At 38.0% G+C, this 144,179-nt stretch overlaps 2 protein-coding genes, 2 non-coding genes and 2 pseudogenes across 4 annotated transcripts; 5 read left to right on the top strand and 1 right to left on the bottom strand.

Annotated features, from left to right (window-relative positions):
* The first annotated feature begins 7,656 nt into the window (after nucleotides 1-7,656).
* LOC129238318 (uncharacterized) lies at nucleotides 7,657-8,535 on the top strand (annotated as a pseudogene).
* Nucleotides 8,536-40,767: 32,232 nt separating this feature from the next.
* On the bottom strand, nucleotides 40,768-84,341 carry LOC129239111 (glutathione hydrolase 1 proenzyme). The gene is made up of 7 exons (XM_054874411.1): nucleotides 84,107-84,341; nucleotides 52,984-53,136; nucleotides 52,687-52,901; nucleotides 47,464-47,857; nucleotides 46,942-47,379; nucleotides 44,682-44,922; nucleotides 40,768-41,754 (listed from the first exon to the last, which is right to left on the bottom strand). The coding sequence occupies exons 1-7, from the start codon at nucleotides 84,109-84,111 to the stop codon at nucleotides 41,464-41,466; spliced, it is 1,737 nt and encodes a 578-aa protein (XP_054730386.1). The 5' UTR covers nucleotides 84,112-84,341; the 3' UTR covers nucleotides 40,768-41,463.
* Nucleotides 84,342-98,136: 13,795 nt separating this feature from the next.
* LOC129239109 (tigger transposable element-derived protein 4-like) lies at nucleotides 98,137-98,956 on the top strand (annotated as a pseudogene).
* A 1,377-nt stretch (nucleotides 98,957-100,333) lies between these two features.
* Nucleotides 100,334-101,010, top strand: LOC129238316 (putative nuclease HARBI1). Its single transcript, XM_054873355.1, has 2 exons — nucleotides 100,334-100,438; nucleotides 100,498-101,010. Exons 1-2 carry the CDS (start codon nucleotides 100,433-100,435, stop codon nucleotides 101,008-101,010), a joined length of 519 nt encoding a protein of 172 aa, XP_054729330.1. The 5' UTR covers nucleotides 100,334-100,432.
* An 11,432-nt stretch (nucleotides 101,011-112,442) lies between these two features.
* Trnai-aau (transfer RNA isoleucine (anticodon AAU)) lies at nucleotides 112,443-112,516 on the top strand. The gene has a single exon. It is a non-coding gene; the product is annotated as a tRNA-Ile (tRNA).
* Nucleotides 112,517-125,341: 12,825 nt separating this feature from the next.
* Nucleotides 125,342-125,415, top strand: Trnai-aau (transfer RNA isoleucine (anticodon AAU)). Its single transcript has one exon. It is a non-coding gene; the product is annotated as a tRNA-Ile (tRNA).
* The last annotated feature ends 18,764 nt before the right edge of the window (nucleotides 125,416-144,179 follow it).

Raw genomic sequence — 144,179 nt, 5'->3', positions numbered from 1 at the left:
CTGGTAGCATCGGGAAACGTCATGGACCCGTTCATCAAAAGACTGCAACGCCACGTGATATGGTTCAAAAATTCAAGAAACAACTTGAGCGAAATCCCCGATGAAGGATCAATCAAATGGCGAAAGAGCTGAAAATATCTGACCGTAGCATCCGCCGCATACTGAAAAATGATCTCAAACTCAAGTCTTAGAAGACCCAAGGTCCCAAAGGCGCATGATCTCACACCAAAGCAGCAACAAGTCAGACTTGAGAGAGCGAATGAGTTGCTTTGCTTGGCCGATAGCGGTCAATTTCCGAACATTGTGTTTTCTGACTAGAAAATTTTTCAAATTGAGCATTTCGTAATCTCCTAAAAGGATAGGGTTTATTTGACCGACCGTTCATACGAGAATTTGAGTCATCGTTTGGCCACATAGACGCAACACCCGTCACAGCTAAAGGTTTGGGCCGCTGTAACCGCAAATGGGTGCTCAATCGTTTTCATCGAGCCTGGCGTCAAGGTAAAAGTGAAATATTATCGAGAAAGTATTCTGAAAGTTACTTTGAAGCCGTGGGCAGACAAACATTTCAGTTGCAGACCATGGACGTTTCAAGAGGACTTGGCACCGTCTCACAACGCTCAAGTGAACCAAGAATGGCTAAAAACAACGTTCCGAACTTCATAACGTCCACACAATGGCTCTCAAAATCATCAGACGCGAGTCCGATGGATTATTCTCTTTGGGCCATTTTATGAAGCAAGATCCGAACTGAAAAATTCACCAGTCTCGAGGCGCTGAAAAAAGCCATTGTACGCGAGTGAGCCAAAATACGAGCAAGTCACATTCGGGCAGCTTGCGATTCGTTTCTGGACCGTCTCATGGCCATATATATATATATGTATATATAATTGGCGCATACACCCTTTTTGGGTGTTTGGCCTAGCTCCTCCTCCTCTTTGTGGTGTACGTCTTGATGTTGTTCCACAAATGGAGGGACGTACAGTTTTAAGCCGACTCCGAATGGCAGATATTTTTATGAGGAGCTTTTTCATGGCATAAATACACTCGGAGGTTTGCCATTGCCTGCCGAGGGGCGACCGCTATTAGAAAAATGTTTTTCTTAATTTTGGTGTGTTCCATCGAGACTCGAACCTACGTTCTCTTTGTGAATTCCGAATGATAGTCACACACCAACCCATTCGGCTACGGCGGCCGCCAGGGCCATAGTCAAGGCAAAAGGTGGTCATATCGAGCAAAAGTAAATTGATTCTTAATTTTGTTTTATTTTCACACTTTTTTTAGTTTGAATTTGATTTTCCCAACTAAATGTATGGCCTTTTTAATTGGTTACACTTCAAGTGCCGGACCCTGTAAATAAATAAATAAATATACATTTCGAGTTTTCTATGCACCAGAAGGTTACCAACGCGCAGCATCTCAACCGATTATTGAGAATAGAGCCTTGTTTCTTTTTTAACAAATGTCATTTTAGTTGTAAGGTTGCATGTTTTTGAATGTTTTGGTTGGATGTTGTTATACTCATTTTTCATTTTTTTTTTGTCATCCAGTAACATTAAATTATTTCAACCTTAGAAGTTGATTGTGAATTTATGTCACACTCTATGTGTGAGTAAAACGTTTAGCTTAGCAAAAAGAAAATATTTTGTTAGAAACAACTATACAACGCGTAGGTGAAGCACTAACAACGTAAAGACTATTAGTAACAAAAGCTTTTAAGTACGTCACTACGAGCGTATCGAGTGTTAGTCGTCAACTACAGTGTTAAGATATTTCTTTTTCAACAAATGTGTACGAGAGGCAGATCTTAAGTCAGTGGTCCCGCGATAGTCGGAAGACTACGGAAGAGCTCGTGAGGGAAGAAGAGGAAGTGCAAACCCCACTGAGGAGGCGCAAGCCGTGCCAAGCCGTTTTAATTAATAGCTCCTTTATTGAAGTTAGTCAGATATTGCTTTTATTTAAACTGTCACTTTTTAATTTGGAATTACATAATCTTAGGATTCCCATAATAGTTTATGTGTCATCAAAAGCGTTAACGCCATCCTTTACATAGCTGTTGTTGAGTTGCTAGAAGGAGCCACAGTTTAGGCTGAGGAAGATGCGTTTGAGGGTGGAGGTGGAGGTGGAGCTGATGAGTTTGATGGTGGAGGTGGTGGTGGGGCTGATGAGTTTGATGGTGGAGGTGGTGGTGGAGATGCTCCTGGGCCACCCCGTTGTCCTGTAAATATTTTAAATTGTATATTTAAGTTGCATTTACGAATTGAATAAGTTGTTGGGAAACTTACCTTGAACTAGGACGGCTATTAAAGCAATAACAAAGAATAGAGCCGCGAAAAATTTCATCTTTCCAAGAAGTTCAACGTTTGCAAATTGATACTCACTCTAATTTTGGAAAGCCTTATATACCATAATTTTACTTAGTGAAATATTGAACAAACACTTCAATATTTATTTAAGACTTTATTTTTGGCAAATTCCTAAAACAAATAAAGACTACAATGCAAATAAATATATTGCAGAAAAACAATGTTTTAAAAACATTTAACAGTTCAATAGCAAGCGCGTGTCGTTAAGTAAGCTAAGCTAAACTTAAAGAACCTTAGAATAAAAATTTAAAAAGTTTAAAAATGTGGTAACCAAATTTTTTTGGAAAACATCAAAAATATCTCAAGGAGACTAAGTGTTTGGATACATTTCTTTACAAGAACTACATACTTGGGGTGGAGTCAAATATTAAAGCTAAAGATATTTTGGAGTTTGTGGTCAGAATTGAAGAACATGGCCTGTCGAAGACCTCACAGAAATTTGGAAAGTCTCAAACAATCTTTGGTTCGACCAGCCAAGTCTATATCCGTGGAAACCGTGCGTGCTGCAGTAGCAGAATGGCCTAATCGTTTGGAGGCTTGTGTAGAAGCAAATGGTGACCATTTCGAATGCAAATTTAATATTTTTTTAAATTAAATTAAATGAAACTAACTGCATTGAAAAAGTATTATAATTTCATATCTATAACGGACTTAACTTGTAACAGAACTTATGGCAGGTCTAAGTATATACAGAAGCTTTCAAAAGCTTTTTCTACGGTGTCTCATTCTACCTTAATTAGTAAATTAGCTTGCTCTGGACTTCACTCGGGTTTCCTTCAATGGGTTAAATCCTATCTCCCTAAGGAGGCGATGTGTTGCCACCATTGGCGGCACACCTTCTTGGCTTGTTTCGGGAATCTTCTGCGAAGTATTTTAGGCCCTTTACTTTTTGTGTTGTTTTTCTAACGCTAAGTTTTTGCTCTATGCAGGTGCATAAAAGATCTGAGTGACATGCATAAAATTCAATCTGATATTAATAATTTGCATATCTGGCGTACTAAGAATCACTTTCTTGAAATATTAAGAAATGCTTCAAAATCACTTTTGCAAAAATTCTTTTTGTTAAATAAGATTTTGAGTTCTATATCAATTGATTTTTCTTTCAATATAGCACGACTTTAAACGCAGAAAGTCTACAATAGGGGCAATTCAAACCGTTATAAATAGCTTAGGAGCAGGGTAGTTGTCCTCCTAGATGTAAGGAACAGTTTCAATAGCGTAAGATGGGCGAACGTATTCAAAATTCCGGCATACCTACCGCGCATAATGAGGAATTACTCACGAAACCGCAAACTCGTCTATCTATCAAACCCCAGAGGTTTCTCGTTGTGTAGACGTCACATCCGAAGCGGCTCAATTCGTAGTCCCGGCTTGTGGAACATTAGTTATGATGAGATATTCAATATAGAAATGCCCGATAGTACTTTTCTAATCAGATACGCAGACGATATCGCAGCTGTCATCACAGCACGAAACTTTGAAGAAGCTCGTAGAAAACTTAACCAAGTTATGATACGGACTTAAACGTGGCTAGATTCACGTCGACTCAAATTAACCACAGAGAAAACTAAGCTAATACTTCTAACCGACCCGTTAGAAGTTACCATGCAAACTTGCTGCAAACCGCTAACCACTAAAATGATTAGTAGTAAGTACCTAGACATAAGGCTGGACTCAAGACTAACCTTCGGCGCCCAAATAAAGCACGCAGCAGAGTAGCCGCTAAGATGAGTCCCTACTCAGTAGACTCATGGCAAACATAGAGGGTCCAACCCAAACGAAACGGGAAATAATGATGGCGTGGTCTCTCCGTTCTCTTATACGTAGCTGAACTGTGGGCAAATGCCCTAAAGGTAAAGCATCGATGCAAGCTCTTAGCATCGGCATAACGAACGCCAGCCCTAAGAGTTGTGTCCGCCTACCTCACAATATCAGGGCCAGCTGTTCAAGTAATAAGCGATTCAATACCGATAGATTTACTAGCTTTTGAAAGGAAAGAGCTATGGGCATTAAAGCAAGGGGGAATGGAATGGAAGAAAGAGTTAGCAAACCTGCAGCGCGTGAAATAAGGGATGAAACGCTAAGGCTATAGCAAAACCGCTGAATTAATGAAACACGCAGCAGATGAACGACTAGGCTTATAAAGGACGTCGCCACATGGAACAGCAGGGACTTCGGCGAAGACCATTTTTATAAGACCCAAATGCTTTCGGGATACGGGTATTTCCAGAAATACCTGTTCAAAATAGGGAAATGCGAACACCCCTCATGCACATACGGGAATGCCGCCGAAGATGACGCTGACCACACATTCTTCCAATGCATGTATTGGGAACAATCACGTCGAACGCTGGAGAATGCAGCCGGTCACATGACCACTGAAAATATAATCGACAAGATGTTAAGTAGCGAGGAAATGAGGGAAATCATCAGTAGTTTCGAAGAAAGAATTATCTGGATAAAAATGCGGGACCTGGACACCACTCTGAAATAATACGAAAGTGGTTTCAGAGTGGGGGAAGGTTTCAAACGAGAGGAAGTTTTTTAGTCTGCGGGTATAACATTGCTGCGACAGCAGCTTTGACGATGCAATATTCATTTTCAACCCCCTCATCAGCAAAAAATAAAAAAAATTTGGAAAAAATAAAAAAAACATTGTTTTTTCTCTAGCGAAATATGAGTTTGTTAAAACTTTGAACTCTTACTTTAAATCCCTTACCCTCATAAGTTTTTGTAATTAACTTTTAGTGTTTTTAGTGATAAACTTTTTATTTGACTATATTCTGTAAAAAACTTGTAATTTTTTTTTTTTTTTTTTTTTTTTATTTATACCCTTTATTATTGTTTCTATTTCAACTTAAAATATTTACAATTTTTCTTTCTTTTTGGGTTTCAACAGTATTTAGAAGCCAATACCACTATATACATTTATCTAAGAAAAAAAAAAACAAAAATTAACTCTATATTTAATTAATTCAATTATTTAATGAATAAATATATTCATAAAATTGTGACACCATTTACATCTGCAGGTCAGTTGGTCGTTTGCCCTTAAGTCTCCTCGTCTCGGTTTCCTCTTTTAATGGAAGTTGCCGAATTTCCCTGTTAGAATGTTCTAGTAGTCGGTTTGTGTGTCTTAAGCTGTTGTTGCGTATTTCTTCATGGACTGTTTTTACTTTAAGTTCTCGATGGATGTTATCATTTAGTATATACCACTCTGCTTTTGATATTATACGGAGTATCTTATTTTGCGTTTGTTGTATAATTTTTATATTTGTTCTGCTGGCAGTTCCCCAAAGCTCTAAGCCATATTTCCATATTGGTGTTATAATTACTTTGTATATTAGTATCTTATTTTCTAGTGAGAGCGTTGAATTCTTTCCCAAAAGCCAATGAAGTTGTTTAAACCTAGTCTTGATTTCGCGTCGTTTTTGTCCAATGTGTAACTTCCAGTTAAGTTTATTGTCTATAATCATACCCAAGTATTTTGCCCTTGTGTCGTGGTGGATTTGTTTATTCTTTATGAATATTGGATTGTATTGTTTTTTTCTCTTGTTAGTGTATGTGACGTGGGCGGTTTTATCTTCGTTTATTTTGATTCCCCATTTCTCGAACCATTCAGTGGTGTTGTCAAGTAATTCCTGAAGTTTATAAGCAGCCGTTCTTGGATCTTTGTCTGATGCTAGCAAGACAGTGTCGTCTGCGAATATTGCTATTAGAGAATTCTTAGTTGCCGGTGTAGGGATATCAGCAGTGTAAAGAAGGTACAGAAGCGGCCCAAGGACACTACCTTGCGGTACACCTGCTTCCATTGTTAGTATATCAGAATACTTATCTTCGAATTTTACATAAAATTGTCTTCCAGTTATATAACTTTTCATTAGTTCGTAGTAGTCTGTTGGTAAATAAGTCAAGAGTTTTTGTAGAAGTCCTGCGTGCCATACTGTGTCAAAAGCTTTGGCCACGTCGAGATATACTGCTTCACACGTTCGTTTTTTATCGATGTCTTCTAAAATTTTGTTTGTAACTCTGTGAACTTGTTGGATGGTGGAATGTTTTTGCCTGAATCCGAATTGGTGGCAAGGTATTATTTTGTCCTTTTGTATAATGGGATCGATTCTGTCAAAAAGCAACTTTTCAAAAATTTTTGATAATACTGGTAGTAGACTTATAGGTCTGTACGAAGTTACTTGCATAGGATCTTTGCATGGCTTTGGTATTGCGATAATTTGAGCAATTTTCCATACTTTTGGGAAATATTTCAAGTTCAAGATTTGATTGAACAAATTCCTTATATAGATAAGCCCCTTCAATGGGAGTTCTCTTAAAATTTTTCCAGTTATTAGGTCGTATCCTGGCGACTTCTTAGGATCAGTTCTCTTACATATGCATTGCTTTATTTCTTCTAACGTAACATTTTTTGGTTTGCATGGATCTTTTTTTGCGTGGGTCGGGAAAAGATTTACATTAGGCATATTGTTCGTAAAAGTACTTTTGAAGTGTTTTGCGAGAACTTCAGCCTTGTCAAGATTTGTTTTAGTCCAGCTGCCATCAAGTTTTCTGATAGGTGGTTTGTATAAAATTTTATTTTCGATTTTGTTTGTAGCTTTCCACAGTGAATAGTTTGTCGTTATACCGGGTCCAAGTTTTTCGATGCGTCTCTTAAGTTTCAAATTTTTATGTAATTTCGTAGACTAAATTTATATGAATAAACTGAATATCTCTTGTACATTAAATCATATTTCTCTACGAGTATTCCATTCCCTTCCTTGGTATCTAAATCATGACGCTGCATAGTGGCTTGCACATATCTAAGAAAGGCTGAGCCGGACCATCGGTTTGCTTAGGCATTCCACCATGTTGGCTAGGGCAGCAATTGTAGCCAACAGCATTTCAGTAGAACTGTCGTTTCAGTAGAACTGTCACCGTTTTGGTCCGTAAAATTATCCGCGACTAAAACCAAATGTTCAAATATGGCACCTGTCAGTAGTGATGGCAAGATTAATCGCAAAGATTGAAATAATCGATTAATTTTGAGCAATTAATGATTTAATTGTATCGTAGACTTACTTTCAATTAATTGCAATTTTAATCGATTAATTAGCAAAATAATCGTTGTGCGTGGCAGCATTGTTTCTTTGTTATTTCTTTCATCACTAAGATTCTTATATTACTCAAAATGGCTCCCATCAAAAGTAAAGCGTGGAAATATTTCACTGAAGAAAATAACAACCTGGTTGTTTGTAATTTTTGCAAAAAAAAGTTAAAATTTTCAAACAACACTTCAAACATGTTCCAGCATTTGAAATTGAAACATGCAGCTGAAGTAGATAAGTATAATGTAAGATCAAATAATTGTTTTCCTTCAAAGAATGAGTGCCTAATGCATTTTTTTATAGCTTGATTCCAAAACAAATGACGATGACAGTGAAACCATTGATGAAAATAGTGTGGATACTGTGGTCGATATGACAAATGTATGCGAAGGTAACACAGATGATAGCCCGAGTAGTAGCGCCAGTCAGCCATTAATTTTACAAGCATTCACCAACATTCGAAGCTATTCCTCCGGAACAAAAAGCAACAAAATTACACATGGAATCATGCACATGATCGTCAAAGATAATTTGCCGTTTACCTTTGTCGAAGGTATGATTTGTGTTCATTAATTGTTCTATTATTTTATTCTAAAAAAATTAACTTTTATTAAAGGTGCTGGCTTCTTAGACTTTATGAAGCAAAATTTCCCACTTTACAAAGTCCCATCAAGGAACACGATAAAGGCTGAAATTGATTAACTGTATGAAGAGGAAAAAAAAATGTGTGTCATTGCTTTCAAATTTGCATTGTGTAACCCTGACCACTGATATATGGACTAATATAGACATGAAAAGCATGTTGGAAATAACCGTTCATGGGTTGCTTGAAACAAAGCCATTTAATGGAACAATTGGTGTGTATGAACTGAGTGAGTCCCATACAGCTTCCCATATATGTGAGATTTTGTCCGATGCAATGAAAACATTTTCTATTGAGGAAGATAAAGTTAAGGCTGTTGTCACAGACAATGCAAGAAATATTGTCAATGCAATCTATGAAAAATTCGGAAAAAATAGTCATATTCCATGTTTTGCCCACAAGCTGAATTTGGTTTGTTCGAATTTATTAGATATTTCTGCTGTACAAGGCATTGTTTTAAAATGCAAAACAATTGTGAAATGGTTCAAACGCAGCGTTAAAGCCAATGACGACATGCGAAAGGTGCAAACAGCTGCTGGCGTACCAGAGGGTAAATTTTTAAAACTTTTAATAGATGTAAACACGCGCTGGAATTCCACTTATTATATGATCGAGCGGTTCATCAAACTTAACGCCTACGTCAGCCAAATTTTGTTAAATTACCCGGATTCTCCGCCCATGATAACGTCAAGAGAGAAGGATGAACTAATGGAAATATGTACAATTTTAAGACCTTTAGAGGCCATGACAGTGCAGATAAGTGCCGAACGATATGGAACTCTCAGCCAAATAATACCACTAGTTCATTGCGGTCATGAGCAAATTTCGAAAATTCACCCATGTCAACCAGCAGCACAAAAACTGAAGCAAGAAATTTTAAAGCAGTTTGACAAAAGATTTGCCACCATAGAACAGTCTTTTCTCTTAGCTGCATCCACTATCTTGGATCCAAGGTTTAAAAGGGTTAATTTTAAGGATCCGGTGGCTTTGGCGTCGGTATTACGATACATTCGTGCTGAAATGACCAAAAATGATGACAATATGGAAACAGCAAGTGAGTCATCGATGGAATCAGAACACGATTTTGACTTCTGGGCTCCACACAAAACTCTCGCGCACAAAAAAAAAAAAGAGAGCATGTGACGATGTGCAACCTCAAGACGAGCTCTCTTTTATCCCAAGTTTTGCCACTTAAATCGAACGTAGTAGATGCTTGGGATGACATGAAAACAGTTTATCCGAAGCTCTATGAAGTCTCTAAAAATTATTGCCATTTCATTGGCACATCAGTGCCTGCGGAACGGTTGTTCTCCAAGGCCGGATCCACCGCAACATTAAAAAAAAACCGACTGACAACTAAACAGCTGTCAAAATTATTATTTCTACAAACTTGGCTAAATAAAAAATAAGGGGATGAATTAATAATTTGTAAAATGTGTAAAAAAATAATCACAACAGTATTTTCAATTTTTGTCAAATATTTTTTTAAACTTTTTGAAAAAAATATTCATATAACTGTGTATGTAAACGCATATAAATTTCCTTTATAAAATTATATGTTTAAATGAATGAATGAATTAATAAAAGAATTTTTTCAAGTAAATTGTTTTTAATTATTTTAATGCATTATCGTAGCTTTTTGAAACAGGGGTCTCAATTGTTTTATCAATATATTTTATAAATCTACAATTAATCGATTAATTCTTATTAATTGCAATTAATCGCAAATCAATTATTTTACTTCTGCAATTAATCATATGATTAATTAATCGATTCTTTTTATTTTTTTTGCCATCTCTACCTGTCAGCAATAGCGATGCAAGGACGACGAAAATTGCGCTAAACTCAAAATAAGTCGCTTTAATTGGGCGTTCAGTATTTAGATTAGATTTGAATCCATTTAAAGAAACTTATTTAGAAAATTAATATGAGCTATGTGCGTATGAAGTAAGTAATAAATACTTATTCATATTTTTATATTAAAGCACAATCAAAAGACTATTTGCACACAACGAATATACATATTTATGCACTTATATGCACGTCTATTTTAGTGAGTATGAATTTACGAGTAGTTATCAGGTAAAATATCCCATAAGTGCGACGCTTACGCACCTCACTCAGCACCTCTCAATACCTGACGTTGCTATTCGTGCTGTTCAAACAAACAAAAAATCAACAAAAACAGAAGCAAACAAATGAACGAACAAACTTTGTCACTTTGCCAATCAAATTAACTGTGGCAGCCGCTTTGAAACTCGGAAATGATCCGTTGATGGTGCGCCAGCAAACTTTTTCGCCCCAACTATTACGTGCAGCCATCTACGTACATATATACATAGCCATATGCACATGTAACCCCAACCACAAAAACCTCCTAAAGTCATAAAATTCGATTAACCGGCGCGCCCCCAAGTGACCACAATGTGTTGGGGTATGGCGCTTGGCCACCAACAAATGACAGGCGCCGTCATCATATGGCCCACTTATCGGGCTACTACGGCCTGTGTGTTAACTGACCTGCCAATGTGTTGGTATGTACTTATACATTTGTATTCGAGATACATAAATGAAAGCCACAAGCGACCCTACTGAATTGTAAATGCATAGCGGCGCGCGGAAAGTACGAAAATGTGAAAATTGTTGCCTGCTTAAAGGAGTAGAGAAGGTTGGTAGCGCAAGAGTGCAGGGACGTAGTAGTTATTAGGGCGAGCTTTCGTATCGAGCTGGGGGAAATGTAAAAGCGCAACAATCCACTTGTTTTTGTTGTTGGGCTGCCATTTTCAACATTTTCAGCTTTTTTCGCTTTCGTTGTGTGCACAGCGCTGTTGTTTTCGATACGTTGTTTTTCTCTTTTTTGTTGTTGTGTTTTTTTTTTTTTGTTCTATTTTACAGGAAATGAATATAAAAGTGGCACAATGAGTTTGTGTATTTTTCTGCCTTTCAGTGTATTTTTTGTTTCTTTTGTGTTTGTGTGAAGAAATGTGGGATTTTTTTTGACGAGCCAAAAGCTTTTGTATTTGTATAGTTAACTGGTATTTTCCTTTATTTTACTTTTTCCCCACTCACTCTCGATCCTCTCTCTCTCACTCTCTTTCTCTTGGCGCAAAATATAAGGGCGCAATGCAATTATGTTTAAATGGATCGGCTGATATGAAAGGCTGAAACCACAGCTGCATAGCCATCAGCAGCCACAGCCACTGTTTCTAGTTTAAATTGATTGAGCTGGTCAGTGAACGTGATGAGATTTAAGTTATGTACCTCACAAATTACTAAATCTAGTCATGTGCACTAAATGTAAGGCAATATGGCGCTGAGTTTAAATATTTACATTCACATAACATCAAATACATTTTTTACCAATTGAAGTGACTGTTGGAAGAGGAACTCAGTCAACGAATAAGTACAATTACTAATGCCAAAACAACCCAACTTTACTTTGTGTTAATTGCTTAAACAATTTAAAGATTGGATAAACTATTACAATATGAGCGCCAAATGAGTAGTTTTCTCAAAAATTGGGTGGTAACCCTATTTAAAAATATTGCTTTATTCAAACCAAGGCACGTTCATTACAGGTGATGGCACTAGACCAATAACAATGTTTTGTACGTTTGACTGTCAAAGTAAAGTATTGCCTAAGTAGAAAACAAAGAATGATTTCGCCTTGTTTCAATTCTGGGCTGACAGCCAAGTGGACATGGCGAAAGAAAAAAAGCAAATCACCTGATTTGCCGATACCAACTTTAATGGATTCGCCTTGATTCAAACAGTTACAAATACGCTTCACCGCCCAGGCTGCAAAATTTGCGCCTAATAAAAATATGCATGATGGTGGTTAAGTAAGAAATGGAGACCCCATTTTTTCTACATCTTTTTTCTATTTTTCATCATAGTCCCCATCTCCCAACGCTTCGGCCATTTTTTAACCCCTCCAAACAATTGGATTTTTCGAACTCTGCAAAATACGCCTCTGGCCCGGCGCAGGGAGCCAGATCGGGTGAATACGCACCCCCCAGCAATTCATAACGCAATTTATGCAGTTTGGCGGAGACAACTCCGGTCGGATGTGCTGGTGCGTTATTGTGGTGAAACAGCACTTTCCTTTTCGCCAAATGCGGCCGTGTCTCCTTCAATTTTTCGTTAAAGCGGTCCAATAACTCACTGTAGTATTATCCAGTGATCGTTCTTCCTTTTTCTAAACAGTCCATGAGGTTGACGCCGTTCGCATCTCAAAAATCGTCGTCATGACCTTTCCGGCCGATGGGACTGTCTTCCTGTCCTCGCCTTCTTTGGAGCAGATTCACCGGGAGAAATCCATTGTTTTGATTGTTGCTTAGTTTCTGGTGTGTAATGATGAATCCAGGTTTTATCAACTGTGACAACTCGACGAAAACATTCCTTCGGATCTCGTTTAAATTGCTCCAAACACTGCATCGAAGTTAACTGCCGCATCCGCTTGTTGTCTACAGTGAGAAATCGCGGCACCCATCGGGCCGACAATTTTTTCATCGCCAACGTATCATGTAAAATATTAATTGCTGTTCCGGTCGACACACCTATGGCCTCCTTTACTTCGCGCACATTCGTTCGTCGATCAGCAAGAATCATGTCGTGGACTTTTTGAATGATTTCCTCGGTAACCACCTCTGCCGGGCGTCGTGGTCGCTCTTCATCAAAAACGGATGTTCGCCCACGCTTAAAATCGTTAAACCAATATCTGACCATAGATGGCGAAGCGTCCCCCATGCAAAAACAAAAAGTGGATTACCGAACGGCTCTGCGGCTTATCCATCTTAGCGAAAATCACGAAACAAGTCTTACTCGAATAGTTGCCAAATCTAAACTAACTCATCAATCAGCCTAAAATTTGTTTTGCCGTTGTTTGATAGATGGCAGCACACGATGCTAACACCAACTTCCCTCAGGAACGCCGTCTGTCATCAAAGACGAGTTCTCGTACAAGTGCAAAAGAGCAGTGTCACACTAACATATCAGCGATTGTAGAAAAAAAAAATCTGAGAGGTCACGGTTGCATAAGTAGGTTGCATTGTTTTAAGGTACGCTAGTCGTGTTTTTGTGCAGTCTGCCATGAAGACGCAAGGCAATTGTTTTGTGTATGCCCACGATTTGCGACTAGTAGACATGATTTAGTTACGCTATAGAGGATCCGATAATACTAGAAAATATAGTTGGCATAAGATGGCTTCAAAGTATGCGTGGGATAAGATTTCGTCAGCAATCAGCGATATGCAATATGCATTGAAGCACGCAGACGTCTGCGAGGTGAGCGGCAACTAAACAGGCGGTACATGAAAAAAAAACACTTGAGTCGACGTGAGACAAGTATGGTGCGAGGACGTGGGCAAACCCAACTGGGGGGTTTCCTTCGGAAATAATAAAACTGTGGGGTGATTAATGTATATGCAACTTTTGATGGATCGCTTGCGAAGAGTAACAGCCTCAAGACGATTTATTTAATGGTAGTACCGGGATGGAATCGGTACATTGATGGTAAAAAACTTGGTTTGGTTTAAAGGACCACTCCGACAGGGTAAAGACTTTCGATGCTTGCTCCACGTAAAAGGATTTTTTATGAAGAGCTCTTAAACTATTTTATTGTCATTTCAATTTGGCAACATAATATCGGCGATTCCGCTATGCAACTCCCTGTGCGTCTTAGTGAACCACTTTTGAATGACATCTTCTCATAAATGAGTGCCAATTACATGAAGAAAGCGAAGTAGGTCGGTCTTCAGGGCGGCGGTCTGTGCTTTGTCTGTTCAGGTAGCCACAAAAAAACAAGTCAAGCGCAGTTAGCTCGGTAGCCAGAGAATGTCACTGCTATGTGGAACGAATATAAATTCAATGTTTCCCGCGTATTCTTTTGTCATTTTCTTAAAACCACATATGTGTGAGATCCGTACCGTCCATTCTTGGTTAAAGTTTATTATCATTGTTCGATAATCACAGTGCGCGCAGCTCACTTGTCAAATTTCAAGCGCACCTTGTGAAAAATTCGTTATGTATACTGTTAGATGAATTTCATCAGGAGGCTACATCAAAAAACACCTAAGGGGTCAATGCTGACCTCTTCACAATCTTTCGCTTTTATAATGGATTTCAAAAATAGGCAGCGCATCTTTCTAAACCACTCCCGTACCACATAAGATTGACATGGCCACATCAAGGCTACATTCGACAGTACGTTTATTGAAGAGATGAAGTCGAAAATCGGCAATTTGGTAGCATTGTTCTAGACAAAGCTAAGATAAGTGCCAGTAGTTTGCAAATACTCTTCAGCAGCAACGGATGAATAATCTTTATGTATGTATCTTATGTGTGCATACTGAAGCCCGCTTTTGTACTGGAGTACTTCGAAAAAACGTTGTGCGCCGCTTTGAAATCTCGCCCAGCTTGATAATTTAGTATGGCATAAAGAGGACCAACTAACTAACTGCCTGACTGAATCAATGAGAAAATGAGTGAGTGAGTGACGCGCTGCGGCGCTTAGTCCTTTGTTCGTGCAACATTGCGGCACAGCAATCCAACGCCCACAACGTTGCAATCTGACGCAAGGGGCGAAGTAGCAGGCTATGGCCCAACTCAATTTATTTCAGCATGCCATAGTAGGATGCCTCATTCCGCGCAAACTTCTCAGCCGCCATCGTTATGTGCTCCAAATCTCACAAAAACAGGCTGACGAGCACACAGTCGAGTGGCGGCCTCGTCCTAGGCCTCTGAGCCCACCACGCCCAATGCACGGTTTGAATGCAGATGCAACCGCCGTAGCTGTTGTTGCTGCCAGAGTCTCTATTGTGGCATTGCTTTGACTGCTGTTGTTGTTGTTGTTGTAGTTTCATTTAGTGGGATTTGTATTTGGAACTGCTCGCCTTACAGTGCCGAGCCAGCGCTCCGACTCAAGTGTGATGCCCTCAATGCAGTTCAGCGCCATCAAATCTCCTGCCGCCACCTCATAGAAAGTGGGTTGCAGAAATTTGTGAAAGCAATGGGCTGATGCGGCAAACAATACAACATAAAGTTGCGAACGCTGAACGAGGCAACATAATATATATGTATATGTTATGAATGGTCGGAAGTTGGAAAACAAAATGGGAATAAAGGCCGAGCGCCGCGACTAAACGCAGCACATGGCGGGTGAGGGATTGCGCATGAACTAGAAAAGAATTGCAAATGGCAACATGGGAAAAAATGAACAGAACAGAGCAGTGAATTGCAATTAGAATATCAAAGCACCAGCAAGCAGCTACAACGCGAACAAACAAAGCGGTGAGGTATGAAAATTTGTCGAAGAATAAAAGTATCAAGGAGATGCCTATGACGAATTGCGCTGCCTTACATATATAAATATAAATAATTGGCGCGTACACCCTTTTTGGGTGTTTGGCCGAGCTCCTCCTCCTATTTGTGGCGTGCGTCTTGATGCTGTTCCACAAATGGAGGGGCCTACAGTTTCAAGACGACTCCGAACGGCAGATATTTTTATGAGAAGCTTTTTCATGGCAGAAATACACTCAGAGGTTTGCCATTGCCTACCGAGGGGCGGCCGCTATTACAACAAACTTTTTATTCATTTTGGTCTTTCACCGAGATTCGAACCTACGTTCTCTCTGACTCCGAATGGTAGTCACGCACCAACCCGTTCGGCTACGGCGGCCGTCATAGAAAATATCCAGAGAATAGTAATCACACTACTTGTAGGCCTTCAAACAATTCTCCGGATTAGGCGGCGGTTAGTTCTGCTGCTGCCCCATTTTTCAGCTCGCAGCACAAATAATCTATAGAAGTTGCTGGCGATAAGCTCCAGATACTACACTTTTAAGTGGACGCAATTCTGGTGCTTATAATCTTATATTGAGATTGATGGAGACCTTTTTGATAACTGGACAAGAACATATGGCAGCTATGGTAGGAGAGTAGGACAAATAAAGCAAGGTGAACACCGTCCGGAGGCGGACTAGGGTCTCGAGGCCGACAACCTCCTACCCAAAGCTAATTTTCGCGAAACCGTAACAACAGCCTACGATTGATAATCGAACTCAACGATGCAGACCAATGCAAAAGGCGGAAGCAGTGAGCCACCCAGGACCCACAAGCAAATATAATATAAGAGCATATCCTAGAGGCAGATTTGCGAATTCACGTCCGTGTGTTGGGGGGAATAAATAAGTATGTCAAACTCGAATTGAGTCGTGGCATGGGTGGAGTTCTGCACAATTGAAAAAACTTAGATTTGTTATGTTCCTCGAACTCAGAAAAGCACTCAGCCATAAACAACGAAATGCGAAAAGAAATTCCCATCACTTTTAACCGCAAAAACAAAACGATCACTGCGTCCTTCAGAATTTACGTAAGTGCGTTATTGAAGTAATTTATGACACAGCAGATCCTTCTTTTGGAAGGGCCAGCCTGGAACTAGATACCAGTTTGAATCTAATGGAAAACTTATGGCCCATCATGATTTGCAGGATTTCTTATCAAATGCCCCACAGTCGGGGGGATTTAGAAACATCCCGCGATCGTCACATCGACTCATTGCAACTGCAACTTTAAATACAATATATTTATGATGAAATAAAAGGGCAAAATGTCTTAACCGGGCTTAAATGAATTTTTATGATTTATAGCTCAACAAATCGTTTTCATGTTTTTACTTAACTTACTTTACCTTTTTACTCCGGCATTCGCTAAAATACTAGGTTGTTCAATAAGTTTTCCAGTTCGATAAAAGAGGGTGCTGCTACAAGCCTACATTTATTTTTCGTTACGTTGGTACACTCTTCATATGAACGTACGTGAAGTTTCATTTCAATCTGTCCATTCATTCTTTGTTTACAAGCCATTTAGTACTGACGTGTCTCCCTATTTTTCTCCAACGGAAAAAATGAAGAATCGCGCAGTAATTGAATTTCTATTTTTGGAAGACTTAAAAGCAAAGGAAATTTATGAACGAATCTTAAAAATATATAAGGAATATTCGCCATCAATTAGGACAGTAGAAAGATGGGTTGCTGAATTTAAACGTGATCGTACAAGCTCTGTAGGCGATCCATACCAAGGACGTCCAAAACCAGCAACAACTCCAGAAATCGAAAGAGATTTAGTAGAAGACTTTGGCATCTCATTGGACAATGTAAGCAATAACACATTCAAATGCGACTGTCTCAGCAATATTAAGAGCGTTTTCAAACGGATAAAGTGGATTTTATGCGTCGATTCATCACGTTTTCCTGTAAGAACAAAGATAGCGGTCTGGTAACTGACATCCAGAGCATACTTAAATTATGGAGGGAATACCTCTCGAACCTATTAAATAGTGACAGCTGCGCGTGTCACAGAGAATGTGAAGATCCCGATCGTCGACGACGGTGACGAGGTGAGAATAGCGATAACGCGGCTAAAGAACAACAAAGCCGCGGGCGCCGACGGACTGCCGGCTGAGCTATTCAAACATGGCGGCGAGGAGCTAGTAAGGTGCATGCATCAGCTCCTATGCAAAATATGGTCGGATGAAAGCATGCCTGCCGATTGGAATTTAAGTGTGCTCTGCCCAATCCATAAGAAGGGCGATCCTGCAATTTGTGCCAATTACCGCGGGATTAGTCTTCTAAATATCGCCTACAAGGTTCTAGCGAGCGTATTGTGTGAAAGGCTGAAGCCCACCGTCAACAAACTGATTGGACCTTATCAGTGCGGCTTTGGATCCGGAAAGTCTACCATTGACCAAATATTCACAATACACCAAATCTAGGAAAAAACCCATGAAAGGAGAATCGACACACACCATATTTTCGTCGACTTCAAAGCTGCATTCGACAGTACGAAAAGGAGTTTCCTGTAGCGATGTCTGAATTTCGTATCCCCGCAAAACTAATACGGCTATGTAAGATGACGTTGCTCAATACCAGCAGCACCGTCAGAATTGGTAAGGACCTCTCCGAGCCGTTTGATACCAAACGAGGTTTCAGACAGGGTGACTCGCTGTCGTGTGACTTCTTTAACCTGATGTTGGAGAGCATCGTACAGGCCGCAGAACTTAATCGCTCAGGCACAATATTTTATAAGAGCGTACAATTGCTGGCGTATGCCGATGATATTGACATCATCGACCTTAACAACCGCGCTGTTAGTTCTGTCTTCTCCAAACTGGATAAAGAGGCAAAGCGAATGGCTTTGGTGGTGAACGAGGACAAAACGAAGTACCTCCTGTCTTCAAACAAACAGTCGGCGCACTCGCGTATCGGCACCCACGTCACTGTAGACAGTTATAATTTTGAGGTTGTAAAAGACTTCGTGTATTTGGGAACCACCATAAACACCGATAACAATGTCAGCCTTGAAATCCAACGTAGAATCTCTCTTGCCAACAAGTGCTACTTTGGACTAAGTAGGCAACTGAGCAGTAAAGTCCTCTCTCGACGAACAAAACTAACAATCTACAAGGCTCTCATCATGCCCGTCCGAACGTATGGCGCAGAAGCTTGGACGATGACAACATCCGATGAAGCGACGTTTGGAGTGTTCAAGAGAAAGATTCTGCGTAAGATTTTTGGACCTTTGCACGTTGGCAACGGCGAATATCGCAGACGATGGAACGATGAGCTGTATGAGCTTTACGACGACATAGACATAGCGCAGCGAATAAAGATTCAGTGGCTACGTTGGCCGGGTCATGTCGTCCGAATGGATACAAACGCTCCGGCTTTGAAAGTATTCGATGCGGTACCAGCTGTTGATAACAGAGGAAGGGGAAGACCTTCTCTGCGTTGAAAAGATCAGGTGGTGCAGGACTTGGCTTCACTTGGCGTGTTCAACTGGAACCGGTTAGCACGAGAAAGAAATGACTGGCTCGCTTTGTTAAACTCGGCCAAAATCGCGTAAGCGGTTATCGCGCCAATTAAGAAGAAGAAGAAGTAGTTTTCTACAACGTATTCTATGATTAATTAAAAACAACATTCCATGCATCCAATAGACCAATATGCTATGGAGAGATGAAGACACTGTGGCCGCATATAAATAAAAAGAAGAGAAAGGGATTGCTTAGCCTTTCAAAGATGGTTGTGACTTGTAGTTATAACCGATCATTGCCTATTTGGCAGGCATTCCTCAAAACTAGAAGTTTTCTCCCCAGAATATTGTAGAAGTCGTAGAGATAAGGAAGAGGAACAAACAGTTGATCACTTCCTTTGCAATTGCCCAGCCTTAGCTAAAATCAGAGCACGTTTTCTAGGTAGCTCTACTTTTTCAATACTCTTGCGGCACTGTCCGGCGTGGGAATAGGACCAATTCTGGGCTTCAAAATGGTTTCACGAAGAAAAAATAAATGAGGTTCCCATGTGGTATCAAAGGTATCACAACGGACATGTACCGTCTAAATAAGTTTGCCATTTCCCTAAACACTTGCGTCGAGTGCATAAAATTCGGTTCAGTCCACATTAGGCAGGTAAAATGCAGGTCTACGTAAAAATGCAGCTACAAGTCTGAAAATTCCCATTGAAGTTGCCACATTATTTTGATGTGCAATAGTTATTTAGCAGCTAGTTGCAAGACTGCACTCTGCAGTAGTCTGTCCTCCATTCAGCCACACTTGAAGCCCTGGCCATTCGCTTGCAATGTCGTACGCCCTACAATTGTTGTGAGATTGCATATCGTTCCCATTTCTGTTGCAGTCATTGTTCTTGTTGTTATTGTTGTTGTTTGGTGCAATGGGTGAAAGTGGGTCTTTTCAGAAGAGTCGATGACTACACATTTGCAATATACGAACCTGTGCTCGGTTGAGTGCATGTATGCTCGTACGTATAGAGATTTCTATGCATGCACCCATATGTACGTATGTATGTATGTATGTGCATATGTATGTATATATGATAAGTGTAATTATGTGTGTTGGGCGCATTCAAGCTGATTCTTCATCTTTTTGTTGTGTTTCTTTATTGGTGGTTTTTGTTTTTTGTTTTGTGATACGACCTCAGCTGTAGCCATCACCAGAGCCATGGTTGCAATGTTGCATTGTTATGCTTTTGTTGTTTTTGTCATCGCTGTCGGCAATCTCGTTGCAACAATTGCAGCAACGAGAATCTCAAAATCGCTTTGTTGCAAGCAAGCAAACTATGAACTGCCCAACTGACAAGCGGGCACACCGACACACCGACACACCGCCCAATCGACTAACTGCCCAACCGACCAACAAACCATATTGCAGCAATCCTTCCTAGTTGTCTCATTCTTGCTGTAATCATCGTTGGCGTTGTTGTCGTTTGTTTTACTTTCATTTGTTGTTGCCGTCGTCAATTGTATTGTGTTTTTGACATCATCGTCGTTGTCGTTGTCGTAGTCGTTGTCCTGCTATTGCCGCATTGTCGTTCGCTGTGTGCTGCACATTCCGTCTGTTGCGCCACTTTAAGTCTCATTGTTTCGCATTGCAGCTGCAATTTTTTGATTTAGTTCAACTGCAGTTGCAGTTGCAGTTGCAAGCATCGTGTTGCTAGGTAGCTGTGAACATCGCCACCGCACTTGGCTGTTTTTGCTGCAATTACATACTGCTACCACCAACAAGATTTATGAGCACTGCGGTACATCAGCAAATGTGTGCAAGTGTTTGTGTGTTTGCCCACACATGCAGCTTTTATGGCATTTACATGTAGTAAAAGGCGCTCAGCGGGTGGCAAGGGTACTAAGGGTGGTGGCATAAAGTGAAAGTCGAACAAGCGTTAGATCGAAGGAAATAAATCATAATTTAAGGAATTCGAATTGAAATGCATTGAGTCATAACTTTCTTTCCATGTTTGTATTCACAACAACAACTAATTATAATTATGATGACGGTCGCGATTGGCTGTTGCTCTAGAACCTCCTAGCAACATGCAAATTCATGCGTTGTAGTTTGATAGGAGGCACCGACAAGTTTCTGTTGACAGTCCTAGCTTAGACGATGTAACGGACTTCGACTCTTTATGAATCAACAAAAGCACGACTGCGAATCTCATTTGAGTTCTATTAAAAACATTTTTCGTTTTTGTGTTTATTAAAATACAATAACAATATCAGGTGCGCTCACATGGCTGTCCTAGCTAAGGGCTCATTTGGACAAATATTAAGAAATTCGTCCGTTGTGGTGCCATACATGGGAGAGGAGAAAGGAGATGGGAAGGAAGCAAGAGCCTTGGGATTAGATACGATGATGACCATACATTTTACGACGGCGCCGACGGGGGCTGATTTGCGTTCGTAGTTAGCCGTAACAAGCTACTAACGAACTTCACCAGATTTATAATATTTACACCGGCTATATCCGCAAGCGTAGCGAAAAGTGAGAGCCCAGATGTCTAAGTCTTTGTCAGACGAGAGCAGAGTAGCTGAAAAGAAAGTGTTGAGATATTTTCACCTCGTCCTCCAGACAGTTTCTGCAGAACGGACTTGAGGACAAGTATCACGGCGTGAACACCTAACGGACAATGTGCGGTAAGGATACCCACCAAATTCGAGAGCTGGGGCTTTGTTAGCCTTAGGAGTTCCCTTGAGCGTCCCCGATCTACCCGTGGCCAGAAGGATCTCGCGCCCTTGCACGTTTGCGCACTAGCCCAGCGCTCGCTGAGTTGACTCGAGGCCCATCTTTCCAGGAGCAGACCACAGGTTCTCAGGGGAACCCCAATTCTCTCATTTCGCGACGAAACCGTCTCCAAAGTTTCCTGTCTAGCCAGCTCATCAGCCCAGCAGTTTCCCTCTATGCCGCTGTGCCCGGGAACCGAAATGAGCCTGATTTTGAAGTATTCGGATGCAATCGAGAGAGAAGCCAGACATTCCCCGACCAATCTCGAACGCACAAACAGCGAGCCCAAGGCCCTAATTGCCGATTGGCTATCGGAGTAAATATTTACTTCCTTAACGGTAATTACCGAATTAAGCAACCAGTCCACCGCTTCCTTAATTGCGGATACCTCCGCTTGGAAAACACTACAGTGGTCCGGGAGCCTAAATTTAAGTTTGATGGGAGGCTCCTTACAGAATACTCCCCCACCAAACCTTCCGTCCAACTTCGAGCCATCCGTGAACATGTTTGCCATGCCTTGCCGCCGAATGTTGCACCCCGCCCACTCATCCCTTGAGGGAATGTGAGTAGAAAAAGGTCCGCTCGGACCTAGCGTGGGTGTACAGTGGTCCAGGTCACTTATATGTAAAAGGGAATCAATTTAAAGGTACTGGATATTCAATTTAAATAAAACAACGAAAATTCAAATTGGTTGGGCCATCTGCATTATTTTTGTATAGAACCATTCAAAAGACTTTTTTTAAAGATAATCCTTTGCGTCGCAATCCTGCGCCGTAATTCGTCCATCCGTGAACAACAATTTTGAATGACTCGTTGGAGGACTTCGGTCGGTATCTCGTGCATAACTTTATTAGTGTTGGCTTCCAATGCCTCAATCGGAGCTGATTTACCCTCAAAGCATTTAGACTTTACATACCCCCACAAATAAAACTCCAAAGGTGTAATATCACACGATCTGCGTGGCGTGGCCACTGGTTCTTCTTCTTCTTCTTAATTGACGCGATAACCGCTTACGCGATTTTGGCCGAGCTTAACAGAGCGCGCCAGTCGTTTCTTTCTCGTGCTAACCGGCGCCAATTGGACACACCAAGTGAAGCCAAGTCCTTCTCCACCTGATCCTTCCAACGCAGAGGAGGCCGCCCTCTTCCTCTACTACCACCAGCTGGTACCGCATCGAATACTTTCAAAGCCGAAGCGTTTGTATCCATTCGGACGACATGACCCAGCCAACGAAGCCGCTGGATCTTTATTCGCTGCGCTATGTCTATGTCGTCGTAAAGCTCATACAGCTCATCGTTCCATCGTCTGCGATATTCGCCGTTGCCAACGTGCAAAGGTCCAAAAATCTTGCGCAGAATCTTTCTAACAAACACTCCAAGCGTCGCTTCATCGGATGTTGTCATCGTCCAAGCTTCTGCGCCATACGTTAGGACGGGCATGATGAGAGTCTTGTAGAGTGTTAGTTTTGTTCGTCGAGAGAGGACTTTACTGTTCAGTTGCCTACTTAGTCCAAAGTAGCACTTGTTGACAAAAGAGATTCTACGTTGGATTTCAAGGCTGACATTGTTATCGGTGTTAATGCTGGTTCCTAAATAAACGAAGTCTTTTACAACCTCGAAATTATAACTGTCTACAGTGACGTGGGTGCCAATATGCGAGTGCGCCGACTGTTTGTTTGATGACAGGACGTTTTGTCCTCGTTCACTACCAGACCCATTCGCTATGCCTCTTTATCCAGTTTGGAGAAGGCAGAACTAACAGCGCGGTTGTTAAGGCCGATGATATCGATATCATCGGCATACGCCAGCAATTGTACGTTGAAGGCGAGAGATAAATTGCACACCGGAACGACGAAGCAGTAAATCCACTGTTTCTCGGGTTGTATGGCAAGTAGCGCCATTATTCGCGTTGTTGGAACCAAATGTTGTGGAGATCACGGGCTTCAATTTCCGTTCAGTCGGCATCAAAAAGTTGTTTATCATGGCGCACTAGCGTTCGTCATTCACTGCTACATAGGCGCCAGCCTCGTCTTTCAAGAAATATGGGCCGATGACTCCTCCAGTCCATAACCTGCACCAAACTATTGTTTTCAATAGATGGAATGGCAGTTCTTGAATGGCTTCAGATTGGCCTTCTGCACAAATATGGCAATTTTACTTATTAACGTAGCCATTAAGCCAAAAATGGACCTAGTCGCTGAACACCATGAGATGTGCGTCTAAGAGCGCGATAAACACTTTTTACTGGACCTCCATTTTCGTAATACAATTGTACGATTTGTAAACGTTGTTGAGACGTAAGTCTTTCCATGATTTAATGTCAATGAATACTAATCGTAAGAAGCGTAATCGTAAGCGTAATCTGTCAAAAAAAACCCTATTGAAAAAAGTACCTCCAATCTGATCACATTTCTATTTACTATATTTCGATGCCTATAATAAAAGCTTATAAATATATTCTTCACTCACTTCGGTCAGGACTATAAATCTTCAATGTTGTAGGTAGTACTTTTCTGTTTCTCGTAAGTCTTGACAAATGGTATTGTTAGGTGTGGAAAGTTAATATGTCGCACTCGCGGGAACTTCTAAGGTTAACCAAGTCACAGCTCTCGAGTTTTGTGGGGGTCCTTTCTGGATAATTTCCGTTACATATTCCGCTGCGATTCGGCTTAGTATTGCTTCCAGTCCTTGCTGTTGCAACTGTGTGGGAGGTGACGTAAGCAAATAATAAGCAAATGTGAGATAACTCTCGGACTATTCTCGAGAAGTTCCATTATAAGATTTTCAAAGCAAGCGGCTTTAAATTTTAATTTGAATTTGCACATTACTTAATTTTTCTCCAAACATTTGTTATTTCAAAATGAATTCAATTGAATTTGGTTTAAAATTTCACGTTATTAACACGGAGCGGGGTAACATCAAAAATCGTATCCCCTTGACTGCTTTGCAAAAGTGCAAAAGTAGTAGTAAAAAGTGCGAGTCAGATATTCAAATTGCCACAAAAACTCTGTGTTCAAAATGTTTGTATACCAGCAATCGATTCTTAGAATCATCTCAAGTGTAGAACAGGACCAGACACAGACGTACGCGCGTTGTGCGGGTGCGAATTCTCCGAAATTCCGAGGAAGCAGAAGGTCATATCTAGAGAGCTTGGTGTGTCCTCCAGACCGGCGTCATGATTAATACATGAAAGCTTTTGGTAACAGGTGGCGCTAAAGTAATCCTCCTATCAGAAAATGCTATACATTTTGCAATTGGCCCCGAATGTCAGTTCTGTTTTGACATTTTTGTAGTAAACACATGCGAAATACACGTTAATAAATAATGTTACGCTACACTGCTCCAGAACGCGGAGTATTGCTGACTATTTATTTGACCAATAATCGGTCGGTGACTTTGACATAACGTGAATTTCGTCGCAGATTTCCTAGCCGTCCAACACCTACTGGTGAAACACTGCGACGTTTAGCCGCTCGCCTCGAAGAGACTGGCACAACACGAGATGCTGCCAGGCGTGGCAGACCCCGGAGTAGCCGTTCTGCAGAGAATATTGCTGCTGTAGCCGAGGATGTCATGGAAGTGCCGTCGACATCGACCAGACGACGTGCCACGCAAATGCGTATCAGTCGACGGTCTTTACAGCGAATTTTGGTACGAGATTTGAAGATGTTTCCGTACAACGTACAAAGTCCAGACGGTGCATCAGCTGTTAGCTGCTGACCGCCAATCGCGTCTAACATACGCTCAAGCCATCCTTAATCACCACCAAGAGGAAGATGATTTTTCATCAAAAATAATCATGAGTGATGAGACCCATTTCCATCTTAGCGGGTACGTAAATAAGCAAAATTTACGCTTCTGGGGCACTGAAAATCCGCGTTTAACCCACGAAGAGCCATTACACCCGATCAAAGTCAATGTATGGTTTGCTGTTTCCGCTGGAGGAGTCATCGGACCTTTTTTCTTCGAAGACGTCGCGGGCCAAACGGTTACTGTGAATGGTGAGCGCTACAGAGCAATGATCAACGAGTTCTTTTTGCCACAACTTGATGAATTGGGATTGGAAAACATGTGGTTCCAACAGGACGATATGCTGAAGGATGCATTTCCCGAGCGCCTAATCTCCCGTTTTGGCGATTTGCACTGGCCAGCAAAATCGCCTGATTTGACCGCTCCAGACTTCTTTTTGTGGGTCTTTTTGAAGTCGCGGGTTTATGTCAGCAAGCCTCAGACTCTTGCAGCTCTTAAAGACAATATCCGTCAAGAATGTGAGGACCTATCACCGGAAATTTTGGCCAAAGTGATGGAAAATGCCATAAAAAGGGCTCAAATGGCAATCAACTGTGGCGGCGGCCATTTACATGACATCATATTCTCGACTTGATGTAAAAAAAATTAAAATACCAAATAAAAATAATCCACAAGAAGAATCAAAGTTTTTCGTTTTTTTTTTTAATTACAGCCAAAAAACATCGCAAGGTTACTTTTGCGCCACCTTGTAGTTGCTCTGGCGATCTATTTTTAACTTCGCGATTGAAAGAAATGAAACTAAAGAGATGTAAGAAGCTTTAGCAAAGATACGCCAGCAACGGCCATGAAAATTGCTTACGGATGAAACATTTTTTCAATAAAGAGTGGTTAGATTAGGTACATCTGGCTGATCTGAATGGAACTGACATAGACCAAAAGGGTCCATGGTGTTGTCTAATTGGAGTCGTGCTAAACGTAGTTCGTGGTACATGCCTTGGCGAGTTTTAATAAACGGTTTAAACTTTTGTCAGCAATATCCTCCAAAAATGAAAATACACCAGTTCCAGGCACTTGTAAGGAGCTCTGCGTAGAACAGGATAGTGGCAAATGAGGTGTTCTAACGTAGTCGTTTCTTCATCGCATAAGTTACATGCGTGGATCACATGGATCAAACATGATTGGTGAAAGCTGCGTGATTTGGAGCTAGACAATATCTTGTCAGTACTAACACTACATTGTTTATGATATTCATCATAATAGGAACGAGTATACATATTTTCGTCGTGATAACTGCGAACAGTGGCATGTTTTCCAATACCCCGGGGCTCCTTAAGTTTAAGTAAGTTATCAAGAAATTCTCTGTTCAACACTAGGCCAACCTCATTTAAAACCTGTTCCGATTTCTCGGAATGACCTTTAGTTATAAAAAGAGTGAAATAATATTTTCTTTCCCAGCTGCGAGACAGGTTTCCAGTTGAGGAAGACTCCTGAACCACCTCGCAACAAAGATTTCGTCATTTCAGTTGAAATTCGCTTGAAATGAAAAAATTTCGACTTCATTCCTTAAATCTCAAACCGAGGATTAACACATTTTTTTCTTATAATTTCCTACTGTTTGAATCTGAATATGCAAATAGTAGCAAACTTATCATACAAATATTAAATTATACGCTCAATTGTCAATTTGATTCCATTATGTAGTTCGACGAGATCAAAAGGTAATCACTGGTATCAGCAACGGACAAGTAAATCAGAATGAAAAAACCATAGCAATAAAAACAAGAACAACCATGACAAAAGCAAGCCCAGCAACAATATAACCGCAACTGCATGTACAAATTGCAGAAATGGCAGAACAAAGGCAAGCAACGATAGGAAATGGAATGTGTGTCGACCGTGCGGTGAGCCGGCGTGAAATGGCCAAGTCCAATCAACCGGATAAAAACAGTTAGAATACAGGTTAATAGCGATCAACATACAAATCTGCATGCAAGCATATGCGCATATGTATGTATAACTGTGTTTACGTACACACACATGCAGGAGTAGGTATGTAGGTAGTTTGACCCATCGGTATGCGCCAAGCACAAGGCTAAGGGAAGTGCCGGCCAATGACCATGGGAATGCTAAATTGGCGGCAAACCGACGACACAACGAAGATGCTAAATGCGGAGCGTTTATGTGGTTGGTAAAGCGCCGCAATGCGATACGCCACCGCCGTCAAGTCACATACCAAATGACCGACCGACGACGGTTAATCACCGAAAGACTAAAGGCAAACGAGCCATTTTGAGGCTTACAGATGAGAAAGACCGCTGCTACGATGATCAAATGAGAGATATGCCAATTTGTGTAGGATTGGGCGGCAGCGAGGAGGAAGAACAAATGTTGTTGGAAAAGATAAAAACGAAGAACAAGAAAAATGGCAAGTGTTGCAGATACTTAAGTTAAATAGTGAAGGATTAAGGCAGATGAGTTGGGAGCATTGATGAAGATTTCGCAGAAGCGCACGTACCTCAAACGAATGGGCATAAATTGTGTGAACTAATCGCGTGTGCTGGGTGAACTTAAGTTATATGGTTTGTGGTGTGACTGAAGGATGGTTCAGAGTAGAAATCGAAATATTGTATTTGTATGAATATAGAAAAAAAAGTAGCCTACACGCACATACTTATGTATTTAGCTTAGAACTTCAAAAAACATGAAAAATACTACAGAAACACTTCATTAAGGGTGAAGTAAAAAGTTTGGACCAGTTTCCCTTATATAGGGTTATTCAATAGGTGCGCTTCAATTTTTTTCCGATAGGGAGGGCGAACGACGCAATATTTTTTTATTTTTCGCTTGTCATATGTAAACTTCATTAGATTTCATCATGGAACGCTACATACTTGAGCAACGATTGCAAATCATGCAAATTTTTTATGAAAATAATCGTTCTGTTGCTGCTACTTTAAGAGCATTACGGCCATTTAACAAGCCGTCCCGTTTTGGGGTTATGTGAAGTCATTGGTCTACAGTAACAAGCCGGCGACGATTTGTGAGCTCAGAGCCAATATTGAACGCGAAATTGCTGGAATTTCGGCCGATTTATGCAAAACAGTGGTCGAAAATTGGGTTCAACGATTGGACTTCGTAAAACGTGCACGCGGTGGTCATGCAAAAGAAATCGAATTTAGTTAAAAAAGTCAAACCGTTTGTGTTTTATTCAAAAAAATTCAAAAGTTGAAGCGCTCTTACTGAAAAACCCTATATGTCCTTGGTGAGCCATATTTCACAATATACGGTGACTCACAGCTCATTTCAACAGCTTGAATTTAAAAGTTTAGATTGAAGGAACTTGAAAAATTGTAACGCTTAGAAAAATGCTTTGATGTTAGTAAAATTTTTTGTTCAATCCCTTACGAACATTGCAAGTGGAGCTTTACCCGCAGAAATGCCTTTTTCACGCACGCAAAGGAACGAAAGAAGCCATTTTTACGAGGGGTGCCTTTTATTTGACAGGATTTGGCAATCCTGGTGTTGCAATCTGGCAACTGACAGCTGTATCGCAAAGTTTGACATTTTTTGGCTTTTACGTACTCAGAACGTTTTGAAATACCAGCGCTATTTGTGTTGTTTACAGTAACTTAAAAGATTCATCTCGGTCCAAAAATGGAAATAAATCGTGAACATTTTCGTGCGATTATTTTTTACAACTTTCGACGTGGATTACTCGTAACTCAGCAACATTGCATGGATGAACTTAATTCATTTTTTGGCGATGAAGCTCCATCAAGGACCAGTGTTTATCGATGGTATGGTGAATTCAATCGTGGTCGTAGTTCACTCCAAGACGAATTTCGTGAAGGTCGTCCAAAATCAGTTGTTGTTCCGAAAACCATTGACAAAAAACAAATTTTAATCATCGAAAATCACTTTATTGTTTTTCAAAATATTCTCCATGAAGATCTACTATATGCACTTTTGCATGCGTTTGAACCAATTGTCGAAGCACTTTTGCCACTCTGAATGAGGTACCTCCAAAACATGCATTCTGAATGCCGCAACCGCTTCTTCAGGTGTCGAAAAACGTTGACCTCTCAGTTTGTTTTTTACGTACGGGAATAAAAAGAAGTCATTCGGTGCCAAGTCAGGCCTATACGGCGGATGACTCATTAATTCGATGTTTTGGGTGCTCAAAAATGCAGTTGTTTGAGCCGATGTGTGAGAGCTCGCATTGTCCTGGTGAAGAGTGATCCGTCTTTGGCGATTGGTTTTCCTAATTTATTGGAAGACAACTGGCAAACAAATGGTTGTGTACCACTCAGAATTTACTGTTCTACGTTGTTCTAGTGGTACGGTTGCGACATGTCCAGTTTTTCCGAAAAAACAGGCGACCATTTGCTTGGAAGTGCTTCGAGCGCGAACAACTTTTGTTGGATTTGGCTCATCTTGAAACACCCATACAGTCGACTGCTGTTTACTTTCGGGCTCATACGCGTAAATCCATGATTCATCACCTGTCTTGATGTCAGAGACGTGTTTCGAAGCCCCGCGATCGTATTTTTCCGCGAGCATTTCCTTCGACCAATCGGCACGAGCCTTTTTTTGTGCGATTGACAAATTGTGTGGGATCCAACGCGAACAAATTTTTTTGACAGTCAAATGTTTATGCAATATCGAATGTATGTTGGTCCCACTAATGCCTAAGATTGTCTCAATATCACGATAGGTCACATGACGATCTTGCAATATCAGTTCGCGCACAGCATCAATGGTTTTCGGAACAACAACTGATTTTGGACGACCTTCACGAAATTCGTCTTGGAGTGAACTACGACCACGATTGAATTCACCATACCATCGATAAACACTGGTCCTTGATGGAGCTTCATCGCCAAAAAATGAATTAAGTTCATCCATGCAATGTTGCATGTTGCTGAGTTAATCCACGTCGAAAGTTGTAAAAAATAATCGCACGAAAATGTTCACGATTTATTTCCATTTTTGGACCGAGATGAATCTTTTAAGTTACTGTAAACAACACAAATAGCGCTGGTATTTCAAAACGTTCTGAGTACGTAAAAGCCAAAAAATGTCAAACTTTGCGATACAGCTGTCAGTTGTCAGATTGCAACACCAGGGTTGCCAAATCCCGAAATATAAAAGGCACCCCTCGTACAGCGCGTTTCGTGTTTGAAAAAAGGAAATATTACCATATATCTATCTACTCAAAACAGATTCTCGATCATAACCTCAACTCGTATCTCAAAATACGCTCTCTTTTGTTCCTGCCTGTACCTGTATAAAAACATTAAACAATGCCAGTGCACCCGAACATCTGATTGTTCCGACTTACACTTATTTGGAATCAGAGATGATGTTCTTTGTTAGTGCCATAGAACTATGGAATTTTATACGAACTACAATAAAGCTTATAAAACAAGCAGGGTGTTTTAAAACTGCAGTTTCTAACGACTTCTAACCTTTAATTCCCCTTCCCTTCTCCCATCCCCACCATCTTTCTCTTTTTCTCACTTACTATTCTAAGTTTTAGTCTATAAGTTTAATAGTTAAAATAGTTTTAAAATTTAAGTAGCATTTTTATGTACACCATCCTCGTATTCTAGAATTATAAAAAGATGTACTACCACAAGACTTTGTCTTACTATGTACAAAACAAATCAAATACATAAATTGAATTGAAATAGAAAATTGAAATTGAATGCTTCGTAACAGAATTATTCTAGTTACCCAATTTGTAAGCAGAGGCACTCTACAGGTTGGGATCCTGTCTATATTTTTATGGATCCTTGGTCGAAACAGTATTTTATTGCGACTCAACAGAGGGGGAGTGAAGGTAGTCGCGTATGCTGATGAAGTCGTGATCCTACCAACAGGTTTTTTTACTTCTACTACATATTAGCGAAATACTAGAAAAAGCTTTGGCGAAACTAAGTAGATGGGGAAACTAACTGGAGGTTATCAGTTTACTTGGTCTCTCCGGCGGTGTGTGATGGGGCACCATCCTGATGAAAACAATTCTGTCTACCAAGGGAAGTATGATCTCCCATTATGGGCACAAAATAGTCGTTCTCCATGCACCGATAAAGGGAAATCACTTGTGCTAATAGTAAATTAACGCCAGTTTCAAAACAATATTTGCCAAATTTAAAACAACAATCAATCGCAGCTTTTTATTTGGAACTCATTTTCTAGCCTCAGTGCAAAACCTACTAACAAAAATTACCACAATAACTGAAGCTATTTACACCCAAATGTTATACTTATTTCACAGTACAGCAATACTCGCCTTAGTAGTGGGTATATCAAAAATATGATGATGGCAAAATAAGTTTATTTTCATACGAGATGTGTTCAAAAAGTATCGCGAATTTTGTATTTTTTCAAAAATTATTTATTTATTCATTAACATTTATTTTCCCACCTTCAAAGTAATCCCACTTTTGCCAACGTTTTTTCCAATCTTCGAAGCACTTCAAAAAATCATTTTATCTTGTTCAGCTTCTCCTTCGATGCCGTCTTTATCTCGTCAATCGTAGCGTAGCGTCGTCCTTTCATGGGCCTCTTCAGTTTCGGGAACAAGAAGAAGTCACAGGGGGCCAAATCTTGGGAGTACGGCGGCTGTGGCATCATTAGTGTATTGTTTTTGGCAAAAATGTCGCGCACAAGCAACGATGTGTGAGCAGGGGCGTTATCGTGATGTAAGAGCCCATTTTTGTTCTTCCACAAATCCGGGCAATTCTGGTGGATTGCTTCGCGCAAATCGCGCATACGAGTAACTTGCAGGTAATATTCCTTATTGAGCGTTTTACCCTGTGGCAAGAACTCATGATGCACAACGCCCCTGCAATCGAAGAAAACGGTAAGCAAAACTTTTACATTCGACCGAACTTGGCGTGCTTTTTTTGGTCTTGGTTCGTGCGGCAGATTCCACTGAGATGATTGAGCTTTTGTTTCTACGTCATAACCATGAACCCACGATTCGTCATCACTTATGACCCTCTGGAACAAATTTGGGTCGTCGCGGATAGAGTCTAACATCTCATTAGCAAAGTTCATGCGATGCTGCTTTTGGTCGAAATTGAGCAGTTTTGGTACTAATTTTGCGGCGACCCGTCTCATGCCCAAATCATTGAAAATAATCGAATGGTACGAGCCAATCTATATGTCTAGGTCCTCAGCAACTTCTCTAACGGACATTCGAGGATTTGCCAATACCATTTTCTTCACTTCATCAATTTTTTCGTCTGTTGTTGAAGTGTTCGGGCGTCCGGCACGCCGGTACGCTTTACGTCGTTCACATCTTCTCGGCCTTCTGGAACATTTTGTACCACCGATAAACGTTGCTTTGGTCCAAAGCAGCTTCTTCGTATGACACAGTCAACATTCGGAATGCATCCGCGCACTTAATTTCGTTTTTCATACAAAATTTGATACAGGTTCTCTGATCCATCTCTTTGAATAGGTAAACATAGAAGGCGATCCGAAACCCATGCAAGCAAAGCAGCTGTCAATAATTAACTGAACATTCAAAATGTGAGTGAGAGACATGAGTACCAACATATCGCCACAAAAAAATCGAAATTCGAATATACGTAACCTGGGAAAATTCGCGATACTTTTTGAACACACCTCGTATATGTATGTAGGTATGTATAAGAAGTTCCTTTCTTTGGAATAGAGGGTGTATGTACGTTACATATACTAGGTATATAGTGTGCATGTGTGTGTATATATGTAAGTAGATTTGTTTCACTGAAATACTTGCATTCAGAACCCAACCGTGCAACCCTTAAATAACGTATATTGTGGGTTTTGTAGTTTGTGTTATTGCTGCTGTTATTCTTGGTGATTAAACCATGAGAGACGGGTTAAGCACAATTGCGATAACCTTATGATCACAGCTGGTTGTTATTGAGCATAAATAATAATGTTCTCACTTTCCATTTAAGAGTGTCCGTTGCTAAGCATTATGGGAATTGAGTTTTAGCTTTTACCGTTTGTGTGTATATACATACATATAAGTATGCATACTTATGTACAGTCCTCTGTGTAACGAGAGAACGAAACTTTTTTATATGAAAGACAAGTTATAAAAAATCAACGGGATTTTCTACCAGCTTCAAACTTGCACTTTACAAGTATTGCACTGAAATTGTATAAGCTGTTGGACTGTTTACTAGGAAATGCTTTCTTGAAGTTTTAATTAAAGTACTACGAGGGGTGCCTTTTATATTTCGGGATTTGGCAACCCTGGTGTTGCAATCTGGCAACTGGCAGCTGCATCGCAAAGTTTAACATTTTTTGGCTTTTACGTACTCAGAACGTTTTGAAATACCAGCGCTATTTGTGTTATTTACACTAACCTAAAAGATTCATCTCGGTTCAAAAATGGAATTAAATCGTGAACATTTTCGTGCGATTATTTTTTACAACTTTCGACGTGGATTACTCGTAACTCAGCAACATTGCATGGATGAACTTAATTCATTTTTTGGCGATGAAGCCCCATCAAGGACCAGTGTTTATCGATGGTATGGTGAATTCAATCGTGGTCGTAGTTCACTCCAAGACAAATTTCGTGAAGGTCGTCCAAAATCAGTTGTTGTTCCGAAAACCATTGATGCTGTGCGTGAACTGATATTGCAAGATCGTCATGTGACCTATCGTGAGATTGAGACAATCTTAGGCATTAGTGGGACCAGCATACATTCAATATTGCATAAACATTTGACTGTCAAAAAAATTTGTTCCCGTTGGGTCCCACACAATTTGTCTATCGCTCAAAAAACGGCTTGTGCCGATTGGTCGAAGGAAATGCTCAAAAAAATACGATCGCGGGGCTTCGAAACACGTCTATGACTTCGTAACAGGATTTACACGTATGAGCCCGAAAGTAAACAGCAGTCGACTGTATGGGTGCTTCAAGATGAGCCAAATCCAACAAAAGTTGTTCGCGCACGAAGCACTTCCAAGCAAATGGTCGCCTGTTTTTTCGGAAAAACTGGACGTGTCGCAACCGTACCACTAGAACAACGCAGAACAGTAAATTCTGAGTGGTACAACCATTTGTTTGCCAGTTGTCTTCCAAGAAATTAGGAAAACCAATCGCCAAAGACGGATCACTCTTCACCAGGACAATGCGAGCTCTCACACATCGGCTCAAACAACTGCATTTTTGAGCACTCAAAACATCAACAATTAATGGGTGATCCGCCGTATAGTCCTGACTTGGCTCCGAATGACTTCTTTTTATTCCCGTACGTAAAAAACAAACTGAGAGGTCAACGTTGTTCGACACCTGAAGAAGCGGTTGCGGCATTCAGAATGCATGTTTTGGAGGTACCTCATTCAGAGTGGCAAAAGTGCTTCGGCAATTGGTTCAAACGCATGCAAAAGTGTATAGATCTTCATGGAGAATATTTTGAAAAACAATAAAGTGATTTTCGATGATTAAAATTTGTTTTTATTCTCTAATCCCGACATATAAAAGGCACCCCTCATACAATAATAATAAATTAAAAAATGAGAAATTGGTATGAAATTTGTGAATTTGGGAAAAATTTTATAATTGGATGTATGTGGTGTGAGCTATAATTTTATAAAAACAAAACCAATGAACATTCAAAGAAGAAAAAGGTTGTAGGTACGAAGTTGTTCAATTGCCTACATTTTTTTTTTTGTTATGTTGTTACACTCTTCATATGATCGTACGTGAAGTTTCATTTCAATATGTCAATTCATTCTTTGCTTGCAACCCCTTTATGTATCATAGTATCGACGTGTCACAGTATTTTCTACAACGGAAAAAATCCAGTATTGCGCAGTAACTGAATTTCTATTTTTGGAAGACTTAAAAGCAAAGGATATTTATGAACGAATATTGAAAGTGTATAAGGGCTACTCGACATCAATTAGGACAGTAGAAAGATGGCTTGCTGAATTTAAACGTGATCCTACAAGCCTTGACGCCGATCCACGTCAAGCACGTCCAAAAACAGCAACAACACCAGGAATTGTCGAAAAACTACAGGAAATCACATTGGTCGATTATCGTCGAGTGACTGAAAGAGATTTAGTAGAAGCCCGAGTCATCTCATTGGACAGTGTAAGCAATATTTTTACTGAAGTATTAGGGTTCAGTATGCTGTGTGCACTATAGGTGCCTCATTCCCTACCAATGGAACAAAAACACATTCAAATTGGACTTTCTCAGCAATATTTAGAGCGTTTTCGAAAGGATAAAGAGGATTTGTGCGTCAATTCATCTCTGCGAATGAGAATTGAGTGTATCACCATGATTCTAAATCAAAACAAGAGGCTTAAGAGTTGTGTGAACCTGGCTCTTCGGCTCCGAAACAAGTTCGTGTCCAAAAATCGACCAAGAAGGTGTTATCATCAGTTTTTTGCCATCCGAAAAGAACTTTGTTTATGGATTACTTGCAAACTTGCAAAATAATAAATTCTGAATATTATTGCAATCTTTTAGACCAGCAGAAGAAAAAAATTCGTGAAAAAAGACCAAGTTTCCAAAAGAAAAATTATTTTTCCTCAGAACAATGCACTGTGTCACAAGAGCATTTTAGCAATGGCTAAAATCCATCAATTAAAGTTCAAATTGTTGGAGCAGCCACCGTAATCATCAGATTTGGCCACTAGCCTAACCTAAAAAATTGAAACCGTTTTTCATGAACAGGTCATAAAAGCTGTGGAAGCGTAGTTTGCAGCCCTTCCAGATTCTCACTTCAGGGATGGAATTCATAAATTGGAATCTCCTTGGAACAAGTGGATTGGTGTTCAGGAAGACTATACTGATAATAAAGTGTATTTCAAACCATAAAATTATGTTTTTCTTATCGAACATAGGATATAATATATTATATTTATGTTTTTGCTTTTTGAAAATTGTGCATGCTAAAGTGGCACAGTATTGGTTTTTATTGTTGTTGATTTCATTACACAAACAAAATTGGAATTTTTTCTCGAACATCAAACATACTGAACAAGCTAAAAGGCGGAAAAAAGAGACTACGTACATGAAGGGCCTTTCAAAAGACACGCTTAAATGTCGTTTAAAAAAAAACATGTAAAAATTTAGATTCTTTCAGGTTTCACTATTTTTATTCACTATTTTTAATCAATTCTATGTGAAAAAGTACACCAATTGGCTCGTCTGCAGGTAAAATCCGTCAAACAGTCGATTTATGAATGACTAATTTTTGAGAACGTCGAGATATCGATGATGATGAAGGTAAAGATTGTTCAGCAACACTTTCCGCTTCAGCAGGAATATTTTAATGTCTATCCTCAGCAGAACCAGTTTCTTGAAATTTTTTTACCTTCTTTTGAATTATCGACTCATTCGGACGATTATTTCCACCAAAATATCACGAATTTTGCGATATATTGCTTTTAAAGACCGTTTTCATTATAAGTTTCAATAATTTTAACGCAATATCCTATGGTGTAAAATCATCACGAATAAAATTCCATCATGTAAAATTTGTACGTCTGCTACTTGACAATGCCTAAGATGATATAAAAAGGTATCGCCTATTCACTACTGATATCTAAGCGCGTCTTATGTTTCTTTCTTTAATTTGTTTCGTGGTGTAGGGCAGATCGCCTCCGCGTGGTGCACCCTGGATAGCGCCAAATGATCTGCGGCCTTTCGGACAACCTGAACGGTGATGACCCCTGCATTCGTTTTGGAATCTTTCTGATCCCTGTGCTGGTGGTTGCGGCATTCTGCCACCTGAGTATGTTAGGGTGAAACTTAACAGAAATGGCTGGTGGGCTAATGCCGTGACCGCCCCGGTCCCGTTAAAACCTTGGCAGACCTCGGAGTACGTTCCAAACCTGTCGCCATTGGATTGGCGGTGTAGGTGCGGTTGAGATGACTCTCATATTTGCGTCCGGTCTGGTTCTGAATGCTTGCCTCAAGAGGGAATCTACTAGTAAGGTAGAACACAAGGGGGACCCTGAGGGGAAATCGGAAACGACTTCCAGCAAGAACTTGGAGGTCACAAGTGGTAGGTAGGGGACTGCAGGCGGAACCGTCTGCGTTTCCTAATTTAGCGGCAATAGATGGTGTGGCCAGTACCAGTAAGGGGTCCTCCCTCAGTTTTCGGGGGGCTTCGGGGTTTCCCCTTCGGGGACCCCCGGTTAAGCTTAAACGGCAGGCAGGGCAAAGCAACCTTCTCCGACCTTCGTCTCGCTACCAAAATCCTGGAGCGCTATGGCGACCAAAATGTTCCTCAGCTATCTGAGAAACATTATCAGGCGCTTGAGTGGGCCAGGAAGGTTGTACGTGAGGCGGAAGAAGGCAGAGGAAAGAGAGTGAGTGCACCACAAGTGGATTCGGGGTAAAAAGGAAACGGTCCTAGGAGGAGGATGCTTCCCTCGAAAAGATATCCAGGTCTGATGGCGGTCTACCCAAAACATTTAGCGAAGTCGCTGAACAGGCGAGCTACATCACTCTTGGAGGCATGGACAGCGGTAGGGACGACGGCGCCATTTCCAGAGAGGAATGGAAGAGAGTAGAGTCCGCCATCTCCGCCGGCTGCATAAGGGTAGTAAGGGAAAACCCTGGCCCCCCCGCCCCCCTTGCTGTGAGTGTGCAGGATGGCACTATGGCACTTTAAAATAATCATTTGCGCTGGCGAACGGTTATCGGCTATGGTTTCGAAAAGGTCTACCAAAGCGATGCCAGGGCGGATGCCTCTGCACATCCGGAGATTATGGAGGAAGAAGGGTCCACAGTTGAGGAAGCTCCTTGGTGGTCTCGTTCAAAGCTTATTTAAATCAATTAAATTATATTTCTGACCTAACAATGGAAAAATGAGCGATAATGGGTGACAAAATTATTTTTTTTCAACATATTCTTCATGATGATCATAACACTGTTTCATTCATTTGAACCAATTTTCGAAGCACTGAATCCAGTCGCGCTTCGAAGGTGGTTTTTAATTTGTCATGAATTATTATAGTAGGGTGTTAATTTTTCTTTGTATCTTTGTTGGTCGCACGCAAAGACATGAGTTCCTTTCTCTAACAAGGTTTTCTTCTAATGATGCTTCAAAAAGTAGGCTTCAAATATATATACAATACTTCTTATTATTATACAATTCCAATATTCTGTGAATTAAAAATTAAGTGGCAACGCCATTTAATAACATCTTTTTAATAATACTTTCTCACAATTTGCGTACTCTCAATAATTTAAATACATTTTTTTATTAATTTAAAACTTTTCTTTAAAGTTAGATGGCAACACCATTTAAAAGTATTATTGGATTAAAGTCATATCTTTATTTACATTGATATAAGTATACATATTTTCTTACAATTAATGTATTTTTGTAATAAGTTGCTCACTTTCCAAAACAAAAAACAAAGGGCAACACCAACCAAAAATAATTTCTTTGTAAAGCTTATTTAAAAACTTTTTATTCCCATATCTACATATTGAAGTAAAATTTATGCTAAGTGGATATTTTTCTAAAAAATTCAGGTAACAACAGTGTCAAAAAAAATTTTGTTGGAACAATTTTGTTTTTACTATTTGACATTTAATACATGTATTTTAATTTTCAAGTGAAATTTATCATAATTAACTTTTTGCAACAAAAAATTAGGTGACAACGCGATAAAAAATTTGTTTTCAATCTATTTTCTTAAAAATGCTAACCCTGATACCCAAGTTTTAGTATTTATGCCTATTTCTTAATATACAACTTTTTTTAATACAAACAGATGGCAACATCTTGCTAAAATGAGTTTTATCATACATACAAGCCATCTACAATCCATAGGCTTTCCAACGGTGCTAAAAATCGTTTTTAGTTGTTTTTGAATGATAGTCATCCAAAAATATTTTTATGTTCATGTCCATATAATTACACTAGGGTGCCTAGCCAAAAACGCTAGCGGAAATATTTTAGCAGAAGTCTGGAAATTTGATCAATTTTATAATTCCGATAGAAAAGCAATACCCATTTTTTTTGGTTTTTTTTTTGTCGAGAGTTAGGCACCCTAATAAACATATACGACTGTGGGCAAAAAGTAAGGTGAATTTATTTGTCAAACTTCGCGGGATTAAAATTTCGCTCTAGTTATTTTTTTCATGAGTTGGCAGCACTGTTAATAACATCTGGGCCAACTTTCATGTGAATGTCATTATCAGTAATATATTTACGCTTGTGTTTACCAAACGACTAAGAGTGCATTTTTCGATTACAATGTCTGATTTGATTGAGCAGAGAAGTGTCATCAAATTTTGTTTGCGGAATGAAATTTAGGCTGCGGAAACGTTTAGCATGTTGCAGAAGGCATTTGGTGATTCGACCATGTCGCAGAAAAATGTTTATGAGTGGTACAAAGACTTCAAAGAGGGTCGAGAACGTGTTGATGACTTGGAGCGCTCCGGACGACCATCGACGTCAACAGATGACCAACACGTCAATAAAGTGAAGGAGTTAGTGCTCAAAAATCGTCGGTTGACTGTTAAAGACCTTACTGATATGATCGGAATATCAGAAGGATCTGTGGAAACCATTTTGAAAGACCATTTGGGCCTACGAAAAGTCAAATCTCGTTTGGTACCGAAAACTCTCAATGTCTTGGAAAAAAGTCGTCGCGTTGATGTGTGTGAAACAATGCTTTCAGACTATCAGGATAAGTTCAAATGCATCATTACGGGAGATGAGACTTGGATTTATGCTTACGACCCTGAAACAACTGACCAATCAAGCGAATGTCGTGCTAAAGGCGAGGCCAGACCGAAAAGAGTACGTCAAAGTCGTTCAAAAATAAAGGTCATGATGACAGTTTTTTTCGATTTTCGTGGTGTGGTGCACTATCGTGGTGTGGTGCACTATGAATTCCTTCCACCTGGCCAAACTGTTAATAAGGAATATTATTTGAGCGTTATGCGTCGTTTACGTGAAGCAATTTGCCTCAAAAAGACCAGAATTATGGGCCAACAACTCTTGGTTTTTGCATCACGATAATGCACCATCTCACACTGCACTCGTTCTTCATGACCATTTCGCCAAAAATTCCACGCATATCGTTCCGAAACCACCGTATTCGCCTGATTTGGCTCCGTGTGACTTCTGGCTATTCCCAAAACTCAAGAGACCACTCCGGGGAACGCGTTTCGAGTCGATTGGGGAGATAAAAGCTGAATCAAAGAAGGTGCTGATGGCTATACCGGAAATGGACTATTTGGCATGTTTCGGGGATTGGAAAAATCGTTGGCATAAGTGTATTTCATCGAGAGGGGATTATTTTGAAGGGGATGAAATTGAATAAATAAAGATTTTTCATTTTACAACCAAATTCACCTTACTTTTTGCCCACAGTAGTATATGTACATATTAGCGATAAAAATTTCTTGAACAAATAAATAGAAGGGGGCATATATTTTTTCTTTCAATGTGCGCATTGTGCAAATTTTTATAATAAAATTTGGTAAATAAATTCGGTTTTACTCGTAGTTAAAATCAAGCTCAACGAAAGTTGCAAGTCTCAAATGATTTATTGAAAAGACCTAAATATTGGGTATTTCATTTTCTCTTTTTTTTCTTTTCGGGTTTTATTAAAAACAATGTGTTAAACCTATTAAACCTATAAAAACAATATTTACAGTAATTAGCGTAATCACCAAAATCTAGAAAAAATCAATAATCACCACAAAAAATGCAGGGGAGATATGACCCAGGCACCTGTCAAGGATGTAAATATATGTCAAACTAATTTTTCTTACATTTAAAACCCTACTGGCATAATTCAATTATTACAGGTTTGCTCACTTGTGACATTTTCCTTGAGTTCTAGCTTACATGCGTTTCAAATAATCGATATTCTGCATCGCCAAATCTATTATCACAAATAAATACTTAAGTTACGATAGCTACCTTAATGTGTTTGGAAGAATTCTTACAGAATAATAGCAAAGTCTCGTGACTCTTCTCTATGCTCTATACTCTAAAATTTAATGTATATATGTAAGTATAAGTAGGTCCTTAAATTAATGAATCATTTTATTTCGCAGAGTTAATGTAGAAACACTTCCTACACGTCGTCGATCAAAAAATGGCTCTGGAACACCGTCGCGCACACCGATTGCAGTGACAGCGGCAAATCCAGATCCTTCCTCTAACTCATTTAGTATATGACCCACTTTACTGAGATACTCTCGTATTGATGTTGAGACTGCGGGCTCAATGTCTATTTGCATTGGAGCCAACTGATGGTGTAGTCTTCCACCGTTAATAGATTCACTTAGAGACTCATTGAGAACAAGGTATTTGATGATCGCCTGGGAATTAAAAAAATAGTCATTGTTATTTATTTCAATATCTAATATTCTATGTCTAAGCATTTCTCTTCTCTACAACCGACTGACGGCTTGGATATGGTCGCATGCCGAATAATATGTATTGAATTCTTCAGATGACCCCACAATTTGTCAAGATATTTGGCATAAGAAACTTTCACTCGTAATAACAAAATAGGTCTCTCTAAAACTATCAGTTATACGCCTACAAATATCCAAGACTTGATTCAAAATTATCAAATTTAAAGAATGCGAAGTGCAAAGCTTTTAAAAAGATTAAATCAAAAAAGTTGTAAAATGATCACTGATATTTGCTCAAGTTAAGAAAACAATTCACTCTTCCCCCTTTTATCAAAGTCGTACTTGTTTTCTGTTGAAACAAGCCTTAAATCGAATCACTCAAGTTTTTATCATTATGGAAAGCTACTGGTTTTCCAACCAGCTTAGAATATGGGAGAAATATTTCTGACACACCTGGGCAGGCAAGCTTCTCATAAAAAGCCATCTGCCGCTCAAAGGCGGCATAAACGGTAGGTATCTCCATTTAGGAGAAACATCAAAGCGCACATACAAATAAGAATAGGACCTCGGCCAAATACCCAAATTTCTGAAACCATTGAAAACTCACGAGAGTTGTTAGTAAATTTTTTTCAAAAGCTGTAAAAAGAATACTATACTAAATCATTTCTTAATCGCTCACTTTTTCTTCTTTATTGATGCAATAACGGCCAAGTTTCTTTCACAAGCTAATCGAAGCCAATTAAAAATTCCTAGTGAAGCCAGTGCAGTGGAGGAGTTCCTTTTCCTCTGCTACCAGCTTCGAACATCGTATCGAATACTTTTAAAGCTGGTGCGTTTGTATCCATTCGGACGACAAGGTCATGTCCATGTACAGCTCATCCTCCACTACTGCCAGTAAAAACCATAACTTCCATCAGCATTTGGGTAAAAAATGAGATGCAAGCAATGTCGAAACTAAAGATCAATTTCAAAACAGAATAAAAGGGGATTTTCTTCACAATTTATTTAAAATCTGTGTTGATATCATTGTTCACACTTTATCTTCGCTGTTCAAGAAATATTTAGATCCCATTGTTTTTAACAATTCATGGAAACTATGCATGATTGAACCTCTGTTTAAATAAGGGGATCGCAACGATGCCTGTAACTATCTATTTAGGTACATGTATATTAGGGCGGGTCGATTAAAAAATCGCTCATTGTTCTGTGAAAATCGTATTCTAGGGATCTAAATAAGAAACTTTGCCGAAGGAACCATACCTCTAAAATTAATTCTGATGTCCCCCAATTTGGGTCGAACAAAAAATCCCACTTTGACCCATTTAGAGTGCTCCAATCGAGTCCAAATGTATGACCGACCCCCCACTAACTTTGGACGGTCGATCCACCCATGCCAGTGGCACACCCCCTGGAACTCCCCTGGGGGGTTCCCCATACAATGAATTCAAAATATCACCATTTTTGGCCTTTACATGAGAAAAGAAGCTAGAAAGTTCGACCCAAATTAGGGGACATCAGAATTCGTTTTAGAGGTATGGTTCCTTCGGCAAAGTTGCTTATTTTGATCCCTAGAATATGATTTTCACAGAGCAATGGGGGATTTTTTTTGCCTCCCCACAAATCGACCCGGCCTAATATATTATATATATATTCCTATAATTCCGTTAAGGAGCAAAGAGCCGTCCGGTAACTATAAACCTATCATAAAGCAGAGTTTCAAATTAATATTTTGTAGTAGCTGCGGACATTCGTTCCCTGCTCGATCTGCTCTAACGTCATCTTAGTCACCAACCAAATAATTAATGCCTTCAATAATTACGCTCAACTGGATGTAATTTACGCAGATTTATCGAAAGCCTTTCGATAAAATCGATTATTCAATACTTTTGCTTCAGTCGTTGCATTATGGGATATATGGGAAAACTCGCGTTGTTCTTTGCTAGTTTTCTGGGAGAATTACAGCTATTTGTAAAAATAGCAATTATTGAGCTCTATTGCTTTTCACTATTTTTGTTACGGATTTACCGACCCATTTTAGGTTTGCCAATTGTCCGAGGTCGAAACCTACATGCAGCCTATTCTGCATGCATTTGAGCAATGCTTGTCTATGAACCATCTATGTAAATAACGTGAAAATAAGTTCTATTATGACTTTTACTAGAAAGCCAAATTTCTTTCTCTAAGGATTTTAATGACCCTCAGATTTTGAAGTCTCCCTATCTGATCGCGGTCTTACTATAATGGTTATATATAATTAGGGCGCACACCCTTTGTTGGAATTTTAGCCGAGACCCTCATCTTATTTGCGTTGTGCGTCTTGATGTTTTTCAACAAATGGAGGGACGTTTACAGTTTTGCACCGCAACCGAACGGCAGATGGTTTTTTATGAGGAGCAGAAATGCACTTGGAGATTTGCCATTGCCTGCCAGAAAACCACTGTTTCCATCATTTGGCGTCTGTTGTCCAGAGATTTGAAACTCAGCGTGCGAAAAAAAAAATTGGCCGGCGCAAATAACTTGGACTGCAATCCCTAACCGATAGTAGAATTCATTCCTCAATAATCTTTGTACTCGCTCAATATTCTTTGGATCACTGGAAATAACAACTGTAATGAGCTATCTGGCCTGTTTCAGAATCAGTTTTCTCCCCATAATCTAGAAAGTCACCGCTTGGTTGCTCAATCGAACCTTACAAAAAATATTGTACGAGTACATTTAATGCATCTCGGTGCGATTGCTCAATTATGCAATAACTACTCAACTTTATTAGTATTAGTTAAGTGAATTAATCTGTAAATCTGTAAGAAACTACCCTTAAACTGAAGAAATTAATATATACATAAATAAATAATATGATTAATAAATAAATAAATAAATTGAATACATACCATTGCAACCGCAGTGGTGATCTTGCTACCGCCAGCAGCGCCCACAAGCATTTTCACGTTGCCATCATCATCGATTACAATGGTGGGGCACATGGACGACATGGGTCTTTTTCCGGGTTGTATGTAATTAGCCGGTGAGGCGGGTATGCCGAAGCTATTCACAATACCTGGAGTCGAAAAGTCGTCCATTTCGTCGTTGAGAATAATACCAGTGCGTCGGGATCGAACTTTAGAACCAAAACTGTGAAAAAAAATAATAAAATAATTTATAACACTCAAACATCATTTTACAGATAGTGATGGGAACGGAGTACTTTTAAAAGTATGGGGTACGTTATTTTCAATCAGGCAGTACTTCATTTTTTAAAATGCGTTGATCTTCAACCATTTTATCTAAATCGGTTCACTTGCTGGCTTACGTGGACGACATAGGCATTATTACTTTCTCATTACCTACTTTGAAAGAAGCTTTTCAAAGTATAGAATAGAAAGAGCAGCAAAAAATATGGGCATAGAAATAAATGAAGCCAAAACTAAAGCGCTTTTTTCAACTTCATCGAACTCTGTCAGACCCAATGTGGATAAAATACTCAAAAACGGTGAGTAGCGGAAAAACTAGGAGGTGCCACTAATGATTACAACAAAATTTCTGCAGCACTCAACTGGTCACAGAACCTTTATGGCAAACCACTGCTATTTCTCGTTGTGAAGATAACGAAGATTTCGCTGCATCTCCCAATTATTATATATATATTGTATATATATATATTAGGCCGGGTCGATTTGTGGGGAGGCAAAAAAATCGCCCATTGCTCTGTGAAAATCATATTCTAGGGATCAAAATAAGAAACTTTGCCGAAGGAACTATACCTCTAAAACGAATTCTGATGTCCCCCAATTTGGGTCGAACTTTTTAGTTTCTTTTCTCATGTAAAGGCCAAAAATGGTGATATTTTGAAATGATTGTATGGGGAACCCCCAGGGGAGTTCCAGCGGGTGTGCTACTGGCATGGGTGGATCGGCCGTCTAAAGTTAGTGGGGTCGGTCATACATTTGGACTCGATTGGAGCACTCTAAATGGGTCAAAGTGGGATTTTTCGTTCGACCCAAATTGGGGGACATCAGAATTCGTTTTAGAGGTATGGTTCCTTCGGCAAAGTTTCTTATTTTGATCCCTAGAATACGATTTTCACAGAGCAATAAGCGATTTTTAAATCGACCCGCCCTAATATATATATATATATAATTTGTGCGTACACCCTCTTTGGGTGTTTGGCCGAGCTCCTCCTCCTATTTGTGGTGTGCGTATTGATGTTGTTTCACAAATGGAGGGGCCTACAGTTTCAAGACGACTCCGAACAGCATTTTTTTTTTTATGAGAACCTTTTTCATGGCAGAAATACACTCGGAGGTTTGCCATTGCCTGCCGAGGGGCGACCGCTATTAGAAAAAACTTTTTCTTAATTTTTTGATATTTCACCGAGATTCTCAATTATTGTACCCACATTTAATATGCGGTAGTGAAATTTGATCACTTAGATATGCGGATAAACAGAAGCTGCTGATCTTTGGGAGGAGAGCTCTGCGAAAAATCTTTGGTGCTTTATGTGATAAAGGCGAATGGCGGAAGCGCTACAATCATGGACTCGAAAAAGTGTACGTGCACCAGTCAGTAATAAACAAAACAATAATCAGGAGACTGAGATGGGCAGGTCACATATTACCTAATCTCGATTACCCACCTCATCAATTACTTTGTGGAAAATGTCCCAGTCAGAGAAGAAGGAGCCGCCCACCGTTCAGTTGTACTGACGGTGTAGATTAATACGCAGATTTTTTGGGATTTCGGGAATGAAGGATAATTGGAGGCATATGTTGCAGCAGGCGAACACCCGACTAGAGCTAGCCAACCAACAATGATGATGATGATCTTGAGGCCCTCAGTTTGGAAAGAAAACAGCTTGAAAAGCAATCAATTGAATATTACTGAGTACCAGAGTAAATATTCTCATCTCGCCTTAATATTCATGTACTTTTAGTACTGACTTCTTTTGAGCACTGTAATTCAATACTGAGGACGAGTATAATGCTTATACAGAGTGTGACACTGAATTCATACTGAGAACAATTTCAAATTTCAAATTGAAGTCTGGTACTGAGTACATTTGAGTACTTTTTAGTACCCAATATAGATACATCGGCAAGATGCCGTAATTTTTTTAAAATTAAGCACAACTTGCCTACATTTGATTAAACTTACTAATTGTTTATTGTACTGGTAACAGTCACAGCATCACCATTCGCTGCCAATACCGCCATGTTGGCTGTTCCGTGATCCTCAACAGTTGTGAAGTTGGCTCCATAGTAATCATAATTACTAAAAGTCCTATTGTCATAGATTAATGTGCGCACGTGATCAGCAAATTCTTGGCTTATCAAGTTGTTTAAAGTTTCCGCTATAGACTCTTTAAGATCAGGCTCCATTTCCATATCGCCTAGGTTAGTGCGTTGCCCATAGGCGTGCTTGAATGTTTCAATTACCCGTTGCCAGTATGTCTCCGTGCTGTTGGTATATAGGCCGGTCAAAACGTTAAACATAAAGGCCAGTACAGCTCCACTGGATGGTAGAGGAGTTGTGTAGAGCGTGTAGCCACCAGTTATATTCGCTACAATGTGGCTATTGTTATCCCAACGAACCCTGCGTAGAAAAAAGGATATACATTTTTTTAAGTGTTAATTTTTTCATTATTTTGTAACAGCATATTTGAATGTATTTACGTACGTGTAATTTTTCAAATCTTCTTCAGTAATAATCCCACCCAAGTCTTTAATATCTTCTACAAACATTTTGCCGATTTCTCCGCCATCATACAACTCTCCAGCGCCATTTTCCGCAATTTTTTCTAGCGTAATCGCCAATTGGGGACGCTTCAGGTATTCACCTTCAACATAGATTGTACCATCTTCTTTCACAAATATCTCTGCCATCGTTGGCTCGCTACGGATATCGTCCTCTTTGGATTTGAGCGCCGCAGCAAGATATTTAGAAACCCAATGGCCTTCTTGGCATAATTTTATGGTTGGCTGAAAAAGATATTTCCAAGGAAGGCGTCCATATTTTTGATGCATTTCCCAATAACCAAGTATTTCTCCAGGTACAGCTCCAGATCGGGCGCCTTTGAACAGAAAAATAAATAAGTTTCGTTTGATAATCAGAACAATAAGCTTCAATAAAAGTCAAATATGTTAAGCTAAAATTCAAGCCTGCAATATTTCTTCTTTTGTGGTACTTTTTTATATACTTAGTCATGCCATAAATCCTGTGACAAATTTTACAATGCATACGGCGGGAACAAATTCGCAGAAAAAAGTTTCGCTATTTTTGCTTTTGTTCGTATGCATTGTCGACTTATATAATAAATTATGCTCAGTTTCGTGCAAATTTCGCTTGATAACAATGAAGTGGGGAGCTATGGAAAATCGCACTGCTGTGATTGCATTACAAAAGTGTGGCAAAAGTGCAAGTGAGATTTGCAAAATGCTGAAAAAACTTAATATTTCGAGAATGGTTTCTTATCGCACGATACATCGTTTTCCCCAAACGTCTGAAGTTGCACAGGGAAAAGAGTGACAACGCGCTTGAAAAATATTGTATTAGGCTCGACAGATGCAAGCAGCCATGAAAATATTCTGTTCACTGTTGTAGAAATTTTTGATAAGCAAAATGACGAAAACTCCTCACAGAAATTTGGAGAGTCTCAAACAATCTTTGGTTCGAGCAGCCACGTCAATCTCCATGGAAACCGTGAGTGCTGCAACAGCTGAATGGCCTAATAATTTGAAGACTTGGTGGCCATTTCGAATGAAAATATATTTTTTTTTATATCTACATGATTAAATAAAACTAATTTCCTTAAAAAAAATACTACAATTTCATATCTATAGCAGATTTAACTTGTAACAGAACTTATATGTAGCAGGACAAAGTAGTATTAATTTTATTCCAAAGGAAAGGAAAATAATTGCAAACTAATACCAAAGCAAAATTGTTTAAGCTAAAATTTGTTTGTATCCCTCGTGTAAACTGGGGGTCTTCAAACTAAGCATACTACTGTGGGTAAAAAATAAGGTGAATTTGGTTGTAAAATGAAAAATCTTTATTTATTCTTGTAAATCAATTTCATCCCCTTCAAAATAATCCCCTCTCGATGAAATACACTTATGCCAACGATTTTTCCAATCCCCGAAACATGCCAAATAGTCCATTTCCGGTATAGCCATCAGCACCTTCTTCGATTCAGCTTTTATCTCCTCAATCGACTCGAAACGCGTTCCCCGGAGTGGTCTCTTGAGTTTTGGGAATAGCCAGAATCACACGGAGGCAAATCAGGCGAATACGGTGGTTGCGGAACGATATGCGTGGAGTTTTTGGCGAAATGGTCACGAAGAACGAGTGCAGTGTGAGACGGTGCATTATAGTGATGCAAAAACCAAGAGTTGTTGGCCCATAATTCTGGCCTTTTTAGACGAATTGTTTCACGTAAACGACGCATAACGCTCAAATAATATTCCTTATTAACAGTTTGGCCAGGTGGAAGGAATTCATAATGCACCACACCACGAAAATCGAAAAAAACTGTCATCACCTTTATTTTTGAATGACTTTGACGTGCTCTTTTCGGTCTGGCCTCGTCTTTAGCACGATATTCGCTTGATTGGTCGGTTGTTTCAGGATCGTAAGCATAAATCCAAGTCTCATCTCCCGTAATGATGCATTTGACCTTGTCCTGATAGTCTGAAAGCATTGTTTCACACACATCAACGCGACTACTTTTTTCCAAGAAATCGAGAGTTTTCGGTACCAAACGACATTTGACTTTTCGTAGGCCCAAATGGTCTTTCAAAATGGTTTTCACAGATCCTTCTGATATTCCGATCATATCAGTAAGGTCTTTAACAGTCAACCGACGATTTTTGAGCACTAACTCCTTCACTTTATTGACGTGTTGGTCATCTGTTGACGTCGATGGTCGACCGGTCGGAGCGCTCCAAGTCATCAACACGTTCTCGACCCTCTTTGAAGTCTTTGTACCACTTATAAACATTTTTCTGCGACATGGTCGAATCACCAAATGCCTTCTGCAACATGCTAAACGTTTTCGCAACCGAAATTTCATTCCGCAAACAAAATTTGATGGCACTTCTCTGCTCAATCAAATCAGACATTGTAAAAATCGAAAAATGCACTCTTGGTCGTTTGGTAAACACAAGCGTAAATATATTACTGATAATGACATTCACATGAAAGTTGGCCCAGATGTTATTAACAGTGCTGCCAACTCATGAAAAAAATAACTAGAGCGAAATTTTAATCCCGCGAAGTTTGACAAATAAATTCACCTTACTTTTTGCTCACATTAGTACATTATGGTTATATAAGGCGGTTATACGACCAATTTTGTCGTATGGTTCGGTAATTTGATAGAAAGCTCTAGGCAGAGATTCTTATACCAAATTACTCAGCAGAATACAATGATCAGCCTGTGCAATAACGGTCTGTGCAATCAGATCATGTCCTAGGGAGGCTCTCAATGCGGTGCCACACGTTATTCCAATAGACCTACATATAAAGACGACAACCATGAGTGCATTTAGGTTAAATGAAGCGGGTCGCTGGAAAGAAAAAAACTTATGGTCATGCCAGTCTATTATTGTGACAAACTCAGTTAATCTCGGTGAGGACTGACTGCATCGTCCCGTTGGTAAGATTCAATAGGAATTTTACCACTCTCTTTCCACACTAAGGAGGAATCAAATAAGGGGTTCCCACTAAACAACTTCGACACTACAGTCTATACAGATAACAGTAAAATGGATTGTGGTGTTGGAGCTGGTATATATTCTCATAGACTTAAAACTTAAAAGTCCCCAATGCCTTCAGTGTCTTTTAGGCGGAAGTACTGGCGAAGCTTGTAGGCTACTAATCGCAAATTTCTCTTTTAAAGGTAAAGTGGTGGAACAAAGTAGGAATAGCCTTTCCACCTTGAGTGAGAAGCATAATGTTACCTAGCAACTCACAACTGAATAGAACACACAGGAACAGCGAGAAAAAATTGTTTTAGTGTGAAAGGTCACCTTGACAATGAGCATAAACTTTAAATTATCTGGTCGATACTTTACGAGTTATCGATCACTACAGCCATCTATCAAGAAAATGATGTATTTCTTTTTCCCCGAACTAAAATTATCTACAACTTCGACTAACAAAATTGTTGCAAAAATTGTAACCAAAAAGATAAAATCAGCTAAAAATTCCAATTTAAATTAAATGTAAACTACTTTTTCAATAATTCTATCAACAATTGTCGTCTGAAATTTATTATTTTCTACTTCTTTTGTATTAACTAATTAAAAATATTTATTTACAAAAAATTCACAGCTCTTTTAGTCCAGTAAACTTCACATTTAAAGCTGGTTTAAATTAGGTTTAAGGGGGAGCCTGGTTTATAAGGTCAAAAAAATCAATTATTTTTTTTTCGTTTTAAGCGATTCCTAATATATTTCAGAATATTCACACAAAGTTACAAAGCCTAATTCTCAATATTTCCGTAGATACAGAGCCAAAGGTAGGTAGGCGAGCGTTAGGTAGTTTCGCTGTGACCGGACAGCTATAGTACAAACTTTATCTTCTTTTCTCGACTTTTCATTTTTATTATTTCTTTGAATTGGCGTACGTGAATGAAAAAAACTAATGAACCTTTTGAAATGATTGTTCCTTTCAGTATTAAATTCTCTTCTATTTGAACTAACAAAATAGATAAAAAAAAAATTTTCAAGATTTTTATACTAAGTTGAAGTGAATTTTTTTTTATAGAAAGGCATTTTTTTCTTTAAAACCTCCAAAAAGTTGAAATTTTGGAATTTCTCTCAGTTTTCTTAGTTCATCTAGGATAAAAAATCATGATAATTAGAAATACATTTGAATTTTTTGCTTTAGATAATAATTACGAGCTGAATCTTTTACGCCAGTTGGAAACTCCAGCGTTGCAGCGCTCTACTAATTTCTATGTTAAACATTTTTTTCAACTTATTTTAACCAGTACAAAAATTTTTTATACTTTTTAAATGTTCATTAAAAGATAAAAAAAACTTTGCAGTGCTAAATTAATTTTTTCCTTAAAAAAAAAATCGCAAAGAGATGCAATTTTTAGACCTCATAAACCAGGCACCCCCCTTAAGTTCACTGTGACCTGTTTTATTAAAAACAAATAAAATTGCACTTGATAGGAAATGCAAAGTTCGCTGCTCTTCCTACTTTCAGGCCTACGAACATTGTAAATAAGCCAATGTTTATATTTGGAGTTAAAATAGGTGTAGTCAAATTTTTCTTAAATAAAAAAAATTGTATTCCAATAGTTATAACGCACAAGTGTTCGACGTCATACCCAGTACACCTGTGTTCACAAATAACAGCAGCGCGGCATATTGAAAATTTGTTACTTTGTTTGCTGATCTTTCCGCTTTCTTCTTTTATAGATTCTTAAGAACTTAAAAAGTCATTATACCATTTAATTAGTTGTGGAAGTCATTAAGACCAGATCAACTAATGAATGGACTTTCCCATAAATACTTTGGCGACTTATCGATTTATGGGTTTAATAACGATAATAATCATTAAAATATACACAGATAAGCGAACAGAAACTGGCAGCTATAAACCAAAGTTAAATATGTCTATTAAGAGCGATTTAGATAAGGAAATAATTTAGGTAGGAGTATTTAATCATTTGTGAACTTTTCGTCAAAACATGAAACGCAATTCATCCACTTGAGATATCTCGTACGTGTGCCCATATGCGTATAAAAGTTAATGAGTCTGCATAAAGAGCCGACCAATGTTTTATCTTTTGCAAGTCTATAAATATTTCTAACGTAGCTTTTTCAACGTCGAACGCCGCACGAAATCCACAGGCAATAAAATAGAAAAAGTTGTTGTTGTACTAACCTGAAACATTTGATTCACCCACAAACATGTTCTTGTGCGCTGCGGCAGGTGCCGTTTCACGTGCTACCAAAGTCTCAACTTTACGCGTAGATTTGGTATAGATGGTTGCAAAAAAGCCTCCGCCAAGTCCCATACTTTGTGGTAGAAGGACACCTTCACAAAGCAGTGTAGCAATGGCAGCATCCACCGCTGAGCCGCCGTCATCCAACATTTGGCTGCAATGAATTTATTGCAAAATTATTAAATGCCAAGGGTTCATTGTAAGAATAATAGCAATGTAAACGCAGTGTAACATACCTGCCTATATCGGCACAACCGATTCCATTGGATACCACGGCGGCAGTGATGCTGCTTTCGCTCTTCAAGCCAAATACTAATCCAAGGGTGATGCCTATTACCACCAATGCAGCTATCACAGCCCATATTAATACTTTTTTGTTTAAAACTATTCTGCAATGTTGGAAGAAACAATTTTTTTATTTGTAATGTGTATTTATAAAGATTATAACAGGGTTTCAATGTTCAATTCAATACAATTTATACAGTCTATGACATTAGAGTCTTACAGAGAAAGCAATTTTTGCGGAGAAAGTGTGCGAAGGTAAGCACTTAACAAACAAATATGTACGATGGAAAGGGAAGAGATAAAATACTATGAAAATTAACGTTCCAGTAACGTCCATCTATATCTAATCCCATTGAAATGGTATTAAATTCAACTAGTGCGCGAGAAACTCGAACATTTTCCAAAAGCACCAAAATATTACGCGTCCTATAGCGTCTCCGATACTGTTCTTCAGAAGATTGATGAAATTAAAGGACTAGGTATTATATTTGATTCATATTTTTCGCTATACCTATAATAATCACATCAACCTTTTCGAATCTCAAGCGCACGCGACTATACGTTTTCTGCGCCGAAATACAGCGTGTTTTTTTTAGAGGTTAGGTTTTCAAGTTGGCACTACTTTTTTCGTAGATGGTCTTGTTGACAGCTGTCACTTGATTTATGCTCAGTTTGGTTTGCCATTTTATAATGAATAGACTTACACCTGAACAACGTTTGCAAATCGTGCAAATTTATTACGAAAATAAAGGTTCGGTTCGCGCGACGCATCGCGTGCTGCGTCCAATATTCGGTCGACATAATCGTCCATCAGAGTCACTAATTCGATTAACCATAGATCGGTTTCGCACCACGTTTGCTCTAGTGTATAATACGCATCCTCAGAAACGTCGTACAGTGCGCACCGAAGACGCTAGTGCTGCTGTGAAGCAGAGTATCGAAGAAGACCCGAATGAGTCCATCTGCCATCGCGCGCAGCAATTGGAGATGTGCCCATCCATTTTATGGAAGATTTTGCGGAAGGATCTTGGTTTGCGGGCTTACAAAATCCAACTCGTGCAAGAATTGAAGCCGAACGACCATCAAGCGCGTCGCACGTTCGGTGAATGGGCCCAAAACGAGATGGCCACCGATCCCGATTTTCACAAGAAAATTTTGTTCAGCGATGAAGCTCACTTTTGGTTGAATGGGTATGCCAATAAGCAAAATTGTCGCATTTGGAGTGAACATAATCAACAAGCCATTGCTGAGACGCCGTTACATCCTCAAAAAGTCACTGTTTGGTGTGCTCTATGGGCAGAGGGAATCATTAGTCCATATTTCTTTAAAAATGAAGCCGGTCATAATGTTACAGTCAATGGAGAGCGCTATAGAGCCATGATTAATGACTTTTTCGTGCCTGAATTGGACGATGTTGATGTGGACGACCTTTGGTTCCAACAAGACGGCGCTACATGCCATACAGCCAACGCAACAATCGATTTATTGAAGGAAACTTTTGGTGAGCGCATTATCTCGCGCCGTGGAACAGTGGCGTGGCCTCCAAGATCGTGCGATATAACACCGCTGGACTATTTCTTGTGGGGCTATGTGAAGTCGCTTGTCTACGCAGATAAGCCCGAGACGTTGACGTCTTGGAAGAGAATATTCGGCGCGTTATTGCTGACATACGGCCCCAATTGCTGCAAAAAGTGGTCGAAAATTGGGCCTCTCGGCTGGAATTTATTTGAGCCAGGCGCGGCGGCCACTTGCCCGAAATCATTTTTAAAACATAATGGCAAACCCTTATCTTTATAATAAAGCTAAATTCTTGGCCATAACATTAAATTATATACGTTTTATTTCATCTTGAAAACATAACCTCTAAAAAAACACCCTTTAGTTCCCAAAAATACTTATCAGATCCTTATATCGGGTGTTTTTTAGCTGCACGAGAACTGTCAATATCAATAACTGTAGTTTGACATCTGATAATGGTTAACTGTGTTGACATTTCCAATCAGTAAGGTTTGGCAAGTCATTATGAATCATTTAATGCCAGAACAACGCTTCCAAATTGTGGAAATTTACATTGAAAAAAGTAAATCTGTTCGCAAGGTTAATAGAGCGAAGTATTAAAGAAGACGCCGCAATGTCAGTTCGTGGTCATTCTTAACTTGTTGGCCTTTGTCCCTCGACTACATGGCCAATTTTACGTAAAGATCTTGGCTTACGAGCCTATAAAATAAAATTCGTGCAAGAATTAAGCCAAATGACCATCGTTTGTGACGCATTTTTGCTCATTGAGCTCATTTAGATTTATTATTAAGATTTATTGGAAAAAGTAGTCAAAAATTGAAATGCCCGTGTAACTCGTAGCCACAGCGTACATATACCGCATATCATATTCAAAAAATAAATGCCAAGAATTATCTATCAGATTATATTGCAATAAAACAAAACTAATTACAACAATATTTGTATACTCAAGCTCTTTAAAAATCACCCGATATGTACCTTGAAGCCACCGCAGACAACTGCTAACCTCATCACAAATTTGCCATTAATAAAATCGAGAGCATTCGAAGATCTGCCTTACATATGTATGTATGTCCTTAGTTCATTTAAATTTTCTGATCCCATCCCTTCCTATAATTGTAAATCCTATATCCTTTTCATGAACCTAAAGTTCCCTGAGAACAGAAGGACTATCCTCTTGCTGTCTTTTATATTTGGGTATTAAATGGCGATACTAATTGCCCCTCACTTCCACGGTCTATTCAGTTCCTTCTTCCAACCAGAACTCTTCGTTCGTATTATTCCTTTTTTACCTTTTTTTGCAGATCCAACGAAAGCGCCGCGGTACCAAAATTGACAATTTGATCGGTAGTTGGCGAAATAGCTCTCTACTGTTTGACAATTGGCGTTTGACGGTCAATTTAAGTTTAAAATATCAAAAAGTGAAGGAATGAAATGTTCCATCAATGCATGAAATGGAGATAATTCAGTTCCAAATAGCAGAAATAAGTGAAAGAGGTCAATCACAACAACAGCAAAACACATCTGCCGAATTGCTAATTAACAAACCGCTAAAATACCGAAATTGGTGTGGGCACTCCTGATGTTATTTTAGTATTTCCGTCTAAATGATTTATTCCACATAACTTTTTAGTCCATAAGAACTTTTGTAATTTATTTACGTTTCCAATAAAAATAAAAAGGCAAACAAAAAATCTGGTAAGAGGCACATAAAAGGTTAATATTATATACCATAAACACTAAGCTTAAGAATGTTTGGACAATCAACCCAGAGACAAAGTGAAGAACGAACAAAAGCAATTGACAGATCTTCAATTTTGAGAGAGATTGTAGGTTTATAAGCTTACACGGAGAATAGTAGGAAAGGTATCGAATCAGAAAAATTAAGTGATTTAAGAGCGAAACGAAATTCTTTTGCACTCTCCCAAATCTATCAGCATGATTATTTCTCTACTATATTCTAAATAGCAGAGCTGTGCTCTAAATTTAAGTACTTTTAAGGCTTTTGAAATCTATCGCAAATCTACATAAAATGTCAAAGTACTATACGCCTTTGGAAGCACATAATCGACAGGTCAGCAGAGTATTTTAAAAGCAGCTGGTTATTTAAAATATTATAACTCGATACAAGGGCGTTTTGAGATTTCTGACTGGGCTGGTTCTCCGATAAAAATATGAAAGAGCGAATCTTACAAGGAAACCAAAAAATCAATTAACTGTTAATTTTCCAAATAGTGTAATTTGATATCAAGTGTTTTTATCTGAACATTGAATTGTGTATAAAAAAACAATCGTTTATTTTGTGCCTCCGATAAGTGAATGAAGGTGAATGCTTTGGTTTCCTGTTTACAACTCGTAACTCATTTCGAGTATGAAATTAAAGTAAGCAACCCAAAATTAATATTTTCGACTGCCATTTCTTAAGGGGTGGGACATTTTGACTAGTGAAACTCCAAAATGGGAAAATCAGTTTTAATTTAATATCTGTCAAAAAGGTAAACTACCATACTATAGGGTGGGTTCAACATTTCTAGGACAACATAAATATTTCTCCACCAAAAGTAAAGAGAGAAAATTATTGATTAAATATTTATTTTTTATTTGCTTATTTTTTTAACTTGCAAAACAAAAAATGTACTATGTACTACAGCAAGCATTAACGCAAAGTTTGAAGCTTTTTAGAAGATTAAAAAAAATTTTTAAAATCTCCAAATTTTGAGTAAAAAATTTTAGAATAACTCTGAGTTCACAGTTTTGTGGCTCATACAATTTCGGAATAATATTATGGAGTTTAAAGTTGATTGGTTTAATTTTTGATAGTTCTTTTCATAGGCGGTGATATGCATTTTTATCAATTTTTTTTTTTTTTTTTTGTGGCGGTGAGGTTGGGTTAAAAATGCCTTCGCACCATATAGTAACCGTCGCTACTACGTGTGTGGTGATTCCACTAAAAATATCCCCCCTCTCCTCTTGGAGTTTTCCCTCCACCCCGGGACTGCTTCCGCATTGCTTCGAGGTAGAGGGCCAAGACGGCGTCCTAAGAAGGACACTTACTTACTCACCCTGCGTCCAGGGTCGCCTGTTTTGAGAAACCTATGCTCAATGCTCTTCAGCATAACTTTCGATAATAGCTCGTTGCAGACCTGTTCTCTCTACGTTCCACCTCTTGCATTTTTATCCATGGGTGGGTGTAAAGGGTGGCCAGATTGGAGGTACTTTTTCCAATAAGGGTTTTCTGACAGATCGCGGGTGACTGCTGTCAAATTAAATACATCATGTTTTCTGTATTCATTGACGTTTCCTCAACAACGTTTACAAATCGTACAACAGTTTTGCGAAAATCGACGCTCTGTGAAAAGAGCTCAGGATTGGCCAGCCAATTTTACTAAAGTTATTCACGAGCTACCGACCGAAGTTCTCCAGCGAGTCATTCAAACTTTTTGTTTACGGATGGCCGAATTACGATGCGGTTACGGCTGCGGCCAACATTTGAAAGGGATTATCTTTAAAAAGTAAATGTCATAAATCGTTCTACACAAAAATAATAAAGATTGCTCAATCAGTTTGAATTTGCTTTGTTTTATTTTAATTTAAAATCCAATACCTCTAAATTGAACATCCTTTACAGCTCGAAATTTTCAGCAGGTGCAACACCGCTAGCTTTTCTTTATTATTCTTATTTCCTTCTCTAAATTGTGTGCTCACATCTGGCTTTTTGATTTGCAAGCTAATTGAACCTTCACTTTGTAGCAAATCTGATTCATTGCATTCGAATTCTGCCCGAGTAACAGCCACGACATTGGTGAGACAATGATACTGCCATCAAACCATCATCTATAGCTTTGTTCTTGTCAGTTTTTATCAGAATTTCCCTAGAAAGAATTCCAATACTCGTTTCTTTGCCAAATGAGAGGACAAATTTGCGAGTAGCTGAGATTCTCTCTTTGTCAGAAGTTTCAAGACTTTGCCGAAACAATTTTTGCTGCAAAACCTGATAAAGTGTCAAACCAGTAGCTATTCTGTGCTGTCGAAGCCAATTGCAAGCTTAGTAAGCAAAAACAAAAACGCAAGTGCATTTTCATATTGATAAAAACGTAATTATGGAAGCAAAATGTATGGTAATTAAGATACTCATATAACAGGTTTCGTAAGTACTTCGGTTTATTTGCTTTTGCATATATGTATTTGTTTATACATTTTTTCATTTATTTCAAGTCTCGTAATTACTGTTTTCACAGACCACTTAGAGCTAATATAAGCTTAAATTACTACAGATAATTATTAAATAATAAAAAAAAGTTTAGAAATCTATAAAATTCATTCTTTGAAACCGTAAAGTCAAGCCGAATAGAACTCGAGATCTCATTGAATTCTCTTAGAGCGCGGGCAATGGGATCATTACGCGCATAATTCGTGTTAAGAAATTTAATAAGAGGTGGGTGACTATTGCGAAGAGGTCTAGTAGGGATATGAAAATGAATACTATGTAATAGGGATGAACAATCAATGAACAATTTCTCCTTTAATTACACTAAAAACAAGAGGCAGTGAGAGTATAGATTCTTCTACTCTCCAAAGACTTTAAGTTAATTAAAATCAAACCGGAATTATAGGAAGGCAGAGGGTTTGAGAATTATCACGACCTGAGAGCATATTTATGGAATACGTTCTACTACACGTTCAATTCTGTCAATTGCAAATTGCTGGTAGGGCCTCCAGAAAAAAGTTGCTTATTGTATTGTAATCTAGAGCGAACAAACGAAGTAAAAAGTAATTTGTGAGTGTAGGGGTCCGAGAAAACTGGAAGTTAAAAATCACACCTGGATCTTTAAATTCATGAACAAATTGAAGTAATGTATTAGCAAAACTATGTTCCGATTAGAGAAAACACCAAATTGTAACGTTAAACACAAATTATAACTTAAACACTTTTTCTTATTGTAGAAAATATTTTCAAATCAACAGTATACAAAAGAAAGTTGGCAAATGAAAAGCAAGTACTAATATCTCTATTAAATAGAACGAAGAGAGGAGGTCCTAAAATACTCCCTTGTGGCACCCCTGAAGATGCAATGAAAGGTTCCTACGTTCACCCTCAATCGTTACCACACATCGCCTATCGCATAAATAAGACGCCTACCATTGAAAGAAAACAGAATGAAAAACGTGCCTCATTAACGTAATAGAATACGTAACTGAATTGCGAAACTCTATCAAATGCTTTAGAAAGGTCCGTGTAAACACAAACGACTTAAAAACCTTCAGCAAAAGTTGAAAAGCAATATTCACCAAAAGCAGCCTGGTTACAAATTGTAGACCTACCCGAGGAGATAAATCCATGTTGATTTGGCGAGATTAAGCTCTTAGTCGCAAAGTACAGCTTTTCTTTTACGATTCCTCCAAAAAGTTTAGATATAGTAGAAAGCTTCGAAATCGGCATATGACATATTATTCTTTTTCCACTTTTGAAAATATGGATGATAGCTGTGATTCTCCGATCATTGCTAAAAACTTCAGAAGATGGAGATTTATTAAAAATCAATTTGAATAACAAAAGCCGGTTAGTTTTTGATAAAAATTACGGACAGCCCATCCTTATCAGTCTGCGAAGAAGTTTTTAAACCCAAAATCCCATTCACAATACAAATAAATAAGATTTAAATAGCCAAAATTCAAAGATCAAAGTAGTTTACGATGACAAGAAGAAAACGATTGTGCATCATCACTAGTGAAATTAGATTTGGAAAAATCGGCTAGCAAATTGGCTACGTCCGCAGGAGTAGTAGCAGATTTCTGATTAAAACGAACCGCAGAAGGGGCTCCAGCGCTTGACTTTTTAGATTGAACAAATCGCCTAAAAGGCCTTAAGATTTGACTTAATTTTCTCTTCAATCCAAAAATGTACTAAAATTTATTTAATCAAAGGAATTTTTTCAAGCATTGCTGGTAATTTATAAATGTAGATACCTTCTTAGATTCTAAAATTATTTTTGAAGCTCATTCCGCGTATTTATAAGTTTTTTAAGTTAATAAGTGTACCATGGAAGCTTAAGAGGGAAAAGAGGAAGATCTGCTGGTGTCATCTGAGGTTAATGGAGGCTGCTCCCAAGGCGGTGTGCTGTCTCCATTGCTCTGGTGCATGGTAATCGATCCTCTACTCACCACCTTAAACGATTCGGGAGTATACGCACAAGCATATGCGGACGGGGAACATCTGCAGGTAAGTGCAGAAAACTCTGGATCGGATTGACACTTGGTGTTGTGCGAATGGACTATCGGCAAATCCCGCCAAGACTGGTATTGTCCTCTTTACCAGAAGGAGGAAGCTTGATGGACTCGTTCTGCCAAAGCTAAAAAGAGTCACAATCCAGCTATCCAAGGAAATTAAATATCTTGGAGTAATCCTTGATAGTAAGCTCCTATGGAAATCACACGTTGAAACAAAGGCATCCAAAGTACTGACAGTTTTCTGGCAGTGCAAAGGTGTCTTTGGGAAAACGGGGGGTCTCTCTCCTAGCAAGGTCCTATGGATCTACATGGCTATGAAAAGACCCATTATCACCTATGCATCAGTGGTCTGGATGAGTAGACTCTCTCTAGTAGGAGTCAGGAGGACCTTATCGAGACTACAACGCACTGTGGCCATCTGTTGCACGGGAGCTTTTCCAACTACTTCAGGCCCGGCACTAGATGCTCTGATTGTTTTACCATCACTTGATGCTTTCATCCAAAGAGAGGCCTTGAAGGCCATCTGCAGACTGAAACACAGTAGGAAATGGTACGGCCCTTGTCCGGCATTGGAACACAGAGAAGGCATGGACATCGATCCAACGATTCTCTCCATGCCCCTTGACTCCATGCCATCAAGATACGTACTTGAAAAGAGATACAGTGTAGTGCTACCAGAGGCTCAGTTGTGGGAAGACTCAGAAAATGAGCCTGGCAAACACTGTTTTCGCATTTTTACGGATGGCTCCAGGACCGAGCATGGCTCCGGCTCTGGGGTCTACGTTGAATCCAGCGGGACAAAACTGCACTTTGCTCTTGGAATGCATGCATCTGTGTTTCAAACGGAGGTGTATGCAGTTCAAGAAGCGATGAACTTTGTTGTGGAAAAACGATGGAGAGGCAGATCTATATGAGTCTGCAGCAACAGCCAAGCTACGCTTATGGCCTTAGACAGCCCTCCAACCACATCAGGGGTAGTCAAGTCCTGTAAATCCAGGCTGAACTATGTCGGTAGACATAATAGCCTGATGCTAACTTGGGTCCCGGGACACGTGGGTATCGCGGGTAACGAGACCTCTGACTCCTTAGCTAAGATGGGCTCTGAGGCCAACTTCTTTGGCCCAGAGCCAGCTTTGCCACTCCCCTCTGCGGCCATCACGGCCACGGTTGGCAAATGGGTAACTACTACCCACAAGCGAGCTTGGCAGGCTGAGAGAGGCTGCAGATGGACAAAACTGATGGTACCTGTCATGTCCGATCGACTGTCGCAAACCCTTCTGTTATTAAGCAGAGGGGAGTGCAGACGGCTGGTTGGACTGATGACGGGCCACTTTCTGTGGGCAAGGCACATGGAAAGGTTGTGCATCTCAGACAGTGTACTCTGCCCAGCTTGTGAGGAGGATGAGACGGCGGACCACTTCCTGTGTGTCTGCCCCGCCTTCGCTCGAATCAGGTTTGAGGTCTTTGGCACTGATGTGTTAAGAAGCGACCATCTTAGCTCCTGGGCACCACAAGATGTAGCACAATGGACTCAATTAATGTCTGAGTGTTGCACTTGCTTGTTGTCCCGACAAAACAAAAAAAAAAAAGCAGCTCCACCAGCACTTTCAAATTTTCCATTTTTTTGCTTTAAAAATTCATTCACAATCTAGAGAATATCTTTTCAATGTTTCAAGCTTAATAGAAAGTCTAAAAAGTCCCTATAAAGTCAGTGAAGTGATGAGCTACGAACGAAAGATGAGTAAGACCAAAAACTTTAATCGCGTTTTTCTCGAAATACGTTTTTTTCCGCGCTGTCGAATATAACTCAAAAAGTAATCAAGATATCAACTTAAAATTTCACAGGGATATTCTTTGACATATTGGCTTTCGCATGTATTTCAAATTTTCTATTAATTACGACTAAGAATATTGTTTTGATCAATTTGTTTATAAAAAAAGTGTAATTTTTTCACTTCAGTCAAATTTTCAGTTTTCTTTTTTTCGTTAAAAAATTGATTTCGTTTTTTCGATATTTCGAAAGTACGGTATCTTAAGATTCCCTTCTACAGCCCACTAACTAGGTAGATAACGGTCCACACGCTTTTCATGGGTCAAACTTTAAACTCATTTATCTCGAAACGACCTTTTTCGGCACGGCGGGGATGAAAAAAATATTCAACCGTATCACTTGAAATTTGAATATGATGTTCACAACATGTATGGCTATCGTCGGAACTAGGATCACAATTTTACTTAAATTATTTCCTATTGTTTGCACTAAAAAACTAATGAAAAAATACCCAATTTTACGAATTTATTTTCAAAAGCGCGCCATTTTGTGAATTTTAAATTTTTTCGATTTGTTCTACTGCCAACCATAACTGTACTCATTCTGATTACCACGTTCTCTATCCCAATACAAAAATGCAAAATTGACCGACAAGTCCAATATTTCACAACGTAAACATGTCACATAATCGGTTCTCGTCAATATTACGTTGCTGGCACTTTGTTGATAATGAAGCTCCGAGGGATCAAAACGAACGTCTATATAAAATAAAACCGCTTTTGGACCTTGTTATTAATAACTGGAAGAGCTTACTAGCACCTGGTGAATGTATCGTCATTGACGAGTCGATGATGCCGTTTAGAGGCAGGATATCTTTCCGTCAATACAACCCATCAAAAGCTCATAAGTACGGCTTGAAAATCTATAAACTGTGCACAGAAGAGGGGTTTGTCTGGAATTATGATATTTACATAGGGCGTGACCTCGAGATTGCTGATTTGGATAAGACTGGGAGTGTCGTAATAAGAAATAATTAAAAATAATTTGTGATTTCTGCGTAAAATAAAATTTTTTTTTCGTATGTCCCGGCGTTTTTCTTTACTTTATTATCGTACCAGCACTGTACAGTTCCGCTACGTCCAGTCGAATAATTTGCTTTAGAAGTTTCATATACCCCCTGACACACATATGGCTCAGGAACGTATCAGTGCTTATCAGGCGCACGTTTCCTGAACCATATGTGGCTCAGCGGACAGGGAACGTGTTAAGAATCTTCTGGAGTTTTGTGTTTCAAATGAGTTTTTTTTTCCTTGTTCACTCGCTTTGGGAGTCTTGCGTTGGTTTCTGTAGTCTGTTTTTTTTTGTGTTTTTTTCAGATGAGTAGAAGTCTCGAAATCACGTACGCCGTCCGATTTTTCGAGGGGATCATCTTCAGCGTCATCTTGATAATAATAAATATTGTTTTTAAAATAAATAAATAAAAAAAAATGTATGCTCAATAAATATAGTAATAAACACGAAAAGTTGAAATATCGATTTTTTTTCAATTTTTTATGGCAAAAAAAAAATCGTGAAAATAAGTGAAATTTTCATGCTCTATTTCGCAAAACTTTCGAGCAGCTGAGGTTTAAAGGTAGAATCACACATTCACATGTAGTCTAACGTACGTGCAGTAGCCTGCCATCCCATCGAATCCCACGTAAAGCGCGGTCCTCGCACTTTTCCAAATTTACCTGCTTCTAAAAAAAAAAGAAAAAAATATTATATAACTCATTTCTCAAACCCAAAACTTTATCCTTCCCATCCTTACTCCCGCACCAGCGCATTATTTGCATTGAGCCTGCTAAAATAACCAAAAACAAACAGTTACACATTGCATCAGTGACGCCAGCAAGAGGAAGCAGGCGACCGCGGTAATAGCGCAGACACACCAAATTTAGCGAAGTCGTCAACCATCTGTGCGATCCTTCTGCCAGAAAAAGGTGACACACATATGGCGCTCCAAGCAGTAAGAAGGTGTTGTTCTTAAGCAACGACAGGTGCGCATTTCCACCACTTAGGACTGGTAGTGGCAGACTAATCACCTACTCTGTCAGAATCCAATGGATTAACGAAATCAACGCTAGACAAATTTTGTCCCGAGAGGAGTAAACAAGGAAAACAACACATTTACATTTACTTATATACATATTTTAATTTTTTTTTATAAAAATATAGTAACGTATTCTGTTTGGTTTTATCTGATAGCACAGGCCAACAACCAAAAAACTTTTTCGATAATTTTAACTAATTACTTTGTAATTTGGTGTCCTAATTACGAAAAAAATTATTAAAAAGTTATATCACCCATCAATTTTTCACATTTTACAATTAAGTAAAAATAAAGTTTATGTACCAGAATGTATCGAATATATTTTTAACTTCTTAAATACTTTTTAGTTGGCAACATTATCAAAATGTAATCAGATTGGCAATGAAGGAAAATGTTTTTAAGTTGGTAGTTCTTATAAATTTAACAGCTGTTAGTTTTCTTTCAGTGAGTTATAACCTCAAATCGCTGTGCGTTTTTTATTCAAAATTAAAATGGTTAAACGTGATTGTAAAAATGCTCCTAACGCTTTTTGCTACATATGTATGTGGTAATTTTGTCATTAAAAAACATCAAAGGGAAATTACTGATTTTGTAAAAAAAGAGGTTGTCTCTAAAGTCGGTTTACTGACGATAGTTTAACGTGATAACGTCATAAGAAAATATTGATGGAATGGTTGCAATTTTCAAAACAAAATTTTAATTTTATTTGTTTGATAGATATTTTGTATGGATATAGAGGAGGAAGTAAATGGAATTGCAATGGAATAGGTCAAGTTACATTTACACAAACGTGAAAAATGACGAAACATTTATCAAATTCATGAAAGATTTCTTCAATTTCGATTGTGCATCAGACGTTAATAAGTCAACAACACTAAGAGGCACCATCATCGATTTGACTTTTTCAAGACACTTCACACTCGAAACACTCCCTTTCATTTCCTACTTTTTCTATCATCGTCCTATTCTCAACAGAGAAATGGTTCATTACCATGCACACAGCAAGAAGGCATATGCAAATACAAGTATGTGAATTTATATACAAATGCGCATATACATACATATACATACATATATATGCTCACTCAAGTAGGACAGAGCCAGATGTCGAACGTTGCCGAACGCGGGGGCCGATTGTGCTCTTTGTCGTTCGTTCCGCGCTCTCGCTTGCAGTTCATTCAAGGTAACGGCAATAAGCAAGGTAACTACAAATGAGCAAGGTAACGGCAATGAGCAAGGTAACGACAAATGAGCAAGGTAACGACAAATGAGCAAGGTAACGATAAATGAGCAAGGTAACGATAAATGAGCAAGGTAACGACACATTTTTTCGTGCGTGCAGCCGGCTAAATCGAATTATAAGACGTTATCACATCAAAAGTTTACCTTGCATATTTTGGTTTAGAAATCAGTAATCAGGACAAGTGTTGGGTTCCGCATAAAGTATGTTATGTTTGTGTCGTGGGTCTAAGGAAATGGCTAAAAACAACAAAGAAAGCTTTTAAATTTGCAGTACCCATGATATGGAGAGAGCAAAAAAACCATTTAGACGATTGTTATTTTTGCTGTATAGATGTTAGTGGATATAACTCCAAAAATAAAAAAAGCTATTAACTATCCTAATGTTACATCAGTTGATCAGCCGGTAGAACATGGCCCGAGCTTTCCTGTCCCTGTGTCACCTGAGGATATTTATGATGTTTTACAGTCTAGTTTCGAATTTAGTCAAAGTCAATCGACTGATGATAATTTCCAATGTACTCCGGACAATTTAAAGCCACGGTTATTTGCACAAACAGAGTTAAATGATTTAGTGAGAGATTTGGGTTTGACTAAGAAAAAAGCAGAGTTGCTTGGTTCTAGACTAAAAGAAAAACATTTATTGGAACCTGGAACATATATTTGCCATTATAGAAGAAGAGATGAACAATTCACTCAATTTTTTAGGCAGGACGAGGATCTGGTTTACTGAAGATTTAAAAGTTGTCTCTATGCTCCTCGGTCAACAAAAAGGATTCACAAAATTTCCATGTTTTATATGTGAATGGGACAGCAGAGCAAGGGATCAACATTGGTCTAAAAAGCAATGGCCCTTAAGGGAAACTTTGAGACCTAGCACAAAAAACATTATACAAGGTGGCGCAAAAGTAACCTTGCGATGTTTTTTGGCTGTAATAAAAAAAAAAATAAAAACTTTGATTCTTTTTGTGGATTATTTTTATTTGGTCTTTTAATTTTTCTTACATCAAGTTGAGGATATGATGTCATGTAAATGGCCGCCGCCACAGTTGATTGCCATTTGAGCCCTTTTTATGGCATTTTCCATCACTTTGCAAAACTTCCGGCGATAGGTCCTCACATTCTTGACGGATATTGTCTTTAAGAGCTGCAAGAGTCTGAGGCTTGTTGACATAAACCCGCGACTTGGAAAAGCCCCACAAAAAAAGGTCTGGAGCGGTCAAATCAGGCGATCTTGCTGGCCAGTGCAAATCGCCAAAACGGGAGATTAGGCACCCGGGAAATGCATCCTTCCGCATATCGGTTGTGGCACGTGCAGTGTGTGCCGTTGCACCGTCCTGTTAGAACCACATGTTTTCCAATCCCAATTCATCAAGTTGCGGCAAAAAGAACTCTTTGATCATTGCTCTGTAGCGCTCACCATTCACAGTAACCGTTTGGCCCGCGACGTCTTCGAAGAAAAAAGGTCCGATGACTCCTCCAGCGAAAACAGCACACCATACAATGACTTTGAGCGGGTGTAATGGCTCTTCATGGGTTACACGCGGATTTTCAGTGCCCCAGAAGCGTAAATTTTGCTTATTTACGTACCCGCTAAGATGGAAATGGGCCTCATCACTCATGATTATTTTTGATGAAAAATCATCTTCCCCTTGGTGGTGATTAAGGATGGCTTGAGCGTATGTTAGACGCGATTGGCGGTCAGCAGCTAACAGCTGATGCACCGTCTGGACTTTGTACGTTGTACGGAAACATCTTCAAATCTTGTACCAAAATTCGCTGTAAAGACCGTCGACTGATACCCATTTGCGTGGCACGTCGTCTGGTCGATGTCGACGGCGCTTCCATGACATCCTCGGCTACAGCAGCAATATTCTCTGCAGAACGGCTACTCCGGGGTCTGCCACGCCTGGCAGCATCTCGTGTTGTGCCAGTCTCTTCGAGGCGAGCGGCTAAACGTCGCAGTGTTTCACCAGTAGGCATTGGACGGCGAGGAAATCTGCGACGAAATTCACGTTGTGCCAAAGTCACCGACCGATTATTGGTCAAATAAATAGTCAGCAATATTCCGCATTCTGGAGCAGTGTAGCGTAACATTGTTTATTAACGTGTATTTCGGATGTGTTTACTACACAAATGTCAAAACAGAACTGACATTAGGGGCCAATCGCAAAATTTATAGCATTTTCTGATAGGAGGATTACTTTAGCGCCACCTGTTACATGAAACTTTGGTTGACCCCAAGAAGATTCTTCTACCACCACTGCACATAAAGTTGGGCCTTATGAAGCAATTTGTTAAAGCTTTGCGTAAATATGGCAATTGTTTTAACTATTTGTGTGGGAAATTTCCCCATTTATCAGAAGCTAAATTAAAAGAAGGGATTTTCGTCGGACCTGATATCCGTAAATTGATGTTCGATTCAAACTTTGAAACAACAATGAATAAGAAGGAGAAGGATGCTTGGATATCATTTAAAGAAGTTGTGATTAAGTTTTTGGGTAATGTGAAAGCTCCGAATTATAAACTCATCGTAGCTAACATGATAAACAAGTTTAAAACTCTTGGTTGCCTGATGAGCCTTAAAGTCCACTTTTTGCACAACCATCTTGACTTTTTTCCTGAAAACTTAGGTGACGTGAGCGAAGAGCAGGGGGAACGGTTTCATCAGGACATAAAAGAGATGGAGAAACGATACCAGGGACGGTGGAATATCAAAATGATGGGTGATTACTGTTGGTCACTTCACAGAGAACATCAAAATGCAATACATAGGCGAAAAAGCTACGCAAGAAATTTTACGGAAAAAGGGAGAGAAAATATAAAATAATAAGCATTTAATATTATATTATAATTTAAGTATGAAAAAATATGATTTCATTAATTTTTATAGATCAAATTTTGCCTATTTTTTTTAAATATTAAATCGATATCAGATTGTGGAAGAATGGTAGGTGATTAAAAAAACGGCTATGTATTACGGTTTCAGCATTCAAAAATGCATAAGATTTAGGTAAAATTGTTTGAAAAGTTTTCACAAACTTGTTTTTTGTTGGCCTGTGTAGTCATTTGCTTATTCAGGTTAAGCTTTTAACAATTCGACCAGCTTTTGCCAGAAAACTTTCTGCATAAAGTTTACGCCATTATCAATTTTCTATAATCTTGAGCAGACAGCATGGAATCTTGAGCTCTGTTGTAATAAATGAATAAATTATATGGCATTCACATGACCCCTTTTCCCATGTATCCGCTAGTTTACAACAGCTGCCAACGGCGCTATTGACTATCTTTCTTTCGCTGAGCCATTTCTGATTGCATGAGGCTTCATATCAGCTTTTACCTTGAAGTAGAAAGCTAATAAAAAGTAATAATGTGGTTACATTTCAAGTAGGCTCCTAATCACTGTAGGAATGTAACTACTGTCTTCCACCCTACTCCAAATTCCCGCTAGTTATAGTAAATAAAGCAGTACCTGAATCATTAATAACTGCAATACGAACAATGCTATAGATAATGATAAATTGTACTTAGAATATGTATGTATGTATGTATTAATAGTATACGCATGTTATACATTCATAAGGGTTCTTTAACGTATCTGATTAGCACACCTCCAATCAACTAATCGCGATCAAATGCACGTTTTCATATAAGCCACATGAAATACGAGTACCTGTCTTCACTTGTACTATAAGTGGCGATGAATTAAATTTGTCGTGTGAAACTTCTGTAAGGTGTTAATAGCAGTTCGCAATCTTTATAATCTTTAATATACAATTAAAAAAAATTTAAATTCATTGCTGACGCAAACAATTTTTTATCACGCTTTCAATATAAAAATCATAAAACTCTCGTTCGCTGTGGGTCTACAGTCTGTAGACGTTGTTATATCTTAATTGTTACCTGTTTTTTGTGCATCAACAGTTAATTACATACATACGTACAATGTAAATATTTAGTTAGCAATTTATCAGACACTCGAACAAAAGTGGGTGTAAGTAATAATGACGATTACTTAACATCGTTCTTTTTATAGATATCAGCCTTTTTATTATCAGCGTATTTTGAGATACGTGAATTGCAAATTTGGACTTCCGTGAACTAACAAAAATGGCTGATTTGCATGGAGTGAAATTAACCGCCAAAACGGCACTTCCTCGAATCATTCCAGAAAAACATTTTGTGTTTAATTATTAAGGAAGAAGCGACTGAAAGGGAGGACAGGGGGTAATTATATTCCTGAGTTAGAGCGCACTTTATTTTTAGGTGTATCAGCAATGGAAATTTCATTTAATTTGACAGTTCTCGTAGCGGCTTTGTGACAGCTTTTCGTCACTCTAACTTTGGTCAACTCTAAGCGAAAAATCCGACTCCAACTCGACTATGACTAAGATAAAACACACTTTTAACTAACCCTGCATTGAGCACCCGAGTCTGGCTAGACCTTCTTCGACTTCGAACATGAATTTAACATATTTCTATTATACTTTGTGACAGCTTTTCGTCACTCTAACTTTGGTTAACTCTAAGCGAAAAATCCGACCCCAACTCGACTATGACTAAGATAAAACACACTTTTAACTAACCCTGCGTTGAGCACCCGAGTCTAGCTAGACCTTCTTCAACTTCGAACGTGAATTTAACATATTTCTATTATAGTTACCAATTGAACTTCCTAAAACTTAATTTTCTATCAATTTTTGGATATAACCTCTTAAAAAGGATGCTCGAATCGAACGCAAAAAAGTATTAGGTTGGGAAATAAGTTCGTGGCGTTTTTACCCAAGTCTTTTATTTAAACAAAAACAATAATTATGTCAATAAGTTAATGAATTATACCTATATTCGCCGTTGCTGTTTACAACCTCTTTCCACATCTCAACCAATTTTTTGATGCCGGTCTACTCGAAATCGCTTGGTCGCGTGTCTAAGATGTTGTTGAGCAAGTTTTTGTTATCGAAGACAACGCCCTTCATATGGCTTGACAGGGAGCTGAAAAGATGGTAATCGGTCGGTACAAGGAGCGAAGAATACTGCGGATGCTGAAGGACCTCCCATTCAAACTCTGTGAATGCCGATTACACGACTTGTGCAACATGGGGCCGGGCGTTGTCGAGAAGGAATATGGTTTGACCATGTTCATCAGGTATTTTCAGTCGAATAGCCTCAATCGCGCGGTGTAGCTTTGAGTGTAGAACTCCTTGTTGACTGTGGCATTCTTTTCCAGCATTTCCCAGTGCATCATGTCCTCCCAGTCCCACCGAACACATATCATGAACTTCTTTGGATGAAGATCCGTCAGAACAGTCAGAATTTCAAGAATAATTTTTAATATGCAGCCTATTCAGTTGTAGTATAAAAAAGTGCAAGTTGCAAGTGGCAACAAATTATCGTTGATTTTTTTTGGCCGACAATCTCACGCATTTTCTTCCATACAAGGTTGTTATTATTGGTGTTGTTGAGTATTTCTACAGAATTAGCGACTAGCGCCGTTTTACTACCACTGTTCTCGTGTGATGTGTTGTTTTTATTTTGAATCGAATCCTTTTCGTGAAATCCAACTACTATAACAGCAAATTTTGTATCTCTATGACTGTGATTTCATGAATTTGCTGTAAGAATGGCTTGCCGAAAAAGCGAAATTTTGCTCTAGCTAGACCTGGACATTCGCAGAAATAGTGGAAAAGACTTTCTTTCACCCCCTCTGCCTGACAGCTTCTGCAGATGGGAGCGAAAGGGAGGTTAAGTCTGGCTGCATGATCCCCTACTCTCGAGGGACTTGTAAGGGTTGCAGTGTTACGTGAGATGCTTAGGCGAGAGCATCCTAACAGGTAATTCGTCCTCTGGATATTATGCGACGATTATGTTTTTCTTGTTGTAGTGCATGTAGTTAATTGTTTCCACCTTCTCTCGGCTAAAGAATGGATGTTTTTATTGTATTGAATGGGGTAGCATCTACCACCGCCTCTAATTTTCATTAGCCTCTATGTTGCTATGACCGGAAACCCATATCAGAGTAATTTCAAGCCAATCACCAAGCAATTCTGGTTCTTCTCGACACTGTAAAATTAGTTTCAATGAAATGGAATTGTAATCTAAGGCTTCGATAGCTGCTTGTCTGGAATTGGCGCTACTCTTGCAACGATTTCTTTGTAGTTTGTTAGTGATTTGCATGCTTCTCTGATTGCTAATTGTTCACCCTGGAGCATGCTGGCATAGCCAAGAAGTCTAATTGATTTTGATAAAAATTGACGCCAGCTCCCACATCACAGTTCACCGTCAATGTCGAATCTACCAATCACCTTGCACTTCCTACATTCGGCTCTCGGTGGAAAACGTACCGTGAAGTCTTTCTTGTTGTTAAGGTCGCGAATTGTAAAATCTTATTTATTTTTAAGCAGTCAGGGTCACTGTAGGAGGATTTTGCTGTGACCTTATTGTCCAGCTTCCTATGTCTGTGAGTCGCAGCGCGCTGCATATATCTATACAAGGTACGCTGGGCAACTTTTGTATATGGAAAAAAATGGCTAGCACCGGGTTCGAAATCCTGGGCATGAAACACCAAATGATAGAAAAAGTTCTTGCTAATAGCGGTCGCCTCTGGGCAAGCACAGCAAAATTCCGAGTGTAATTCTGCCATGAAAAAAATCGCCTCATAAAAGAACCTCCGCCGTTCGGTGCACCACAAATAAGAAGAGGAGCTCAGCCAAACACCTTACAGAAGTATACGCGCCAATTATTTATTTTTACATATAAGCAAGCGTAAAATAGTGAAAACAGGTCAAATTACGGCGCACCTGTTTTATTGTGCATGAGTGCATTTATCGAACACACACCATTCGTAATTGCTATTTATTTAATTATTTAATCTCAGTCACCATTCGAAATGAAATGAAAAAATTCAAATTACGAACTGTAGGCGGTTAGTCCTTGGCATTTCAGTCTCAGCTCGAAAGAGAGAAATTTCGAAATCACTTCTAACTTATTGAATGTGCCTTGACCTCAAGAATGATAGCATACAAGATTGCGTCCATCAGAAAAGCGCGAAATCACACTGGTACAGTTGCGCGAGAGGAATGTGAAAATGCGAAAAAGAATTCAAGAAGAAGAAGAAGTTGCACAAACAGCACACGAATAAATTGCATAAATGTGACGTCGAACACGCGGCGATGCTGCCAAATTCGCGCCACCTTATTATTCTCTTACCATGAAGGTCTTGGCCTTATTTCCTAAATATCTGAAATTTTGTTTCTCCTACTTGTTTTTAAAATAAAAATATACTGACATCAAAAATAAGGGGCATCCCATTAACTTCCCTTTAACGTAAGCGGTAGCCATTGCGGGCGTGAAGCATCTAATTTTAGCAAAAGTGGCGGTTGGGCAATGGCAATGGAGTGCATTTCTGTTATGAAAAAGCTTTTCATTAAAGCCATCTGCCGTTCGGAGGCCGCACTAAATCGAAATCATTTGTTGTCGGACGGTTTATATAAAGACTATCTGCATAAATTGGAGCAGCAGCTACACCAAGCGTCTAATAAAGAATGCACACGCCATTAATATTTTTATCCACTTACTTTTGCGATCAACGATTTTATAAAAATTTTACGATTTCGTTTTTAGTTGCTCTTATTTTCGCAACTTTTTATTATCGATGTGCTCCCATTTTTTCGTATTTTGTTTCTGACAAAGTAAACCAACAACAAAGCTGCCTCGGAGAGAGTTGCTTGTGCTTTCAATGGTTCCATTTCAAAAATACTCATTCACATTTTAATTACTTGCACACATGCAAACATACATACATATATGGTATGTATGCATGTTTGTGCTATAAACTTATGGCATTGTAAGGAATTAACCACACTTAAATTAAAAAGAATTTCAAGACACATTTTTCGCTAATTTCGCTCGTAAGGAAACATTTACATTGCATATCAGCTATCAAAAATAACTAAGTGAAGCACTTTTTGTGACCAACCAAATCGCAAAAATCAAGTTGCCTACAGTAAAACTTGAGGTATGGCCAATAAATATATATTTAGAATATGAATAAAAAATAAATTTAAATTTCAGGTATTGGAATCTTATTTCAAAGCAGTATAGAAATAAATAAAAAAGGTCTAGATTTTATAATTTGCTTGTTTAATATTAATATTGTGATTACTGACTCAAACGCAGCCGGTTTGAAACTGCAAATGAAGTACAGTGCGCGCTTGCTTATATGAACTCATTCTACGAGGGATGGTTTTCTCAAACGAAATGTTCATATGTATGTATATACGATACAAATAAAAATATATATTTTTTTTTTATTTAATCAATTTGTTTGCAGGCTATCTCTGACATGATAACTTGAAAAAATTGTGTTTTAAATAGGAAAAAATAATTTTGTATTGAAAACTGCATTGTAAAAGTATACTCGTACAACCAAAAAGCCTTTGCTTGACAGTTGGAAATTTAAAAATTGTACAATTTTTAGTGAATGTTAAAGAATTGTGTTAATTGAGTGGTATTTCAAGCAACGCGCCAAAATGTTGTTTTAAAATAAAATATGTAAAAAATTAGATACTTTCCGGTTTCACTATTGTCAACTACAGTTGGCAGTCCTAGCAAGAAATGACGCCCGAACGAGGTAGAGAGCGCGAGCTAAGGGAAAGGACAATCGGTTGTTCATTGCCATCGGTAGCGCCAATGCGAGCGAGTCGCGTGTCTAGACTTCTGAGTTTCTGTTTCTCTTTAATATTGGGTTGGCGAACAAGTTCATAGAGTTTTTATATTTTCTGTTCTTTTACAACGATTTGTTTGCTGTTTGACAAAGGGTAAGTATTCATTCGTTAGAACTCTTTCTGCTCTACAAAACTATGTTAATTATATTTTTGAGTTATTAATTTTTTCATAGTTTCGAGGCTTAGAAACGGAATACCCAAGAGGCAAAAATCAATACTTTCGACACCTGCTGTTCTTTGCTGTTCATCAAGGTCAAAAATCTGCCGAAGCAGTCCAGAACATTTGCGACGTGCATGGATAAGGTGTAATAGAAACATGCGGTCACAAACAACGCTTTTTGTCACGGAGGATGAGAAATGGTGCCTATGCATCAATGTGAAGCAAAGACAGGAGTGGGGGGCTCTAAAAGATATGCCAAAGCCGAGAGTCATGCCGGATTTTCATCCAAAGAAGATCATGAATTGTGTTTGGTGGGACTGGGAGCGCATGCTGCACTGGGAAATGCTCGAAAAGAATGACACGCTCAACTATGAGCTCTACATTGCCCAGCTACACCGCGTGAATGAGGCTATTCGACTAAAAAGACCTGATCGACATAATCGAACCATACACCTTCATGTCGTGGTCATATGTTGCACAAGTCATCAAAGCCGCATTCACAGACTTCGAATGGGAGGTCCTGCAGCATCCGCAGTATTCTTCGCTCCTTGTACCGACCGATTACCACCTTTTCCGCGCTCTCTGTCAAACCATATGAAAGGCGTTACCTTCGATAACAAAGAGGTCCTTAAAAACTGGCTCAACAACTTCTCTGACACCAGACCAGGCGATTTTTGGCGGAACGGCATCTGCAAATCGGTCGAGAGGTAGGAAGAGGTTGTAAACAGCAACGGCGAATATAGAATTGATTAGCTTATTGATATAATTATTGTTTTTTGTTTACATAGAAGTCTTCGGTAAAAACACTACGAACTTATTCCCCAACCTAATACAATTTTCCACAACGCATACGATGATTTTATGAAAAGAACCAATAATACTAATTTCCACCAATAATTATAATTTTCTCTTCAAGAAATACACAACTCAAAATTTGCTATTTTAGGCTGTTTATTGAAAGAAAAAACAAATCTTTAAAAATATTTTTTATTGTTTTTAAAACTTGCATATGAATCGCATAGAAGCATTCGAGATACTAAGAATACCACTTAAAATTCCATGGACCGACCGTATCGCCCATTCTAAAGTACTTCGAAGAGAAGATAGCGATGGCGAGCTTCTGTGGTGCATTAAACGCAGAAAAGCAACCTTCCGGGGTCATCTATGACGAAGTTATAAGAATAATCTCGTGGAAGTTATACTGCCATAAAAGATTGAAGGAAAACGAAGCATCAGAAGAAAAAAATTATACTGGTTGCGAAATATACGTCAGTGAAACGGAGTCGAAAATATAGGTCATCTCTTGGAGCTGGCCCTAAACAGAGACATTTTTTAAGTACAGGGTGGCTGATGAAAGCCGCTACCAAAAAAAAAAATTGAATAACTTTTTTTCTTTTTAAGTTATCTGTTCCATTTTTATTTTAATTTGCAGATTAATCTTTAAAATTTATTAAAATGGATAACTGGGACACGCAAACAAGAATTTGGATAGTCCGCCGCTATCACGCACTCGAGTCCGTAGTTTTGGTACAGAGAGAGTACAGGCGGATGTTTGGCGGCGATCCCCCGAGCAGATGGACCATAATGAGACTGGTGAATAATTTTGCTGAGCAAGGAACAGTCGCAAGAAGGCCTTATCATCGAAACCCACCAGTTCGGACGGAGGAAACGATCGCTGCTGTAGCTGCAGCTATACAAAGCAATCCAAGGGTTTCAACAAGAAGCTTATCTGCTCAACTTGGTGCCAGCCGACAGTCTTTGCAAACAATAATGCACAAAGATTTAGACTTATTTCCCTACAAAATTCAAATGGTTAACAAACTGAATGCAGCAGACTTGCCGATTCGCTTGGAATTTTGCCAGAAGATCCTGCAAATGGTGGAAGAAGACCAAAACATGTTAAACTGCCTTTTCATGTCTGATGAGGCCCATTTCGATTTAAACGGCAATGTGAACAAACAAAATTGTCGAATATGGAGTACTTCTAACCCACAGATACTCCACGAGACGGAATTGCATCCTCTTCGGGCCTTATTTTTTTGAAGAAAATGGTCACACCGTTACGGTTACTGGAGACCGTTATTTGAAAATGCTGAAAGAATTTTTCTATCCAGAACTACGCCGAAAGAGAATTCCTTTCAACTCTGTGTGGTTTCAACAAGATGGGGCAACGTCTCACATAGCCCAGACTGTTATGACAGAGTTGCGACGAAAATTTCCCAATAAACTGATTTCAAGAAACTCCGAATTTCGTTGGCCCCCCAGGTCGCCTGACCTTACTGCACCTGACTTTTTCTTGTGGGGTTTATGTAAACAAGAAGTTTAAAAAACAAAGCCAACAAATTTGGATGAACTAAAACAATCCATTCGGGCAACAATTGCGGCTATTCCTGTCGCAACTCTCAAAGCAGCAATGAACAACTTTTTACTAAGATGCCGCACTTGTGTCAACGAGCATGTGGGGCATTTAAATTCAATTATTTTTAAAACTAGTTAAGCTACATTTAATAAAATTTAATGACTTTCAACTTGAAAAAAAAATAAATGAATTCCATACACTAAAAAAAAAGTTATTTGAGTTTCTTAATGTAGCAAAATTCATCAGCCACCCTGTATTTTAAATAATTTTATAATTTATGAATGTGTATTTAAACGTTTTTTGTAAGCAAATTTTTTATTATTACTGTATACTTTTATTTTTATGCACTAAATTTTATTCATTATATTTTATGCATGAACGCTTGCATTCGGTAATTGATTTTTTGAATTTTGACGAGTTGAATCGGCAAAATTTCGACGCATTTCAATTGAGTTATTTTTAGTTATGACTCTTTTACTGACATTCAAGCTTGTAAATTAGAAATAGATGGATTTAAGGTTTGCACTTCGACCTCATTGGCTTTTGTGCGCAGTTTGTAAAGTGGAGTGCAAAACAAAGACAAAAAAAAGACAAAAAAAAAGTCCCAACACGAAAAAGGTTTTTTTTCAGTAACCGGTTGCGATCAACGAACTGCGGATAGCACAACACTACTAAAATTTGAAAAGTTTGCCAATGGCAGTGCAGTGTCGTAAAACAACAAAAGAGGCCTAACAGCTTTTTTCGATAATTTACAATAACAATAACATGGGGTAAACAGCTTCATAATGAGAAGTTTCGATATTTTAGCACAAAATTGCGAAATGTTTAGCTGTGAGAATTTTAAAAAGGGTGTGCGATTTGTGCTTTTTGTTAAATATTGCATTTTCTATTAATAAGCAGTAATTTAGACGTCATGGTAAGTTGCTACAGCAACAACAACTTCATAGTGTATGTTATTTTTTTTTTCTTATTTCTCCTATTAACTTAATTCTGGTCTGTAAGATTTTTTTTTAACATAGACTCACTAAACAGTGGATTGAATTGAATTGAATTTAGTCATTATAGTAAATATTTCCGCAAATTTTGTAATCCAGTCTGTAAGATTGTAATATCATAGGCTGAAAATGCTGAATAAATTGGAAATTAAGAGTTGAAAGTGTTTTAACTTCAGTTCATATCGCTGCTTTTTTCGCATATCCTCGAATGTGCTCGAAAAGACAATACGTAAAATACCAAATTGTACCTTTAGTAAATGCTTACACACACGGACAAAATTATTCATACAACCATTAAATCGTTCGAACGATGAATCGAAGTCGTTTTACTATCTATAGCATAATAAAGCGTTTTAAAGGGGAAACAAATCTTAAGAGCCAACCTCATACTGACCTCCCAAATTGACCCCAAGTGATGAACGCCATATATTAAGAAAAATAAAAAAGAATCCAAAAATTACATCAACGCAAGTAGTAGCAGAAGTGCGTGAAGAGATTAATAACGAAGTCCATCCGAAAGCAGTTCGCAGGGCCTTGAAACGTGCCGGGTATAGTTCGCGAATGGCTCGAAATAAACCACTCATCAGCAAAGTTAATAAAAATAAGAGGATAAAGTTCGCAAAGAAGTATAAGAATAAGTCACTTGATATCTAGAACAACGTTTCTTTAGCGACGAGAGTTCAACATTTGTCAATCGGATGGAAGGATTCGAGTCTGGAGAAAACCCAATACCGAATTCTATAAAAGCACTGCCGCACATTCTGACACCATTACACCTCCGCGATTACTTTTCGATTCTTATTTGTGCCATGACAATGACATGAATCCTATGCAAGTGTGATTTCAAATGACTTTTGTTTTCAAGCTAGAGCAAATTTGAAGAAAATATACCGAAACTAATTATTTTGCTTGATTTAGAGCAAAGAGTTCGGGTAGAGGAAAGGTAAGGTAACGATTTTTAGTAAATTTAATTCAATTTTAAAAATGATTGAATATTTATAGGAATTTATTGATGGTGCTGAGAAACTCATTTCGCGATGGACAAAATCTAGGGGGATGAAGTCCATATTAGTTACCCCACAAATATTTCAACTCGTGATATTATGAAAGAAAAGTGAAAAATAAAACTTTTGCATATAGTGGAAGCTGTTTTTACCAATGAAATTCAATAACAAAACTTTTTCATATGCATTTATTACATATTTTATTTTTTATTTTTTCATTCGTTTTTAACAAAAACCTAAGGTCATAAGCTGGATTTTTTTTTTTAACTTTTGTTTAAAGGCAATTCCAATGTACCAAAATATTTGAGCTGGAAATAAAAATACTGCAAATAAGCACCTTTTTTTTGGTAAGAAATATTAATCATTAATATTAACTATACATAGATGCATACGAGTACAGTGGATCCCAGACAAGGTGCTCCTGTGTTCTCTTTTTCAATATTTACTACATTTTTCATTTACTATTATTTTTCGTTAACTGTTGAAGTTGATATATTAATTGACACCCCCTTAAAAAGCTACCAACAACATGCGCATACACTCACAAACAACTTTGCTCACGTTAATACCATTTTGATACCATAATGTGGACCACTACCTGTGAAAGGATTTAGGGAGGAGAGAAAACCGTCTACAGCCATCCAGTGCGGTTGATGTAGCGGAGGAGAGAAAAGGGATCTAGGCTGGAGAATTTCATCAAGTCATCCCCAAAGGGCACGCTAAGGAATCTCAAGCGCCTAGCCGCCAGAGCCGGACATTTGCAGAGAAAGTGTTCCACAGTCTCTTTCTCTGCAGGATCCCCACAGTTTCTGCAATGGAGGTTGTACGGAATTCCAAGCTTCTCCGCATGAGTGCCGATCACCCAGTGATCAGTGATCACCGCAATGAGTTTGGAAATTGAATAGCGGGGGATTTCCATCACCTTAACCGTTCTGTTTATATCGTATTGAGGTCATAGTGCTTTTGAAATGGCACACGATGAGACAGACCTCCATCTGTCTTACGCTTTTCTTAGAAAGAAGTTGTGTAGTTTCCGTTTAACGACGGCCAAGGGGATACCGATGTCTGAGAAGGGGGCAGCTGGATCCGGTTCTGCCGCCCTCTTCCTGGCAAGCTCATCGGCAATTTCATTTCCCTCTATGTTCCTGTGCCCAGGAACCCAGATGAGGGAAATGCTTCCTGCACGTTCGAGACGCTTGAGTTCCTCCTTACAGGAGTTCAAGAGAAGGAAGCTGCAGTACGGCGACGACAGTGCCTTGATTGCAGCTTGGCGATCGGAAAAAATATTAATGTCTCCCTCCCAACAGCGATCCCGAAGCATTTTGCATGCCTGCAGGATCGCGAAGACCTCTGCTTGAAAGACGCTGCTTGTCTCCGGCAGTTTAAAGGAGACCGAAATGCTGGCTGATTTAGAGTAGACCCCCGCTCCCACTCCAGACTCCATTTTGGATCCGTCAGTGAAAACAGAGGCATCTATATCCGCACCAACTCTCCCCTATTTCCAAACTCTCCTGCTCGGAAAGATAGCTCTAGCACAACCCTCAACAGTTTGCGGTCGGTGCGAATATCAGAGAAGGAAGAGGAGATCTGCTTCAGGATACTACTATGTCCTACAGGAAGTTATCTCCAAAGGCCAATCTCCTTCAGCCCAATAGCACTCTGAGCAGCAATAGATTTAACCTGCAGATCCACAGGAATTAAGTGGAGAATAACGTTGAGCGCAGTGGTGGGACATGTTCTACAGGCACCAGTGATGCCCACACAAGCAGTTCTCTGCACTCTCTCTCTAATTTAGTGGTGTTGTAGCCCTTCTGAAGAGCTACCCACCAAACTAGGCAACCGTATGTCAAAATTGGCAGAACCACTAAGTTGTACATCCAAAGTACGACACCTGGCTTGAGACCCCATTTTTTGCCGAACATAGATTTACAGGCGTAGAAGGCTATATTGGCATGGTTTTTTAAATAAAGTCAGAAAAATAATTTTAACTCAATATGCGTAATGTACAAAAATCTAGAATAAAATGTGAATTAAATTAGAAAATTGAAAATTGAAAAAATGTCAGTTAAATTTAACAACTTCAAAATCAACTCGCAAACACAAGAAGATCAAGGATTCGACTTGATATTGACTTTTATAAAAGTAGTGTTCATTCGACAGCAATAACCATATAAATCCTAGTTCAAATTAAAATTCATAAAATTCTTCAATTTTTTAAACAAACTTTTTAGAAACTTTTCGGGTATATAGAGTTTTGAGGACACGCAACTATACTCACACTTGCACGCTTGCCACGAACCTTCTCCATTTTTTCGCACACAAATTGTCAGTAGAAAGAAAATTTTCATATGCAAATATTTTGGCATTTCTTCTCACGCGAAACGAAAGTGTAATGAAAGCGGAAAAAAACTTTTAATTTTACGTTTACACAGAACGCGAATCGAACCACTACACGCTTTTCTACTAATATATTTTCGATACAAATTACTTAAAAACAAATGCTAAGAGACTTGAAAATAAAAGCAAAAAAACTTACAAAGCCAATTATCCTTCATTCCCACGACAGTCGATTTTACGTAACCGGAACGAACCGGATCAGTGTTGCCAATTTAGCGACTTTGTCGTTAGAATTGACGACTTTTGCTTGAATCTTGGCGACAAAAAAAAGTTTTGACGACAAAAATGATTTAGCGACTTATCTGGCGACTTTTAGAGAGCAAATCAAAACCGTTTTAGGCAATAGATACTTTTCTGTCAACTTGATTACACGTGAATGCCCTTTACCTTCCATACTCCAGAGTAACAATTTACTGACTATAAATAAAATAACGCACTACCTATTGGTGTGTTATAGTCGATAAATTATCGATCTAATATATAACTGAAATTTTAAATTTATTTTCCATAAAAATTTAGGATGACAGTCTTTAATGGACACTTAATAAAATAAAAAAAATCCGATCCACAAATTCCTTCATTTTCCCCCTAAAAAAATCACTTATTTCTTTGGCTGTCACAGTGGTGTTTACCCATAGCTTTTTTATGCCACTTTTTCTTTACTATGCTTAAATATATTTTATAAATCCATTTCAAGACTTTAATTAATAATAATATAGTAAATTGTTATATGAATATTATTAATTTTATAAATTTTCAAATTTCCATTTGAATCCAGTACTGGATCAACTTCGTAAATAACTTTTTCAACATTGCTTGAATCACTCATGCTTTCCAATGATATTTTAAAGATACGAATGTTTTTCAGACACAAATTAACAAAGCGTTAGAAAATTTAGTACATTTATCGAATCATAATTAAAAAAACCAGTATTTCAGGAGATTGAAACTAACTTCCGTTGATCTCAAATTTCAGTAGAGTTGGTATTACCGGTTTAATTATTATTAATCTAAAAATTTTAAGTCTGCAGCTGGCCTCTTGTGCACCTCTCAAAATGAAATTTAGGATCCGCCCCTGATGGAGTTAGCGACTTTCTAGCGACTTTTGATATTGGCCCTAGCGACTCAGATTTATTGACGTTGGCAACACTGAACCGGATTTACTTATGGACACATACAGGTTGGGCCATATATCGTTTGCTTTTTGAACCACCTATTTTTTAAGAATGGTAACACAAATGACATGTCAAATGTGTTCATAATTTACTTAAAGGTTTGACATTTACGAAATGGGACGCTATACGTTTGAACAAAATTGGGAAATATTGAAAACCTATTTCCAAATTGGTGAGTCTTCTTCTTCTTTTCTGATTTTCACATCCGTGGCTACGTCAATAAGCCAAATTGTCGAATTTGGGGCTCAGAAAATCCACACGTTACTGCAGAGAAGCAAATGCATCCACAACGAGTCACTGTTTGGTGCGGTTTTTTGGTCTGGCGGCATCATCGGGCCATTTTTTTTTCGAAAATGAGCGAGGAGCCGCGGTTACAGTAAATGGCGAGCGTTACCGTGACATGCTCAACGAGTTTCTGGTTCCAAAAATTGAAGAGGATGACATGGACGACATTTGGTTTCAACAGGACGGTGCAACTTGTCACACTGCCAAAGTTACACTCGAACTTTTGGCTACCGTTTTGGCAAACCGAATAATCAGCCGAAATTCCGATATCAATTGACCGCCTCGGAGCTGTGATTTAAGCCCGTTGGACTATTTTTTGTGGGGAGCCGTTAAGGACAAATGCTATGCGAACCATCCAGAGACGATTGCGATGATGCTTTAAAACACGAAATCGAAGTTGCCATTCATGAAATTGGCGCCCAAACAATCGAAAATATGCTTAAAAACTGGGTTGATCGAATGGCCTACTGTAAAGCCAGTCGTGGCAGTCATTTGAACGATATTATTTTTCATTCATAAAGGAAAATGTTCAATCTTCAAAATAAAAAAAGTTTGAAAAAATATTAATAATTTTTTTTATAGGCGATTCAAAAAGCAAATTTTACTTGGCCCACCCTATATACCCGCCCAAGGACTGTCACTTCAGCATTCCCCGTATATGCATGGGGAATGTTTATGCTGCTATAATAACAACAACAACAATTCATTGAATGTTCATAAAATCGAGCGTCTATGTAAACGAGCGGGTACTGTATTTCACTACTCCATTTACCTTGAATTCCATTTGTTTTTGTTTGACTGGTTTGTTACTCTTATTATAAATGCATCATACATAAAAAACATACAATACATACATACATCCATGCATACTATGCGCATTCCCCTCTGCATATTTTTACATTCCCCTCTCAATGTTTTCTATTGTGGAAACGTCAAAGTTTAACAATAACAATAATAGTGTGTGCAGAGATGTATGAATGTATGTGCATAAGTATGTAATTATAATTTTAACAGCTGTTCGTCTTGATATTGGCCCACAAACAGAGATTTTTTTTACGCTATCCCACATAAATTCGTTTAGCGCGGCCGCGGTTTGTGGTTACAAAAGCCGAAGTTCTATTGACTCACCTCATTGTAATCGGTTGCTGTTTATTAAAGCACTGTAAATACTTTTTGTTAACTTTGTCAAGTGTTAAATTGGCAATATATTTTTCGAAATTACGTTGACTAATTGTTTTTTTTTTTTATTTATTTTTATTTACAGAGAGCCATTTAACCGCTTGCCTGTCACGTAAACAAACAGCCGCGCATTTATATGGCTTGAGAGCTCCTACGCGATCGAAACTCTACTGAATACTGAATAAGTTTAACGAATGTCGGCAGAAGTTAATTGAAAGTATTCGTGATCATAAAACTACACCTGATGTGATAGCGTTTACACATTTTAACTGAGTACGAGTAATATATCTACCAGAGCAAATGCATACAAAGTGATAGCAGCGGAACTGCTGAGTTGTTTTTTTTTGTTTTGTTTTCTTCGATTTATAATAATTTTGCGCACATATCGGTTGTATGTGATAGCATAAATGTATGGAGATAGATGAGACATATGTGCATACATATAGATGTATCAAAAACACCTTACAATATTGAGAGGAGTCGATCTAGATGTGTCTCTCCGTCCACCCGTCCGTGCGTAGGCACGATACCTCGATCAAATATTTACGTTTTTCATTGAAATTTATTACCCTTTATCGAAGTTAAGTTTTTGTTCAAAATGCAAAATCGGTCAATGGCCACCTTCCATATAACGGTAATTATGAAGATAGAAAAAATTAAGTGAACTCGAAAGCTACGACGCAACTAACATTTTGTATATTGTAATAGACGGTGCCACTCCCACTTTTTGGGATTTTTGATATGTGTGCCTCGACAACTCGCCCCAACTTGGCATACAGATTGCTACCCGACTTAAGTACTATGGGGATGGATTAAAAACCACGCCCACTTTTTATATGTTAAGACTAAATTTTCGTTCTTTCCGCTGATATATGTACATATATCGCGTGTTTTTAAGAGCTTGAGAACTTAAAATAATAATAAAAAAGAAGTATTGCTGGAATGGATTTTTTTTATAATCTGGTATTTTATTTCATCAACTGTTGAATATTCCAGTCGAATACCTTCAGCAACAACGCGCTGTGGACATTAACGAATGAGGAGCCCATCCTATGGCAAATCAAACGCAGAAAGTGGCGATGGATAGGTCACATGCTTAGGAAACCACGAGATAGCATCACGACAATGGCACTAGACTGGAACGCACAAGGGAGCAGAGTTTACGGTCGGCCGAAGACCACTTAGCGAAGGTCGAAGTTGCGCGAACTAGCAGATGCCGACATAACATGGGACGGGGCAAAAGCAACAGCCCAGAATTGTATACCATGGAAGAGTCTTGGTGAGGCCCTATGCTCCCGAGCGGAGTGAACAAGGATATAAAAAATATATAACTTCATGGCACTTATTTTTTGAATTTGATAACCGGCATGTGTCTGTCACGGCTATGAGCTAGATAGTCCTTTCGATCAATCCAGTTTTTGAATACTTTTTCCAATAAATTTGGCCGTCTGGCGTCAATAGTGGCTTGCAATAAATCGCTTTTTAAGCGCGTTGTATGGCAAGTTGAACCGTCTTGTGGGAACCAAAAGTCGCCGATGTTGAGCTGATTCATTTTCAAAACCAAAAATTCAGTTAGCATGGCTCCATAAAGCTCGCAATTTACCATAACGGCAGCTCTTTCCTCATTCCGAAAGAAATAAGAACCGATGATGCCGTCAGTGGTCTATAAGCTTCGCGAACAGTTTTTTTTTTTTCAAAGTAAATTTCCACAAATTGGGGAAGTTTTTCTGACGTTAATCGATTTATGATGACTTACCGAACCTTACTGAACAGAAATACACAGAAATTCACCGTTATCGATGTCGATAGTTTTCAAGCAGCTAAAATACAACCGATGTAACGGGATAACTCTCAGCAATTTGCTTTGTAAAGTTGATTCCATATCAAATATTGCATTTTCTTATTTGTTTTATTGTTGTTTGTTTACATTCTGTAAAATAAATATAAGTTTTGTTTTTGTACTACTGCTATCCCCTGGTACTACTGCTATAAATTCGCCTTGACATCTATTGAATACAACTCTCTGTGAAGTTATACGAGTACTGCATGTTAAATTGTCAAAGAAAAACAAAGAGAGTGATACGGAGACAGAGCGCAGCGTTAGTTTACATTTACGGCCTAACCGTAAATGGAGCTTAAAAAATAGTTAGGAATTCCCCTCTGTGAGACATTTTTGTTCCATATGCACATTTCAAGCTGAATTAGTTCCTTTTCTTCTACAGGGTGGGCCATATAGCGTTTGCTTTTTGAACCACCTATTTTTTTGAGAATGGTAACACAAATGACATGTCAAATGTGTTCATAATTTACTTAAAGGTTTGACATTTACGAAATGGGACGCTATACGCTTGAACAAAATTGGGAAATATTGAAAACCTATTTCCAAAGTGGTGAGTCTTCTTCCTCTTTTCTGTTTTCTTTCGGATTTGGGGCTCAGAAAATCCATACGTTACTGCAGAGAAGCAAATGCATCCACAACGAGTCACTGTTTGATGCGGTTTTTGGTCTGTCGGCATCATCGGGCCATTTTTTTTTCGAAAATGAGCGAGGAGCCGCGGTTACAGTAAATGGCGAGCGTTACCGTGACATGCTCAACGAGTTTTTGTTTCCAAAAATTGAAGAGGATGACATGGACGACATTTGGTTTCAACAGGACGGTGCAACTTGTCACACTGCCAAGGTTACACTCGAACTTTTGGCTACCGTTTTTGAAAACCGAATAATCAGCCGAAATTCCGATATCAATTGGCCGCCTCGTAGCTGTGATTTAAGCCCGTTGGACTATTTTTTGTGGGGAGCCGTTAAGGACAAATGCTATGCGAACCATCCAGAGACGATTTATGCTTTAAAACACCAAATCGAAGTTGCCATTCATGAAATTGGAGCCCAAACAATCGAAAATGTGCTTAAAAATTGGGTTGATCGAATGGCCTACTGTAAAGCCAGTCGGGGAAGTCATTTGAACGATATAATTTTTCATTCATAAATGACAATGTTCAATCTTCAAAATAAAAAAAAAGTTTGAAGAAATATTAACTATTTTGCTTTTTATAGCCGATTCAAAAAGCAAATTTTACATGGCCCACCCTATATATCTGTTAGTGCAAAGCAAACACATACACATGCATCCATACGTACATCCAAATTATAAAATTATTGACTTTAACCCTTACATGCATTTTTTTTAATTTTTTTATTAAGTTTTCATTGCCATTAGTTACTGGAGTCTGTACAAAACAAATTAATATTGAGATACTTTACTTAAATATTGTATTATGAAAATAAATAAACGAGTTTTTTTTTAATTGACCAAGTCTTGTGGCTTTTTGCGCTTGAGCCTTCTCCATTTATTTGTGTAAACAAGAATGGATGCCTCTGTGTTTATGTGTTTAGTCAGTATATATTTCTGAGAATTGGCTATCTTCTTTATTGCATGACTTTATTTTATATTTAAAAAAAATATATATGGAAGTAGTACCCGAAAAATTGCAGAAAATGAAGACAAAACTAAAAAGATCTCTTTTGACGTGATAACGTCTTATAATTCAATTTAGCCGGCTGCACGCACGAACAAATGTGTCGTTATCTTGCTCAATCGTCGTTACCTTGCTTGAACTGCAAGTGAAAGCGCGGAACGAACGACAAAGAGCACAATCGGCCACCGCGTTCGGCAACGTTCGACATCTGGCTCTGTCCTACTTGAGTGAGCATATATATGTATGTATATGCGCATTTGTATATAAATTCACATACTTGTATTTGCATATGCCTTCTTCCTGTGTGCATGGTAATGAACCAATTCTCTGTTGAGAATAGGACGATGATAGGAAAAGTAGGAAATGAAAGGGAGTGTTTCGAGTGTAAAGTGTCTTGAAAAAGGCAAATCGATGATGTTGCCTCTTAGTGTTGTTGACTTATTAACGTCTGATGCACAATCGAAATTGAAGATATCTTTCATGAATTTGATAAATGTTTCGTCATTTTTCATGTTTGTGTAAATGCAACTTGATCAATTCCATTGGGATTCCATTTACCTCCTTCTCTATATCCATACAAAATATCTATCAAACAAATAAAATTAAAATTTTGTTTTGAAAATTGCAACCATTACATCAGTATTTTCTTATGACGTTGTCACGTTAAACTATCGTCAGTAAACCGACTTTACAGACAATCTCGTTTTTTTAGATTTATTTCGAAATTTTTCAAAGCTGTTGTTTGTCTTAATTATTAAAGTGTAGCGATACTGGACACATCTTCCTCCAGCGTACACCCAGGCATTTTGCATCTTCCGCGGGAGCCAATATCCAGCACTATCTGTTCGTAGTTCCTTTGGCGGAATATACTGTGTTGGGCTTCGGCGCTTCTTTTCTTGAAGCTCAATAATAAAGATATCAAAATGTAACATACATGAAAACCCATAAAACAAGAAAATATTACTACATACTAGACTAGGATAACAAATCTCATAGTACAATATCTCGTAAGAGTGAACGCAAGTAAGAACACAGAACATTGTTGAAGTTGCTCTCACCTAAGTTGCGGATAGCACTGGCGAAAATCAGTTTTGCAGATAGTTAGTTAGTTGTGCAAGTATTTAGGTACAGACGAGATCATTCAAGCGGCAATACTGCTGTTTCCGTGGCGCCGCAATTTAATGGCGGATTCTTATAGAACTCGACAAAAGAAAACGAAATGAAGGAGTAAAATTTTTTGATATCTCGCTTAGTTTTCGAGATATTAAATAAATAATAATAATAATAACAATTTTTTCTTCAGTTTCGATAGAATTCGGCGAGATAAGACAAAATATAGGAGTAAAATTTTTCGATATCTCGTTTAGTTTTCGAGATGTGTTTTATCATCGATCGATGTGTTTTATCATCGATTGATGTGTTTTATCATCGATTATTGTATTATCTTTCTTTACGATATGGATGGGGAAAAAAGACGACTAGTTTATCATTGTTGTAATGAAGAATAAAAATATTTACCATGAATCCAATGAAAAATTCTCAACTCTTTTAACGCGTGTTAAAACTGTTCTCAGACATCAATAAAAATCATCTGGCAATGTCTCAGAATGAGATGAATCTAATTCAAATGTTGCATCAATATCTTCATCATCGTCTTCTTCTACATTAGTTTCCAGGCGAGGCCGTTTTGCTGGGGGAAGCAAAACTTCAACTTCTGGTTGTAATGTAGGAGGATCGATTTCTTTCAAAGTCAATCCATCTTTTAATTCGCCGTCCACAGTTCCTGGGTACACTTTTTTGATGTCTAAAAGGAATTGTATGATTCGGGAACCTTTATCACCAAATTTGTTTAAAACATTCTTCCTGTACCAATATAAACTCATATATTGATGAAGAAGTTTTGGTGTTCTACGGCATTTAATATTTTTTTCCAACAATTTGTTTTGGTTCTCCAAATCATTGATCGTATTTTTCTTATCAGATTTGTTCACAAATTCTCCTTTGCTATGGTTTGTCAGCAAATAAACAGTTGAGGAAGAAAACATTTGCTCAATTCCTTGATACTGTTTTGCACTATCTGTACATAGCTTAGAAGTATTGTGATCAACATACTTTTGGATATACGGTCATAATACTTTTTTGCTCTTCGCATTTACTTTAAAGAAAAGACCAGATTTATCTTTCTTGCAATATAAACCGAGGACAGTTATTGCCATTTGCTCGGTAATACGACCACGATTGTGTTTTCGTTTTGTTAGAAACGTTTCATCAATCTGGACCGTTTTACCTTCGCCCCCGAGTACAACATCAGTGTGTGATGATATGACTTCAGCTATTTCACGACAATAGCGGAAGTAATCGACAATTGTGTGTCAACTGATTTGGGAGTCATCATTCGATTGACGCCAAGACAGTAAGTTCTCGTACACATCACTGATTTTCATCTCGATGACGAAACAAATGATTGTTGCGAGGACTTCTCAAAAGAAAATGCGACAGCTAGTACCATCAAAAAAGGTACCAATACTCGGATTTACTATCTTACGACATGACTTAGATCCTTTTTTCTTTGAACCTTTTGATGAACATCTCCATATCCAACCAAGTTTCTTTTCAGAGGACTTTTCTACGGACATTGGGCGCCCACAACATGTTGGTGGTGGTGAATTACGTGAAGGTATTAAGGTTATTTCTTCCAAAAAAAAAATAGCTTTATCTTCACTGCTAATCAGTTTATGAAAAGATTCAAAGATATTGAAATTCTCTAAGTCAGGGTGTAAAGTGGGGTGTTTACCTGACATGTTGCAAAATTATAAGAAAATTGACGTTGAAAAAATATCGTGTTGAACAATATTGATAACCGCATTTAATGAAAGTTTATAGTTTAATTACAATTTAATTTTGCATGACGGTTATAATAAGAAATATTGGCGGTAGTTTCGAAATTTTATAAAACACATGAAAATTCGCCTTTTTGATAGTCAGAACTTGAATAGGCGAGAAATTTAAATTTCCAAAATAAATAAATATAAAAAAAGACATTTTATATTGGATATTTTTGAGTTTGTGTAATATTTCGAAGAATTTCATATTTTTAAATTACTTTTTACATTGACACAATTTTCTTATTGTCACATTAATTTTAAGGTTATGCTGCACAACAAAAAGAATCTAACTCTAATCCCATGTCGATGGGCGTTCGTGTCCGGCCCGTTTTTATGAAACCACTGCACGGTGCATGTTTCAAAACATTTTTTATAATAAAATATTATTAAAATAAAAAAAAAATGTAAAAAATCTCTTCGGATATGTTTAGTTAAACCTAAGAAGAACCTTATGAATTTTTTCTAATTTTCGGTTGGCGTTATATAGTAGAAATACGCGCCGACCCATCGACATGGGATTAGGGTTAAGGGTTAGCAAATATAATTTTTTTAATATTGCGCCTAATGGTATGCAAAATGTTTAACCAACGCTATGCAAAAAGGTTAAAGCAGCACAGGCATAGAGTCACATACCAGTTGCCATTTCAGCCAAATCAGCTGTTTGCTAAATCGTCTAAATTTCATTCTCATTAAAGCATTCATAAGTGCCATCTGTTTGCCTTATTACACAAATTTAAAACCTTATCATGGTCAGTTGAATTAAAACTATATCAAAATTTCTCAATGTATAAAAAAGTACTATGTACGATAAACGCGACGGCCCACTTAGCGCGACAGTTCTATTTTAAGCATTGCGGGTTCCATAAGCGCGCCAGTAAGCGAGAAGACTTCAGTGACAGTCAGGCTGCATTGAAGGTCCTGGAGAACGCGAAGCAAACCTCAAAGATTGTTCAAGAATGTAAGAAGAAGCTCAATTCTGTCGCAAGACAAAACAGGCTTGCACTTATATGGGTTCCGGGACACTTCGGAGTTCAAGGAAACGAAATTGCCGACGAATTGGCCAATCGTGGATCAGCGGTGCCCCCACAGGGGCCAGAGCCAATAATCGGAATCAGTTCCGCAGGAATCATGAATTGGATCAGCGATTATGTAGGCAATCTACATAAAGAGCGATGGTCCGGTCTAGAACGCTGCAGAACTGCAAAGTGTTTTGTGACAAGTCCGAACAGAAAACTGTCAAACTTTCTACTAAAACTTAGAAGGAAAGACATTCGGTTGATGGTCGGCATCATTACGGGACACAGCCCATGGGGCCAGCATATGACCACCATTGGAATTATCAAGGACCCGGTATGCCTGTCATGCTTGGAAGAGGCGGATAGCACTGAGCACTTTCTCTGTGAGTGTCCTGACTTTGCTAGAGCAAGGCTACGAGTATTGGGTTCCGATGTCATGAGAATGAGTAATATTCGTTCTCTAAAACTGGAGGATATTTACAGATTTGCCAAAGAATCTGGAAAATTCTCACAGGACTACCTATCTCTATCTCTGTCTCTATTCTTTCCTATCTCTTTTTCTGACACTTTTCTCCTTCCCTCCTTGACTATCTTTCCCATTTTCAGAGCTTTAAATACAATGGGCTCTTTAGCCTGAGTGTTTTAGGAGCCACCAAATCTCCTGGTTCTCCTTAGCTCGATCTTTTCAAATTTCAATTTCAAGTGAGAAGAAATTGTGTTATCGCGACTCCTTAATTTCCCCCATTTAACAATACTGAATTAGTAGTCGGTCCAGAGTACAACTTAACTGAACTAGAAATCAGAAATTAGATTCAAGACAATGCCATGCCTACCATTGCAGGAAACCATGACAAACCTATTGAATTATCTGCAAAAAAACCAACTTTGGTGAATGAATGGTCATTTGAAAAATTAAATTAACAAAAATAAATTAAAATAATTAAGGTACGTAGAGGCTGCAAACACATCACATAACTTAACATTTGTATCCAATGGGCCTTGCAAATGGCAATCATACAGCAGCAAGTTAAAATTTCAAATTAGTTGCCATTTAATTCAATTAAAAAGTTTCTGGTTTGCAAATAATTATTACTCTATTATTGGTCACTACACTTTGATTCAATTTTGTACTCCATTATCGCGAAAATTTTCACCAGTTTGTGTTTTTAATTAATCGCGAAAATTAAGCTTATTAGCCACGAATAGTTCTAATGCTGCATTAACACCATCGACTTTTGATTTGTTTAAAATATGGCCTACTTTTAGGCGCATCGTATAAAATACTAGACAACATTTGTTAAAGCAGCTGTTTTATTGTAAAAATTAAAACAACAAATATTTGATTTGTATGAAATTATGTCCATATGTATATACGAGGGTGGATTGATAAGTGTTTAGAATGAAAAACAAGACATTGATTTTTTAACAAAAAATTGATTTATTTTTCAACATAATCTCCTTTTAAGTCAATACATTTTTTCCAACGCTTTTCTAACATATTAATTCCTTCTCTAAAATAAGTTTTTTCAAAACCTTCAAAATAAGCACTTGTTTCAGCTGTAACTTCACTATTTGACACAAATCTTTTTCCGCCGAGCCATTTTTTCATATTTGGAAAAGGAAAAAGTCACTGGGAGCTAAATCTGGCGAATATGGCGGATGAGGGAGCAATTCATAGCCTAACTCATTTATTTTTTTCTGCGTTTTCCAAGACGAATGTGAAGGAGCGTTATCATGATGAAAGAGGATTTTCTTCTTCTTCAAATGTGGCCGTTTTTGCTTAATATTTTGGTCCAATGTATCCAACAAAAATGAATAATATTCAGCTGTGATGGTTTTACCCTTTTCAAGATAATCTATGAAAATTAGGTATACCTTGTGCATCCCAAAAAATAGATGCCATAACCTTACCAGCTGATGCAACGACCTTTGCCTTCTTTGGAGCACTTGAGCCACGTTCTACCCATTGTTTGGACTGTTCTTTAGACTCTGGTGTATAGTGGTGGATCCACGTTTCATCCATCGTTATGAAACGACGCAAAAATTCCGATGGATTTCTGTTAAGCATGTCTAAACCAACTTTTGAAGTCGACATTCGATTCATTTTTTGCAGAGGAGTTAGCAAACGCGGCACCCATCTTGCTGAAAGCTTTTTCATATCCTATTCATCATGTATTATGTTATGCACACGTTCATAACTAATGTTCACAATGTCAGCAATCTCTCTCAATTTAATTCTTCAAACTTGTGTGACAATTTTGCACACTTTTTCCATCGTTTCTGGAGTCGTTACCTCTTTTGACCTCCCAGAGCGTGGCTCATCTTTGGTGCTTATCCGACCACGTTTAAACTCCTTTACCCAATTGTAAACTGTTGCATTTGAGGGTGCATGTTCCCCTAATACTGTCTGCAACTCCTCAATACTTTGTTTCTGGTTTAAACCTTTCAAATGAAAGTACTTTATAACAGCACGAAGTTCACTTTTTCCATTTTTAATAAAAATACAATAGTGTTTTGCAAAAATAATTCTCAAAAAAGTACCGTTTGACCATATGTTTTGAAATTTTGACAGTTCGCTTTTGACAGTTCACTTTTAACGATCCCAATAATTAAGTAAATTAATGACCGATAGATGTCGCAATTCTAAAGACTTATCAATCCACCCTCGTATGCATGCATGTATGTAGACATGTACATATGTGTGTATGCATGCAATAATAATAGTAACTAGAGCTGTGATAGTCATATTGATGCATGTTGCATGCATATTTTGCATGTTTCGTCCATAAAAGCATATTTTGATTTAAAATACATGTTTGCATATTTTTTGAGTAATTTTAAGAAATTTAAATCATTCCTCTAACCAAAACATAAAGAAAAGCAATTCGCAGCTAAACTTTCGTTTAAGGAACAGATCTATAACATTTTATGCGCCCATCTGTTTCAAATTTTTTTTATTTGCTTTCTCCAATGAGGCGACAAATTGGACAAATTTGTTTGATTGCTTGTATTCAAAAAGGGGAAATATTCAAATTATTAACACAGACCTACTTACTAACACATGGGCTGAAAAGTTCCGGTCCTAACAAAGAAGATCTGTTTTTTTTTTGTTCAAAATTAGCTTTGTTCATCAACGTAATTTCCATCAAGAACAACGCAATTATTCCAGCGCTGTTCTAACATTTCAATACCACTTTTGTACAAGGTGAAGTCCAAAATAAACAAGACTGAGCTAAAGTAGAAACGACAGCAACTTTGTTCCGATAACTTCGAGTTTATTTATTCAAAATAGTCCCTTCTGTCCTCGATACCCTATTTTGCGCGATCTAAAAGCTTTTCGAAAGAGTGTTTCAGAACATTGACCGGAATGTCCTTCAGGGTGTCGGTACATGCCTTTTGGATGGCCTCTACGGACGCAAAACGTTTTCCTTTCATGGCAAAATGCAATTTTCCGAATAGGTAGAAGTCACAGGGAGCCATATCAGACGAATACGATGAGTTATTGATGGTTAAAATGCGATTTCTAGTCAAGAAATTAATCACAAGAGTGGATCGATGAGATGGTGCATTATCATGCCATAAGCGACAGCATCCTCCTTCAAGGCGAATTCGACGAATACGATGCAACAAACGCCCCAAAACGCCAAGATGAAAAATTGCATTGACGGTTTGGCCCGTTGGCACGAACTCCTTGTGAACAATTTCCTTGGAATCGTAAAAACAAATGAGCATCGGCTTGATTTTTGACTTCTTCAAACGCGATTTATTGGGTGGTGGGTCGTCTGGGCCTTCCATCCGGCACTTTGACGCGTAGTTTCAGGTCAATGTTGGAGAAACCACGTTTCATCACCAGTTACAATGTTTTAAAGGAAGTTCTCGTCTTTTCTCGCCTCTTAAATGAGGTCTTTTGAATATTGATTCTGAGCAATTTTTGGTCCTCAGTTAATTTGTGCGGCATGAAACGTACACAGACATTTGATCAATTAAAATGCGATAAATAGATATTTTGGAGATTCCATGAATTTCAACGATGATTTCGGTTAATTTTGATTCCATGAAGTAAATTTGTTGATATCAAAAGTAAAGGCTACCTTCGTCAAAATACGTTTTGCTATTTTTATCTATAGTTCAAATTCTTATATTGAAAAAAACCATTAAATTCCTTCACAGTCAGCAGCTCGACGACAGCTGTTTAAGCAAGCAAATCCGAACATTCCACTGCTACTCGAAGCAATTGTCACTAGATGGGGAACTTGGCTATAAGCATGTGATTACTACTCGTATGCTGACAAATTTGACGCTGTAAAATCGGTTGTTGATTATTTTAATGATGCAGATTCGCAGATTCGGAATGTATTCGAGATGCAAAAAAAGCGTTTCCAGCGTCCGAAAGGACTTGAATTGAAAAAGTGTATAGAGCTGTATGAAGAAGTCCTTTCCATCTTAGGCACAATGACCGACGGCCGTTTTTTGAGGAAGTTCGAAGAAGTGTTATCTCGGAATGTTGGATATACATTAGGGCGGATCGATTTCAAAATCGCCCATTGCTCTGTGAAAATCGTATTCTAGGGATCAAAATAAGAAACTTTGCTGAAGGAACCATACCTCTAAAACGAATTCTGATGTCACCCAATTTGGGTCGAACTTTTTAGTTTATTTTCTCATGTAAAGGCCAAAAATGGTGATATTTTGAAATGTTTGTATGGGGAACCCCCCAGGGGAGTTTCAGGGGGTGTGCCACTGACATGGGTGGACGGGCCGTCCAAAGTTAGTGGGGGTCGGTCATACATTTGGACTCGATTAGAGTAGATGGGTCAAAGTGGGATTTTTCGTTCGACCCAAATTGGGGGACATCAGAATTTGTTTTAGAGGTATGGTTCCTTCGGCAAAGTTTCTTATTTTGATCCCTAGAATACGATTTCCACAGAGCAATGAGCGATTTTTAAATCGCCCCCCCCCCCCCCCCCCCCCCCCCCTAGTAGACATACATAAAGGGACGACATTCGAAAAAAAATTATAAGATCAACAAAACTTAGACGCAATAGCCCAATAAAACTTAAGTGTGCCAATACTTTTGCTCGTTATAAGTACTTTTTTTATTTTATAATTAGTGTTAATTAAGTATAACAGATAATAAAATGATGAATAATGAGTTAAAGGGAATATAAATGATAATGCGTCTTTCTACCAAGAGATATTTTCATTTTTTTATTTTATTTAAAATCACTTCATTAGTGGAAAAATATAATGTTAAGGGGGGAGTATCTTGCTGTGCCAATACTTTTGTTCATCCCTGTATCCTCCGCGTAAAGTAAACGTCTTATATTGTAATTATTAATTAACAAGCCATCTGCTAAATGAATAATCATTCATGCAGGTCATTGGTATAAGGCAAAAAGCATTGAAGACGTTTAACCCAGAAGTTGTTTCAAATTGATTAAAAGTGCTATTTTCGACTAAGTAGACAATAGAGTAGTAAAGGCTCTACTGTAAGGCTCTAATCATGCCAGTCCTAACGTATGGCGCAGAAGCGTGGGCGATGACAACATCCGATGAAGCGACGCTTGGAGTGTTTGAGAGAAAGGTTATGCGTAAGATTTTTGGACCTTTGCACGTTGGCAACGGTGAATATCGCAGGCGATGGAACGATGAGCTTTACGATGACATAGACTTAGCGCAGCAAATGAAGATCCAGCGGCTTCGTTGGCTGGGTCATGTCGTCCGAATGGATACAAACGCTCCGGCTCTGAAAGTATTCGATGCGGTACCAGCTGGTGGTAGCAGAGGAAGAAGAAGGCCTCCTCTGCGTTGGAAAGATCAGGTGGAGAAGGACTTGGCTTCACTTGGTGTGTCCAACCGGCGCCGGTTAGCAGGAGAAAGAAACGACTGACGTGCTTTGTTGAACTCGGCCAAAATCACCTAAGCGGTTAACGCGCCAATTAATAAGAAGAACTGATTAAAATGGATTGCTGATATATGTATTTTCTCAATAAAGTCAACAAATGTTGACAAAATTCGCGTGTATAAGTAGTTTGTAAATTAGCAGTTTCCCAGACATCTTGTCATAAAGATGTATTACGCAACCCGTTTTTCACAGATGACAAAAAATAATTTTCCCAAAAATTTCGAACAAAAATATTTAATTTTTTTTCAAAAAACTACTTCAATTTAAAAAGTATACTTTATCATAAAAATGAAAAAAAAAATCAACTCCCACTTTTTTTGAAAATAAGCTTTCAAATAAAAAGCTTTCAAAAGGTTGTGAAACGCAAGATGGTGACACTGACAATTAAAAATACAGTGAAATTCCCCATTACGGACAGTCCTTATAACCGGACAAATTTTAGGCACACAGGTTTTTATTCATTTTTTCATACAAATATCATCCTAATAAACGTACACTCTAATAACCGGACGCTGACAAAGTATTTCATTTTCATAAAAAAATTTCTCATAAACGGACAAAATTCAAAAATATCACAAGCAAGCTTTGTTGTTCATTATACATAAAAATGAAATAGGTGATTCCCCTTTTAACATGCATGCACACATTGTGTTTTAAATTAAGAGTAGTTTTCCATTCAGTTTGTTAAGTCAGTTGCATGCGAATGGTTGCGTTCAAAGTTCGTAATAATATGGCGCCGAAAAAGAAGGTACTTTCTATTAAAGAAAAAATGGAAATTTTAATGTTTTCGAAAAAGATAAATTATCAGTACGTGGAATTGCAAAAAGGTAAAGTATTGTGAGCCCAAAAATTTAATGGTAGGTACACGTTTCTTTTGCTTTGAAAGGTTCAATATTGGCAAAACACAAGCTGCTGAAATCAGTAAAAATAAAGAAAAAATTCGTTCTAAATGGGAGTCTGGAGTTAATGTTCATCAAAAGCGAAGCTTTCTTAAAGAAGGCAGCTCTAAAATAGACAAGATGTGTTTTAATTGGTTCGCTAAGGCTAGAAGTCAAAAAATTCCGATTTCTGGTCCCATTTTAAAAGTAAAGGCAATGGAAATTGCAGGCAAACTGGGTGTACCTAATTTTAATGCTTCAGATGGATGGTTAAACAAATGGCGAATAAGGAATAATGTTTCTTTCAAATGCGTATCTGTTGAAGCTGCAGATGTAAACCAGGATGGTGTCGAACAGTTTAGGACAAAACTGCCATCTCTGTTGACCGGTTACAAGCCTCAAGACATTTACAACGCAGACGAAAGTGGGCTTTTTTTTCGTGCCTTACCTGACAAAACCCTCGCTCTTAAATCCGAAAAATGCGTGGGCCGTACACTATCAAAGGAAAGACTCACAATTTTGTTCTGTGCTAACATGGCTGGAGATAAGGAGCTGCTTTTGGTTATAGGTAAAGCAGCCCGTCCTCGATCTTTTAAACATGTTCCAATCGCAAAACTGCCAGTGGATTGGAAGTCTAAAAAAAAAGCATGGATGACTCGAGAAGTAATGAGTGAATGGCTGCAGCAGTTCAATCGAAGAGTGAAAGCCCAGAATCGCGGCTTCTCACCCAAAGGAATTAAACTTAACCAATATAAAAATTATTTTCTTGCCGCCAAATACAACGGCAGTTAGCCAACTCCTTGATCAAGGTATAATCCAAAATTTTAAAACTTTGTATAGAAGCTTAGTTTTAAAACACTTGCCATCTAAAATTGACAATACAAGTTCAGCCTCAGAGCTTTCAAAATCGATTAATGTACTAGAAGCTGTGTATTTCATCCAAGCATCTTGGGATAAAGTGGAAGCCACAACCGTCCGAAATTGCTTCCGTAAAGCAGGATTTTTGGAAACTTATGAGGACCTTCCAGATTTTGATTCTGAAGATGATATTCCACTGGCAATCTTTACTAGTCTTCAGGAAGGACTAGACTTGGCAAATGATTTGGAAGGTTTTCTCCAAATGGATCAAAATGTTTTCACTGTGGACAACAATATAGAAATTCAATTTGACCAACACGATGATACTATGGACATAAGTGATTCAGAAGATGAATTTTCAGAAGAAATAAGTGAGCCTATAACATCATATGATGAGGCTTTAAAACTTGTTGCGGGCTTGAAACAATTTGCAAAAAATGACTATCAGGCATGTTCTGAAAATCGCGCGATTTCAATTCGGATCCGAAATGGCAATTCGTACGATTTTGTTTTGGGTGTTCTGTAATTCGTACGATTTCATTTAAATTCGAATTTAAGTTCGAAGCAGCTGATTTCTCTTTGGCAATTAAACAAACCAAATGACAAAAGAATTCGTTGGCAAAAAATACGAAATAATTTCAAAATAAACGGATTTAATTAAAAAATTATCATGTTTTTTATGGCAGCTTATGTGTTAAACGAACAGGAGCAAGATTACCAAAGTAGAATAGATAGGCGGCGTTTAAGAGACCATTCGAATCCTCTCAGTGCACCGGATTCTACGTAAGATTAGAAATGGTTATACTTTGTGGCATTCATTAAGTTTTTCTACTTTAGATTTGTTTCCAACTATCGCCTAAACAAGTACACTTTTTTAGAAGTGCTGAATGAAGTAAAATCTTTCGTCAAGGAAACGTCCATACCTATTTTATTAAAGCTGGCAGCAAGTCTTAGGTTTTTCGCAGAGGGTTCCTATCAACGTTCCGTCGGAAAGGATACAGATATTGCTATGGGTAGAAGCACAGTCTCAAAAATATTATCCGAAATGATCAATGCTTTGGAAAATGTTCTGTGTCCTAAGTGGATTAAGCTGAAAATGTCTGAAGAGGATTCTAGAAAATCAAAACTTCATTTGTAGAAAAATTCGGTATTCCAGGAGTAATAGGGTGTATTGATGGAACACATGTGGCTCTGATTAAACCTTTTGAGAACGAGCATCTATTTTTTAACCGAAAAGGATTTTTTAGCATAAACGCAATGATTGTAAGAATGAATTTAAATTGTGTTTCTAAAATTTAAAATTTACTGCCTTTATTTTACAGATTTGTGATTTTGATATGATAATAAGAGCAGTAGATGCAACTCGGCCTGGTGCAAGCCATGACGCTTTCGTATTTAGTATGAGCAGTGCAAAACACTATTACCTATCGCAGTATGAAGCTGGTGACCGAGGGTCTTGGCTACTGGGAGATTCTGGTTTTGGTATAGAGCCATTTCTACTGACTCCATATAGAAACCCAGGCCCAAGATCAGCAGAACACAGATTTAACCAGCAGCATGCAAAAGCACGTAACATCGTTGAGCGTGTTATAGGAGTATTAAAAAGTCGGTTTCGTTGTTTGAAAACTACCCTGCCATATACGCCGCAAAAGGTAGTGAAGATAATAAATGTTTGTTGCGCACTACATAACATATGTAGGAGTAATCAAATAGATGACATTGAAACGGAAACCGTATTAGAAAACAATCCAATTGATGAGGAAATTGCTGAAAATGAGGAAAACAGTATTTTATATAGTGTTGGCAGAAATATGTATAAGAGACTCTATTGCTAGAAATTTAATATTATGAAACATAAAATTTATTCATATTAAAAGTAAATATATACATAACAGTTCAATAAGATTCTTTTATATTTATCTTTTAGTCTCTATCTCAAGCATTTTAGTTTTAATATTAACTGTTTCCTGTTGCAACTGGTCCATTTTGAGGTAATGTCTTTGCTTTTGCTCTATACTTTGAGTCTTCAAGCGATTTTGCTCTGCCAGCAATTCATTTTGTTTCTCAACAGCACGACGAAGTCGTCGAATCTCTTCCCTTTCATCTTCCTGCGATTTTGCAATCTTGTGTTGGTTTTCGCAAATGTTATCTAAAGTGGTGGATATTTTCTCCATACAACTAGATTGCGTTGCCATACACGACTGAAGGCTGTCCTGCGTTGACACTCGTGGCCTTTTTGCAGCTCTCGGGGGTTGCCACCGCTTCCCTACTTGTTTGGGGACGTTCTTCCTCAGATTCGATAGCGCTATTATTTTCTTCTGTCCCAAAGCTTCTAGAATGGCTTATGCCCTCAACGGCTGCAAAAATTCCACAAGTTCTTGCAACACATTCTTCGTTGCTCGTCAGTACATGCTTATTAAAGGGTCCACCTCCTGTTGCCCTCGATTCTAGATTGTTATGGGCAACCTTTTTCCGAATGCACCCCTTCCAGTCAGACCATATCTTGAAAAAAGACAACTCAAAAATATTTATTTTAATATTTGACTAAATACTTACTTTTTTCCATCCATTAACATCTTTTTGGGGCGGCCCTTCTGCATTTAGCAGCGTCGTTAGCTCTTTCCACTTTTCCTCAACAGCAACTCTGTCGCCCTTCGAAAAATTCTTCCCCAAATCTGGATGAGATTCCATAAACTCGACTAAAATTAGCTCTTGCTTGGAGTTCTTGTGTTTTCCCCTAAAAGTTTTTGAATAAGTTTTAAATATTTTAAATAAACACTTTTATTTACATAAATATATGCAGTTATTTTGAGTAAATACTCACATTTTGATAAATTTATTTCAACAAACAGTTTTAAGAATGTCACAAACCGCTAACGTTTAAGTTGCCGAAAATAAAACTGGAAAATTTTAACGATTTCGATTTCCAGAACAGGGTGAAAAAACGATTTGCTGATGTTCGAAAAAAAACGAAAACGGAACGATTTACAAAACATGTCAAACGATTTGAAAACGGAAAATGCGAAAATATTGCCCGAAAACGATTTGCAGAACATGCCTGTATATAGCTTTTCAGCACATTAAAAATATAGAGAGTCACTTTGAAAATGAACATTTTAAATTAAAGCAATCAATGTTTAAGCAATCAAGCATTACCGAATTTTTTCAATCAAACTAGTATTGAAATGTAAAGGCTTGTACAATGTACAATACTTGATCGATATATGTACATATATGTATTTATATGTAAGACTAAAGTATGCAAATATTCTTTACTTCGAAAAATGTCTTAAATAAACTATGTACAATACAATTTATATGTGTGGTATACATTTTGTGACTTCATCCCTTATAAGCGGACATCTCCCATAGCCGGACAAAAACGCTGCGACGGTGAGTGTCCGGTTATAAGGAATTTCACTGTAGTTGGTTTATTATGACCAGTATATTCATAAAACCAAAGCAATAACAAAAATGTGTCACACTTCATTTTTTGCCAGTTTTCTGCTGTGCTGCCGCATTGTGATCTTTCGCTCTGGGAAAAAAGTTAACCAAGCTGCCCATAATAATGCACTTAGTTTTCCAGTTTTCCTAACAATTTAAACTTTCTCCATTTCCATGTTCTACAAAATTAGCTCTTTTATAACTATTTTAGTATTAGCTCTTTTATAAATAACATTAAAAGTAATTAGTATTATCGCACTTGTGTACACACACATACATATGTACATAATCAAGTCAAATATTTACTTCATTCAGTCTACAAAAGACACGCGATCCTATTTTTATACTCAAACAGACTCTTTGGCGTGCAATCAATTGAATTGAATTGAACAGCTTAAATTGTCGGTATTTTTGACTTTGACAACTTTGCCGGCGTAATTGGCATATCAACATATCGGCGGGCGGGCATCTTTATGAAATTGCCATGACGTGCTCGGTGGCGGCCGTGGCGGCATTTAACAAATTTGTGCAGAGCTAATTAATCAAACTCAATCACAATCACTGCGCGTCCCAACACACGCAAAACATACACACACACACCGAAAAAGATACCACTTTAACAACAGCTACCATGAGAACAACAACACCAAACACAATTTCAAACTATGACGGATAGGTTTCCAAGCAGACGAACGAAAACACACACTTAGGAAGCAGCAGAAATGAAGTTAGCACACCATAAGCGATTGTATTGGGTCACAAATCATGCAACATAATCATTTGACATTACAACTGCCGCAACAGCCAACACATACACACACACTTGCATACAGCCAGACATAATCAGTCACTCACCTACTGGCGGACGCAATATGAAGCGCTGGCTACCTTAATATGCAACGAATGCATTCCAACTCATAATGTGACGTCCATCATCCACATTGAAGCATTCAACAGCCGACAAAACGGGAACGCTTTCAATCTGTGCGACCGTCTGCTGGCCTGCTTGTTTGTATGTCCCTGTGTACGTATGTAAGTCTCACTGTTCATCCAACTGTATGATTATATGCTGCGCCATGCATGCATGTCCGTCCCTTTGCAGTGCGCTTGCGTTCGCGCTCTTGCTTGATGCGCCAATGTTTATTCAGTTGAAATTAACTTGACTCACCTCATCACCAGCGTACTCAACAGCTACACAATCACACACATATGCACATATGCACAAACTAGCATAAAAACACACGCCGTCATTTTAGCGTCCCAAATGAGCCGTTTTTCAACGGTCTTTGGTGGCCAAGCACGTCTGCTCGCCCATCCATCCGCCCGCCACCGGATCAACTATTTAACTCTACCAGTCTCCATCCCACACTCAGGTAAGTACCGACAGGTCTGCGTTTTTTTGTTGTTGTATTTTTTTTTGTTTGTTTTGTTTTTCAAACTAACAAATAGGTGCACTGCATATTCCAGCGTAGACGTACATGAATGTGTGTATGTGTGCTCTTCCCTATCCAATCCATCTATCCGTTCGTCCGTTTTGAGTGTTGGCTGTGTGCGGTGTGCGGTGTGGCTGTCTGCCGTTATACACAAACGTTTATCAATGTGACCGACGAGCTTCAAACATTTGTTCGCTACATTGATTCGCCTCCCTGCTGCATGTTCAATGTTGCAAGCGCACATATCGCTGGTGGCACGTATAGGTACGTGTATGCCCTTATTGTAAGGCTCACCGCTTTGGCCGACAACATTCTACTGTTCTACTCGTACGGTAAGTCCCCGAGAACAGTAGACGGTGAAAAAAAATGTTGGACTTCCTTTTGTTCTCCTCTTCATCGCTTTGCAGCCATTTGGCCAGAAAGTATGTACTGGATTATAATGAAGTGTTCGAAGAGATGCACACATATGTACATGTATAATTATTCATTTGAACGGTGTGCATTTATTCAGCACCTCAGCAAGCAATATTTTGCTCCCTTTTTTACGAACTCTTCTTCTCTCAATTAATTAACTTTTTCGGTTTATTGAAAAAATGGTGACAGGCGAAATAATTTAAATATTGAATTGCAAAAAGTGTTAAAGGATATGATTATACGATTATTTACAGGGTGGTAATTTGTTATGTACATACAGGCAGGGCCGCGGAGAGAGTATTCGGGCCCCGGGGGAAACTTGAGATGCGGGCCCCTTCAAATTTTTTTATTTATCAAAATACGTATTATGTTATAGTGATATAACATTTAAACATTGAAAAACTCATTGATAAAATTTTTGATAGAATTAATTGAAATATTGATTTAAATGAATTTTAGAAAACTCTTCAGCAGATCTGAAATAAAAAACGCAGCTGAAAAAAGTTAAAATTTTTTATTCATTTTGTGAGCCTTACAAATATTTGAAAATGACTGCACGATGCTTAGAATTTTGCTTTTCTTGCTTTAGCTGAGGCAAAAGCTCTTAAGCCGGCCACACACATACAGTTTCAACTGATAGATTAAACTGAACAGTTTAAACCGTCAGTTGAAACTGTACACTGTTGAAGCAAACACACATACAGTTCAATTCTTCAGTTTTGGCAATGGATTCGAAGAAGCAAGACGATATCGCCTATTTCGTTTTACTTTTTATCTTGTTAATAAATAGAAAAAAATCGAAAAAGCGTAAACAATGGTGTAAAAAGTGGTTACAAAGGCGAAATCAATCTTCAGACATAAATTTATTGAGAGAATTACGTGAAGAACCATTAGATTTCCTCAATTACTTGCGCATGACCGAAACAGTGTACCAAAAATTGCTCTCGCTGGTTTCTCCGTTAATTATAAAGAGAGATACAGTAATGAGAAAAGCAATATCTCCACACGAGAGATTAAGTGCTACATTGAGATTCTTAGCAACAGGACGGTCGTATGAGTGCCTCAAATTTTCGACAAGAATATCACCTCAATCTCTTGGAAAAATTATCCCAGAGACGAGTAACGCCTTGTACAAAGTTTTACGGAAGTATATTCAGGTACGTATTTTATGAATTAAAATTACCCATCTTCATCTAGAACAAGAAAAATAAAAAAAAAAACACTTTTTTTATAAAAGGTTTATATTAACTTTTTAAGGAATCCATTGAATATACATTATATCTATATACATTATATATCTATGAATTAGAATTAAATTGAGAAAAAAACGAGGATGTTGTATCCTGAGAATTGAACGGGTATCCAGTTCCGTCATTATGTATAGGTGCAAATGAACCTTGCCCATATGTTGGAGACGGTGTGGGACATGGGGTAATATTAGGGCTATGACTTGCTGATGAATTAGAATAATAAATTGACTGTGTGTATAAACAGCCCATTTCAGCCTCAAACAGTATGTCACCTATCTTTTTCTCCGCCATGAGGGCTTGCCGTTTTTCAAGACCTCTCAACTTTACGGCAATACTTTTGCCTAACAGATCATAACGATCAAATTGTTCCGGGGGTGTTTTGAAATTGTCACGCACAGTAGTCAGTACTTCTGCTATTAGGTCATCATTTATCTTCTTTCTTTTACCAGTACCAGGTCTTGAAATTATTGGTAGTTTTGTTTGTATTGTTGATACGTCTTGAATATCTGCAGTTTTTGATATAGAGTCTTCAACATCAGCATTCATAATTTCTTCAACTGGTAGTGAATTATCGATGGATTCCTTAAAAAAGAAAACCTGATTTCATTATAATAATATTGGACTAAGAAAACGTCTTTAAACTTAATTATTTTATCATTTTTTGTTCCGTGTTTGTTTCAGTTTCCCAACTCAGAAGAAAAATGGAAGGAAATTGCGAGTTCATTCGAGGAAAGATGGCATTTCCCACACTGCATCGGTGCCATGGATGGCAAGCACATTGATATAATTCCCCCAAAAAACTCTGGATCTTATTATTATAATTACAAAGGCAAACACAGCATGGTTCTTCTAGCTATCGTTGACGCAAAATACCGATTCCTACTCGCGGATTTTGGAACAAATGGACGCATTTCGGATGGCGGTGTTCTTCAAAATACATCTTTCTTTGAAAAACTGGTGAACGATGATTTACATATTCTACAACCCGACGATGTTACTGACAATTTCAAAAATGTTCCATATGTATTCGTTGCGGATGACGCGTTTCCTCTCAGAAGTGATATTTTGAAGCCATTCAGACAAGGACTATTGGATTCAGCGGCGAAAGAGGTTTTCAATTATAGGTTGTCTCGAGCAAGACACATTGTGGAAAATGTTTTCGGGATACTTGCTTCACGGTTTCGTATCTTTCAGACCTCAATTAATTTAGAACCAGAGAATGTTCAACAAATAGTAATGGCCACTTGTGCTTTGCATAATTTTTTGATTGAACATCAGTCTAGTACATACGCCCCTGCAAACTGTATGTATCAAGAAAATACTCATGATGGATCTGTCATTTCTATTGGTTGCGATAGTTTAGAATCAAAGATGATTCCACTAAATCGTCGTAATCGAGGAAATATTTGTAACGATGCAAAAGCAGTCAGAGAAAATTTTATGAACTACTTCATGAAAGATGGCCAAATCTCATGGCAAAAAAATCATATTTTGAAAAACAAATAAAAAGAGACCACACTCTTTGATATTTACCAAGAGAAATAAAAATAATGTTTATGGATAAATTAATAATATCGTGTTTTTCTTACCTCCTCACCTTCACTGTCCAGATTTGAAATTGATGTCTTCGGAGTGTCTTGGTCTTGCAAGAAATCAAACAAGTCGTAATACCAGAGTGCCGGCTTGTAAATGCTATCCGCTGATGATCCAGACTTCTTTGACGCTTCAACTTTCTTTTTCTCTTTGCGAAAAACAGATCTCAAACTGTTCACTTTATTAATAACAGATTTCTTCGTAGCACCATGTTCAATTTCGTCCAATTTTTTTGCTAATTTGGTATATGCATTATCTTTTTTCATACGGTCATGATAATCATGACTCTTTACTTGCCAAAGACAAGGTTCCGATCGATACATTTCAATAAAATCGCTAATTATTTGATTAGGTTTATTACGCGCCATCTTAACTACGCGAAAATTATACTTTTAAAGAGGAATACCACAGAATACAACACACCTCCTCTTAATTGAACTGAGAAATGTACAGCGAACCCCCACACACGTAATAATCAGTTTAAACTTTCAGTTTAAAAAATTGAAAATTTCAATTGTCTCAGTTCAACTGTAGAGTTGAATTGAACTGAAACTGAAATATCCACACACTTGGATGTTAGACTGTACAGTTGAATTGTACAGTTTAAACTATCAGTTGAAACTGTATGTGTGTGGCCGGCCTTATAATATCATCGAAGTCGAGTTTCCTTGCTAACTCAGATTCCAAATACAAAGTTGCCCATCCTGTTACTCGACTCTGAGTTGAACAAGAACGATGGTAATCTTTGATCCTTGATAAAGCGCTGAACGATCTATCGGCGCCGGCAACCGATACTGGCAGGGTGCAGAATATTCGCAAAGCAATGCAGATGTTACCAGAATGTAACGTTATTTCACACAGCAAACTTTTCTTGAAAAGGCCACGCATTAGTTGCCGAAACATAAAAAAATAAAATAAAAGTGTGAAATTGACTGGGGAAACGAATATAAAAAATTATTTATATAATAACATACCCAGTGAAAAATCAAAAATTTCTAGTCTATAAAAAGTATTATTGCTATCTCTACATTTAATTCTTTATCAACGTAAGGACAAATTGCTTTAAGGGGGTGGTAGGGTTTAGCGCTAAAAAAAAACACTTTTTTTTTGAATTTTTTACAGAAATATGGCTTAAGATACTTTAATAAAATCAGTTGCATGTTATTGTACATCTTTTCAATAAGTTTTAAAAAAAAAATTAATAATAAAATATTGACAAATAAGCCCATGACAGAGTTTTTTTGGAGATATGTTTTTCGAGAGGTGCTCTGCGGTGCCAATCGGCATTCGTCGTAGAATCATCTGAAACTAAAAAAGTCGAATTTTTCAGTGAAAGTATGACGTAATGCTCCCCCCCCCCCCCCCCCCCATGAATAAAATTTTTTTTTTTTTCATTTTTGTAGTTTTGGTGGCAAAAAAACGTAAAACGAGCATTTTTGGCGAAAAATTTCGCCATATTTGTAAGTGAAAAACAACCTTAAAAAAAAAAAAATAAAAAAAAACAGTGTGGGGGGGAGGTATTTTTGATTTAGAAAACGTGTGCCAAATTTGAAAAGAATCGGTTGAATAGTTTCGGAGTTGTGATTGGCACCGACTTTTAAGAAGTCGTTTCGGGAAAAACGCGTTTGAAAAAATGACTCTGAAAAATTATCTATGCTCCGCATTCGAGGTAGAGTGCCTACAAAGGCTATAACTTTGAGAGTTCTGCTCCGATCCACTTAAAATTTTGACACAACATTCTTGAAATGATTTACTATAAGATGAGTGAAGAAAAAAAATTTCGATTTTGTGACCCTACCCCCCCGCCCCCCCCTTAAAGAATAACTACGTTTCAAAATTGGTCTTCATTTAAAATACAACTATCTAAATTTAATCTAATCATCACTAGAATTATTAATTACCTTATAAATCAGTAGCATAAAATGTTCCATTTTAATAAGAGCTCAATAATATACACTTTTGTATCACCATATTATATTTATTCTTCGTAATCGTGATCATAACATTCGATATGGTGACACCAAAAAAAGTCTGTGACGGAACTCTGGTAGAAGTATTATTTACTACAATATATTTTTTCAAACAGGAAATTTCTTGGAACTACCCTCGAGTCCGGGCCCCTCTGAAAACTTCGGGCCCGGGGGAAAAAGTACCCGATCCCCCCGCCCCCCCTCTCGTCGGGCCTGCATACAGGGTACCCGATCTGGATCAATATAAATTTGTGATGTGTCAGAAAATTAGTTTACGATTAGACATTTACAAACAAAAGTCGCTTTTACGACCATCCGATGCATTTGCGCTTCGCCCGATGGACTGACGAATACTTTGTTGAAGATGAGCATTTTTAGCGAAAAATCATTTTTTGAGCTGAAGCGCATTTTCACCAGAACAACGCTTCCAACTTGTGGAAATTTACTTTGAAAAAATAAATCTGTTCGCGAAGTTCATGCAGCACTTCATCCATTTATGTGCGTTCTACAAGCTGGCGCGATTATCGGTCCTTCTTTATTTCGAAATGAGGCAGGAGCTGCCGTTACGGTGAATGGCGAACGCTATCGGGCCATCCTGACTGATTTTGTGTTTGCAAAAATCAATTAGATAAACAACAACGGCATTTGGTTTCAACAACACGGCGCCACTTGCCATAGCAATCGATATATTGCAAAATCAATGTGGTGGCAACTTTCTTTCCAGAAGTGATCCCATTCACTGGCCACCTTTTTGCGAAGTCTTCACAGACTTTACTTTTTATGGGGTATTGATAGCTCATTGGTTTATGCCGCGAAACCAGCAACCCTTGAATTATTGTAAACCTAGATTGCGGTCGAGTTTATTGGGAAAGTAGTAAAATATTGGACTGATCGAATAGACCACGTAACTCGTAGCCAGTTAGTAACAGAAGTAAGTATACACCGGATATGTTTTCAATTTTCCCCCAATCGATGCCTTCAAACAACCTAAGTTATAACAAAATTGTGTTTTATTTACATGAATGAAATACAAAAATCATATTTAATCCAACTAATGACAAAATTTTAAAAAGGAAAAAAATTATAGCTTTTTATATTAAACTTTATAAACATGCATGTCTCAAAAGTAAGTATACAGTTCATCATATTATTAATTTGTGAAATCAAAAACATAATTAAAATCTAATTGTAGTATTTGGTAGGATAACCATTAGACTTTACAATCGCTTTAAGTCGTGATGGCATTGATTTCACCAAGTGTTCAGTTACACCTGGTAGTATTTTATTCCATTCCTCTTGAAGCACGTTTTTCAGTTGTTCCTTATTTCTAATCGGATGTTTACGTATTTGCCGCTTTAAATGCTCCTATAAATGTTCGATTGGGTTGGTATCCGGGGACTGTGGCGGTGTTTTCAGCTGTTTTCGCACATTGTATAACAGCCATTCTCGTACAATGTTGAATGTGTGCTTGGGCTCATTATCCTGCTGGAAGATAAACGTCCCTCCAAGGCCCAATTTCGTAGCGCTTTCTTTTAAATTATTTTTCAAAATATTTAAATAAACCTATCAGTGCATAATATTTTCGATAAATACCAAGTTTCCAACCCTGTTCGCAGCCATACATCCCCAAACCATCACAGAGCCTCCTCCATGCTTCACAGTGCCGGTCATATTGTTTGGATCCAATTCCGCGTTAACTTTTCTCCAAACTTTTTCACGGCCATCAAATCCACAGATACTGAACTTACACTCATCAGAAAATATGACTTGGTTCCAAAACGTTTGGTCATATTTTTCATGATCTTTTGCGAATGAAATCCGTTTACTCCGATTGACACTACTCACGAAGAGCTTTTTCCTACCACTGCGCCCATGATAACTAGCACTATGCAAAACCCGGCGAACAGTTTGGGTGCTAAATTGTTTTCCAGTCTCATTTTCAACTTCGGATTTCAATTTGGGGGCACTTATGGTGGGGTTTGTCCTGATTTTCCGTATGACTAAGCTTTTTTTTCTGGGACTTAAGAGCGGCGGACGCCCGCAACGCTGTTGTTGTTGTTGTTGTAACAGCATAAACATTCCCCATGCTTACATACGTAAAGAACAGCTGCTTTCGTTTGGTTACATATTTACACAATACATCGGTTTGTGGGGGTTTGTGTTTGGTTGTATCAACAAAATGTTGTGATTCATATTTTTGCATAAATACTTTTACATTCATCCGCGTTATCAGTTACAGTTTCTCATTGTATAATAAACCAAAGCCAAAAAGCAACTAATGCAAATAGATCATTTATCATGGCGCTCTCATACGTTTGATCGTGTCAGCTGACACGGAACGTACGCTTGCGTCGGTGAGCATGGGCACCATTATTTATAGCTAAACGTTTGATTTCCCGAACATCTCTAGCGCATGACCGGTTCTCTCGCATTGCCTCTCTCTCTCTCTCCATGCTAAAATTTGTCTCTGCTCCAATTCTTTTTTTTTCTAGTATGTATTGTTTTGGTAGATATCATCATAATTATCTTGGTCTTATAATTTTTTCATGCGATATTTGTATAAATGTATTTGATCGGGTGCATACAAATTTGCATCCAGTATACGGAACGGAATGAAATAAATCATTTGACGGTCGCCATACAAAAAAAAAATTTGTAAAAGTCCACACCTGTACTGAAAGTTTACGAGTAATTGCGAGGATTTCGGCACCACCACCTCTTTTTATCCTTTGCTTTTTATATTTTTTTTCCTGGTTATTTGTTATCCAATTTTCAAAAACAATGCGTCATAGTTTTAGTCTAAAGGAGCTCTATAACAAAATTTCCTACTACTACTATACAACTATCAACCGTTAATTTTTCAATTGGTCACTTGTCACTGCTCGCTGGTCGCTAGTTGCTAGTCACTCTTGAGCTAATATGACTTGTTTCCACAACAACAGTTTTCTTGACCGAAGTTTTGCTGACCAAATGGCTTTTCACTGCAGCGTACATAACTTTCTACATTTATGTGTATGTATGTATGTATGTATGAGGTATGCATACTGATTAGTTGTTTCTTATCTCACTCAGTAAGCGCTAAAACAAATCTTTTATTCTCCTAATTTTTTTTTTTGTTTTTAGCTGCCCATTGGATTGGCTTTTCGCTCACTTGGCGACACACGGCCCATTAGCTCAGTTGGTTAGAGCGTCGTGCTAATAACGCGAAGGTCGCGGGTTCGATCCCCTCATGGGCCAACAAATTTTTTAACTTTATATATTTTTATTTTTGTGGAACAACATCAAGACGCACACCACAAAAATAAGGAGGAGGTCCACGATACACCTAAAAAGGGTGTACGCGCCAATTATATATATATGTATTTATATATTTATTTTTATTTTTACTCAAACGATTTTTTAAATTTATGCAAAGCACATTGAACAGGTAGTAGCAGTGGATATTAAGAGGAGAAGCTGATTTAGATTCCAGTGATCAAAAGCAAAACAAAATATATTTATGTATTTCATATTTACATATGTTAATGTGTTACATCAGTAAAATATAAGTGTAATAATTATTTTTTGAAAAAGTCTGTGATTTTCTTCTGTTTTTTAACCTTCAGTGAATTTCTGAATGCGATATCCCTCCATTTTCTAATCACCAAAACGTCTAATGCTGATGACTCATGTTGCTGCTCAATGTATTTCAATGCAATTTCCATCACATTTTTGGCTTCTTCATGAGAAACTGTTTTCTCCTCTTCAACGTCACTACTCTCATCATCTTCCTCTTGTTCTTTGTTTGCTAAATCTATGATTTCGTCATCATTCAAAAATTCATTTTCAAGGTGTTCGTCATAGTTTATCATCCAATTTTCCACATCTTCTGCCTGTAATGATTCGTTACCCGATAACTTTTGAAGGTCTTGTAAAGTAGATTTGTTTTCTTCTTCTTCAGTCCCTGCAATATTCGAGATCACAACTAGTGTCTCAACATCTGGCCAAAGTTTTCTCCAAGACTTAACAAACGTTGAAGAGGGCATTTCTTGAAATGCTGTAGCTAACATATAGATAACGTCCTTGATATTGATATTTTTGATGACTTCTAAAAGACCTTTGTCTTCACTCTCCGAATGTTGCAGAATTTCAGAAACAAGTTTACGCCTGTATCGTCTTTTTAAGCTTTCGATCACTCCTTGGTCCATTGGTTGCACTAAGCTTGTCACATTAGGAGAAAGATAAACTAACATCTACAGCGCAGTCATGAGGATGGGTTGGAGCATTATTTAACACAAGAATTGCTTTAATGGGCAAGTTTACACTTTTGAAATGTTTTTTAAATTTTGGAACAAAATCCAAATTAAACCACTCTTTAAACAAGTCTGAATTCATCCACGCTGATTTTTGTGACTTATAATAAACCGGAAGGGAAGATCGATTCAAGTTTTTGAATGCCCGTGGTTTAGCAGACTTGCCAATAACGAAAAGAGGAATTTTATGAGTCCCTGCTGCATTCGAACAAACGGCCGCTGTAATACGTTCTTTGTTCTTTTTGAAGCCAGAGGCAGACTGTTCATGACTGCCTAGAAAAATTGTTTCTGGCAACATTTTAATGTTTAGCCCGGTCTCGTTCATATTATAGACTTGTTCTGGAGATAATTCCTCTGTTTTAACCATTTCACCAAACTTAGTCTTGAATTCTGTCGCACCAGAAGTATCAGCAGACATTTTCTATCCACTTACATGTGCGAAATGAATTCCGTGTCGCTTCTTCCATCGATTAAGCCAACCATCACTTGCCACAAAGTCACCCCCAATATTAATCTTCTGGTGGATAGCCAAAGCTTTTTCTTTCAAAATTGGGCCGCCAATCGGTGTACCTCTTCGACGTTCCTGAAGAAACCAGATCCACAAAGCTTCATCGACGACCTCGCAAATCGGTTTTTTTCTCGTACAATGGCTACCCAGATTTCTATCAGATTCCATTTTCGAGCAAAACTCCTCAATGGAACGCCTATCTCTTCGCCAGTCATTTGCAGTGCTTTTTCCAACATTAAATTCTGCGCATATTTTCGCTACGGATTCACCATTATCAATCCGCCTTAGCACTTTTAAACGTGTATCCATCGAAACCACAATTCGTTTGCGCTTTGCACTCATTGTTAAGGAAAGAACTATGTTATGTCCGTACTCACAGCAAAAACAAACCAAATTGATCAAAACGACAAACGACAAAATCCTATCTAACATCGTTTATAGTTTACTTCGCCGGGATCTCCCCGTAATATCGGAGGAATCCCAGCCGCATCGCCTCGCCGGTGAATTTCTTGGAAAATATTGCATTGCGCTAGGCTGTTGTAAACAGGCCGGTTAATCCGTCGACCGGTTAATGCGAAGCCGGTTAAGAGGAATTATACTGTATGCTCTCTTTACACAGTAGAAATTTCAAAAATTCTGGCTAAAGTTGATGAACAATGTTTGTTTTGCCATTTATGACATTTTGCGCAGCAATTTGGGTTCATGGACGAGTATCATACTCGTATCCTTCCAAATATGGGAAACCGTTTAGCCAAAAATGTATACAGGGTGCCTATGGTATTTGAGAACAGGTTAAGAGTAAAACTAATTTACTTTTATTTTGAACAAAATTTAATGAAACTTCATGAATTTTTTACGCAGCATTAACTTATTATAAATCTATAAAATCATTTCTCGTTGCAGTCATTTCTTGGTCAACATTTTTCGTCAGACATAACATCTCAGGCGCTTCAGGGTGCTTCATTTTGTTTAGAAGGATTTATGAGACAAATCTTCATTGACAAGTCGACAGATAAGACCTTCGAGAACATTAATCTCCCTCGCAAGGGCACTCGTCAATGATCGCTTGCACCTGTTGGCCAATGTCAGAACATTCCTCGTGTTTTTTGCGTTTTGCAACAGATTTTGCATCATCGCCTGATGCTTCCAATTCACTGCGAACCTTATGAATGAATGAACGGGCGCACTTAAGAAAATTAGAGATTTCTAAATTGGTGCGATTTTCATGTATAGCGACGACAACTGGATATCTCTTAATTTCTGGGAGAAGTTGTAGTCTTCCATGTCTTATCTGAAAAAGAACAAAAAACAAATTTAATCGTTTCGAAAAGTTAAAGCCACATATATGCATGTCCTCAACTACCAGGCCTGTAGCCAGATTTTCTACATCATCAAGATTTGTGTTGTAGGTATATTCTGGCAGCCACAAGCACCTTTAATTCTTGCATATAATGTACAACCCAATTAGTATTGTCAAGTTATCTACGTACATATGAACCTCAACCTCCACACACTTTAGAATGCGAGTTAAAAATGGATTACCAGCAGTCTCCAGGCTGTCATAACAAATTATTCACTGAATCGTTCTTTTAAAGAGAGAAAACAGAAGGTGTGGCCAACATCACACCGTTAATCCGCTCTCAGGGAATTTGAAGAAATCAGCTGATTTGCTGACGTAACAGGAGAAGAGGCGGGCAAATACTAAGATTGTATTGGTCGTATACGGAAAAATGAACGCAATCAATGTCATGTTACTTCGTCATAGATGACTAGATGCGAAACTCTCTCATTTTATTTGAGCACTTGGCAGCATTGCCAATACCTAAGCTGATGGACAGCTAATAGACGAAATGACGTGCTGCCAGTAATAAGGCGCCAAAAATAACGAACGATAACAGTTTGTCTTTACGTTAATGTATTTATATTCAAATAACAGAGAAGAGTAAAAACTAAAATCGTAAATATTAATGTTAGTGCAAGGTTGATAATTTGAGCTAATATTGTAATACGGGTTTTTGAGCAATAATATATCCAAAGTAAAGAAAAAGTGGATTCAAGAATGCGTTGGGATACAAAGCAATTTTAACTTCCCAAGTCAGGAGAAGGATATACAGGGTGGGCCATGTAAAATTTGCTTTTTGAATCGCCTATAAAAAAAAATTATCAATATCTTTTCAAACTTTTTTTTTTATTTTGAAGATTAAACATTGTCATTTATGAATGAAAAATAATATCGTTCAAATGACTGCCATAACTGGCTTTACAGTAGGTCATTCGATGAACCCAATTTTTAAGCACATTTTCGATTGTTTGGGCTCCAATTTCATGAATGGCAACTTCGATTTCGTGTTTTAAAGCATAAATCGTCTCTGGATGGTTCGAATAGCATTTGTCCTTAACGGCTCCCCACAAAAAAATAGTCCAACGGGCTTAAATCACAGCTCCGAGGCGGCCAATTGATATCGCAATTTCGGCTGATTATTCGGTTTTTAAAAACGGTAGCCAAAAGTTCGAGTGTAACTTTGGCAGTGTGACAAGTTGCACCGTCCTGTTGAAACCAAATGTCGTCCATGTCATCCTCTTCAATTTTCGGAAACAACTCGTTGAGCATGTCACGGTAACGCTCGCCATTTACTGTAACCGCGGCTCCCCTCTCATTTTCGAAAAAAATGGCCCGATGATGCCGCCAGACCAAAAACCAGAAAAGAATGAGAAGACTCACAACTTTGGAAATAGGTTTTCAATATTTCCCAATTTTGTTCAAGCGTATAGCGTCCCATTTCGTAAATGTCAAACCTTTAAGTAAATTATAAACACATTTGGCATGTGATTTGTGTTACCAATTCTCAAAAATATAGATGGTTCAAAAAGCAAATGCTATATGAGTTTGTTTTTCTAAGCTATAAAAAATTAGAACTTGTTTTTGTTAATTTTACAAATTAGTTTTTGTTACCCGCTTTTAATGTCATATTCAAAAATTGCAATTTTTTTATTTAATATTTCTTTATAACTATGTTTGATAATTTCATTTAAATCCTAATTTATCGAAGTTTTGCTCATTTATGTATTTTGTACTGATTGTGCTTAGTTTTATTCTATAAGTATATACCTTAGGCCGGGTCGATTTGAGGGGAAGCAAAAAAATTGCCCATTGCTGTTTGAAAATCATATTCTAGGGATCAAAATAAGAAGGAACCATACCTCTAAAACGAATTCTGATGTCCCCCAATTTGGGTCACAGAGCAATGAGCGATTTTTAAATCGACCCGCCCTAATATATTTATTATTATATTACCTATGTCTATGTGGGGTGGTACCTATTATTTATATCTATGCAAAATTCCCAATTTTTATTTAAAAAATTCGGAACTAATGTTTCTTCCGGTGTGGCATCACTAACCAAAGTTATACAAAATTCACATTTTCACAGTGCCCTCACCTAAAAAGAGTTTCGCGTCTAGTCATCTATGGTCTGAACAGCGACTGATTGGACGAGCCTAAGAACACGTGTGAAATAAGGGAGCATAAATCTGCTGCCGAAACTCCAAGACGAACTCATTAAAGGTTGTGACAATTCAAGGATAATAGAATACAAAGTTGCGCCTTCCGAATTCGCTGCGTCGTCAGAGCCCAAGAATAAACGATCAAAAGGAAGAGGAATATCTTGTTTGTGAGAGGAAGAGTAGGCGAAAGCAACGGACGCAACCAATTAAGGGGGGAGCCTGGTTTATGAGGTCTAAAAATTGCATCTCTTTGCAATTTTTTTTGTAAGGAAAAAATTAATTTAGCACTGCAAAGTTTTTTCTATCTTTTAATGAACATTTAAAAAGTATAAAAAATTTTTGTACTAGTTAAAATAAGTTGAAAAAAATGTTTAACATAGAAATTAGTAGAGCGTTGCAACGCTGGAGTTTCCAACTGGCGTACAAGATACAGCTCGTAATTATTATCTAAAGCAAAAAATTCAAATGGATTTCTAATTATCATGATTTTTTATTCTAGATGAACTAAGAAAACTGAGAGAAATTCCAAAATTTCAACTTTTTGGAGGTTTTAAAGAAAAAAATGCCTTTCTATAAAAAAAAAATTCACTTCAAATTTTTTTTTATCTATTTTGCTAGTTCAAATAGAAGAGAGTTTAATACTGAAGGGAACAAGGTATGATTCATTTCAAAAGGTTCATTAGTTTTTTTCATTCATATACGCCAATTCAAAGAAATCATAAAAATGAAAAGTCGAGAAAAGAAGATAAAGTTTGTACTATAGCCGTGCGTATCTACGGAAATATTGAGAATTAGGCTCTGTAACTTTGTGTGAATATTCTGAAATATATTAGGAATCGCTTAAAACGAAAAAAATTTGATTTATTTGACCTTATAAACCAGGCTCCCCTTAAAACCAACAAGCAAGAAAGTTTCAAAAGGCTTTATGAGGAAGCTGATATTAACCCCTAGGGCACTGTGTACCGGATGGTATTATCCAAAGCGAAAAGTGTACGGACACCCCAAATTACTTACTCAGTAAGGTTGCGCAAAATTGTTACTACTCTCTTCCCTCAAAGCATTTTCTCATCCTGCATACAAAGCGAAGCAGGTGACATCCGTCGTTTCACCGAACAAGAACTCCAAGCGGCGTGTAATATAATAACGTCTAAGAAAGCTCCAGATCCAGATGGTACACCAAATGGCGCACTGAAATTAACGACTTCCAAACATCCAGACATATTTCAAGCAGTATTCCAAACCTGCCTTAACGAAGGCACTTTCCCAAAGAGGTGGAAGAAGCAAACACTTGTGCCCAAGGACAAGAAAGAGCCTGGCGAACCCGAGTCTTACCGACCAATATATCTACTAGACACAATGGCGAAAATTCTGGAGAGAATTATTTGCCACAGGTTGTCGTCTTTCGCTGAAGATAAAGGTATTCTATCCACATACCAGTTTGGTTTCAGGCAATCCCGCTCAACAGTGGATGCTAGAAATGATTTTAACACAGCTAGTTGACATCGTATACTAGAAACCCTCGCGAAAATAAATTTGCCTAGTTATAGGCATAGAAAAACTGAGAGCTATTTCACGGACCGTAAACTGAGATTTAGAAGTAGCCCTTATGAGGAGTATATCGTGTCAGCTGGGGTTCCTCAAGGATCAGTTTTAGGTCCACTGCCATGAAACTTAATGTATGGCGTGGTTCTAAGACTGGATAGCCCCCTAAAACTAAAGTTATTAGATTCGCAGATGACATAGCGGTGGTAATGGTAGGAAAACATATGGCAAGACCGGTGGAACAGATCACCGAAAGATAGATGGACGCATGGGATAATACCCATTCTTACCACGTAGTTAGAAAGGAACCTTGGGGAAACAACTTCCACCTAATTCAATTCCTTTCAGGACACGGAGTATTTCGAAAATATCTCCAAACTGCCCAATCTGCACGGAGAGGGAAGAAGACGCTGATCACGTCTTGTTCCAATGCCCACGCTATGCTCCCGAAACCTCTGGTATATTAAACGGAGAAAATATTATAGATTTTGCTAATTGGATACGATTCTGCGTACATGCAAAAAATATATCAACAATGATTTACGACGCGCGGAGGTTCGGCGACGAAATAATTAGCAGCCCCGTGAGGTAATTCATTTTTTGACAGTTCCGCGGTGAGAGTGGTAGATAGTGGAGAGGCGTTTAGGCTACAAGTCGTGCATCCTGCTATACCAGTATAGCTGTACTCATGAGAGTTTCCTCTTCACGGACGTCATCCCGGAAAAAAAGCACAAGCAATTATACACATACACACACACACTTTCTTGCCACGGCGTCATTCGTATAAAAACGCACAAACCCGCATTTGGAGGCTTTATATTCATTTGTGCTTTCACAATTTAACACCCGGCATTTCGTTTCCATTAGTTTGTTTAGTTTAAATGTCACAAATCACAATATTAACAAGCCATTCCTGCAGACTTGTCAAAATCGCAAAAAAATAAAGGAACTGTTTTGAGAAGACGCCACCTGCAGTACTCAATTCGCCTTGGTGACAACTAGACCGGCAGCCATGTTTTGTACATTTGAATGTCAGGACAAAGGAAATCAGGAAAAAAAAGATCATTTAAATTTGTTCCGTCATCCTAATATAGATATACGGCTAATGAAAAAAAAAAACAAATCAGCTAATCCTCTGATATCTCCTTTAATAGAATCGCCTTTTGAATCCCCTATGATGTGGCAGCCCAAATTACTCTCATAATTTTGCTTCTGATGGCCAATCCTTGCAATCTATAATCCTTGGTTGTCTAGGATAATGAGTAGGTAGGACCTCGTTGTTCAACCCACAGCAGGCCGACCTGGTGAACAGATTTTTTTGAAAAAAAAAAACGATATAAAGAACCCCGCCTGCTGACTGCATATCTTGTTGGTAGTGCAGTATTGCAGTAGCTTCAAGACGTTTGCTCTGAAGACACTGAAGGCTTTATAAAATCGAATTAAAAATAATTCCTTAACTATTTCTTCTTTACTATGTGAATCAAGTTCTATTCTGTAACAAGCATAAATGTCATGTGAAATGACCCCTTTACATTTGTTTAGGTAGTTTTCCCATTTATTTGAGTTTCAAACTCTTTATTGCTTCAGGAATGCTTTTAAATTAAATTTGATGTTAAAGGAATTATTGAGAATTTCACAGCATTGCTGAACGGAGGTGGCGAGTGGAAACTACTTGTGTTACGACGAGACAAATCTGGCCATCCTACAATCTGAAACAGACAAAAACCCTTATAAGTATTTCGAAACACGAACTAAGGCATATAATATCTCTTATCACCGGCCACTGCCTTTTGGGCACTCACGCAAGTCGGCTCGGGGTTCCTCAAAACGACCTGTGCAGCTACTACGAGGACGAAGATGAGGAAGTATCGAGCAGGCATTTGCTGTGCAGTTCTCCCGGCCTAGCCAGAAGTCGACTCGCTCTTCTACGCTCTCCACCAATTGACAATCTTTCAGTACTCTCGGACCTGAAAATTGAATCTCTCATTAAATTCTCGAAACGATTTAATATCTTGCACCAAAATCTATAGTAAAAATCTCGGTTAGGTGGGGAAATCATATAATATAATGAGCTCTAGGGCAACACAACGGACCCAACTTGAGGTCTATGTGGCACTCCGATGCGGGGTCACCCTTAAACCAACCAACCAAAGGAATTATTAGCAGTCAGATACGAGGGCTCAAATGACCTCTACTCATCTTTCCAGAGTTAAATGAGGGCAGTAATGAATGAAACCGTAAAAATGTTTTCCCATAAATAAAAGTACACTTTCATTCTAAAAGTGAAATACTGAGACAAAATCCATTTATTATTGTCACATTACAAAGCATTAAAAAAATTAAACAAACGCACACTTAGAAATGCAACATCTTCTTTGGCCTTCTATCGAACTGCCAACCCAATGTAATTGCCAACCTTTTTCTAGGCAGTGTCTCCGAAAAGTCCAACCGCTCATACTTTATTTGCCTGTAAATGACTCACGTTTGCGTCATTAAATTACTCAATTGTGACCTTTTCTTGATAGTACCTAATTTTTTATATCACGAATATACACGAAACTATGTTAGTAGCAGTATGTATGTAATTTTGATTTTACCCTTATATACATACAAGCTGACAGTTGCTATTTACACTTGCCAATGAATGTTTCGATTAGACAATAAAATAAATGCCCAACTTCAACACTTTACTCTATAAATTGACCCATAAATGCATTGGATATGGGTTCCCTTGATAAACATACATATGTACATACATACATACATACATATGTAATCTCTTTTATTGGTTTCATCATTTTCTATTGCACAGTTGAGGGGAAATACATATTCGAGTACACTTGTAAATGCGACTGATGTCATAAAGTGGCTCTCATGCTTGCTGCTACCCTGCAGGGAAAAGTACTAGAACACTACTGCTTAACCAGTTCGTGCTCTTTCTTTTTGCCATGTTAGCAAGTCGTATTTTTAACACGACGCTGTGCTACGAAATGTTAATTGTACGGTAATGCATCAGCGAAATACCACTTCATATTAGCCAAATAAATTCTAATCCAATCTCTTCTTCTTCTTAATTGGCGCGATAACCGCTTACGCGATTTTGGCCGGGTTTAACAAAGCGCGCCATTCGTTTCTTTCTCGTGCTAACCGGCGCCAATTGGACACACCAAGTGAAGCCAAGTCCTTCTCCACCTGATCTTTCCAACGCAGAGGAGGCCTTCCTCTTCCTCTGCTACCACCAGCTGGTACCGCATCGAATACTTTCGGACGACATGACCCAGCCAACGTAGTCGCTGGATCTTTATTCGCTGCGCTAAGCCTATGTCGTCGTAAAGCTCATACAGCTCATCGTTCCATCGTCTGCGATATTCGCCGCTGCCAACGTGCAAAGGTCCAAAAATCTTACGCAGAATCTTTCTCTCGAACACTCCAAGCGTTGCTTCATCGGATGTTGTCATCGTCCAAGCTTCTGCGCCATACGTTAGGACGGGCATGATGAGAGTCTTGTAGAGTGTTAGTTTTGTTCGTCGAGATAGGACTTTACTGCTCAGTTGCCTACTTAGTCCAAAGTAGCACTTGTTGGCAAGAGAGATTCTACGTTGGATTTCAAGGCTGACATTGTTATCGGTGTTAATGCTGGTTCCTAAGTAGACGAAGTCTTTTACAACCTAGAAAGTATAACTGTCTACAGTGACGTGAGTGCCGATACGCGAGTCCGCCGACTGTTTGTTTGAAGACAGGAGGTACTTCGTTTTGTCCTCGTTCACCACCAAACCCATTCGCTTTGCCTCTTTATCCAGTTTGGAGAAGGCAGAACTAACAGCGCGGTTGTTAAGGCCGATGATGTCAATATCATCGGCATACGCCAGCAATTGTACGCTCTTATAAAAAATTGTGCCTGAGCGATTAAGTTCTGCGGCTCGTACGATGCTCTCCAACATCAGGTTAAAAAAGTCACACGACAGGGAGTCACCCTGTCTGAAACCTCGTTTGGTATCAAACGGCGCGGAGAGGTCCTTCCCAATTCTGACGGCGCTACTGGTGTTGAGCAACGTCATCTTACATAGCCGTATTAGTTTTGCGGGGATACCAAATTCAAATTTACAACCAAAAAAAATTACATGTCCCCCAATAAGCATATTTGGCAATCCAGTACCGTACTCAAATACAGCAAAATACCTCGGTATGACACTGGACGCGAAACTTAAATGGAAGGAGGACATCAAGATGAAAAAAGATGAATTAGAAATGAAATTGCGAAACCACCAATGGCTCCTGAGCAGAAACTCGCAACTGTCTGTTCACTGCAAGCTGACCATATACAGTCAAATACTAAAGCCGGTCTGGATGTATGGTGCACAACTAAGGGGTTGTGCAAAGAAAAGCAATATAGAACTCATACAGCGCTTCCAAAATAAAATACTCCGAACAGTAGTAAATGCCCCATGATACATAAGAAACAGTGACCTTCATCGTGACTTAAAAGTACCGACCATCACCGCAGAAATTAACAAATTGGCAGCGTCTCACCAGGAAAGACTTCGCCTACACCCAAATGAAGAAGCTAGCAATTTGCTTAATAGCAATCTAAGAAGACGATTGAAGCGTACAAAATCTTTTGAACTGGTAGCTCATGCTCAAAAATATTTAATAGAATGTATTGATTTTAAAATCTTATGTTACTCGATGTAAACAGAAGAAAGAAGAGTCATATGGCAAATGCATAAAGCAGGGAAAAAAGTGGCAGAAATGGCTAAAATTTTGAGCTGTTCACGAAAAAAAGTATGCAATGCAATTAATTCAGTTGCTGGTAACCCCAAAATACTGATAAAAGGCAAAACTCGGAAGCCAAGACCACGAAAGACCGATGTGCGAACGGATGCTGCCATTATAAGGATGGTGCAAGTTGATCCACTTATGTCATCGCGGCAGATAGCATCCGATATTAGTCAGTCATTGGACACAGAAATATCCTCTCGGCTTGTTAAAGGCGGTTAAACGAGGCAAACTTTGTTTGGACGCATTTCCAGGAAAAAACCATTTCTGTCTAAGAAAAATATTTCGAAACGGCTATCTCTCGCCAAAACCAATGAAAGGAAAAGTCTAAATTTTTGGAAAAAACGTGCTGTGGAGTGACGAAACCAGGATTAGGAGCAGATGGGGGAGTATTTGTACACCGACCGATATGCCAAGAATACAATCCTAGGTTCACCCAGAAGACGGTCAAACACGGTGGTGGAAATATCATGGTGTGGGGTGCATTTTCTTGGCACGGAATAGGCCCACTCGTTCGAATTCATTATGTCTTTGAAAATATGCCCATTAAATGGTGTTTTATGCAAGACAAAGACCCCAAACACTCCTCCAAACTGGTAAAGAGTTGGTTTAGTATGGAAAAAATTGATGTTTTGGACTGGCCTGCTCAAAGCCCTGACTTAAATCCAATCGAAAATCTGTGGAATGAAATTAAGATGGAAGTGGCAAGGAAAAACTATAAAAATTTGGATGATCTTTGGTCTGCTGTTCAGGAATCATGGTACTCCATACCTAACAACAAGTGCCAGGAACTCGTACAAAAGTATGAGTCGCAGGTGTGAAGCAGTAATTAAAAACAAAGGCTACAGCACAAAATATTAATAACTTGCAGGTTTGTGAAACAAAAACAAGAAAAAAATATTCTTTTAACTAGATTTTCTTTAATTTTTTAAGGTTCTGTCATTTATGTGTCCAACAAATTCTGTTACCTTTTCAGAAGTTTTAAATTTTTTGGTGTTCAAATTGAATTCAATATTTGTTTAGTGTTATCGTTGAATATAAGAAATAAATCTTTATAAAGAAGCAAATACCTGTTCATTTTTTTTAAATTGACGTTAGTATAGCATATCAAAGTTGGCTTTAAAAAATGTGGCATTTACGTGTCCATAGCTGTATATGTATGTATGTATATCTATAGTGTCTACATACTTCAAGGAGTACTCATAATTTTAATTAGCTGTGCTAAAATAATACCACCTTATGACAAATACGACAAATAGCAGGCCTTATGAATCCCCTAATTGTGTATTTATTTATATCTCATTGTTAACTACAAACTATTAAATAATCTGTTAAATAATGAATAGGCATGCATGTGTGTGTTTGTGTGTGAGTTAGATCGGTTCTTAAGTATGACACATCACTATAGTAATCAACGATAATTGAGTAAAAATTGGTATTCGGCCCATTAGCTCAGTTGGTTAGAGCGTCGTGCTAATAACGCGAAGGTCGCGGGTTCGATCCCCTCATGGGCCACACTCATTTGTTTTGCTTCTACAATTTTTAGCAAGAGAAGACTCGCTTTTTGTAGTTATTTAAATTTAAAGTGCTTGTACACACTTTGATTGAGACATGGTTTATAATAATTGGATTGCAATTAGTGGTGGAATTTTGAATGAAAGGATTCATCACTTTCACTAAAAGAAATCCATTGGGAAGCATGAATGGGCGAGAGTGAAAATGAGAGCGGCGGCGGGTCTCTGACTTTGTCTTTTACCCCTTATATAAATATGTACACACATGCATACAGTGCACATACTTACCACTCACTTGTTTTTTAGATGAAACGCGTGCTGGCTTGCGGACGGGGGCAATGGTCGCACTGGGGGATTTGCTAGAGAGCCACTCGAGTGCACACAAAACGGGCCCGAAGTACGGATTTCAGCATAACCACAAGAGCAGCTGCAACAAGCATGCAAGTGTACACACATATAAATATACACGCATACACGCATACATAGAAATATAAATGTGTGTATGTCTGAATATTTTTAGAAAATGTGACTTTGGTGTGCGCAACAGCGTCATCATGAAGATCCGTTCAGGAAAAAAGTAACAAGTATGTATATACATACATATGTATGCATGTATGTAAACGTGTATGCGCTCGCAATTCCCAAATCATTTGCTGACGCTTTCATTCTACACTTACATAAATTTATCGTTTTTTTATTTTTCAACTCACTCCATTTTTTTACTATTCTCAATCTACTTTTTTACATGCATACATACATACATACATACGTACGTGCACATACGCCTACTTATTTTTATTCTTTTCCTCAGTATCCTTTCTTCTTCAGCTTGTTCGCCAGATGGAGTGTGTTGCTCAACACTGGCGTATGTTAGCTTGCGGTGTACGTGACTTGTCGTTCGGTAGCTCCTCTCGAGCCAACATTGAATACCGAGCAAATGAAGCTGAAGAAGGCAGTGAAGCCAACAGAAACGCTGTCGCCGCAGATTACTATTGCCTTCTTTGCTGTTGTTGTTGTTGCGTGGTTGTTTTTTTTTTTTTGTTTTCTTGCTGCCAATTCCAGGCGAACCCCTAATGCCGGCGGGAAATTGAAATAGCATTGAAATTGTATACAGTTTGTGCTTTTATGTATGGCAGTTGACTATTTCGTTTTTGTTTGTTTTTTTATTTTCGCTTTGTTATTCCGGGTGTTCTCCCCTCTCCTCATTTTCCCTTTTATTGATGTAATGTGAGTATCTTAAACGAAGTGGCATGCAAAGCCGAGCCATATTCGCCAATGAGACGGCATAGGGCGCAAAGTAACGCGGCGCATACGAAAAGTCGAGCAACGAAGGGTCCACTGCAAGTCCTTCGCAGAGACAAATTAATGCGAATGTGTACACATATTGCATACGCGTACATGTACATACATGTTTGTAGGTAGCATTGTATATATGTATGTAAGAACTGTTGAATTCTACTTACTTACAAAGGTATTTTATTTTATTTAACTTCCGAGTTTGCGAAATGACGCTTGATATTCTATGTAGCTGGTGGTGAAGTTATGCACAATTATTGCGAGAGCTATAAATAACCCTACCGACGTACACAAACACACACATACATATGCATGGGATATTATTTTCATAGTAGACACATTATAATGTAGGAGAAATGTTTTATTTGCGTAAGCAGGTTTATTTGTAGGTAATCAAGTAAACAAAATGCAGTTCTAAAGGGGAAATCTTTTCGGGCAGGAAAAAACTGAGCTGAGTTGGAAAGTTATGAGTGGATTGCGATTTTTTATAAAATAAAAGGAAATTATAAAGTTTTTATATATAAAAGCATATCAGACGAAGAAGTAGAGTTTAGTTTGGGCTCTAAATTGCGTAACGATTTTCAAAGGAGCCATATCATGACAAAATTTTGAGATATTTATTTGCTAAAAAAAACAAATGCATATTTTTCAATTTATTTAATTCCATTTATTAAGTATTTGGTTACAAAACCTTACATACTAGAGCCACAAAAGGACTTAAAGTTAATACTTAAAAGTTATTTGATTCAAGCTTAGATCAAATAGAGTTGTAGAAATGGCGAAATCAAGCTGAAGACTATTAAAAATTCTATTGATAGAACTAGTAATGGGTGCATAATTTAAATAATTTTATTTTAAAATTTTAACATTCAAAAGTAAGTGAAAATGCAAAACTCTTTGGGGAGTATTGAAGCTTTTTTTATTCCTTAGTAATACAGTGGAGGAAAAAAAATAGACTCTTACCTTTGATATGCATTTCATCGTTCATATCTTAAATATTATTGCAATATTAAATACCGATCTTGCACACGTTTGTTTGTTTCAATATACTGCTCTCAACAACAACAAAATTATTTACCTTCCCATCATAAAAAAAGAGAAAACACCATCCATGCTCGTAGAGTACCTAAATAGGTTGGCAAATAAAATAGATTCATAACAGTTTAAATGAGAAAAGCTCCGTTAATTTCCACTTAAAATTTTTCAAATCAAAGAAATCAGCTAGTCCAGTATTGGATTGTCATGAATAATTATTCACTAACGTGCTTTTGAATTGAAAGTTTGTAAAATGGGTCGCCGCGTTCATTGTACCGAAAGTGAAAAAAAAATCATAGAAAATCTTCGAAAAAAAAGTTATACCATCAAAAATATTGCCGAAATTGTTAAAAGATCGATCATTTAGTGAGAAATGCGCTTAAAAGCAAAAATAGAACCGACGAAAAACGGGGAAGACCCCGGAAGACGACCATACTAGAAGACCGCGCTATGATCCGAATATCGAAGTCGCAGCCCTTTGCCACATCCAATGCAATTAAAAACACTTTGAACCTGCCTATCAGTTCGCGAACCGTTCGTTATCGTTTCGAATTAACAAATTTACCCGGGCGCATAGCGAAAAATGTTCCACTTTTAAGTAAAAACAATATCCAAAAGAGAATATCTTTTGCCAAAGAGCATTTAAATGAGCCTAGCAAAAATTGGAGAAACATGCTATGGTCTGATGAAAGCAAAATGAATCTTTTTAGCAGCGATGGTCGCACTTATGTCCACAGACCTCCAGGCAAAGAACTGAGCGGCTCGTGGACTCGATGCCCCGAAGGTGCGCTGCTGTAGTCCAAAATCGAGGTTTAACCATTAATTATTAATGCGTATTTAAAGTTTTGTATCCTTTTTTTAGTGAAATAGCTGTTATTTGAAAAAAATTTGAAATAAAATGAAAAAAAAGTCTATTTTTTTGCCAGCCTGTTTAGGTACTCTATGAGCAAGAGTCGTGTTTTCTCTTATTTTTTAATGGAAAGGTTAATATTTTTGTTGTTGTTGAGAGCACTAGATTTGAACGAAGAAACGTGTACAAAATTATTAAACAATTGTGCAACAATATTGGGGATATGAACGATCAAATGCATTTCAAGGCTAAGAGTCTATTTTTTTTTCCACCACTGTATATACTTTTAGATGATAATTAAAAAAAAAACTAACGAAGTACTATAAAAAATATCTATCTGCACATATTAGCGCTCATAGTCGGAGCATAGGCGCAACAAAGGCTCTCCAACGATTTGTGTCAGCCGCTATTTGTCTAGGTTATTACATTCCAGGTGGCGGTGGAAGAGCTCTCATTTAGGATTTACTATAATGCAGCCAAGTTTGTCATGTTTCTCTGCGCCGGCTTCCTTGCGAGTTTCGTTGAAAAGCCATTTTGGCAACATTGTTGTATTCTTTATGGAGAGTATGTCCAATCCAGTTCCATTTTCGTCTTTTGATTCCAACAGCGATTAGGCAGCTATCAGTGAGCGAAAGAGGGTCAACATTGAGGACTATTCTTGGCCGAAAAATGCGGCATATGGTTCTTAGGTACTTGTTGATAAAGGTTTGAAGGCGTCTGCTTATGTGCTCAGAGATGAGGCAGGTCTCAGATCTACATATATAGGTGGACCGATTTTGCGCTGGTATTAAAAATTTTAAATTTTTTTCTTAGTGACTGGATGCGAGAGCGCCACAGTCGGTTTAGCTTATGGAACGCAGTACGTGCTGCCACATCAAACACTGCGCTACCATCTTTTGTTATTTGGCTACGGAGCTAACAAGTGGATGACCACATCTTCAATAATGAACAGAGTATGGATAAAGTTCATTCTCTTCCGCATCGCTCAAGATTCATCAATGAAGCCAAAAGATTTACGAAAGAGTAGCCTCAAACCAATATTTCCGTCTTGCCAATCCATACTGTATCTATCCTGTCTCTTTATTCCTTCCACTGTAATCTAATCACTAAAATAGTGCAATGGTCTTCCTGACTGAGTGCTTGGTCTTGTCCGATGCCCCACAAATCTAATCTAGTCTATCCATTCCTGTTAGGGACCAAAAAAGTTGACGTGTTCGACCGTTAAGCAGTGATATTTATGTCAGCCTATAGCTTGCTAAATTATACAGGTTAGACGAAAAGGATGAGATGCTTACACAGAACGAAAAAATCATAGAAATGCGCTATAAAATAGAAGAAATTTTAAATGATTTCCCTATGGCACTTCGCCAAGCTGCAACCCTTCACACTTTAAGTGGGTATTTCTTTTAATAAAATTGGAAAGATATATTAGAGCAAATAAAGAAAATCGAAGGAAGCAAAATTGTGAGAACAACTTCGGCTGTCACGTTATCAGGGCTTCGGCAACAGAATTCTGCTCGCTCATTTCACACGTATTCACACAGTTGTCCCATCAGTCGGCAACGTTAGCCAATCAGCTGATTCTTTCCCATTCGCTGAGAGTCAGTTAACGGTGTGTTCTTGGCCCCACCTCTATATATTTGTATGAATCATACTGGGAGCATACCTGGAAACCCTGTATTTGATTTGAACTCTAAGGTCATCTGGCAATGTACGAGTATGTAGGCACATATACATATGTATGTATATGTATACATATACATGTCTGCTTTTTTTTAAATATTTTAGTTTGCCTGGTTACTTTCAAAATTACTTTTAAAATAATTTTATTATAATTTATAATATTTTAATATACAGATATATGTATATTACATATTTCCCCGTAGTTCCTAGGTGGAAGAAAGGGCCTCAATAAACAAGTTAAGGTTATATTTACTTAAAGCTAAGAATTTGATTTGTTGCCAAGTGCGACCTGCTTATAGCGCTTCTACTTTCACTAGTCGCCTCCAAGTGTTAGATGACCTACGACATCTCCGACTGCCTTGCGGGTACCAGTCTAGTGTTGCTTTTGAGATATCTCGATATAGTTTTCGCAGTGTGTGGCCGATCCATTTCCACTTTCGTCGTCGGATCTCAAGGTGAACGAGTATCTGCTCCGTTAATGCTCAGAGGCCGGTGTTAGTGGTGGTGTCAGAACAGAAAACGCGCACAATTTGTCCAAAGGCCAAACACATCGCGACCCTTCGACATTCGGCTGCGAATGTCGGCTGCTAAACCGTCATTTTGTTGACGGCGCTTGCGAGATAGCAGAACTCATCTACTACTTCGAGTTTAGTGCCGCTTATCTGAATGAATATTTCAATATACATTTTATAAATTAAAACCGGAATAGCGAGAAAAATGGGAGTGGACGCAAAAAAGGTTGCCATTTCACAGAGAAATGTTAGCTTCAGGATTCCATTGAGAAGGCGGAAAACCGGAAGGGGATGAAAATAAGCGCAAAAAATGCAATTGCGGTTGTTAGAAAGGCTACTATGCCAACAGGAAATGTTGATAAGATTTCCATTCAAAAAAAAAAAAAAACCGTGAATAAAAAGCATCCTCATCTCAAATTGATTAAATCTCTTTATCGATTTAGATTAATACATCGTTCATTATATCAAAATCTCTTTCAATAGCTTGAAAATGAAATATTTCTAATCGTTTTCAATATTTAGGAGCACAGGCAATCACAAACTTTTTAATTTAATTCTCAACTTATTTCTTATTAAAATGTTTTCTTTCTTCCTCTTCTGTTATAGCGCTTCAGTAATTTTACGTTTAGTCGAATTTCAATCTACAAAAATAATATCCTATACTTGCCCAACGATATTTGTGGTTGTTGCACTTTTTGAGCGTCGCCCAAAAGTTCAAAACAATTTAACGAATTCCAAAAAAAATTCATAAAAATTTACAATTTTTTATTCAAAATTTTCAGAAAAACTCTGGGTATGCAGTTGCAAGTGACTTTGCATTGCTGAATAAGTTAAAAATTATTTTAAACGAAAAAGTAAAAATAAATAAAAATACTGAGATTAACGAGAATGTGGTTACATATGAGTATGTATGTAGGTATGTAGGCCATGAGATTACACATAAAACAAACAAATTCAGTAAAATCAAATATAATATAATAAACCGCAATAGCCAATAAGGAGAAATATTCGCGAAACTAACAAAATCACCAACAGCGTGGCAATCAAACTGACTATCGCTAAAAACACAAATAAACACCAACAACAGACCACAGAGAAGTGAGCGAATTATGTATTCACAGTCACTCAGTCAGTCAAGCAGCCAACTTAGCATTAGTCAATTCATTTCAAATGCAAAAATTGCAAAAACCCCATAAAACAAACAGATACAAGATACAAATGAAAGATACCAAACATACATACGTCAACAATAACAACAAAGCAAAACAAAAGCAAACACAAAAAACACATACGAAGCGAAGAACAAAAACAAAATGTGAAAAAAGTGGATATCAACGTCAACGCCACAAGTGCCGGGGATTTTCGTGCATCTCAACCGCATTGCAAACAGCAAATCCTACCGTCCACGCCTCTCCTGCGCCTATGAAACCAACATTCATACATACATACCTATTTGCATGGCGTGTCGTTAACGCCATATTCTACGCCTTTGCGAATGCGTGCTTTTTCTCTACTAGCGACGAGCGATACAGAGTTAGTGCGTCACCATTTTGTGCCGCTCAAAAGCACTAACATACCAATTGGCCGATGAGCGACCGACTGAATAAAGGTAATTTTACAATACTTCTGTTAACGGCACTAAATTACTGTGATTGCATGAGCCACGAACAATAGACCACACGCAAATTGAGAGAAATAGTGTGGCAGAGCGCAAGAGCAGACAATCGGGGATGTTGGCAAATTGCTGAGAGTTACACTGCGGAGAGCGCGCTGTTCTGCTTTATTATGTTATTTGGGTGGTGTGCTGTCGAAATGAGATTACATGAGCAAATACCGTAAATACCCGCAGGCATTAGTATGTGTATGTATGTATGGATGCGCCGATATGCAATTTTTTTGTTGCGCATTTTTTCGCAAAGGAATCGTTTTTTCGCGCTGAAATGTTGCAAAACGATCGTGCGATCCCCTTCCTCCACTGAATTTGAATTGCATAATTGGTTTGTACACACTGTCAAGGTAAATACGGTATATTGTAATCAAAAATATAACCAAATCATTGAAATAGTAATATTATCTGGCAGAAATGCCAGGGCTTTGTATTTAATATGTATTTAGGTAAATTCTAAGAGATCCCACAATGGCTATTTCCTTTTTTTTTTATATATATACACACAACAATTAGACAATGTTATAGGCCCGCCAGAATGGATTCGATGAAATATCATAAAAAACGCAGAGGGATATCACAATGAAAGTATTGCGGAATGCAAACAAATCAGCCGCATGCTATGATAATTAAATGAATGATATCATTCTTGTGTTTTGCCTACATTGTTGTTGGGCCGGACTTAAGGTATAGTAAAAGTAGAATGTCACCGACTTTTGTACGTTTCCAGAAACCATACAAATGCAGACAAACAATTCGACTGGCCGCCAACTATGATGCCACAATGGACGCAATGGACTCTGACGAGTCTACATACGAGTATTAACATGCTCTGCTATTAGTCGCTCTTGCAGCGAAAAAATCACCGACGATGAGAAATGGTTTGTGAGCACTTAGTGGGGGTAGTGGGAGAGCTGTTAGAGTGCTGCTATCTAAAGTGCGAAGTTTTTGTGGAGTTAGTCGATTTTGTGTATTACAGCAAAACAAAATTTCTGTACATGAGGTTAGTTACATACTTAGATACATATGTATGCATGTTAAGCATTCTTGCCGTTTATGCATATTTATTAAGTTACTAGCGGACCCTCTGCCTGCTTCGCAAGTTTATTAAGTTATTGTTGCTAGTGCTTTGATAAAGCTATTGAGTAACACAATTCGACATTGTAACGATATTCAAGGAAATCGGCATTTAATTAAATCGTCCAATTAACTGCGAAAAAAATCAAAATATTTTTTATGTGCATGCATGCATACATACACTCGTCAGAAAAAGTTAACGTACACTGCATGCATTCATTAAAAAAGTATAAAAAATGTATTTATATTTGGATTGAATAAAAAAAATTTGTACTTTATTTACAGGTTAGAGTTCAGTCATTTAGCACAAGATGATTTAAAAAGCATAAATTTAAATTCAGTTTCAAAGTAATAATAAAAACAAAAATCATATGAAAAATACTTCAGAAAAAGTTAACGTACACTGTACATAACTTTAAAATAAAAATTAGTAAATAAAATAATAAAACTTATTAATAGCTTGTAGGGTATCCCCTACGTCTTATAACTTCTGCTAAACGTTTTGGCATAGATTTGACCAACTTTGACGTTTCCTCTGACGTAATTTTGCCCCATTCTTCAGTAATTACGTCCTTCAGCATTGTTTTTGAGGTTATGTTATGCTGCCGAATCTTTCGTTCTAATAAATCCCAAAGATGCTCAATAGGATTGAGATCTGGTGATTGTGGAGGTGTATGCAATTGTTTGGGTACATTATACAGGAGCCAGAGCTTAACTATTTCTGCAGTGTGCTTAGGGTCGTTATCTTGTTGGAACACAAATCCGTTCTCTAAGCCTATTTTGGTAGCACTCTGCCTCAAGTTCGATTTCAGAATATCCAAATATCTGTACTTATCCATAGTTGATTCTATAAATTCAATATTACCCACTCCGTTATATGCCATACACCCCCATACCATTACGCCTCCGCCGCCGTGCTTAACAGTTGGAGCAAGATTCTGTCTGTCGAGAGCTGTTCCTTGTTTTCGCCATACCAGTTTTCGTCCCGTAATTCCAAATATGCAGAATTTGCTTTCGTCGGAAAATAATACCTTTTCCCAGAAATCTAGGGGCTTGCTGATGTGTTCTTTGGCGAAAGCAATACGTTTCTGTCTGTTTATTAATGACACAAACGGTTTCTTGCATGCAACTCGGGCATGATAGCCACTTTTCTTTAGAATTTTACACACAGTATCACTGCAAATGGTTTTTTGAAACCTTTCCTCAACGTCTTTTGCAATTTTTGAAGCCGTAAGTTTTGGATTTTTTTGAACTTCATTAATAATATGGCGTTTTTCTCTATCAGTAAGCGTACTAGGGCGTCCTGAACGCGGCTTGGAAGTTGTGGAGCCTGTCGATTTATAGTTTTTGATAACTCCTTGGACTGTAGAATGAGTCCTTCCTACAGTTTTTCCAATTTCGCGTAAAGATTTCCCTTCATTCCATAGTTTTATGATGATATCCCTTTCATCGGAGCTTGTTGCTTTTCTTTTTGGAGCCATTTTACAAAACTGCTGAATATTACACGCACTAGCTAGAAAATAGTTTAGATATACACCTTAAATGCTTTTTATTCAATTTTGTTTAAAACGTAATAGGGGAAGCCCCGTGCTTTGTGCTGTACGTTAACTTTTTCTGCGGTTGTAATGCCACATTTTTTAAATATTAATCGCTAAATCAAGAGTTGCCACAGTTTTTCTATTAAAATTACATTTGAATGATTACTCAATATTATGTGATGGTATTGAAATTAAAAAAAGTTTTGTTTATAAAGAATCTTATCATTCAGAGCCAAGAAAAGTCCGTACCGGGCCGTGTACGTTAACTTTCTCTGACGAGTGTATGTATTTATGTCTGTTTGAATATGTGAGGTACATAGATAGCTGTTGTCAGCTAATTAGAAACGCTCCCTTTTGATAAACGCTTGATGAGCATAATATTAAACTGTTTAAATTTACCGTTATTTTTTCTCTTAAAATCATTTGCATTGCTTTTGTTACTCTATTTACTACCAAATGCGCCTAGTTTTGTAGTTGTGTAATTGAAGTACCGTTAATATTATCCAACGCAGTGCATGGGTTACTTAGTTCAAGGTAAATAAACTGAGACAAGTAATTAGAAACAGTTGTTCAATGGAAGCATATTCGGCAAGTTGTGTTATTTTAATAGTAATATAAACGACTTTTTGGTATGTATATATTTTAAATTGGTTGTTTAAAAGCAACTAAAATATTCGTCTTCAAGATGTGTAATGGGAAAAAGCAGCAGCTGTACACCTGCCCTGCGCAGCTCCTTTTTTGACCTTCGTAAAGCTGGAAAGTCGTACAGTGAAATTTCTAAGCAAGTCAAATGCTCAAAAAAAAAATGGTTTTTAACGCCTTAAAGCATATCCAACTTTTTAAGACTGTTGACAATGTTCCACGTAAGAAAAGGCCCCGGAAAACTTCAGCAGAAATTGACCGCAAGATAGCAATCATCTCCAAAAGAGACCCAAAAAAGACTTCCACTGACATCCAACGGGAAATTCAGGATCAATATAATTTCGAAATATCCAAGAGGACAATTGCTCGGTGTCTGGTCGAATCTGGACTGCATGGCAAAGCAGCACGCAAGAAGCCCCTTCTAACCAAGATACAAAGGAGACGGCGAGTAGTCTTTGCGAGATCCCATTGGTCATGGACTCCAAATCAATGGAAATACATATATCGTTTGGAGCGATGAAACCAAGATAAATCGCATAGGCCCAGATGGTAGAAGGTATGTTCGACGGCCAATCAACCAAGAATTCAATCCTCGCTACGTTTCGTGGGTAGTGGAGCATTGTGGAGGATCAATCATGGTGTGGGGATGTTTCTGGTGGAATGGTGTTGTCCCAATCCATAGGATTGATGGAATTTTAAATAAGGAGAAATACGTCGATATACTAAAAAATGTATTGCCGTGGACTGAGGAAAATTTGCCTGTTATATGGAAGTATCAACAGGATAATGATCCACAGCACACGGCAAAGTTGACGAAATAGTTTTTCGACGAAAATTCAATCAATGTTTTGGAATGGCCATCATCCAGTCTGGACTTAAACAAAATAGAGCAGCTCTGGGGTGACGTTAAAAAAGCCGTGAGTGCCAAAAATATCCCAAATATGGATGTCCTTTTTGCCAAAGTAAAAACGGCATGGCAAGCAATACCTGTGGCGCGCTGTCAGAATCTCATTACATCAATGCGCAATCGATGTGAGGCAGTGTTGAAGCAAAAGGGTTATGGAACCAAATACTAACATAATCTTTATGTTGATCTGTTTCTAATTAGTTGCCCTATCCAAATCGTGCATTTCACATGCTTTAAAAAAATATATATATTTAATAAAGAATTGCGATTAAATTGTTTTCCACTAGTTTTTAAGTTTATCATATGTTTAAATAAAATTGGCAAAAAGTTATGAAAATACGTGTTTAAAAGGAAAATGGAAAATTTATTTTGAAATGAGTGTCGTTTCTAATTAGCTGTCAGCATCTGTAGATTTTTGGGTATATAACTACAAACATACATACATACGTACATGTACAAAAGAAGTTATTCTTGCCTGACACTCCTATTCTCATTTTTATCAATAAAATTTCCATTAGCTGCAGTTACCTACTCGGTCAGGGTACGGATCAAATGCTCCTTATCCATATGTACCATAACGGTGTTAACTGCAGCTTTTAGGAAATAAATTATTTTATGAGGATGCTTAATGATTTCACGCTCAACTTCGTCCGTACGTAGTAATTCAGTTGATTAAGGTCTAGAGAGTGGGGCGCCATAAATTTGGTGTTATGTGATCATGGCAACTTTCAGCCAGAAAGCAGATAAAGAATAATTTTAATTTATTTAAGACAAATATTAATTTTTTTATAAGAAGTAATGATTAGTTTTGTTATTTGATGACATTTATCGTTTAGATAATTTGTGATGGGAAGTTTATGCAGACCTACCGGGAGATACATTCTAGATACTTAAGAACATTATTATGTAGGTAATTTTTAAGTAATTAAGTTATATGGAAATATAATTATGGAGATGAAAACTTAATCGATTTCGACCTCGACATTGTTATTTTATACTCGCCTGTTTAAGAAAGCCTTGTATTTTAAGGTTATGTTTGTAGTTCGGCCTGCTCACGGAATAATTTTGAATGGCGGCCGTATATTAATTGCCGTATACTGACTGAGCAAACAGAAACAAGAAATATAAAAGGCAAAATCTTAAAAGAGTTATTGAGACAAAAATTTAGCTCATACAAAAATCATTTTTCTCCGAATCAAATAAGTAAAAACAACTAAGGTCCTGAACTTATTAATGTTATGGAGAAAATAAATAAAAACTTTCATTATTCTTGGAAAAAAGGGAAATAAATTGACTAATAAAATACTTATAATAAGCAATTTTAGAGAAAAAATTAAAAATTTATAATTTTTCGTTTTAAAAATAGTAATAAAAACAGATCATAATCATTGGCGAACATTGACGATCTTGGCCAAAATATAATATAGGGTTTTCCAATAAGACGTGTTATTTTGATATTCAGAGAAAATGCTATATTTTGATATAAATGATCGGAAGTTTATTTCATTATAAAGAGGAACGTATGCCGTTAATGGTGTAAAATAACATCAGGCAAATGACCACCACGACCACGCTTACTGGACAATATCCTTTTCATGAAATTTTCCATAACCGAGTTGCAAAGTGGCTGCCCTATATCCTCAGTAGTCTCACGAAAAGTCTTGAATCGATCTGGGCTGTTGGCGTAGACCTTCTCTTTCACGTGGCCCCAAAGGAAAAAGTCACAAGGTGTTAAATCACAAGATCTCGGTGGTCAATTGTGATCACCTCTTCGAGAGATAACACGGTACGGAAACTTTTCCCGTAAAAGATCAATAGTTTGTTGAAACTAAACGTTGCCCAGATCAATACCATCCAATTCCGGCCATAAAAAATCGTTAATGATCTATCGATATATCGATAAACGTTCCGCAAATCAAAATAAAGAAAGACCACCATAAGCGAAATTAAAAATCAAGTAAGACAGCTAAACGATAAAAATATCCAGGATATGATCTAATAAATGGAACAATTTTAATAGAGTTACCTGAAATAGCATTGCAATTCATAAGAGATATATTTAATTGCATGTTAGAGGCTAAATACTTCTCACGACTATGGAAAATTGCACAAATTACCGCCATACCAAAACCAGGAAGAGATGCCATCAAAACTGCTTCATATCGACCCATCAGCTTATTGCCAATACTTTTAAAAGTGTTTGAAAAAATATTGTTCGACCGACTAAAACCAATTTTGACAGCAAAAAAAAAATGATACCAAGCCATCACTTTGGATTTAGACGGCAACACTTAACAGTCCAACAAATCCACAGAGTTGCTAACAAAATACTTAACGATATGAATGACAAAAAATATTGCAAAAGCCTTTGACAAAGTTTGGCATAAAGGACTTTTGCATAAGCTCAAACGAATCTTTCCCCAAAACTACTTTGAACGTTTAAAGAGCTACATAACTGATCGAAAATTTTATATGAGATATGAAAAGGAATATTCCGATGTTCTACCAATGACAGCTGGAGTACCACAAGGCAGTGTATTAGGTCCTCTTTTATATCTAATATACACCGCAGATGTGCCAACTCCAACAACAGATAATGCAATGATAGCAACGTTCGCGGATGATAAGAGGGGTGCCTTTTATATTTCGGGATTAGAGAACAAAAACAAATTTTAATTATCGAAAATCACATTATTGTTTTTCAAAATATTCTCCATGAAGATCTATACCGTTTGCATGCGTTTGAACCAATTGTCGAAGCACTTTTGCCACTCTGAATGAGGTACCTCCAAAACATGCATTCTGAATGCCGCAACCGCTTCTTCAGGTGTCGAAAAACGTTGACCTCTCAGTTTGTTTTTTACGTACGAGAATAAAAAGAAGTCATTCGGTGCCAAGTCAGGACCATACGGCGGATGACACATTAATTCGATGTTTTGGGTGCTCAAAAATGCAATTGTTTGAGCCGATGTGTGAGATCCCGCATTGTCCTGGTGAAGAGTGATCCGTCTTTGGCGATTGGTTTTCCTAATTTCTTGGAAGACAATTGGCAATCAAATGGTTGTGTACCACTCAGAATTTACTGTTCTGCGTTGTTCTAGTGGTACGGTTGCGACATGTCCAGTTTTTCCGAAAAAACAGGCAACCATTTGCTTGGAAGTGCTTCGTGCGCGAACAATTTTTGTTGGATTTGGCTCATCTTGAAACACTCATACAGTCGACTGCTGTTTACTTTCGAGCTCATTCGCGTAAATCCATGATTCATCACCTGTCACGATGTCATAGACGTGTTTCGAAGCCCCGCGATCGTATTTTTTGAGCATTTCCTTCGACCAATCGACACGAGCCTTTGACAAATTTTGAGCGATTGACAAATTGTGTGGGATCCAACGCGAACAAAGTCAGTCAAAATGTCAAATGTTTATGCAATATTGAATGTATGCTGGTCCCACTAATGCTTAAGATTGTCTCAATCTCACGATAGGTCACATGACGATCTTGCAATACCAGTTCGCGCACAGCATCAATGGTTTTCGGAGCAACAACTGATTTTGGACGACCTTCTCGAAATTCGTCTTGGAGTGAACTACGACCACGATTGAATTCACCATACCATTGATAAACACTGGTCCTTGATGGAGCTTCATCGCCAAAAAATTAATTAAGTTCATCCATGCAATGTTGCTGAGTTACGAGTAATCCACGTCGAAAGCTGTAAAAAATAATCGCACGAAAATGTTCACGATTTAATTCCATTTTTGGACCGAGATGAATCTTTTAAATTACTGTAAACAACACAAATAGCGCTGGTATTTCAAAACGTTCTGAGTACGTAAAAGCCAAAAAATGTCAAACTTTGCGATACAGCTGTCAGTTGCCAGATTGCAACCCCAGGGTTGCCAAATCCTGCCAAATAAAAGGCACCCCTCGTATACGTATAAACATAACAATAAGAAAATTGTTCTTCAGATACTTAATTTTTAAGCAATAAATAACTAAAATCAAGAATGTGTCGTTGTGCATAAACATAAAAATAAGAAAATTATAATTATTCTTGGGGAACAAATTAAAATATGTAAAAATCTCCAAACAGTATAAAATAATTATTTCAAGGCCCATATATGTATGTATGTAATTAGTTTTGTTAAGTTTTGATTTAAAAATTTTTACAATATTTATTATATATTACACAATGTATGAGATTTCAAATAAAAAACGTGGGACCCAAGTAATAGACTTGAGTTGATATGAAAAGTGATATTTAACCAATCACAAACGATTAAAATCGAACTCAAATTGATAGTTGCACAGTAAAAATTTTAGGTCTAAGTAGACGATACAAAATTTCCATGCGTGTTATATACATACATGCATTCTAGGGCGGGTCGACTTAAAAATCGCTCATTGCTCTGTGAAAATCGTATTCTAGGGATCAAAATAAGAAACTTTGCCGAAGAACCATACCTCTAACACGAATTCTGATGTCCCCCAATTTGGGTCGAACGAAAAATCCCACTTTGACCCATTTAGAGTGCTCCAATCGAGTCCAAATGTAGGACCGACCCCCACTAACTTTGGACGGCCGATCCACCCATGCCAGTGGCACACCCCCTGGAACTGCCCTGGGGGGTTCCCCATACAATCATTTCAAAATATCACCGTTTTTAGCCTTTACATGAGAAAAGAAACTAAAAAGTTCGACCCAAATTGGGGGACATCAGAATTCGATTTAGAGGTATGGTTCCTTCGGCAAAGTTTCTTATTTTGATCCCTAGAATATGATTTTCACAGAGCAATGGGCGATTTTTTTGCCTCCGCACAAAAGACACTAAAAGTTCGATCCAAATTGGGGAACATCAGAATTCGTTTTAGAGGTATGGTTCCTTCGGCAAAGTTTCTTATTTTGATCCCTAAAATATAATTTTCATAGAGCAATGGGCGATTTTTTTGCCTCCCCACAAATCGACCCGGCTTAATGCATACACACATAAGTATGTATGCACAAGCCTGCAAACATGTATGTATGAAGTTTGAATTTTAAATGAAAGAATTCATATTATGTCGTGTAGTCTTATTTTCAATCAAATCTAATGAATTACATCACTTCAATTATTTTATACGCCCTTAGAGTATGAACGCACACATACTATATACATACACACATACATATGCTACTAAACTGAACGGAAACGCCGTTAAAACAAAAACGGTTTGCAATCCACGTTTAAATTTTAAATTTACAAGTAGCAATAATAATGAAACGATTTTGAAAAACCAATGTATTCTAAGCATTAATAACAACCACTTCACAACTTCTGAACTCTGCTCTCCACTTCCGCCCAACTTCAGGCATCATAATAACAACAATACCACTAGCTTTACTAATGAGTACAAAAGCAAAGTAGAAAAAACAAAGCCATTACAACAATAACAGTGCTTGTGGTACGCAAAGCAAATTTCATTTATGTACGTGTAATGCCTTATTAAGTCACTTTACGATTTATTGGAAATAACAGCTGTCTCTTTTGACAAGTGCACCACCCTCTTATTCTCATTTTTAACATTATTGTTAAGCTCTCCGGCGCGCCGCGATGCTTTCACCCACAGAAGATTTAGAAATAAACACTTCTCACTAACACATACACAAAATGCGAAATTGTAGTTGTGTGGGTGCAGTTTAAGAGTTTTGAAGTACAAACAATCACTTTTGCTCTCTTACTTACTCTCTCGCGCTCTTTTGTGAGTGTACTTGGCATTAGTTTTATTGAAAAAAAAAAGAAATGTTATCGAAAAAAGTATGCAATGCTCACTACCCCACCACACATATACACGAGCCCATGCACATCTAAATATGTTAATACCGTTGGGATGCTTTCTCACATAATCGAGTAATCGTACACAAATTGTTGTCGATTTGTATGTATCTGATTGCTGTAATGTTGTGTACGAGCATTTAGCACCGTTGATTAAAGGTCGCCTCAAGCCCTAAGGTAGATGAGATATTCCGGCGTTTAAATATTAATCATACTCGTGCGCGTGATTTGGAATGCATATACATTCATGCATACAAATATGTGTATGTGTGCGTATTTGCCTTAATAGTGTTTGTCCAGAGCGTTGGGTGTTTGTAGATTTTTTTGAGTAATCATTATCCTTTTTTATACTATTTCGTAACTTATTAGTGCGTTAATGGCAATACAGAGACCAATCGGCAATCAAAGAAATATTGCGGTAGTTTGACCTACTTTGTCAATAAATAACACCGTTCAACACGAAATTGTGTTTGGGTATTAGCTGTCCAGTTATGTTTTAGTTAGCGTAAATGCGGAAAAGAATTAAGTTTGCTAAAGTTTGCTGCTTTTTGCACAAATAAGTATGTATGTATGTACCTGTTATGACAGATCTTGTTCTCTTCAATAGGAAACAACAATCTCCTCCACTGCAAACAATAACTTTAAAAGGGGAATCACTGCTCCTATCTGATTCAGCTAAATATCTAGGAGTTATTCTAGATAGGAAGTTGAGTTGGAAATTGAACATCGAAAACAGATGTAAAAAAGCTTTCATAGCTCTCTATACTTGTAAGAAAGCTATAGGCAAAACCTGGGGTTTTTCACCTCGGATCATTTATTGGATATATACCTCGATCATCAAACCGATACTCTTCTACGGTGTGGTTGTATGGTGGACAGCACTCGAAAAACGGTGCAGAGTAGCCACAATTGATCGAGTCCAAAGAACAGCCTGCCTCCTGATAACAGGATGCTTAAGTACAACACCTACTAAGGCTCTAAATACGTTGCTTCACTTGTTCCCTATCGATCTGGCTGGCAAAGCGATTGCAGCGAAAGCAGCGACACGCATGAATGCTATATCGAAATGGAATAAGTATCTTGGCCATTCGGCCATACTGAACAGGAACACTGTTATCTCTTCCGACATAGACTATCATGTAAGTCTTCCATCACCACCCTTGCTATTCTCCTGTTCACTCCCAACTAGGGAAGAATGGAAGACAAATCTTACCGAAATCGATGGCCCTCTGATTATATATACAGATGGTTCAAAACAAGACGGCAAAGTGGGATTTGGAATCTTTTCCAATTCCCCTCACATCAATCTATCATTTAGATTACCCGACTACTGTAGCGTATTCCAAGCGGAAGTATGCGCTATCTGGTATGCTGCGAAAACTCTCTTAGAAAATAGAATATCACTAGAGGATATCCGCTTTTTCACCGACAGTCAAGCGGCCGTTCGAGCACTCAGCTCCTCTTATACCCACTCAGATGTGGTTCGATCCTGTCTCTTATCTCTTAACGAGATAAGTGTTCAGAATTCTGTCCAAGTTATCTGGATACCGGGTCACAGTGGATTCGAAGGTAACTCCAAAGCTGATGAGCTCGCGAGAGCTGGAGCTGCGCAATCAAATGTTTGTAACTTACCCACAATCCACATTCCGCTCTCAACATGTAAAATGATCATCGATCGAGAATTTTACAGCATTGCTGATCGGAGGTGGCGTTCATTTTTTTATGTGTTTACCAAATGCGTAAACA

This window comes from Anastrepha obliqua, chromosome 2, assembly GCF_027943255.1.
Source record: "Anastrepha obliqua isolate idAnaObli1 chromosome 2, idAnaObli1_1.0, whole genome shotgun sequence".
NCBI lineage: Eukaryota > Metazoa > Arthropoda > Insecta > Diptera > Tephritidae > Anastrepha > Anastrepha obliqua.
The sequence above is the reverse complement of the archived record's forward strand: the minus strand, read 5'-3'. Positions and strand labels throughout refer to the sequence as shown.

What these genes read in the sequence shown, in the direction of transcription:
- LOC129239111 (XM_054874411.1), bottom strand. An exon ending in GGGTGAATCAAATGTTTCAG is followed by an intron (nt 47,858 to 52,686) that starts GTTAGTACAACA and finishes TTCTGTTCAAAG; the next exon opens with GCGCCCGATCTGGAGCTGTA. An exon ending in GAAGATTTGAAAAATTACAC is followed by an intron (nt 47,380 to 47,463) that starts GTACGTAAATAC and finishes TTTTCTACGCAG; the next exon opens with GGTTCGTTGGGATAACAATA.